Source organism: Sorex araneus, chromosome 3 (assembly GCF_027595985.1).
Source record: "Sorex araneus isolate mSorAra2 chromosome 3, mSorAra2.pri, whole genome shotgun sequence".
NCBI lineage: Eukaryota > Metazoa > Chordata > Mammalia > Eulipotyphla > Soricidae > Sorex > Sorex araneus.
In genome coordinates this window covers 201,277,040-201,395,677 of record NC_073304.1, presented here as the reverse complement: position 1 = coordinate 201,395,677, position 118,638 = coordinate 201,277,040, and the positions used below count along the sequence as shown (strand labels likewise).

The 118,638-nt window shown below is 45.3% G+C and overlaps 5 protein-coding genes and 1 long non-coding RNA gene across 7 annotated transcripts; 3 read left to right on the top strand and 3 right to left on the bottom strand.

Moving 5' to 3' along the window:
- Positions 1–15,484: 15,484 nt before the first annotated feature.
- On the bottom strand, positions 15,485–49,646 carry HEATR6 (HEAT repeat containing 6). The gene is made up of 20 exons (XM_004608857.2): positions 49,425–49,646; positions 46,276–46,383; positions 44,341–44,481; positions 43,388–43,503; positions 42,079–42,193; positions 40,063–40,164; positions 38,736–38,873; positions 37,721–37,980; positions 36,522–36,699; positions 30,711–30,917; positions 30,305–30,404; positions 28,712–29,049; positions 27,450–27,572; positions 27,023–27,109; positions 25,299–25,433; positions 24,520–24,642; positions 23,486–23,610; positions 21,847–21,943; positions 20,272–20,476; positions 15,485–18,270 (listed from the first exon to the last, which is right to left on the bottom strand). Exons 1-20 carry the CDS (start codon positions 49,644–49,646, stop codon positions 17,699–17,701), a joined length of 3,492 nt encoding a protein of 1,163 aa, XP_004608914.2. The 3' UTR covers positions 15,485–17,698.
- Positions 49,647–52,697: 3,051 nt separating this feature from the next.
- Positions 52,698–61,991, bottom strand: LOC129403690 (uncharacterized). Its single transcript, XR_008629382.1, has 3 exons — positions 61,831–61,991; positions 57,524–57,624; positions 52,698–52,864 (listed from the first exon to the last, which is right to left on the bottom strand). It is a non-coding gene; the product is annotated as an uncharacterized LOC129403690 (long non-coding RNA).
- An 18,060-nt stretch (positions 61,992–80,051) lies between these two features.
- On the bottom strand, positions 80,052–81,637 carry CCL4 (C-C motif chemokine ligand 4). 2 transcript variants are annotated; one of them, XM_004608590.2, is made up of 3 exons: positions 81,562–81,637; positions 80,978–81,092; positions 80,052–80,418 (listed from the first exon to the last, which is right to left on the bottom strand). In XM_004608590.2, exons 1-3 carry the CDS (start codon positions 81,635–81,637, stop codon positions 80,331–80,333), a joined length of 279 nt encoding a protein of 92 aa, XP_004608647.1. In that variant the 3' UTR covers positions 80,052–80,330. The 2 variants fall into 2 exon arrangements, with proteins under 2 accessions (XP_004608647.1, XP_012788279.1); XM_012932825.2 differs by having other exon boundaries at positions 80,052–80,403.
- Positions 81,638–93,225: 11,588 nt separating this feature from the next.
- LOC101548395 (C-C motif chemokine 3-like) lies at positions 93,226–94,747 on the top strand. The gene is made up of 3 exons (XM_004608856.2): positions 93,226–93,301; positions 93,991–94,105; positions 94,627–94,747. Exons 1-3 carry the CDS (start codon positions 93,226–93,228, stop codon positions 94,745–94,747), a joined length of 312 nt encoding a protein of 103 aa, XP_004608913.2.
- A 4,918-nt stretch (positions 94,748–99,665) lies between these two features.
- LOC101548127 (C-C motif chemokine 3-like) lies at positions 99,666–109,365 on the top strand. The gene is made up of 4 exons (XM_055132226.1): positions 99,666–99,741; positions 100,595–100,709; positions 101,170–101,285; positions 109,355–109,365. The coding sequence occupies exons 1-4, from the start codon at positions 99,666–99,668 to the stop codon at positions 109,363–109,365; spliced, it is 318 nt and encodes a 105-aa protein (XP_054988201.1).
- A 580-nt stretch (positions 109,366–109,945) lies between these two features.
- On the top strand, positions 109,946–111,540 carry LOC101547856 (C-C motif chemokine 3-like). Its single transcript, XM_004608854.2, has 3 exons — positions 109,946–110,075; positions 110,770–110,884; positions 111,420–111,540. Exons 1-3 carry the CDS (start codon positions 109,994–109,996, stop codon positions 111,538–111,540), a joined length of 318 nt encoding a protein of 105 aa, XP_004608911.1. The 5' UTR covers positions 109,946–109,993.
- The last annotated feature ends 7,098 nt before the right edge of the window (positions 111,541–118,638 follow it).

The following is a 118,638-nucleotide window of genomic DNA, read 5'->3' as shown; positions in this document are numbered from 1 at the left end:
CCAGTTCAACCAAATCCATTTAAGAGGGTGCTCTGGCTTCTGTCCAGGCTCAGTAGCTGAACAGTGGAGGGGCTGGGGGCGAGGGGACTCCGGAGTGCTTGAGTACCCAGCATGTGGATTGCTCCTCCAGCACAGAGCTGCTCCTCAGGCTCTGCCTTCACCCACATGGGGGCGTCACCCCCTCTGTCATCCACAACCTCATTGCCCCCTCCTGTCACTCTGAGCACCCAGGGGACACAACCCGTGAATGCACATTTCTGCCCTGGACACTGCTTCCACAACCGGTAAGACCCTTCCTGCCCCCTGGGACCCACCGGCTGGAGGCTGTGTTTTGCTGGTTTTCTCGGTGTCTGATTGCCAGCCGGGGCAGAAGGCATGCTCAAGCCGGACCTTTCTGTGTGGGAATCCTGACGGTGCTTCCTTCAGAGCTTTGACTGGAGTCAGACCCCGAGGTGAGGCCTGGCTTTAAAATCGGGCTCCGGGGCCAGAGACATAGTACAGGGCTGACGGCATTTGTCTCGCATGTGGTCAACCCTAGTTCCAACCCCTGGCACCATGTATCATCCCCTGAGCCCCACCAGAGCCGGAAGAAAGCCTGAGCACTGCGGAGTGTGGGCCCACCCCCCAACATGAGGGTGCCAAGAAACTCCGCTGTGGGTTGGTTGATCAACATGAACTGCCTACCCGGAGGGGTCCTAGTTGGATGGGGATGGGGGCGGGGGGGGGAGGCAGTCTTGATTTTTTTTACCAGAAACCAAATTCTTGTTATTTGACTTCCACCAGCAGCCCCCATCCCATCGCTCTGGGGGCTCCTAGGAAGTCTGTGCTCTCTCTGTTTAGTTCGCACACTCCTTCACCCAGCATGCTCTTTTGCCAAGACCAAGCTGAGATCATTTTTGCCCAGACCAAGCTGAGGCCTCATTTCCCCAAGAGACTTCCCTGAGGCACCAGGCTGGACCTTATTTCTTTATGTCTATTTTTTTTTCTTTTTGGGTCAAACTCAGCGACGCTCAGGGGTTTCTCCTGGCTTTGCACTAAAAAATTACTCCTGGCAGTGCTCAGGGGACCATATGGGATGCTGGGGATTGAACCCGGGTCGGCTGCATGCAAGGCAACCACCCTACCTGCTGTGCTAGCGCTCCAGCCCTTCTTTATGTCTATTGCAACACTTTCTGAGGCTTTCACCCCGGACCCTGGTAGAAGGCAACCCTAGAAATGCGGATAACAATCTCTTGGGTCAGGCTTAAGAAACTGTTCTCATACCATGCTTTGGATACCAGGCCCGGGCTGGACATGTCTTTCCTACTCGATGCCTGGACACGGGGTTTATTTTATTTAAGTCACCATCACTGCCCACCATACAGCCCTCTCCGCCTGGCAGGAGGGAGGCAGAAGAAGGAAGTGGCAGAGCGTCTGCTTTGAGGGCACGAGGCCCAGAGCTGCATCCCCAGTGCTGACCCACCTGCTGAGTGCAGGCCCCACCACAGTGCTGTCTGCACCACCACAAGTGTGCATCTCTTCCTGTGTGAGCCCTGCCACTGAGCGTGAGAGCCCCAGCGAGCACTGCAGCCGAGTGTGCACAAAACCTGGTCTGCGTTCAGTCATGACAAATGGACTTTAATTTATTTCCTGATAATTCTATGTGCTGTTTCTTTAAGTCTTGTTGGTGCAAATCACAAGAAATAAATTTGCTATATGCCTACCAAGAGTTGGGGGGTGGGTGGTGTTGGGGGATGGGAGAGAGCACGGGAAGATTGGTGGATGGAGGGTCCATGGGTGGTAGGATTAGTACTAGGCCATTGCATGCCTCCAACACTCTATTCTGAAGAGCTCTGTAAATCATGGCACCTTCATAAAAATTAAAAGAAAGAAACAACCAGGTCTTCATAACAGCAATGAAAAAGCAAGAAGGGACGTTGGAGGAGGCACCTTTTTTCCCATCCGCTGTTGGTATGAGAGCCGCTGGGAGTGGATGTATTTGCAGCAGAAGAGAGACCCGTTTCTCTGTAGCAGGGGTGGCTGGAGCATGCCCAGCGCCTTCATTGGCTTATGAAAAGGGGCAGCTCTCTTTGAAGGCATGCCCACCATCTCCCACTCAGTGATGGCTCAGCCAGTGAGGTGCAGGCTGGCTCCTGGCCCCCCTCCTGCTGTCCGGAGCACCCTTGAGTCTTGAGGGACTTGGAACTTGAACCACCACCTGGAGCAGCTCTACGGCCGTGTTCCTCTCAAGCAGAAAGTTCTGGTGTCTTGGCTGGCCTCACAGCTGGAGGATTTCTTTATCCAAGAAGATAATTACATCTTCTATGGGGCAGAAAACCGCTTGGACACTTAGAGAGGAATGTAGAGGTAGTTTCTGAGGAACTGGGTGTTTCTCTTATCTAAATTGAAAAGAGAATTTTTTTTTCCCAAATAGGATCCAAGAGATTTCTTTCATATGGTAATTCAGACATACTCTGGCTGATAAGCTCTGGACTTGGCTAGGGTTCATAGCAGGGCTGTGTTCTGCCGAGGCTCAGGGATGCTTCTTTTGATCTTATTTCCTTTCAAGCACTGACATTATGGGTAATTGTGGCCTCCAAGGAGCAAAGGGCCTCAAACACCCAGTGAAGCCCCACTTTCACAAAGAAAGGCCAAAAAGTGCATTAAATGGGAAGGTTGGGGGAGATCCTCGTTTCATTGGGAAACTAGAAATGGCAGCGCTTTCCTGGGGAAGAGAAGGTCCATTACAGGTCCTCCAAGTCAGAGGGCTTAAGCATCCCGATCCTTCCTTTGACCACTGGGAAGGGCACCCCAGGAGTGGCAGGCCCACTTCTTGATGGGCAAACCGAGTAAACCGTGTTGCTAGCCAGCAATGCAGGGCATGAGGATGGTTTGGGCTAAGTGTGTGACCATCCACTTAGCAGGAGGGGAGGAGAGTGAGAGAGTAGGAGGGGTGAGAAGGGGCTGGGCCCGTCCTGAAGATGGGGCGGGGGTTGTCAAGTCCCATACGGTGCCTCTACTTTCAGATGGGGAAGCTACATTTTCTACTCCACACGGGCAGGGCTGGCTTCTCATGAGGAGATGAGGCTGGAACCACAGCAGGGACTGGAGGCAAGGGTGCAGTGACAAGGCCCTTCCTGGCCTCCTGGCCCTGTGCTCCCTAGTGGCTACATCATGGCTGGAACTTCCAAACCTGAGTGCGTTTCAGTTGAGGGCTCGTGTCTTGTGCTCTGACTCCTAGAGGCAAGGGCCAGGTGGTCCTTTTGTGAAATTGCCCCACAGATTGGGCAACGGCAAGATTTTCATTAATATTCACTTCATTCGTGAATGTCCACAAGACCCAATACAAACATCTTAAAGTTCCTGAAAACTTTTTCAGTTGTTGGTGAGTATGGCAAGACATACTGAAAGAGTGAAAGGTCAAACTCCCAAGGACACATTCAGGAGTCCAGACCAGGCAGGTGGACAGGGAGGGCCTAAGTCTCTCCTGTGTGATCTAGGGCAAGTTGCCTAACCTCTCTGGGCCGTCTAGCTGGCTCAGAGCTCCTTAGGGGCATATGTTTCATGATTATAAATACTGATAGATTCTACTGGACAATGTAATTCCATTTGAGAATTAAGCACTAGGTACATTCGCTATGTGAGTTAGAATTTTCCTGTTCCAAACTATTTTCTTTGTTCTGGGTATCTAGAACAAAGACTGGAGGTTTTTCCAAGCACGACTCTGAGCCTGTGGGTTGGGCAGGTCAATCAGGCTTTATCATCATAAAAATTTACATTTACACAGAAAAAATATCTCCCTGTCAACTGGAGATGTGGCTCAGAGCTAGTTTTGCATATGAGCCCTTGGGTTCCACCCCCAGCACTGGAAAGAAAGATTCTACACACTGACAGAAATCTTGCTGATGTAGTTTCCAAATCCACCAAGTTGTAGCCTCAGAAGTTGAGAAAGGCATGAAGGCAAATTGGTTCCATTGCCTCCTCTCTGGAAAAGAAAGGAAGGAAGAAAGAGAAAGAAAGAAAGAAAGAAAGAAAGAAAGAAAGAAAGAAAGAAAGAAAGAAAGAAAGAAAGAAAGAAAGAAAGAAAGAAAGAAAGAAAGAAAGAAAGAAAGAGAGAAAGAGAGAAAGAGAGAAAGAAAGAAAGAAAGAAAGAGAGAGAGAAAGAGAGAGAGAAAGAGAGAAAGAAGGGAGAGAAGGGAGGAAGGGAGGAAGGAAGGAAGGAAGGAAGGAAGGAAGGAAGGAAGGAAGGAAGGAAGGAAGGAAGGAAGGGAAGAAAGAAAGAGAGAGAGAAAGAAAGAAAGAAAGAAAGAAAGAAAGAAAGAAAGAAAGAAAGAAAGAAAGAAAGAAAGAAAGAAAGAAAGAAAGAGAGAAAGAATGAGAGAAAGAAAGAGAGAAAGAAGGGAGAGAAGGGAGGAAGGAAGGAAGGAAGGAAGGGAAGAAAGAAAGAAAGAAAGAAAAGAAAGAAAGAAAAAAGAAAGAAAGAAAGAAAGAAAGAAAGAAAGAAAGAAAGAAAGAAAGAAAGAAAGAAAGAAAGAAAGAAAGAGAAAGAAATCATATGATTAGAGAATACCATTTGTTTCAGAACATGAAAATGCTCACTTAAAAAACAATTGACACCCTTCTATGAACTGCAGAATCACATTCAAACGTATTATTGGGATTACGGGTCAACCTATTAGCATGTTGACCCGACAATTCAGGTGATTGGATAAAGAAGCTACAGATGGAAGGGAATATGATTCTGCCACTGAAAAAAGATGAAATCATGGTCTTTGGGGTAAAATGGATAGAAACCAAGCTCCTGCTACTGAGTGAAATAAAAAAGGAAATAAAAGAATTATTAGATGGTGTCACTCACTCACAGCATATAAATAACTAAGGCTGGCAAACTGGCACCAGACAACAAAACGGACTCAGAAAACCATGGTGATGGCCCTGAGGAGAGAGGGAGTGGGGGCAGGAGGACTAGGTAGAGGGCCTTGAAGGTGTGTGTGAAGGGTTCTGGAACTTGGTGTGGCAGTGGCGACAGCTACTCGTATTGAGGAGGGAGACGTGAAGCCTGGGAAATGCCATCATATTGTAAACTGATTACAAATCCATAAAAGATGAACTGATGTGTGGACTCATCTGGTCCAACTTGCTCCACTGATGGGAGTGGAGACCCAGAGTTGAGGAAAGAAGCACCCCAGGGCTCCCAGAGCTGAAGCTGGCTGCCATCTGGCCCACTCTGATGCCGGTGTGCTCTGACAGCAGGTGGGAAAGGGAAAGGATTAGGAAAACACATGCCACTATCTTCAGAGCAACTTTAATCCATCTAAGAGTCTCAGAGATGTTTGTCTACGTTTAGCTCAATGTCCATCAAAACCTTGCATATTTTCAAGTACAGCTGTGGACATTCAATTTGCATTTCCTGAAGCCACCTCGTGAGCAACTCTGAAATAGCTTATAAAGGACGGTCAAGGCTGAGTGCACGCCGAGGTTTCCATGTGCTCAACTCAGCAGATTCAGGTAGGACCCCTACAGAGCCTGGACTCTGAACTGGCACTGACATTCTCTCCGCTCACTGACCATCTCACACAATGAATTCATCTGTGTAATTGTGCTTAGCTGTCCCAAGATTAACTCCATGTTTGCATGAAGATCAAAATGCTTACTTTAAAAAGTTGGGTGTTCTTCAACCTCTGTGTTATCTGGGGAGGTATTCATGCTTGGAATTTCCTGGGATTTGCTTTTTCATTCTCTTGTAGAGACTGAGAATGTGAGGGCAAGAGAAGGGGTGGGGTATCTTACCTTTTATTGTTCTTTTTTGGGGTTCCTTCCCCCAACAACAATTGGCAATCATTCCTTACGGATTTGATCTCCTTTTGTCTAAGGCAACCCCAAACATTGGGACTTAAGGTGGGTAATAACCATCTTCCTTGTCCCACCTCTAAATCCTACATGCATTAGATCAGGACCTGGAATTCGGCCTTATTAACAATTTCACAATTTGGTTATCAGCAAAGAGAACTCATAGGTGTCCATTCAGATAGATTTTATTTACACATAACTTTCTGCTGGTTATTGTTTCTACCCACTGGGTTGAAAAGTATTCGTTTGGGGGTTGTTGGAAGCTGCTGCAAAGCTGAATAAGGAGGATTATTGTGTGTGTGTGGGGGGGTGTGGGTGTGGTATGTGGATGTGTGTGGGGGGTGAGTGTGGTATGTGGGTGTGTGTGGGGGGTGAGTGTGGTATATGGGTGTGTGTGTGTTGGTGTGGGATGTGTGTGTGGAGGGGTGTGTTTGTGGGGGTGTGGTGTGTCTGGCGCAGGGTGGGGGGTGGGAAGAAGGGGTGGTTCCAAATTCAATTTTATAGGATTTATTTCCTGCTACCCCACCTCCTGGGCACCGAGGCCTCAGGTTCTGGGAGGAGTATTTATTGGAAGGCACACTGCAGCTGTGTTCCCAGTCAGATCAGAGGGAGAAAGCGAGGCATGAGAGCGGGGTGGGAGTTTCCACTTAATCATTCCCACTTCAGGCACCCATGAAAACCCAAGTAATGTTGTAGCGTCTGCCCAGGCAACCACGGTGAGGGTCCTGGAGCCCAGGCCTCAGCGTTTTTCTCACCCGATGTGGGGGCTGAACACAGAGCAGAGAGGTGCAACCCAGGGCTTGGGTGCATCTTCTGTGTCTCACTCACAGGGGTCGAAACTGCTCTGGCTTTTTTTCAAAACAAAGTCAGGAAAGGAGGCCCCTGGAGGGTGCCCTGGAACGTGGTGGCCTTGAGAACAAAGAGGTCCTTGCCCCGAAATAGGAAGTCCGCTATTTACTTATGCAATCATGCTATAAAAGGGCTTTGTAAGTTGCACTGCAGCCTCCTGAGCTTTGAACTGACCCCTGGGTTTGACTCAAAAGGTTCCTTCCAGAGGATGGAGTGACCTGAGCTCTCAGGAGGAGCCTGGGCTCACACAGCAACCCCCGGCAAGAAGAGCCTCTTCTGTCTGCAGTATGACTCAGTCTGGGCCAACCTCTCAAGGCGGCTTCTGAACAACCGTGGGACCATGGTATCAATCCAGCCTCCACAGACGTTACCCCAGGATTAAGACATCATGTGACGTTTCAATAAAAGTTTTGCCTTCAGAAGAAAGGGCACTTTTAAGTTTTTTGGTTTGGGGGCCACACCCTGCAATGCTCAGGGCTTACTCCTGGCTCTAAGCCCAGGGATCTCTCCTGGTGGGGCTCCAGGGACCATATGGGATGCTAGGGATTGAACTCAGGTCATCCACGTGCAAGGCAAGTGCCCTCTTTGTTGTGCTAATACTCTGGCCCCAAAAGTGCACTTACAAATCCATCTCGAGCCCTTCCTTGCAGACCTTCCACTCTCTCCCCATCTTCACTGGATCTCCTGACTCTGACAAAACCACCACCCAGATAAATTCCCTCTGCTCACTTACTGCCTGACCCCTGACCCCCAAAAGCTAAAGGCAGTTTCAGGGCCAACACACAGTCATGCCCACAACCCACCAGGGCAGTGACAGCCTCCAGCATCCCTGGATGCTGCTAGTAGTCCTCCAGACCTGTCCTTAGACACTTGGGCATCCCCTGAACCAGTGTAGATCAAATATCTGACTTTTATTAGGGTCCATTGATGCTATTGTTATGTTAGCTCATGTTTAAAGATAAATTTCTTTTTTCTAGTCACATCCTCGTCGGTGCTCTGGGGTCACCCATGGGATGTTTAGGGACCATGAGGTCCTGGGGCTCCAACCCAGGTCTCCTGCATGGAAAGCATGTGTTCAAGCCCATTGAACTATCTCCATTGCTCCAGTTTAAATATGAATTTTATTTTCTTTTGATTTTGGGGCCACACCCGACAATGCTCAGGGCTTACTCTTGCCTCTGTGCTCAGGGATCACTCCTGGTGGGTGCCAGAGATAGAACCTGGGTCAACCACTATCTCTCTCACTCAATGGATTTTATTTACAAACAAGATTTTAAAGAAATGAGTCCTAGGATTGGATCCAGATGACTCCAGTTTCAGTCCTAGAAGCCCAGAGCTTATTAACTGAGTCATTTGAAGGGAGTCAGACTTCTTGGAGGCGGCTGGAGCAGGAACATGAGGAAGGTGAAGAGCTAGGAGGCCCCTTCTTTCTGCGGAAGTTCATAGGCCAAGCTTTCTTCTCCCTGACCCCAGCCAGGCCACAGCCGACAGCAGTGAAGGGAGAGACACAGGAGGTCCCTAACGTTTTAAAGGTCTTAAGAGGGGCCAGAGAAATAGTGCAGGAGGTCGGGTGCTTGCTGGCCTTGCATGCTGCTGACCCCTGGTTCAACTCCCGGCACCACATGGTCCTTCAAGGACCATCAAGAGCTCCCCAAGCATAGACCTTCTGAATACCATTAGGTGTGTCCCCTTCAAAAAAATGGGAGGAGGGTGCAAAGAGAACGCTCTGCAGACAGATCCCTTCTCTTCTTTACTGGTCTCATTTTAGTTTCTCATTCAGCAGTGAGGAAGCGTCCAAAGTAGGCCAACCTGGGATGCGAGGGTGATCTGGTGGCGACGTCTGTCACCGCATTGATGGCCAGGGTTAACTGGGCGGATCTCACTGGCTAGGCTGCTGTCCCCTTCCTCCCTCACTGCTCCATGTCCATCTATCCCTCCTGAAGCTTCGTGCTCAGTGGAAGAGGATGGCCTGCACCCAGTAGAGATGGATTTGTTCTTCAGCATAGCTGTGTTCCCGGATCGAACCCCCAAACAAACTCTCAAAGCAGGCCAACCTGTCATGCCAGAAACAGATGGTTACTTGGGTTTTGAGCAAATGTCAGATGGAGAGACATTAGACAGATATTTGGGGACCCGATCCTTAGACTTGCCCTCCTTTGGGGCCTCAGTTTCCTAATCTGTGCAGTGGGTGAATCCAGTATATTGACCGCTCCTTCAGTTGGTCCTCCTATGCGCCTGTCGTCAGCATGGGTAGCATATCTTTTGCCCTAGGGAATGTGCCTGTTCCCAGTCACAGCTGGCACCAAAGTTCATGGTCTCACAGTCCCCTCACAGCTAAATGATGACGACATCAGGGACGTTGCCTGGAAACACCAGCATCTTGCTCCAGGATAGGATTTTTGGAGTCTTAAGAGGAATGGAAAAGGGCTGAGGCTAGAAACATCAGTCCTTGAGTTTATAAGCAGCCAGGCACGTGCCTGCAGAGACAGAGGGAGACCGACCCAGGGCCAGGAAACCCCAATGGCCCAGCCTCCCGGTGAGGGGGACAGTCAGCAGTTTGGGGGCCACAGGCACAAATAATGCAAAACAAATAATGAGAAAATTGCTTTCAATAGCCTTTGAGTGTTTTTTATTTTTGTTTTGGGACAACACCTGGCAGTGTTCAGGGATTACTCCTGGCAGGCTTAGGGAACCATATGAAGTGCCAGGGGTCAAACCCTGGCCAACCACATGCAAGGCAAATGCCCTACCTGCTGTACTATCTCTTCAGCCCCATGATCTTGGGATTTTTCTGAGTCCCTTAAGGGGTCTGTTGCTAGGGGAGGACATGTCACTACTCCTCAGACTTTGGCTCATCTACCTGCCTACTCCATTTTCTAGAAAGCTCAAGGCAAATAGGGCTGAAACCCAGTTTCACCAGTCTAGGATTCACTTATATTTCTTATTTTTATTGCATTTTTTTATTCATCCATTAATAGAAAGTGTTAGTAAATTCTAACATTTAGAGTTAGTAAAATTCAGAGTGAGATCATTCCTGGGCTACTTCGCCAACCATGCAGGGCCCAGTGATGTGGTGCCAGGGACCAACAGGGCCACCCCAGCCCTGCAGGGCTAAACCAGCAAGGCCTGGGTGGGGATCAGGGGAATATGTGCCATGCAGGGCTGGAGATTCAACCAGGGTCCTGAGCAGCAAAGAATGAGGCCTGACCCTGTGCTTGCTCCCTGGTTCCATAGGGGAGCTGAAGTTTATCTTTCAACACATGTTTTTAAGCTTTTAAACTGAGTTTATTTCTATGAGACTGTCAAGTAATAATGTGTATGCTGCATAGATCAGATAAGCTAAGGCAGATGACTTTTGGAGTTTAGGAGGTACTGGTGGATGCCATGCCCCAGTATGAACTGGCACTACTCAGATGGGGTTACTAGACATGATAATCATGCTTGGAGGTCTTTTAGAAATTCTGGGGTCCTGATACCTAGATTGATTCAGCTTGAGGTCTCAATATTTTTGTTTGCTTCTTTATTTTGTTTTGGAGCTATACCTGGTGGTACTTAGGGTTACTCCTGGTTCTGTACTCAGGGATAACTTCTGGCAGGTATGGGATGCCAAAGATCAAATACAGGTGGCTATGTGCAAGACAAGTGCCTTATCCACCTTACTATTTCTCTGACCCCTCTCTATTCTTTTCTTTTTTTTAAATAAATAACTACTTTATAATCACTCTTTGTTATAATAACTATTGAATAAAGCTTAAGAATACAGGAAGATGTGTGGAGGAGGAGAAAACACAGAAAAGTAAATAGCACGAAAGGGAAACCACCTATTGTCATAGTGCTCAGAAAAAAATACTTCCGTATTTTTCCTTCCATGCATCACCGTGATTGTCATCAGAATGCAAATATTTTGGGTCAGAGAAAGAGTTCAAATTCTTGGAGTGCATGCCTTGCATGTGCTAGGCACCAAGTTTGATCCCTGGACGCACCCTGAGAATCTTTGGGTGGAACCCTGATGGCTCCCAGCCTTCGAAGGACGAAGCAGCACTGCATGGCCAGGCTCAAACCCTGGACAACTTTAGGCCCACAGATAGGTTGAAGGGGACCCTGGGCTCCCAAGGAGTGAAGTGAAGTTAACAACATGTGTGTTTGGAGCTGCAGCTTGAGCCCTCTGCAACCTGCAGGTGATAAGCACTCGGTCTCTACTTAGGAGCCTCCCATGTCCCCACCAAATGCTTGCTTTTATTTGTGTGGTATGTTTTATCTCTTTAACATCATTACATAAGCATCGTGGCCTCACATCACTTCCCATCTTTTTGCACATGACAGTAAATGGCACTTGGATAGTTAGTGTAGATTTCACCATTCCCCAACCTTTGGACATCTGGGTTGTTTTCAAGTTTGTCCATTAAAATGTGATGTATCTCTTTGTGCTTGTTGCTTTGTCTGCATTTTTATGGCTTCCTTATGGTAACTCCAGAAGTGGTCTTCTTAGATATAAAGAGGTGTGTATGTGTGTGTGTGTGTGTGTGTGTGTGTGTGTGTGTGTATGTGAGTATGTGTGTATGTGCAGGTACCTTCCAAGCATGCTCAGGAGACTACACCCGTGGTTCTCAGCCATCAGGGTGAGCTACTCAAGGAAAGGCTCAAGGATGTGATGCCATTGGTGCCTACAGTGCTAGGGGTCCACTGGTATCAGGGACCTCCAGAGCTGCATCCCGTGACGCTGGGGAATCCTGTGGTCCCAGAAATCAACTCAGGTTAGTACTGTCCTGACCCTTTTACTACCTCCTGGCCTCTTGAAATATTTTTTTCTTTTTTTGCCTTTTGGGTCACACCTGGCGGTGCACACAGGTTACTCCTGGCTCTGCACTCAGGAACTACTCCTGGCAATGTTCAGGGGGACCATATGGGATGCTGGGAATCGAACTTGGTTCCATTGCGGCGTGTAACGCTCTACCTGCTGTGCTCCAGCCCCTTGAAAGATTTTTTAAGGCTTTGGGGGATCCATCCATATTTTCAGACATTTTTTTTCCGGAAGCCAACCTGGAGGTACTCAGATAGGAAACCAGGTAAAGGGACCCCATCTGTTTCTGTAATGCCAGGTGGGGTGGTTATTAGAAAGAGTTTAGGGGGCTGGAGTGATAGCACAGCGGGTAGGGCGTTTGCCTTGCATGCGGCTGACCCAGGTTCGATTCCCAGCATCCCATATGGTCCCCTAGCACTGCCAGGAGTAATCCCTGAGTGTAGAGCCAGGAGTAACCCCTGTGTATCACTGGGTGTGACCCAAAAAGAAAAAAAAAGAAAGAAAGAGTTTAGCCACTGTCATTTGGGCAGCTTGTCCAGCGTCACCCTCGCTTGCTTGCTGCAGGCATGACAGTGCCCTGGCCTCTGAGACCAAGTGCTTGTCATCTGCAAGGTTGCAGAGGGCTCAAGCTGCAGCTCCAGACACACATGTTGTTAACTTCACTTTGTTTCGTGGAAAGGAACCTACAAATGTTCTCTGGAAACAGATGGGAGGGAGGAATGTGACCGGTGCTCTCACTTCCAGGGTGTCCCTCTGTGCCCATAGGAAGCCGAGCCCTTTGCTCTGAGCCTGGTGTCTCCCAAATCGCTTTTCCCTAAGAGCACAGAACACAGCCCAGCAGAACCCAGCATACTCTCCTCACAGTACTGTACAGTCCTGTACTTTGGAAATGGCTGTGGTAAAGATTCTTCTGTTTGTGTTGGAGCCACATCCGGCAGTGCTCAGGGCTTACTCCTGGTTCTGTGCTCAAAATTACTCCTGGCAGCGCTTGGGGGCTATATGTGGTGGGAGGGATTCAACTGCCCTGCCACGGAGGGACAATGAGTGGGTAACGTACTTCTTCATGGAGGTTCCTGGCTTTGCTGTCTGGGATAGCAGGCACATGACATTCTCTCCCCTACCGTGCTCAGGCTGGAAGAAATTAGCCTCAGGACGTCAACGGGAATATACACAGGTGCAGGATCTTGGCTCATGAACCCAGACTACTACTGGGATCAGGACCGACCTTTTTACAGGGTCCCAGGGTCCTTGTGCATGGGGTGGGGGTGAGATGCAGAGCAGACATTCTGCAATGAAGCTGCCTCACGCTCACACACACACACTCTTACTCTCACACATACTCACACATAGTCATACATACACAACACAATACACACACTGATATACACGCTCACACACATGGTCATACATATATAGACACATACACACTCTCACACTCACTCATACCCATACTCTCACTCATACTCACATACTCAGATACATTTACACACCTTCACTTACATGTGGTCAACAATCTCTCATACATCCATACACACATTCATACTCACTTTCACAGAGTCATACTTTCTCACATACACTTTCAATATTCATATTCACTATACTCTCACACACATGCACACACATACAGACTCATGCACACACTCATACACTCTTACTCCATCACATTTGCATTTACATACTCATTCATATGTATTGACACATATACACATTCTTACACTCACTTACACATACAATATGAGCATACACATGCTCATATACACTCATGCATGTGCACTTATACTCTTAAACACATTCACACAATCACCCTCTCTCTGTCTCTGTCTCTATGCCTCTCTGTCTCTCTTTCTGTGTCTCTCTATCTCTCTCTCTGTCTCTCTGTCTCTCACACACACACACTGCCCTGCTTGTCTGGGAAGCAAAACAACAATCCCTTCTGTACTCTGTGACACACACCTGGGGATGATTCTGGGAAGGCAGGCACTCCTGTAATTAAGTCTTTTCTCTCTGTGCTCAAAGCATAAACAGCTTCTTGATCAGTTTCTCCAGCCAAAGGCTTGCTGGAGACAGTGGCATGGTCCATAACGAGGCGTGGAGGGGTCTGCAAGGCCCTTGCAGTGCTTTGAACCAGGGCCAGGACAGGGCAAGCAAGGCAAGTGCTTACCTCCTATACAATAGCCCTGGCTCCATCGTTATATTTTTACTAGTATATAACTATTGTCTCCCCCCTAAATGCTCCACAATGAGGGAAGATAGTGCAGTGGTTGAGGAGCTTGTCTTGCAGGCAAGCAACCCTGACTTAGTCCCTAACACCACCATACTTCATACTGATCCCTGAGCACCACCAGGAATGACCCCTGAGCATAGAGGCAGGAGTATACCCTGAGCACCCCAGATGTGGTCCTCAAACAAACAACAACAATAAAAACAAATGTTCCACAATGAAGATTCATTACTTTTATAATAATGTTCTTTGGAAAATTAAGCTATGGTGATGCTAATATTAAAATCATTTAAACACTTTGGTTCAAGGGTGTGAAAACAAACTTGGCATGCATACCTGTGTCTGGGGACTGGAAATCTGGTTTTCTTTGTTTCCCTGTTTCATTTTCCCCTCTGGCCCCAGCAGAGGGGCCTGTGAGTGCCCTGGTACCCGGGCTGCGAGAGGACAGGCTTTCTCTGGAAAGGAAACCTGCCCCCCAAATTGGGATCCTGCGCTGTATGGGGTCACCAGGGATCAAATTTGGGACCTTGCATATGTAAGGGACTTGATCCTGAGCTACCTTACCGGCAAGATTAACCTATGCAGGATTAACTCTCCCAACGGCAAGACTGCATGCACCCCGTGCCACTAAACTCAGGATCAGAGTTTGAAGTTCCCTAAGTGATTTCAATTGGGTAGCCAGGTTTGACAACCTTAAACTCAGATGTGGCCTGAAAAATAGCTTCTATTTTTTGGTGAAAGCCTCAGTGTAAAGGATGTAGTGTTCTCTGTCTCCATCTGCTGGTCACAAATTGTCATACTGGCGCCGCTTTTGCATTTTTTTCTTTCTTTCTTTCTTTCTTTCTTTCTTTCTTTCTTTCTTTCTTTCTTTCTTTCTTTCTTTCTTTCTTTCTTTCTTTCTTTCTTTCTTTCTTTCTTTCTTTCCTTCTTTCCTTCTTTCCTTCTTTCTTTCTTTCTTTCTTTCTTTCTTTCTTTCTTTCTTTCTTTCTTTCTTTCTTTCTTTCTTTCTTTCTTCTTTCTCTCTTTTTCTTTCTCTTTATTTCCTTCCTTCCTTCCTTCCTTCCTTCCTTCCTTCCTTTTTTTGCTTTTATTTTGGGTCACACCGGGCGATGCACAGGGGTCACTCCTGACTCTGCACTCAGGAATTACCCCTGGTGGTGCTCAGGGGACCATATGGGATGCTGGGAATTGAACCCCGGTCGGCCGTGTGCAAGACAAACGCCCTACCCACTGTGCTATTGCTCCAGCCCCAGCTTTCGTATTTCTAAGAAACGTTTGCCACAAGAGTTAAAATTCATCAGCAATGTAAGTAGCTGCATGATGCATTCTTGTGAATAACTGTATGGGCTTGAAATTATAAATATATTGTGATCTAGGATCTTGGCTTGACAAATAAAAAGCAGTCAATGAATATTAATATTACTATCAAAATTTGTCTAATAAGAGAGACTCCATCTTTTGAGTAGCAGTGATCCGTTTGGGAGAGAGAGAGAGAGAGAGAGAGAGAGAGAGAGAGAGAGAGAGAGAGAGGTCCCTGCCTTGAGTGGGTGATGGGAGGGAAACTGGGGACAGAGGTCCCTGCCTCTGCAGACAGGCAGGCAGATGGTGGGGAGTGGGTGATGGGAGGAAAACTGGGGACACTGGTGCTAGAAAATGTATACTGGTGGACAATGGGTGTTGGAATACTATATGACTGAAATTCAATCATGAACAGCTTCGTAATGGTATATCTCATAATGATTCAATAAAAATGTTTTAAAAAAAACACGAAAAGAAAAATAATATAAAGTGAAATAATATTTTATTCAAGAGTAAGAATCATCAAACAAAAACATCAAGTCATTTAACATATTTTATTAAGAAACCAACCAATGAAAGCTCAACAACCCAGAGGTATTAGCTATAGATGCCATATTTTAATTTTTATGACAAAGTAAACAAGTGACCACTAAGAACATGCTCAAGGGAAGGAAGTTCCAGGGTTTCTCATTGGGTCCCTGCAAGTTCATTGGGACTCACTGGGTTCCTGCAAATTCATCTCAGTCCTCAGGCCCCCTGAAAACATTTTTGGTTCAACTATTGCTGAAGAAAAGCAAACTTCAGGAATATTCTGTACTGGAAGTTTTTTTTGTGTGTGTGCTTGTTGTCTCATTTTTTGGAAACTGATCCTTGACCAATGAGAAACCATGCCTGTTTCACTGTTTCCCAGCCTCGGCTAGATAGCACGTGCTGAGCAACCAACATCAAAGCAGGAAAAAATACAACCTAAAGGCAAAAAGAAGGGAAACCAAGCATGAGCCCTTAAACATGATTCCAAAGTAAATAATAACAGTGGAACATCTCACCCAAACCCATTCTAGTTAGAGGAGGTCCTCCAGGCCAACAGGCTTTTGGAAACAGTGATACAATACACAACCCATGTGGGTGTGGGCTGATTGACAGAAGCAAGAATTAAGTTGATCTGGCAGACTTCTGCTACCAAAACATCATCAAAGTTTTAAATGAAGACCCAGAGCACTTCACAGTAAGCCTTCATTTGTGTTCACCTCTTCGTTCATTCTCCATCCGGCTTTATTTCAAGGAGCGCCCCCCTGGCTTCTTTGGGCACACACAGGCCCCAAGCCCAGAGAGGACACCTGTCATCCTGGGGCCAGCTCACACATACACACTCACACTGGAACTGAGCCAGGCTGTGAGCTGACGGCACACATTGCATCTTCACTTGTGTGAAGGAGAACTGGGGGTGGGCGGAGGAGGCAGCCCTCACACATAGGCTAGCCCTAGCCAGAACTACCGTCAACATCACAGTAAAATAGAATGACATGATTTCAGCACCTCTGCAAACTTTTGATTTATCCCACATCAAATAAGAAGCGTGGGCTATCTGAATTGAGTCTTACAGATCTCAAACTTCCGGACTCAAATCAGTACCAATATAAAGTTAGTGTTCAAGAGATGAATGCATAGTTTAAATCCCAAGAGTTCTTTGGTGATATTTTGCTTTAAAAACTGCCTTGAGTGATGTAAAACCAAAAAGCCCAGACCAAGATAATTTGGAGATATTGTATGTAACCTTCTCCTAAAAGCCATTATCTCCCCTTTCTTCTACTCTGAAGAAGCCTGTGGTCTCTCTCTCTCTCTCTCTCTCTCTCTCTCTCTCTCTCTCTCTCTCTCTCTCTCTCTCTCTCTCTCTCTCCTCATAATCTCTCTAAATAAATTTCTTTCAATAAAACTATTTTGTTTCACTAAAAAAAAATGTTCCCCTCCTAACTGCTGGGGTGAGCCCAGGGTCCACAGCACTGGCAGTGTCACTAGGTGTGGTCCTATAAAAACTCTTAAAGGCACAAACTCTAAGAGGGCAGTGTTCGCATCCATGGAGCACAGGGGACCACCCTCTCCAGGACTCTGGGAAGTGGAGTCAGTGGTCATGTGCTGGCTCAGGGAATGGCCCTGCATGCCAGGAGTTAACTCTTGGTCCAGCAGATCATGGGAGGCGCACAGTGGGTGTCCTGTTCAGGCTGTATTTTAGCAACGAAAGCAGCTATAAAAGCATAAACTGGCCAAATGTTAGCTCTTTGCAGCTTGCCATAAACGCGACTTGACAAAAACCAGATCTGGTTTTCACTTGTTTATTATAAAAGAGAATACTTCCCAGAAACATAGAAACATAACACAACTAGAAACGTTCTAATTTTTAAGTTATTTTTTACACGCCAATTCTTTGACCATACATACTTCACAACCCACTCACATCCTAACTTGCTGGTTCCCGGTGAATAGGTCGGAGATCCCGACAGCCCGGAACACACCCACAACACAGGCCCGCTCTCCACAGCAGCCAGGCTCCTGGAGAAACTGAAATCGCTGTCAGCTCATTCTCCATAAACAGTGGATGGCCTCCTTCTTCCCCTGAAAGGAAACCCTTTGTACGTTTTAACTGAGCCTCACACGTGGTCTTCCGACTCCCTCCAGACACCTGGGAGGTAGATACTGCACATTCACCGAGCTGTCTGTTCCAGGGGTGCTTCTGGCGACGCTGACGAGTGGGAATGCTGTGTCAGGACCGTTTCTAAAAAGCCCACCAGGGCGCCTTTGGACGTGTCTCCGGGCAGGGCCTGGACACAGCGTATGTGCTCCAGGGCCGTTCTGACCATCTGGCCTCTTTCCTGGGAGCTGTGGGGTGCCCCAGTGTCATCTCTCTCTGCTCCAGACTTTAAAAACTGCAGGACATAGGACTGGACCATGTCCCTGTTCAGCTCCAGGGAGTCTCTGACGCAGGGCAGGTCTGAGGCGCTGGCCACGCTCAGCAGGTGAATCAGCGCCTGGCAGATCTCAGTCCGCAGACTGGCACAGTATTTGAATTCCAAAAAGTCTGTGGTGTCTTCACTCTTCTGCAAGGCAGTGACCAGTGCATTCCAGATCCGGCCGTACTGGCCCACGGACCCGTAGTGCTCCCTCTTGCCTGGGACAGAAAGGGCTGCGGCCGATCGGATGCGCACTTTGAAGTTCTTGCATGATGTCACCACAGAGGTCAGGGCGTTGTAGGCCTGCGAGGTCCATGGGGCTGTTCCTAGTAAGAAGCAGTCAGTCACACCAATGAAGGCTTAGAAAAGCAGAGTGCGGGGACACCATGCTCAAGTAACTAGTTTTACGTCTCATTCCACTCATGATACCTCAGTAGAAAGTGAGTGGGATCCTAGGGGAGAGGCCGGGTCCTGCCTCATTTCTCACTCCTTCCTAATCCAGCTGGCACAGCTCAGGGCTGCTGCGACCCTCTGCAGGGACTTTGTGGCCTAGGCAGGGGCTTTTTCTGGAGGCGTCTGCTCAGAGAGGACAACCGGAAGGAGGAACAGGAACTAAAGCGCAGCAGCACCTCAGAAGCAAAGGTTCCTGAGGCGCACGCAGCTGTGTGCATGTACACCCGGCCCTGTTCATGCTGGCCAGGACTATTTCTCTCCCTGCTTATTAGCTAGCACCAGGCACTGCTCTGGCAACAGCATGCCACACCTAGACTGCAAAGCAAAGGAAGCTCTGGCCAATCCCGAAGTGACTGGGACGTGGGAAGCTCAGACATGCTAGTCGCCAGGAGATGCCCAGGTTTCTGTCTTCCTTCCCTATCTAGGGGCCCAGGCAGCCCGGCTGCGTTCTGCCTCCTCAGAGCAATTATTACCCATTCCCCACTTCTTTCTTTCATCTGCAGACAAGCAGTCTCCCACTCAAGGAGCACCACCCCCAATGGCACCTGCAGGCTCGTTCCTTAGAGGAAAAGGCACATGGCAAACAGCAGGAAAGAAACAAACTCCCTAATTTGATGAGGGCTTCGCTAGTCCAGAGTGGTTCATTTCCTCCCAGGAACAAACCCATCCTGTTTCACATCTTCTCCCAATGACAAATGTACAAGGCCAACAACGCTAGTGATGAAAGGGAAGAGGATTTTGGGCGCTTGTTGTGTACACAGCTGACCTGACTTGATCCCTGTCACTACACATGGTCCCCTGAGCAGCAGCATGAGCAGAGAGCCAGGAATAAGCCCTGAGCACCACTGGGTTTTAATTAATCAAAGTGAACTGTGGCCCATAGGTTTAAGCAGCTATTAATCACGGGGGCCAGGGCAGGGAGCATGACCTGCCGCTGACTAGACTGCTGCTCTCGTGTCCCGTGGACCATCCCACTGCAGTGCCATGGGTCCATGCAGCATTCTAGTTTACTCCCGTTTGCTCCCAGCAACTCTTTTAGTTTACTTTGCCAATTGTCAAAAGTGTATGTGGTCATTACAAAACCTTTAGAAAACAAAAGCAAAAAATAAAGTCCTGCTCATCGGGCCACAAAATAGTCCAGCAGTTAGGACTCAGGCCTAGCATCAGTCTGATCCTGGCTCCATGTGGAACTCCGAGCACTGCCAGGTGCAGGCCTGGAGGCCCCCAACACTGAACTGGGCATCCCGGCACCCCAGGGCCCATGCAACAGCATGTCCTTGGTCCCTGCACTGAACTGCAGGCCGGGCCAGTGGGCTCCCCGGTTATCTGAGCACCAGTTAGGTGTCCCCCCATGATAACCTCACACAATCTAATCCTTCATCCTACCCAGAGGAAACTACTGTTAAGACTCAAACTAATTCTTTTTCAATCTCTTAGTCTAGTAATTTATTAAAATCATACGGTAAAAACAATTTCATATTCAGCCAACTTTTTTTTTAGCCTTTTGTGTCATACCCAGTGATGCACAGGGGTTACTCTTGGCTCTGCGCTCAGGAAATTACTCTGGGCATTGCTCGGGGGACCATATGGAATGCTGGGAATTGAACCCGGGTCTGCCGAGTGCAAGGCTGATGCCCTACCCACCTTGCTACTGCTCCAGCCCCTAGGCCAACTTTTTATAAACATAACTTCAAATGGCAACAAGCTATTCTGTTGAATATATATACATGCCAGTTTAGTTACCACTCCCTTAAGCTTGGGTGTTGTTGGCTTTATTTCTGTTCTTGCTGAATTCTGGGATGGAGAGCACAAAGGGATGGGTGTGAACTGCCTATAGAAAGGTGGTCTGCAGAGAGGGGGGGACACTAGCTTACCTAAAGGGAGAGCCGGGTTTTTAAACACATTCCCCATCGCGTAGCATGCATTCCAGCGAACTTTCATGGCAGCCTCTGCCAAGACAGCCGAAATCAGGGCCTGGATAGACTCCTCGATGATCTCAGAGAACCTGGGTTTTTCTATGTGACATGGTTGCAAAAAATGAAGTAAGTTTCCAAGGGCGCGAACTGCATTGCTTTTCACCTAGAACAAAATATAAAAAGCATGAGAAATCTGTCTGCTGAGAGTGGTTTCAAAAGTGTCATGTCAGTGGGGCCAGGGAGGCGGTCCAGAAATTGCAGCTCAGGTCCAACTGCCACACAGCACTGCCTGGCCTTTCCGGTCACTGCTGAGCCCTCGGTGAGGTGAACTGCAGCTAGGGTGGCCGTCGAGCACTGCTGGGGAGGCCCTGGTGTTTCCGCATTACCTCAGGGCCTGGCCCAAGTGATCCAGGGCCCCCAAGCACTGCAGCTTCAGAAACCCAGAGATCCTACATGTTTTACCACACATGGGCTAATGAAAAGTGCAGCTCCCAAGAAACAAGGTCTCAGGGCTCTGGCAGCTGTCGTGGCTCACCCCTCTTCACCAGGAGATGTGCCTTCTGACAGAGGCTTTGCTCATTTCCTGGTCAGACTGGACTTCAGAGGGGCCAGGCTCCCTCGTTTTACAGAGATGGCCTGAAAGGCCTGGGAGCAAAATGTTTACAAGGCGAGGAGAGAAGAGGCAAGAACAATTCCTAAGCTCTAACCCCAGAGACATCAACCGACTTAATCCAGCTTCCTGGATTTTCAGAACCATGGCATTTAAGTGTGTGCTTGCTCCGTGTTATGTGACAGACGAGGAAATGGCCTTTTAAGTTAAATAATGTGCATGTAAGGATCTGATCCATGTCTGCCTCACCCCACACCCAGGTTATGCTTCTCATACTGTGAGAGGACATTCAAAGTCAAGGGTTGCTCATCTTTCTTACTTTCTAATTCTATTTAAAGATTTTATGGGAGCAAACCAGATTATATTAAAGCAAACATGGTCTATCATGAAATGGTATTATAAATAGCACGGAAGTTTTCATGAGACAAGAAAGAAACTCACGTAGTGTGGGATGGACCACTCAGTAGCCTGAGTATATACTCAATTTCCTTAGAACAGGGAGAGATCTGGCGAGAAGTTTGAGGACTATCACACCACACCAAGCCCCCAGACACATGGGACTAAACTGCAGTGTAGGAGCAGGAGGGGTAGCTCACAGGCTTTTCTTTCTTTTGCTGTTTTTCTGGTTTTGGGGCCATACCTGGCAGTGCTCAGGGATCACTCCTGGTGATGTTCGGGACCATATAAGGTGCTGGGGATAGAACCCAGGTTGACTGCGTGTAAGACAAGTGTCCTGCCTGGTAGACTATGGCTTGGCCCATGGAAGGCATGCTTTTCATGCGGGCGCTCCATGTTTGGTCCCTGGCACCACATGGTCTGCCTAGCACTACTGGATGTCGTATCCCCACCAAAAAGCAGAAACAACCAAAACTACAATATACAAGTACCTAACTCAGAAAAAGGAGGTTTTGTTGTGAGTCTACCTTGTCTTTGTCCTTGGATGCTTCTATGGCTGACTGCAACATCTTCAAGAGCAGAAGACCAGAAAACTCTTCCTGGAAACTTGGGTCTGGTGAATCCCTGTTCCACAAAAGCAAAGCATGTTAAAAGATAAAAAGCCATACATGGGTATGTATGGTATATTTATGCACATTTGTATAACTGTGAAATTTTCAGGTAAACAGCTCAACAAATCTGCTCATATTATACCAAAGTTATAATTTTTTAAAAAAATAACTTCAGGGGCTCGAATGATAGCACAGTGGGTAGGGCATTTGCCTTGCACCTGGCTGACCTGAGTACAGAGCCAGGAGTAACCCCTGTACATTGCCAGGTGTGACCCAAAAATAAAATAAAATAAAATAAAATAAAATAAAATAAAATAATAAATAAAAAATAACTTCAGTTTTTTTTTTTTGGGGGGGGGTCACAACTGGCGATGCTTAGGGATTACTCCTGGCTCTCCTGGCTCTGCAATCTTGAATCACTCCTGGTGGTGCCCAGGGGACCATATGGGATACTGGGGAATCGAACCTGGGTCGGCTGTGTGCAAGGCAAATGCCCTACCTGATGTACTATTGCTCTGGCCCAGGAGTTATAATTTATACCTTTTAACCTGGTAGGTCCACATCTAGGAATATAACCAAAAAAACTATCTCAATGAAGATTTCATAAACGAAACTGTCCACTATATTTACTACAAAGCCTAAAATAACAAATGCTCAAATTTAGGGCATGTAAAAATAAGCGTCCCATAATGATGAGTATATAATAATATATAATGATTTATAAAAAGTAATGCAAGGAAATTCTTATACATAGTACATGTTAGAAGAGATATGATGGCCCCAAAGCAGGGCGCTTGTATAAGAATAATGAGTGGTCTCTGGGAATGGGTCTTGGGTTAGAGTAAAAGGAAGGGGTTTTGGAGGGGTTTTGCTTTTGAGTTACATCTGGTGGTGTTCAGGGGCTTCTGGTTCTGTGCTCTGTGGATGCTCCTGGCAGGGCCAGAGGGACCACGTGTTGCTGGTAATCTAGCTGAAGTCTGCTGCATGTAAGGTCAAAACCTTCATTCTTCTACTATCTTTCTGGTTCCCCCAAAAGTAAGGTCATACTTGAGTATTCTTTTGAGCTATTTGAATTTTTTCCTTTTATCTACAAATGTATTACTTAACATTACTTAAGCAAATAGTAAGTAACTTCTGAATTTCAACTTTTATATTTATCACTTTCTACAATGTGGATATATTACTTTGACCTATCAACACATAGAACTTTCAGACAGACATAAATCTTAATATATTACTATATTAGGAATAGCTTATTTACTTATTGAAGGAATATGAAATTGGAATGACTGAGTAGGTAATCATACAACTGATAATATAACATATACAATTTTAATGTATATACAACAGCATAATAGAGTAAATATATAAGTAGTTATTAAGTATAGCTATAATAATTCTATATTATATAAAATATTTCATATTATACTGCATAACATATAACTTAAATACTATGGCAAAATTACTGCTAATCCTTTGATGCTGGGGAGTGACAGACAGCCTTTTGGGCCCTCTGCCTCACAAGTCATCTGGGAAAGGGAACTTGGCCACCTACATGTTGGTGATAAGAGTGTCCGTCAGGTTGCCCAGGGACCAGGCTGCTTTGGCTCGGACATTCAGAGACTTGTCTTGAAGTGACATCAATACTGCATTTGCTGTGTCGGCTACAAAGATGACATCCTACAAGATAAACAAAGCAAAACAATATAGTTCCGAGTTCATAATGCTACCCTGGAAAGTCTCTGATTTGTTTCCAGATAAAGCTATATACCACTGTCACAAGTTCCTGTTTGGAACTCAAAATTCATTTATTCAATTTGTTGCTCTCCTACATTACCACTGAACACTCGCTAAAGCCTGGGGCAGCTCTCCTGGGATCCTGTAAGTGCCACGGGCACACACGAAGCCCCAGACACTGTTCTTGTACACATCTCCCTCTCTGGCCTGTGGCAGCTGCTTAGATCAACTTCCACCTCAGCAAACAACGTGCTGACAATGAAAAGTGTCCAAACCACACCTGACTCAAGACTCTACTGTCTTCTTGGGAAAAGTGCCCCATGTATGAGTGAAGGGGAAAGACCGCTCAGTGGCAGAATGCACACCCTGCATGGGTGTGACCATAAGGTCTGACTCTTGCCACTGAAATTAAAAACAAAACCGGAAGTGTGAAAGAACACTTCGTTCTTTTTTTTCTAAATTAGTTGTCACAGGGTGATGCCCTGTGTAAGTTTTTTTCAAGCACTTATTAATTTAAGCATTTACTGGGCACTTATAGACCTGGGTGGTATGCTAAGTAACTAGAAATAAATGAATTGTAAGCATTACCATATTTCAGTAGCAATTCAAGAAACCAGATGACAAAACAATTTAATTTTCTTTATTGCCCAACTTAAGAATTCTCTCTGTATCCACACACTCACGCCGCCTACCCCCACACCTCCCCATACACACCCACCCATCCCTACCCCCCCAAACATCCCCCACTCATATACCCACCCACACCCTTCCCCCACACCTACAACCCCCCACCCCCAAGCACGCTACAGACAAGTAAAGGAGATAAGAAGAGTTCGGCAGGCTCCCTCTGACCTGTCGCAGGCAGGGGAAAAGCACGTAGACACCAAGGGCCCGAGAGGTCGCTGCTTTTACTAGCCGGTTCTTGCTGTCATTCAGTCCCAGCAGCATGGTGAGGCACAGGATCTGCCTGTCATTCTGCATGAGGAAAGGGGGCAGAGGAGAGGCAAGGAGAACAAAGTCAAGGCCGGTGACTGGCCTGTGCTCTGCTCCATATTCAAGAACTGAACCCCACCTGGGGAAGGGCGACCTTGGTTCCAAGCAGTGAGTTACAGCTGAGTACGCACTTGGCACACACATCTGTGATTGCATTTAACTTCCCTCTGGGAGGATCAGCCATCCCTTCCTCGCAGGCTACTCCCCAGTACAGCGCCCTTCGCTATAAAAGCTAAGCTCAGATGTAAACTAAAGGGAAGGAGCGGTCCGGGTACCATGCGCTTAGCATCAGGCCTAGGACTTTCATACTTCATACTCCTCTCACTTCCCTAAAGTAACTGATGTAACTAACTTTTACAGAAACTCAGGTAATCAAAGTGCCAGAGAGCTGGGCCTGACTCAAAGGTGCCTGCTACCCCAATTTCTCCTGTCTCTACGGCACAGGGAGGAGCCACTATCCTGAGACCTGAACACTGTCAGTTTTCCCATTGTGCTGGTTCCTGTGCCCTACACTTAAGTAGAAAGAGCATCTTTTTCTCAGAGATGAAGCTGAATACTGGCTCCAAAAGAACCCAAGTCAAACTCAAGCTCTGATGCTTCGTTTAAGGACGAGAAAACACCCTTGGCAGATTGGTTACCGGCAGGCTGCTGAAGGCTTCCGGCAAGATGGAAGACAGGGCGTCACAGGCGCTCGCCTGCAGAGTGGGGTGCTCGGAATTCTGCAGGGCTCTGGGCAAAGGGCCGTTCAGCATCAATGTCCAGAAGGCCACCACCTGGAACAGAAACACATCTCAATCCGCAGCCCACTGCACACCAGCAGAGCCAACCCGAGGCTCGCCTACTGCAAGAAGCCAGGACCCAAATACCCCCACATCAAGCAAGAAGAAGCTTTTTGCAAATTCTCTCACTGTTTCTTAAAAGATTAAAAAAAAAATTAGAAAATAGCTCATTCAATCCTTCCTGTTTACTGGTTGAGAAATTAGTCTGCTAAAGAAGCAATAGTGAGGGGCTGGAGTGATAGCACAGCGGGTGGGGCGTTTGCCTTGCACGCGGCCGACCCGAGTTCAAATCCCAGCATCCCATATGGTCCCCTGAGTACCGCCAGAGGTGATTCCTGAGTGCATGAGCCAGGAGTGACCCCTGTGCGTTGCTGGGTGTGACCCAAAAAGCAAAAAAAAAAAAAAAAAAAAAAAAAAAAAAAAAAAGAAGCAATAGTGATCCAAATAATAAGGAGGTGCATAAAAGGGGTAGTTTAATGGTAGTGAAACTGGAGTAGTGGCACAACTGTTTTCTGGACACGCAAGGACATGTTCTGAATGTTTTTCACCTATCACTCGTTGAAACTCCCAGAACAACAGAATGAAATATGCAATGTTCCCCTCACTGTCCACACAGGGCAACCGAGGCATAAAGAGATAATATTATTTGCTAACAGCTGTGGAGCTGGACTAGAACCTCAATTAATTGGCATCCCATTAGGGCATTTCCTACTTGACCCTTGTAGGAAAGGTAAGGGTCTCAGAGCAATCCAGAGACCTTATACTTCAGTCCAAAGAGCACAGGAGCTGGAGGCAGAGCTGGGGTTGTGTCCTTCAGTTGCTATTTTCTGACTGTGCAGCCTCAGGGAACTCAGAGGTCTTGACTAAGCCTTGATCCCCCTTTAATGGAACAGGCAAAAACATTTTCCTGGCAGATGGTACGAGGTAACACCACATGTATAAGACCTAGCACAGTGCCTAGTGGAGACTTCAATGGAGGAGCCGGCTCTATTTGAAGCACTTAAAGAATGATCTCACTTCAATGTTCCTTTACACAGGCATCACAGAGTATTTCTGAATCCAGTTCCTTTCCATGCCTATAAAAACCCCAGGATTTCACATCCATGTGCAAGTATATCTGCATTTTTGGTGTCCCTACTAGATGGTGGAGACACCAACCCTCCCAGCCCACCCCCCAAAAGTTATTCCTCTTCACAAAGAGGAAACCATGTTCATCATCAACTACCCATTGAGAGGTGTTTCCAGAATCGCTCCTGTGCCTGCTGATTCTACCTCCATGGCTCCTCCCACCATTCTAGTCTGCTCTGCTGGTAGGTTGAGTAACCAACCTGAGTTTTAGGCAAAAGAAATTCTGCCTAAAATTTCCAGTTGGCTGTGTGTTACACATAATCCTCCACAGACTAAATACATTCAAATGCAAAGAATACCTAAGCCTGCTAGTATGACATCTTCCTGGATTATGAGCCCCAAGTTTTGATACTGGAAGAAACCGAACTATTTACTCTACTAGATCACTCACCAAGCCTCTAGAAAAACTGAGGGGTGCTGTGGAAAGAGAAAGCCCTGAGGTGACATTTGCTTACCAAGGGGACTGGCACACGCTGAGCAGGTGCTGTGGGAGAATCTGATTTATACTGTTGTATTAAACCTGTACCCAACTCTTCCAGAAGCTGCCAGGAGAAAAGAAATAGGCTGTCAAAGCAGAGTATTAGGTCTACCGGAGGCAATAACCACTTCAGTCTGTTAACACTCAAATCCACTCAAATCAAGTGGAAAGATCACTTCCAACCAATTTTCTTCCTTTTCTCATTATATCCTATGTCAGAAGCATTCTTTTCATGAGCAAAGTGACCAGTTATATGTTGCAATTCTTTGGGTTTATATGCAGAGCTGAAAATAATAAAATATATGACTTCCCTAACCAAAATCTCTTATACTGACAGGCATGCAGCAGAGGAAAGACTATGAAGGGAAGAAAAGAAATAGTATGTGGCTTTCAGTGGAAATTACCTTTGTTCCATGAAGCTGAATGGAGGGATCTGCCTCCCCCATGCACTTGCAAATCAACTCTCCAAGTTCCATCAAATAGACCTGAGTTATGGAAAAGTAGCCCCTTGCCAGGTGAGCCAAAACCTGCAGACAGAACAAAGTCTGAGCACCCGCACCTGAATGTTGGTCTGCAATATTCAAAAGTGCTAAAACCCCCCAAAAAACTCAGAAATCAGACTCAATAAGGTGCTGAAATCTGCTGTAGGAAATGAAAAACGAGCTTAATTTTTATTTTATGAACAGTTCTTTCATATAATTTTATGCCTCTTCATAATTTATAAAATAAGTATCTTTAATGATATCTCATTTAAGATAACTTTTGAGGTAGGAATTAATCGAATACTTAATTTATTAGTGGTCTTGGAGCCACATCCTGTTAAGAGTGCTCAGGGGTTACTTCCAGTGATACTTACTGGAACATGTGGTAATAGGATTGGACCTGGGTTCCTGCATTAATTTATTATTATTATTATTATTTTTTTTTGCTTTTTGGGTCACACCCAGCAATGTACAGGGGTCATTCCTGGCTCATGCACTCAGGAATTATCCCTGGCGGTGCTCAGGGGACCATATGAGATGCTGGGATTCGAACCCGGGTCGGCCGTGTGCAAGGCAAACGCCCTACCCGCTGTGCTATTACTCCAGCCCCTAATTTAATATTTTAACAGGAGAAACTCAGTGAAAAAGCTAAAGGACACATTTCATGTTAACCAGCTAATTTAATGAGCAGAAGACCTCGGAACTAAACCCTTGTCTTAGGTCCTAGCCGAGTATAGAAAATGCAAAATATCTTTTACCTAAAATTGTTTTTTTTTCCTGTAAAGAACTAATTAATTTGTTGTGTCTCAGCAGACCAAAAACTAAAGAGCATTCTACAGAGAACTAAACATTTCAGACATAGAAATCAAAGATCAACTGTGCAATTTCTTTCAGGAGTACTATGTAATTAATTATAACCCTCATCTAATAGCTGGGGTAACTAAAATGGCTTGCAGCAAATAAGGGAATGAATCAGACACTTTATACCAAGACCCCCTCCCCACATTGGGGGGGGGGAGTATCAACTACAAGCAAACCATTAACACCAAAAATATAACTACCAGCAACAACGCTGACACGTGGCTTTGTTTTCTGTTCTTCTTTACAGACTGACTCCTCACGACAGGCCAGTGAAAGGAGGACAACTGCTTCCGTTTGAGAACCGAGGACATGACCCCTCCTACCTGTAAGGCCTCCAGTCGCACGGGGGACGGCTTATAGGTGCTTCCCGGGGCAGAAGCAGCATCGCTCCCGGAGCACGAGTCCTCCTTGGGCAGCACCACAGTGGAAACGCAGAGTCGGATCAGCCAGCAGGGCTCGGCACAGCCCGGGGGGGAGCCCACTGATGGCTCATCCCGCACGGATCCTGACGGGGTCTTCTTCCACCACTCGGGAGTCGCTGAACTGCTATTGAGCCCCGAAGAACAGGGCTGCTGTAACAGCAGCTGGACTTCAGGTAAAGGTGCGTTGGTGGACACGATGGCTCCCAAGAGTGTGAGGCTGGACACACGAACGTTAACATCTGTGAAAGGCAACAGTCAAGTCATCACCACGGGCACAGCTCTCCGGCAGACCAGGATTATCCCTGCACCAGTTAAGCAGCCTTCCTCAGGCCAAGTTAAACCTCCAGGCTGGTGTTTGCTAGACTGATGTGGTGAGTAGGGAGGGAGGTTAGGAAAGTAGCCCCAGGTACAATTTTTGGGCACTTTTTGTTTGTTTACTTAAAGTGGGTCTATTTCTAGGAGGAACTTTTTCATTTTTTCATTTCTGAGCCCCTGCTTGCAGAGTAAGAGCCCTCTGAGCTATCTCCCTGGCCGCCCCCAAACCAGACAGTTTGAGAGAAGGTTCACTTCCTTCTGCTCACAGATGAAAAGCTGATGCAGCGAGTGGGCAGGCGGGCAGGAGACTGCCCATGGAGCTGGGAGGCTCTAATCTGACCTCTGGCACTGACTCGTGATGAGAAGACTGACCTTCTGGGTCCCATCTTACACAGTGGAAAGTGAATTTGGCTTAGCTTACATACCATTATCGAAGCCTCATAAAACATAGCATGAGAGATGTAATTCTTTTCACTGGTAATAAATGAGGGTTCAGAGAGGAGCATGCATTGTGACAGCAGACCCTGGAGTTCACTCAGGGTTCAACACTGTACCCACAATGTAAAAAACAGGTCATGCTCCTCCCAGTTCTATGATTCTAATGTGACAACAACTTAGTAGAATGTGGCCTGGGCCTAATGCTTGCAAATAGAAAAACAACAACATCCCAAATGTCCTAAAGGCAAAAGTTTGAAGCACATGCTTACTATGTGAGGAAATAAACCAGGAAAAAACTAGAAATAAAGACCTTATAGCTAGTGGAGATCTGAGGTTTGAAATGTTCACCCAAACTTCTGAGGATAGAATGTTAAATGAGGTAGATTTTAGAGCCCAGATTTTCTTTCCAAAAAGAGAATGCTGTCTGTCTGCCTCTCCATTCTCTACATAAGTCAAAGGGATGGGAACTGCTGTCTGCCACATGGCTTAATTCTAAATCCAAAGGGATGTTCTGGTTGCTGCAATGAAGCAGTAAATACACAATAAGCTTTGCAAATGAATTCTCCAGCTCACTTCCTCCAGGAGTCTACTAGAGTTCAGGAATCAAAAAATGGGGCTTGCAGTAATTGGCCCTCCCAAAAGCTTGAGAATAAACAGAGCTATCAGAGCTATTAAGATACTCGAACCCTACCCATCGAGGCTCTAGGGAAAAGAAGCAGTCAGTTTTAAGCTTCCACCAACCTTTATGGTGAATATAAGGCTTTATCTGGTTCCAGACTTTGGTCAGCAGACTGAGTTTCAGACGGTTATAAGGTGAATTTGATACTAAATTTGCAAGGCACTGTAAAGGACAAGGAATAGCTTATCGAACAGGCTAGATTAAGTCACACACAGAGATAAGATTTATAGCATTTAATTGCAGAAGAAAAATCTATGCACTTAAGGGAATATCTTTAGTGAACCATTTATTACCATATACAGAGATTGTAGCTAAGTTCAGACAAGCAAGTACAGACTTCCAAATATGATACCTTTACATAAAATTTACTGCTAAATTATATGCATAAGTCAAGTTACTTCAGGGTAATATTATAAAATTCAAACCAAGTAACTTCCTGTAGGACCTATGACAACTCAGCATCTTTACCTTAATTATCTGAGTAAGGGTCTGTGAGGACGACTCAGCCACTAAAGCCAGCAAAAGACACCGATGCAACTCTCGAATGCTGGAAGCGATGGTTACAGAGAACGGAGTAAAAGCCCTTCTGTGCTCACTGGTGTCCTCAGCCACAGAAAGAAACTGCTTTGAGCCTTCCAAGATGGCAGATAAAACTTGCAGGGCACAGGCACGGGTCTAGAATATCAGGAGGTTTCACATCAGTTAGTTAAGAATCAGGAGTTGGAGTCCCTTCTTCCTAATCATATTTAAAATTTAAGGATTTAGGATCACTTTAGTTAGAAAAATAAAGGCAGTGGAATTATCTGAGTCTCTAAGTGGAGCCATGAACTTGCACTGCACACTTAAGAAAAAATACACACTTAAATCACATGCTTTGGTTTTTCTTTCAGTAAAGAGAATAAGACTAAGCTATATGTTAGTATCAAATACTGGAGTCATAATCACGAGAATAACTTGACGATTAGGGACACCATTCTTTCTAGTACGCATAACTGAAAGAAAGAAATAGAAAACCCATGAACTAGAAAGAAAAAAACAAAATCACACTTCTAGAATCTGTTTTGTATCAAATTTCGAAAAGACATTGTTTCCAGTCCACTGGGATGTGCCTAGAAGCACCCATGTGAACTACATAGGACAGGACTTGGGGAATCTATACAGTTCAAGGTGACAGGTGCTATCAGCGACCCGGCTTCTCACACACATTCCCAGGTGTGGGAAATACCACTGTCTGCAGTGAGAGTCTGAGAACCAGAGATTACTACTGAACAAACTTTCCCCTTCCCTGTGAATGGAAGGGATAAAGCATGCCTTTGAACACAGATGCTTGGAAAACAAGATTAGTATTTGTTAGGGATGCAAATTTACATTGTCTCTCATCAAAAGTTAAAAGCATACATTCAATTGGTAATCTGTCGATTTAGGGAACTAAACATCAGAAAAGAAGTACTGGATTCCTGCCCCCCCCCGTGGCCCCCCAACATCACTGGGGTAACTAGTAGCTCCAAGCACCACCAAAGCCCTGATGGTTCCCAGCACTGCAGGGCCCGAGTAGCACTCCATTCTCAGGCCCTAACACTTACCTGTCTGGCCCAGTTGGCCGAGTATCACTAGGAGCGGTCTCCAGAGACCCCCCCCCCCCCCAATTGCCTCTAGGCCCCAGCACTGCAGAGCTGGGCCCAAGCACTCGATTGTCAGGCCTACCCCATGGGGCTGAGCATTGCCAAGGGTAGCCCCAAGTCCCAGAGCATGGCTTAGTGTGGCTCCATTAAAATAAAAAGCAACAACAAAAATGAAGATGTAGAAATAAATGAACTGACATCTTAAAGAAAAAACTTTCAGCTCAATTAACTTTGGTACCATAGAAGAGAAAAAGCATCTGTGACTATCATAAATGAAAACAGAGGGAACAGTATTAGAAGGAATGTTATTAAAATGTTATTGGTTGGTTTTCCCTACTGAGGTAAAAACATCTCTATAGAAATTTGATGTCAAATTCTACTTTGCATAGTTTTGAGTTAACTTGTTTAAAGTCCTGTTCAATGTATCTTTGTTATTCAAAAAATGTTACTCCTGGTATTAAATCTAGTTCAAGTTCTGCTTTTTTATTATTATGCCAAAATGAAATGTTCTATTTACCAGTTCTAATCAGCACCTTCAGCAGAAATTACCCATCATCAGGAGCAGCCCTCCAGAGAGCTCATTCTGTTGATTAAGTTTTTATTGTCTGGTGTTCATAGTGATGAATGAAGATTTTTAGTCTTATAGACATCTATATGCAGAATCTCAACAGTAGTTATTTTCAGCTCCTTAGTCAAGAAGACTTACTTAAGGGTATTGAAAGAAGAAAGTACTCTTCCCTACTTACAAGTGTGGCAGTTCCAGTCAATCTACCTCTCCCACCCCTTTCAAGTTCTTAATCTGTATGTGATCTCAGAACATGTTTGGAGGGGGATGGAGAAGTCACTGCTAGGAATGGGTACTCATTGTTGCATTCAGGGCATCTGCTATTCTCTCTGACTTTGGTCGGGGACTGATTACTCTGGATGCATGCTAAGGTTAATTTCATTTGACAGCACTTATCAAGTTGCCCTGCAGGTGAAGGCATAAGAACATGTGTCAGGGTTCCTTGGTTGGAGATATCGAAGTCAAGGGTCATTTGACCTTGGTTTGCCATTTAGAAGAAAAACTATTCCAATGAAATCAAAATGTCTCAGTGTTTATTACCTACATTTTGATATGCTTCTTCATTTCATAGCATTCCAAAGGCAAAATAATCTGAGAATTGGGATAATTCTCAAGGTACCAAGAGAAAGTTTTTCCTAAGAGTTTGTTCTTAAGATCACTCTCTCTGGAAATAGATGGGATAGATGGGATATGCTTATTCAGATAACACCACATTGCAAATCCTACAGAAAAATCTCAATTTTTTCTCCTTTACATATGAAGCATTCTAGCAGTCCACATTACTTTCCTAAATGTAATCCACGTATTTTTGCTTTGATTTTTCTGTGTGTGTGAAGCAAGGGAGGTTTTACTGAAACTTATTTAGAAAGATGTGAGGGGAGAGAGGGAGAAGTATGTTCGAGAGTGGACACAGACTTCTTCAGAGTGAGCAAGCAAAGAAAGACTGAGACATGCAAGTGAGATACATGTCCAAGGGAGAACAGGCTTGAAGAGCGAGACTATTTTGGTATTCTGAGTGGAAAAGTGTGATCACTTTTTCCTTTAGTCCATTTCTCTTCGGAAAATGTCTCAGTATGTCTTTTAGGAGCCCCTCTCAGAGAGCCCCAGCAAGCTACTGAGAGTATTTCGCCCACATGGCAGAGCCTGGCAAGCTACCTGTGGTGTATCCAATATGCCAAACACAGTAACAACAAATCTCACAATGGAGACGTTACTGGTGCACGCTCGAACAAATCGATGAGCAATGGGATGACAGTGACAGTGATGTCTTTTAAAAACACACTTCCAGGGGCTGGAGTGATAGCACAGTGGGTAGGGCGTTTGCCTTGCACGAGGCCGACCCGGGTTCGAATCCCAGCATCCCATATGGTCCCCTGAGCACCGCCAGGAGTAATTCCTGAGTGTAGAACCAGGAGTAACCCCTGTGCATTGCCGGGTGTGACCCAAAAAGCAAAATAAATAAATAAATAAATAAATAAATAAATAAAATAAGAATAATAACACACTTCCAGTTGACTCTACCATAAGCTATAAATCAGAACTGCCACAAATGTGAAACTGTCATTATTATGTACTTCAACAGCAAGATGCACTAATGCTGGCTTGTTGTGTTTCATCCTGGCTAAGAGAAACTTCAGTCATTCACTCTACACTCCCAATGAGCACCAGAGATATTTACTGAGCCATCACACACTGCACCTTTAACCTAGTGCTATCAATCCAGAATGCTTCTCTATACTTTAATAAATGAAATGAATAAGCACTTTAATTTTTGCACATAACTTTCCAGAAGCCCCTACAAAAATACTCTCTCACTGACATCATTAAACACAAAACTTTCTTTTACCATGTGTCTTGGCATACAATTTCACTATAGATCATTGTATAAGTATGCTCTAAGCCTTGCTATGAATCATGACCACATGTATTTACATTCTTCTAAATAATATAGTAGAAATCTACTAAATACAAATATTTCATTGCCATTACATTGAACTATGGATTTTATTCATTACTTTGACTTTTTAAAAATCCTTTTAAAAAACGTCAAGTGATTTTTTACTTCTTCAAGACCTTTTTCATGTGATGTTTGTACGGGACTTAGGATATTTTCAGAGAAGCTTTTTTTGGGGAGGGATGGGGAGAACAGTTCACCTGGCAGTGCTCAGGGCTTATTCCTGGTAGAGTGCTCAGGAATTATTTCCGGCAGAGCTCAGGGGACCGTATGTGATGCCAGGGATCATACCCAAGTTGGGTGCGTGCAAGGCAAGTGCCTTACCCACTGTACTATGTTCAAGACCTGTCAGAGAAACTTGGTTATCTTTGCTTTTTCATCATATTTCTAGAATTTACGTAAAGTTAAAGAACAAAAACATATTTCAAAAGTACCCAAATCAAACAGGTCTACTTTGCAGTGTGCAAATTTTCTACATCAAATAGATGTAAACATTGTGAAAATTATTTTAACTTTCCTCAGATCTGCCCCTCAAGAGTCTGCTGTATTCACATCCTAAGTTCCACGTCTTATATTCCCGTAGTTGGACAGAGGCCAAATGGGTGGTTTACTTGACCTGAAACTTGCTTCTGACATCTCCCTGGCTACTGCCAAGAGCTCCCCTTTACTTGAGGGTCTTCAAACACATAAATATTTTTAATCTTTATATTAGCTCTCCTTTCAGTTAATAGAATACTTGCTTCTTTTCTGATTTATTTACCACCGCCATTCATTTCCCATTTTTCTCTCAAGGTTCTCTTGTTCTATCCATTCAGTTAATTTGAAATTTTTTGCTGGCTTATCTACTTGGGGTGTTGGGTATCTGAAATATCCTACAGCATTTTTTAGTTCAACAAAGCTTCTAAAGGATGATATAGAAGTTTTCATACCTAGTAATTAGTCATTTAATGAGATGATCATAGGAAGTTCCAAAGTTCTGTGGAGTGTTTGTTCCTTCCTTTGTCAAAGAGAAAAATCTTAAAAATCAAAAAAGGAATAATACTATCAGCTTAATTAAGACTTTTCAATTTGAGGGGTAGTTGGTTACCTAAGAACACTCAGAAGTTACTCAGCCTGATTTTTAACGATCATTACTGAAAGGAAGTCTAAAATCAGCATACTATTTTCCTTACTGGGTTAAGGTGCTACTCCTGGAGAAGAGCAATATATCTAAGAGAAGTGAAATATCTGATCAACCGTATCTCTCTCCCTATAGCTATTTAGGACTATTACATTCTTGTTTTCTTATTAATTACCTAATAAGCAGTACTTAGGAGGGAAACAGGGCCCCTCCCAAAGATTCTTAGCCAACTGAGCTGGCATGGCAGTTCAATGCAAGAGCCTGAAGATGTGGTACTATTTGGACCCCTTGGGGGCTCTTAGGGCCACACTCAGTGGTGCTGGGCTCTTTCAGGGTTGTACCTGGTGATGCTGGGGATGTGATACCAGGGACCAAACTGAGGTCAGATGGATGCAAGGGGTGCATCTTAACCCAATACCATCTTTCTAGCCCCTTTCCTCCTATTTTAAAAATAAACTTTTTTCATTAAATTACGTAAACATTTACTAAATGCCGGTTAAAAACCATGGAAAGTTGAAAGAATAAAAGACTACTGGGGTCATATAATTCTATACCCTGTACTTTCATCAAACATCAGAAGCATTTTTCTAAGCCTTACAGATCCTTTGTAAATTTTTTCTAAGCCATCTTTTAGATTTTTCCTAATAAAAATACCAAAACAATTTCTTTCAAGGGAGTGAAGCATGATGCTTATATGCAGATCAGAGACACAAGTTCATTTCTGTCTATCCCAGTGGGTCTATGTAAGAGAAGATTGAGGACAGAGAAAACAACAAAGTCTTGTCAAGTGTTTCTTCCAACTATCACTTAAAAATAACATGCTCTTAGGGCTGGAGGGATAGCACAGTGGGTAGGGCACTTGCCTTGCACACAGCCAACCTGGATTTAATCCCTGGCATCCTATGGTCCCAGAACCTGACAGGAATGATTCCTGAGTGCAGAGAATCCCTAAGCATTGCTGGGTTTGGCCCACCTCCCCACTCAGAAAGATAAATAAGAAGAAGTAACATGCTCTTACCTTGGGAGAAGGGTCTTTTAATGTCAGGGTCATCAAGGACACAGACTGAGGGCTTCCCAGCTCTGGCGTATCAGGAACAAAGGCTGACCAATAGCCATAGAGGACTTTTTTTTCTATTGATTTTATCGTAGAAAGAAAACAAGTTAATGCTCCTTGGCGAACTCTGGCCTGGTAAGACCTTTAATATTCAAGAGGAAAAGAAAAGTCTTTTAATATTTAAGAAAAAGAAAAGTCTTTTAAAAATATAAACATGAAATACTATTTATTCCAGCCAACTCAAATAATACATTCTAAATAAGGCCTAAGGATGCCAAAGAAATATATAAAAAATTGTTTTTTAAAATACAATTAAAGTGAAATTCATGCCCAATTCAATCAGCTTAATTAATAGCTGAATAAGTAGCAGTATTCCTACATTAAAAAAAGTACAATTAAATCAGATTAAAGCCATTTATTTATAAGTCAATACAATCAGCAGTTTAAAAGAAGTATGAGGGCCAGGGGGATATTACAGGGGTTAAGGTGCTTGCCTTGCATGCAGCTGACCCCAATTTAATCCCCAGTACCACGTACGGTTCCCTGAGCACTTGAGCACTGCAGGGGTGGGGGTCAGGGGAACTCCTAAGCACAAAGCTGGGAAAAAACCTTGAGTACAGCTAGGTATAATGCAAGCTCCCCCTGAAAATAAATGAGAGAATAAGAGTGCAACTTATGGGAACTATGTTAGATATAGAGTACCACAGAGTATACCCATTCATCAAACAAATATATTGTGAGTATCTTAGGTATGTGCCAGACTTTATGCTGGTGGGGGCTGACATAAACTAAGCCCCTTCCTTGACAAGCCTCTGATTAATGCCTGTAACATATCACAATCAACACAAAAGCAGGGCCAAGTCAAAGGGCCCCATTGGAGGGGTATGTAAGGCAGAACTGAGGGGTCAGAAAAGGCTTCCTGGAGGATCTGACTGCTGGGCCCATAACTGAAGATGAGGGGTTAACAGGGCAGGAGAACAGAGAGGGGGAGAAAGAGAGACTGTAAGAAAATTCTAGACAGAGGACAATACATGCAAAGACAGATCAAAAGAACAAGTGAAGTTACAGAGGATGCAAAGTAATATAGATTTTTGAAGCAAAGTTCTAATTCTGCACGTGACATAGATGTTAAGGCATAAAAATGTAAGATAAAGTCCTACTACCTAATTTTACTTTGCATGCCTCCCTCCGCATCAGAGTAGTCGGACTCACTGCTGCTGACCCACTTCCAGCTGGAGGAACTGGAGAACAAGGGAACTGGGGCTTTTCCCGGAGTGCCACTTGCAGCGACCGCCATACTCTGAACACCCAGACGGGGGGCAGCTTCTCTTCCACCACTGGACTCTTCATCCTCCTCCTCCTCTTCCTCCTCTTCTCCTTGCTGGCTTTTTTTGGGCTTTACTTTTGGCTTTTTCTTTTTACTCTGATATTAAAAACAAAACATACATATGACAGCTCTTTCAAAATAGCTCTTAGCTGAATTATTGTCTCATTTGATAATTACAATGTCCCCAACATATAAGTTGCAGAGAGAAGAGAGGAAAAGAGAAAAAACAAGTGGCAGTGGCCCTTATGGACTAAATTTTCTTTGGTCTCCCAGATAAGATACTCGCAAACTCCACTAAAGATGCTTAAGGGAAAATGTTAATCCATCACATGCAATGCCACTGGGGCTTACAGATGTAAATATTAAAAGCCAGTTTCTTCCTTTCATCCTCCTTCCTTCTTTCTGACAGTCAAATGACTGGAGCATGTGCCCACCTCCATATGCAAAAAGTCCCTGACCTGAGTAAGAAAAGTTCCTATTACTACTACCTTAGATTATTCTGTCTCCAGACTCAAACCCTTTTACTTGCTGTCACAATCCTGTTTCTAAAATGCAAATCTGAGGACCCCACTCCTTAATATAAGATTTTTCAATGACTATATACCACCTATGTGATAAAACCATAAACTCTGCAGGACACCTTAGTATTGTGACTCTTGTGATCTGATGCCAGGAGAACCACCAGGCATGATCCATCCCCACCCCCTGAAAGTATAAAAAGCTCTGATACTTTCCACGGTTGACTCTTGCAATTTACTAAGCTAACAACCTTAAACAGAATCAAACCACAGTTTGACAAATAGCAGTGATAAAGAACAATCCACAACTTAAATCTAAAAAGATGAAAGTACCAGAGCTGGTCGAGAAGCACCGGATTCTGGCTGTTGGGGTTTGGCAGGGGGTCGCCCGTCATACTGAGGAAGTGGAGTCGGGTATAACACTGTGGGCATCTCTATGTTCAGTCCAGGGAGTCCATGAAACATAGATTTCTAATAATGACATTGAGGAAACACACATACACACAACATAAATGAAGCAGAACTGACATTCATCATGTTCCAGGTCACTCTCACAAAAATGTCTAGGAGCTTACTAGGGAAATAAAGGTGGGTCACAAAACAGTCTGAAGATACAGGGTTTCAAGATCTTCATCTCATACAGCCTCCAACTCCAGCTAGATCTATTTACTATTTTTCTTAATTTCTGGAATGTATCCAAACGTTTTTGGTGGGGGGCACATCCAGCAATGCTCAGTGTGTACTCTGGCTCTGCACTAGCTCAGGGATCATTCCTGGTGGGGGGGTGAAGGAACATATGGGGTGTTGGGTATCAAACCCAGGTAAGTCTCATGCAAGAAAAGTGCTCTATCTACTACACTATTTCTCTGGCCCTTGTATCCAAACACTTTATTCAGTTATCTTACAAAAATTGTAAAGGACTCTTTTATTACTGCTTAGTTTATCTGTGTCCATATTTAGATATTTTTATCTATTTGGGTGGCACTGGGCAAGAATGAAAATTTCAGGGGCCAAAGTGATTGTACAGGGGGTAGGTGTCAGCCTTACAAGTAGCTGACCAGGGTTCAATCCCTGGCACCCATATAGGCCCCCTGTGTACCACCAGGAGTAATTCCTGAGTGCAGAGTCAGGAGCAACCCTTGAGCATTGTCACATGTGACCCCAAAAAACAAACAAATGAACAAAAGAATGAATGAATGAAAATTTCAGTCATGATGAGTTGGCATGAAGGTTCCCAGCTCAGGACAGCCCCACTGATTGGCAGGCTCAGAAACCCTGGGGTGGCAGCCTGGGACACACATCCAGACAGGACTATCCCCTCCATGGGGCAGAGAGACCACATGAATTTCTGGCAGTTCTTTCAAGGGAAGACAGGGTCAAGATCATTTAAAATTATTACCTGCAGATCAGACCTCAAACCCTCTTCTGTTTCTGAGTTAAGATACAGAGATCAAATTTTAGAATTCTGATCAAGATTTGTTTTCTAAATTTCTAGATCAAGACTTGTTTTCAGTTTCCACCTGTACATAATTTTCCTCTTCTCTTACAATATACTTTAAGCTAGTCTTGGAGTGAGACACTAAGCAGTCCCTATGCTTGGGGTCTCAAGAGGAAACTAGGCATGGTGAAGAACTGACCGTACGGATGGGCAACATCTCACCTTTAGCACAGCGAGCAGAGCGCCAAGCTCATCGGTCTGTGTCAACTTCATCTTCCCACCATTCAAAAGTGACTGCACACCTTTTAACGCATTTTGTAACAACTAGGGTGGGGGGAGGAGACAAGTGAAAAGGTAGATGAAATTTGGTTGTCCACGGATCAACTTTCTAGCACCAATTCAGATGGAGGAGAAAGCAGATGATGAAAAAGATCCTTTAGATGGGGATGAGAGAAGCAAGCAGAAATGAAGATCTAGAGAGAACTAATTAACTGCTACTAATTATCTTTCAGAAGTATAGAGTGCTCTTGTAGAGTAAGAGTGCGATTACAGGGGGTGCTGGGGATCAAACCCAGGTCAGCAGCATGTGCAAATGGTAAGCAAGAAAAATAAAAGAGATGAATAGTGGAAAGAATGTATAGAATCAAAGGAAGAGCCACAGAGGTCAGACTCTGGCGGGATCTGCAATGCAGCAATCTCAGTAGCTCAGAGGCAAATGGATGGACCTGGGACCCAACAGGTGCTAGAGGCTAATGCTGATCAATATGGATTTTTTTTTGACTCAGTAATTTTATTTCCAGGATTCTGTCCTTATGGAATGGTTTCCACAGGAAAGGATTTATAGCCTTGTTTAAAGTCGTGGAAACTGAGGGGGGACTCCAATTTCCATCAACTATGTCAATAATTCTTTAAGAAGCCAAACCTCTATTACATGTGAACTCAATAAAAACAACACTTTGTGAAGCAATGAAAAATTATATTTTGGGGGGGAGGGAGTGGGGTTTGGGGCAGTGCTCAGGGGCTACTCTACTCCCAGTTCTGTGTCTGGGAGTCACTTCAAGTGTTCGGGGGACCGTGCGATACTGGAGATCAAAACTAAGTCTCTGGTATACAAAGCATGTCTCCTGTCCTTGAGGTATCTCCCCAACATGCACTTTAGACACTTTACTTCATACACTCTTCTTAAAACTCCTACAATGCAGTTACATCATTTGTCCCTTTCTGAGCCGAGGAACAGAGGCTCAATTAAAGTGAGGGGCTGGAGCAAAAGTACACAGGGTAGGACATCTGCTTTGCACATGGCTGATCCAGAATCGATCCTCAGTACCTCATACATTGCCCCAAGGAGTAATCCCTGGGCACAGAGCCAGGAGTAAGCCCTGAGCACAGCCAGGTGTGGCCCCAAAATAAACAAAAGAAGTGCCTACAGCAATGAGAAAGCATGAGGTATACCAACAGGTACTGAACAGGTATTCAAAAAGCACCAAGTTGTTTGTCCTTTTTTAACTTCTTATTTTGTGGTGCTGGAGACAATCATTTCCAGACCTCATGCATGAAAGGCACACACTTTACCAGTGAGCCACATTCCCGATCTAAGAGATAGTAAGTTTTAAAAAGAGAAGTAGTAATATTTTTATTAAACGTAGTAATAAAAATATTCAATATAGTCTGACTTGAAATTTATAAATACGATCATTTATACAGAGGAAAAAAAACTGGGAACATGAAGAACACTGCATTCCCTCTGGTTATGGCTGAGCAGGGAAGTATAGAGAACCTGCACCATCCCAGCTATGCAATTTTTAAAATATGTCACTCTGGACTCACAGCATGTTAACAAATAATCATATCTGCATTAGATTAAAAACAAATACTGGAGCTATTATTGAAATCTACTACTTTCCCTTGTATCTGAAAAACATTCACTAATCTAAAATCATGTTCTTTTTAGTAGTTTTGAGAGAATATAAAGTTAATTCTCTTTAAAAACAAAGTTTACAAAATGAAAATAACAGCAATACAAACAACTTATTGTAAGTTGTTTTAAACTTTAAAACCAAGATATGAGTTTAATTTTCTTCAGTTATAAACATTCCACTAATGTCTTTATCTCTAGACAAAAATGAACACAGCAACCAAATGAAACTCTTCAGTTATAACTTATGTTCTGCTGTTGCTTCTAGACACAACTGTGACACATCTGTAACAGTCACCAAATTAATGGTAAGTCCCGCTTACCATGCAAAAGGTGATATCATCCGTATCAGGTGACTGAGGAGCCTGCAAAGTGGTCAAGAAAGCTCGGAAGCAGACACTCTGGTAGGGCTCCTCCAAGTACGGCTGTCCCGGCACACTAAACACACACAGAAAACCACTCAGATGCAGCTTCCTTTGAATAGGACTTATGGCAGAAGTTGAAAATAGCAACAATACAGGGGATGGAGTACAGTGGGTAGGGTGTTTGCCCTAAGTTCGGTCAAGCACTGCCAGGAGTAATCCCTGACACAGAGCCAGAAGAAGGACTGAGGTCTGCCAGGAGTGTCCTCAAAAACAAAACAAAACAAAAAAATTTAAATAATAATAAAAATAGCAATAATACAGACTAACAACAGTGGACTATAGCCTTGAGCTCAGTAAGCATCACTGAGTACTGATGTGAGACAGACACAAACACTGGCGTGAAGAGGAAGAAGGAAACCTGTGGCAGAGAAAGAGAAACCTTTCCTTAGTTTCCTTAAAGCTGCTTTTCAGCTCTAAGAGGGAGATAAAGGGGACCCTTAGAATCACACAGCCAAAGTTGTGTCCTGGGACAGTGGGCAACACCATACAGGGCAGACAAGGTACCACACAAGCTCCGCTCTGTGCCACTGACTGCGTGAATGCAGAACCAGACATCTGGGAGTGGGTCCATTTAAATTAGCCTTGATAGCTAAATCTCACCAAAGTTTCCAGTCTTATCAATACATCCTTCTAAAAGACATGTTAGAATTTATATGAAGAGTAAACAAAACCTTGACATCCTGCACGTAGTATCACTTTTACTAAACATGAAGAACAGGATCCTGATCTATTGTCCTCTTTCACTTATTTACAAACTTCCTTTACAATCGACATTACAGTAAATAAAAATGAATTATACAAGATGATACTACTAGTACTACGTTACAGTAAATAAAAATGAATTATACAAGATGATACTACTAGTACTATGACTATGATTATTTGGTTTTGGGGTCACAACTGGTGTTGCTCTGGGCTTACTTTAGGCTCTGTGCTCAGGGACCGCTACTGGCAATGCTTGGGGGAATCTTATATGGTGCTTTGACCTAGGATCAAACCTGGGTCAGTCATATACAAGGTAAAGTAAGTGCCCTTCTGGCTATATTATTACTCTGGACCAAAGAGGACCTTAACAGCAAAAACTAAGAACATTGCAAAGGTGGTTCATTTGCAAATGAACATTGCAAAGGTGGCTCAATCTAAGCCACCTTCTTAGGACTCCAGAGTCCTACCTCAGCACCACAGGGAAGCCGCAGGCCCCACATACCTGAGACATAAGTTCGCCATACAGTGCACTGCTGCTCTCCTGACTTCAGGGTCAGACTGAGCCAAGTCACTCATTTTCACCAGCAGCCCTGTTTTGCCTAGCAAGTCTGGGAGATACTAAAAAGAATAGTCAATGTTAATCAAAGAGCAGCTACCAGGAAATTATTATTCTTTAGACAAATTTCTTTCTCCCTCCCTCCCTCCTTCCCTCCCTCCCTCCCTCCTTCCCTCCCCCCCCTTCCTAACCAAAGGGCAGATAAGCTTGAAAAGACAAGCTGCCAGGTAAATATTTCAGATAGACACACCAAGGCACACCAGAAACATGGACAATCACCATTCCCAGCCTCAGTGGACACTACAGTCCTTTAGTCTTGATTGCATAGATAAAGGGCAACAATGATAATAGTGAAGAGCCATACACTTTATAAATATGATCTCCTCTTTAAATTTTATTTTTATAAAGTAGTTCACAATATTTGATTACATTTAATATTCAAATACCAATCCCACCACCATTACACCTTCCCACCACCATATTTTGGATGTTTCCATCTTGAACTCCAACGAACCCCTGCCCCAAAAGCAGAACCGTAGTAATTTATTTTGTATTGTTTGTTATGAATAAACTGCTGAAAATGCTCCAAAAACCTTTCCTTAGAGGAGAGTTTTTGAAGATTGTTGTATTTCACCCCGGGGCCATTAAGCCCTCTATAAGAGATTAGTAGTATGTTGTTAAGGGTTGAGCCTTATGATCTCACTTCCATCTCAAAAGAACCCTTTGATTTGACCTGAACTTTTTTTTAAGGAATCATTTAATACCTAAGTAAAGTAAGCTTAAGGGTTGTTTAAGGTTAAACATCTAACTAGTGGCAGAACACAGCTCACCACAGGCCTGTTGGCTCCAGAGCCTGGGCTCCTCCCGTGAAAAGAAAGAAAGAATATGGTTCAAACTACCTTTTGACATTTCGAGCCATTGCAGTACACCAGGGCTGCCAGGGCTTGCAGGATTTTCATGTGTGTCCATGAACTACACTGGTGAAGAGCTGAAATAGTGTATGTCAGCAGGAAATCCAAGTTCTGCTCATCAACAATCACCTAGTGATGGAGGGGAAAAAAGTATATATATGTTCTTATTTCTAAAACACTGTTTTTGTTCTTTTCAAATACGTATGCTCACCTGAATCAGCTGTGTAAGAGAACACATGTGCGTGCGTGCGTCTGTGCGTGCGTGTGCGCGCGCGCACGTGTGTGTGTTTGAAAAAGGTTAGTTCTAAGCCTTGAAAGTCTGTCAACGACAGGGCAGTCTCCTAGCCCTTGGACCCTGCTCACTTCCCCTTCAGTCCCTCCAGAGTACACCTGGCAACATTTTCTTAAACATACCAATCATTATTACATTGTGACATATACAGGCAGGCATATATTACATGCTAAGGTACATATTAATACATATTATAGATAATATGGTCCCAAATTACACAGACATTAAGACTGGATTCCCTTAATTTCTTTGGACCACACCTAGAGGAGCTCAGGGCTTACTACTGACCCTGTGCTCAGGGATCACTCCTGGCAGCCTCAGGGAACCATACTGGGATGCCAGGGTTGAGTCCGGGCCAGCCGCATGCTAGGCAAGCGCCCTACCTGCTATACTATCTCTCCAGAAACCCCTGAATTCCTGATTCAACCAAGTTCCTTACATACATCAAATGCTCCACAAACACATGAGAGAAGCTAGCCTAGCATAATCTGCATATTGACAAGGCAGCATGGAAAGAAGCTAGTAAACCTCTTATTTGGAATGCCTCCCTTGAAGCTTGAGATGTGAGAATTGTTTTGTTTTTAAATTATTGAGCTATCCTGGGTTTGCTTTTCTGTTTCTTATTGTATAGCACAGCGGACAGGGCATTTGCCTTGCACATGACCAACCCGGGTTCAATTCCTCCATCCCTCTTGGAGGCAAATTACAGAGAGTATCCCGCCTGCACAGCAGAGCCTGGCAAGCTACCCATGGCGTATTCGATATGCCAATAACAGTAACAACAAGTCTCACAATGGAGACATTACTGGTGCCTGCTTGAGCAAATCGATGAACAACGGGATGACAGTGCTACAGTACTACATTGTCAAGAGCATCTAAATGCACATAATGATAACAGTTAAGTTTTGTGCTTATAATTGCATTTACATATTCACATGGTATCTTATAGTAACAGCCTCAATTTCTAAACTGTTCCTAAAAAGACATTAGATATTAATAAGTGGGAAAAGATTCTGGAGAGAGAAAAACCACAGCACAAATTGATATGAATTTATAGGGGTCTATTTACTACCTTGTCCCCATGTTATTTCTTATGCTTTATGAAGACCAAACTGCAAGCACAAAAACAGTTGTTTCAGGGAAGGGGCCAAACAATTGTAGGTAGGGACTGAGGGATTTCAGTTTATTTTACATAAATTTTAGATAATACTAGAGAGTCCGAATGTTTCTCCCCACCTCTTTTTTTTAGATTTGGGGCCACATCTGACAGTGCTCAGGACTTACTGGCTCTGCACTCAGGGATCACTTCTGACAGTGTTCAGGGGACCATATGGAGTGCCAGGATTGAATCCAGGTCAGCTGCATGCAAGGCAAGTGCCCTACTTGCTATACTAATTCTCCAGTTACTAAATGATGCTTTTTTAAGCCAAACAGTAACAGCTCCAATGAACAAACGGCTAGAGTAGCACAAAAAAATTTTTTTTGGTTCATTTTATTTGTTTTGGTATCATTGATGTTAAGGCATTTCTCAGAAGGCTGGCATACCATATCTAGCACAAATACAGTATTTCAAGGGTATTTCCTAATCCCCCAAAACTCATGGTCTGAATCTCAGTTACATACATGATTACCTGTAATCTGTTAAGTAAGTGGTGGATAAGTAGAGACACTTTGCTGACAAGATGATTCTGGTTAAGAGGCACCAGTCGGCATGCTTGAACGAGGAGAGTACTGACATCCTAACAAAAATAAAAGTGGGGGAAAGTAATACAACTGTGAGCCAAGTAAAAACAACCACATACAGCCAAATGTGAAAAGTGTTCACACTCAAAATGTGGAAAGATGATATTTGAGGCAGAAAGAAGAAAAATGAAATGAGAATCCAAAGTGTTAAAACAAGGAAAACATCAAATATTCTGTTGGGCTAGAGACACTGATGTCTCCACGTGAGCAGACACATGTTGAGAAAAGCTCTGAATATAAAAGCACACACCACAGCGATCTTTATAGAGAACCAGATTTTCCATGCCACTGAGAAAATGAGAAATGACACTTTTATGAATGCAATGTAACACTGTGGAATTCCTTTTCATTTTTTGTTTTTTAAAAAAAGGGATCTATCTGCATATTGTAATATTCATTATTCATTTAAAAATTTTTTTCATTGATTTTTAAAAAATTAAGTAGTTTTATTTAAAGAAATTCATTTAGAGACAAGGCCAGAGTAATATAATACAGCAGATAAGGTGCTTCCCTTGCACACAGCTGACCTGAGTTGATTCTTAGCATCCCATATGGTCCCCCAAGCACCACCAGGAGTAATTCCTGAGTGCAGAGCCAGGAGTAAGTCCTGAACATTGCCAAGTGTGGTCCAAAAAAAAAAAAAAAAAGAAGGAAGGGAGGAATAAAGGAAGGAAACTTACTTATAGAAATGTGAGGACAAAGAGAAAGAGACTTGATCAAGAGAGAACACAGGCCATCATAGCAGAGGGGACGAGGCCAAGAGGACACATCTCAAGATCAGATGTGGGCAAATCTCCAGATGGATTATTCAACTAAGAGACTCTGAGTTATTCTATCCCTATACATGCTAGGCCCTACTCTCCCAGAGGGGAACAAAAGTCCTCAAACCTCAAAGAGCTCACAGTTCAGTAAAGGAGGTGGAAATATTCATAAGTGATTTAAAATGAAATTAATGATAAAATATTGTGGTTAGAAAGGCCTTGTGGAAGTACTGTTTTGTTTTGCCAGGGGCCACACCTGGCAATGTTCAGAGGACCACTCCTGGCTCCATGCTTGGGGACTGTCTGATACTTGAGATCAAACCTAGGGATCCTGCATGAAAAGCATGCACTCTGCCCACTGAGCCATCTTTCTGACTTTTAAATTTGTAATGATTTGAAGGATGAGTAAAAATCTGCCAGACAGATAAGGCATTAAGAGATACTGTAAGCAAAGGGAACAGAGTATGCATTATTTGTTGGTGCTTAAGGAAGAAATTTTAAATGGGGGAAAACAACAACAACAACAAAAAAGATGCAGTAACAGCCCAAGAGATTAGAAAGGCACATACTTTGGATGCAAATATATCAAATTATATTAAAAATGGGAAAATCCATAACTACTTCCATAATTCCATTCTGTTCATTAGTAAACACTATTATATTGTGAATTCACCTATATGTTGTTGTTTCCTTGTTGCAAATGTGAATCTTTTATCTAGCTGAGCCTGCACCCTCCCATAATGGTCTCCTTCTGCAAGATTGTTGCCATCTGCTTTGGCCATTAACCAGCATGTACTGAAGATCTTACCAAATCAGACTTTTACTTCTAATCAGGTATCTTTTTCACTTTGGCAACAAAAAATAGTTTAGAGAAGGGGCAGATAGGAGGCACAATAGAAAGAATGGAAGACAGTAATGAGCTGCATATTAACATTTTGATCAAGTGGGTCCTTATATTTCTATTTACTGTATTTTTCTATGTCTAGATATGCGTAGACAAACATACTGCATTACAGTTCCCTTCAACATCCGGTCCAGTAACATGCCCCATGGGTTGGGGGTCCTTGAAACAAGGGTTCCATACACAGCCTATGTATGTTGTAGGTTCTATCATCTAGATTTGTTGCTTCAAGACATTTGATGACATTCACAGAATGACAAAGTTGCCTAATCATAACTTTCTCAGAACAAAGCCCTGTCCTGCCATTAAACAGCACGGACTGTAGTTCAGAAAAGTCATATTGCCACAGGCCTGAGGCATGGCAAGTGGATGGAGGGAGAAACTATTTCAAGAGACAGATTCTGAGGAATCTAGATTGGAGCTAGTATCTGGGAGGGAGGGTGGGAGGTGCAGGAACCAGTCTCTGTATCTGTGTGACTCAGGTGGGGTGCAGACACTTGTTTGTCGGGGGATGGGGAGGGATGAGATGAATCGGGGATGCAAGTGTGGAGACAAATACTCATGATTAGAAATTGTTGTGTGTGAGATATCTCTGAGCCTCAGAAAACAGTGGCATTTTGGGGTCAAAAGTTGAGAGAATTGGTTAAGAGTGGTACTCAACGGCTGATGTGTGTAAAAGTAGTATCTATCACTCCAAAGAGTGAAAGAAATTTGGGCCCATCAGCACAGGGTTAAGGAACTTCTAGCTGCATGTTCCACTGCTGTGTGCTCACTGGCACCACATGGTCCCTAGAGCACGAACGGGACTGACTCTGGAAGTGGAGCCAGGAGTAGCCCCTGGGCACCGCCAAGTGTGATCCCCAACAAGTAAAAGAAATTCAAAAGAAGGCACAGGGGTGAGGCTGGCATGGAAAGAGAAGGAGAGGGGGGGGAAGAGGTAGGAAATGCAGGGACTCTGCTGACAGACTTGGGTTCTAATACTAGAAATTAGAATTCTGCCATCAGTAAGAGTCCACGCCAGGATGCGTGGAACCGCGCACGGCGGAGTAACAAACAGCACGTGGTCTGAGTACTATAGACTAAGCAGCAGGGGCGAATTCATTTGGGTGCACGGGCAGCGCGAGGGCCCGCGTGGGGCGGCACCAAGGATGACGCGGGGGGCGTTATCTGAGCGGAAGTCATTAAGTTGGTTTGTTTCCCAAAGAGGCGGGTGCGCCCATCACTGCAGGATCTTCCAGGAGAGGACGGGCCCGGAGCTAAGCGATGCGGCCGGGACTGCGAGAAGCCGGGCGAGGCAGGCGGGGGCAGCCAGCCAGGGTCCCTCCGCGCGGGGCCGGGGTCTGCAGGCCGCTGCTCCCCGCGGCGCGCCGCCTACCTCCGGGGCCACGCCGCCGCCGCCCTCGCTGTAGTTCTCGGAGATGAGCTGGTCGAAGAGCAGGTGGATCTCGGTGCGGGCGGAGCTGCTGTCATCCGGGCGCAGGGCGCAAAGTCGGGCCGACAGGCAGCGGAATCCATCGCCGGGTTTAGCGAGCGGCTCCTGCGACGTGTCTCGGAGCGGCCCGCCTGGAAGCGCGCCTGCCACTTGCACGGCCGCCATCTTTCCGGGACACCTGGGAGTGCTTCCGGGGCACACGCAGGCCCGCCTCTTCCGGGGCCCGGCGCTCCAATCCCTGAAATGCCGCTTTAGGACCCAAAATACACGCCCCGACGGGAGGACTACCCGAACCGTTTCTCAGATCCCAGCCCCGTCACTGTCAGAAATGAGCCCGGAGTCGAAACTGAAAACTTGCTTTGTGTCCCAGGAAGTCCTTTCCTGGTTGGGCAACAGTGTTTCAGTTGTGCGCAAGGACCCATTTGAACAAAATCCTATAGATTTTACTTTTTTTTTTCGGCTTTGTTTATAGCTCCTGGTTTTGTCCCAGACACAGAACTGCCAGTGACTGATGATGACACTACCCTGCTAGGTTGTTCCAGCTACTGGCTGGCCACGTGATTAAAACCTGGTTGGTGCATGCAGAACCTCGTTTGGGTACCCAAGTGACAGCTTGAACACTCCTGTTACCATCTCTTCCCTCTTCCCAAAGCAAACTCTTATATGAATCTTTGTGGATGTAGTGAGGCCACACCCCAAGGTGCTTAGGGTTTATTGCTGGCTCCTGGTGAGGCTCAGAAGTAGGATAATGTGCTGGGGATGGAACCTGGGTTGGCCCTATGGGAAGCAAGCACGCTACCCACTATGCAATTTCTGCAGCCCCTTTTCAGTGAATCTTGAGGCTCTTTGCCCAACATGAAAAAGAATTTGGGAGTTCAAAGTGAATCATGTCAAATACAACCTATTGATGACTTTGCTGAGATTGCTCACTCCACCATTTCCTTAAAACCGTGCAATGAAATGGAAAATGAGATGTCTGTCTTAAAAGCTATGAGCTATCTTAACTATAGCTAACATACTGCCATGCATTGACTTGTATTTTGATAGTCACCCCCAAATTATGGAAGCTCTCAGTTTGACAAAAGCTCTCCCAAGAACAATCTTCCCACTCATCTTTTCTCTTCTTTACTTTCAACGTATTTATAGCCTGACAGTGACTGAGGAATTTGAAGGATGCTAAGCAAGTTCATAGCCATTTCCTTTTATAAATTCTGCATGAGGTGATTGAAGTCTTACTCTGGAATTCCACTTTCTCTTGTTTTGAAACCCTGTTAATACTTCAACCCTCCCTGTCTCAAGGGACCCAGCCCTGGCAGCAGACCTCCACTATCTATCTGCCGCCATGCTCCTGGCCGCTTTCCCGGTGCTCTGGCAGAGTCTCACACATGAATGAAGTCTCACGGAACCCAGATAATGCGGAACTTTGTGACCTTGGACTCTGAACTCAAGGGACCCAGAAGCAGAGATCCTCTGCCTGCTATCCACCAATCTCTGATGAACCAGGGATCATATCCATAAGCTACACCCTGCCACACCCTGCCAGCACCAGATAATCTCCTCACCGGCCACCCTCCAGATCTCAATGGCTGCTTCTCCCAGACGGGAGTATAAAGTGAGGCCCCCATATCCATGCCTCCAGACTCCATGCCAGTCTGTTTTCACTTGGGGCACTCCAGAGGGTGTCGGGCAAGAAGCCTCCCTGCCCCAAGGGACTCAGCCCCAGCAACCGACCTCCACTACCTAACCGCCGCCATGTTCCAAGCTGCTTTCTGGACCAGGATGACAGTGACAGTGACAGTTAATGCTTCATTTGTTTTTAATCTTTTAAGAATCTGAATCATCCTAACTAAAGTGAACTTTACTTGGCAACCCACCTCCACCTTTAATTCACAACTTGTTTCTTTCCTTCAGAACATTTATCATAATCTGTAGTTTATTTTAATCTATGAGTTGTGAGCTTAGTGACGGTACGGGTTTTGTCTGTATGGTTCACTGTTGTGTTCCCAATGTTAGCAAAGAATCTGGGTTTTGTCAAGGCATTCTATAATACAGACTCACTACTTATGAATGAACTCACTACTTAATTATTCAGAGTTGCCTATTTGCTGATGATGTGAAAATCAAAAGAGATATTTGTAAAAATACTTTGTGAATTCATAAATTTTAGCAGCCAAGTGAGGGAACTATACTATCTTTCCAGTTTTACAATTAAGAAATGTTTAAATGTCTAAACAAAAGAAATTTTTAAAAATTTGGGGCTGGAGCAATAGCACAACGGGTAGGGTGTTTGCCTTGCACGCGGCCGACCTGGGTACGATTCCCAGCATCCCATATGGTTCGCCAAGCACCACCAGGAGTGATTCCTGAGTGCATGAGCCAGGAGTAACCCCTGAGAATCGCTGGGTATGACCCAAAAAGAAAAAAAATGATTTATAAGGGTTTACACAGACAGCTAAGCAGGCTTATTGAATTTTAAATCTGCATTTGTGAAGAAAAGAGACAAGAAATTATAAATCTGTTTTTGCCTCCCACATTTTGCACTGGGAAAAAAACAGAAAGGAGCTGGTTTTCAGTATTGAAATAAATTAGGAAAGCCTAGGAAAGAGGATTTATATCCTTTTTTTTCTTTTTTCTTTCTTGGTTTGCTTTTTAGGGTTTTGATCCATATTCTGGGAACCATGCAAATGCCTGAGACTGAACAAATGTGTTTGTTCCAGCCATCTCCCCAGCCCAGAAGATTAGCTTTCAGTCTTATTTTAGAATCTTAGGAAATTAGGACTAAGGGCCATCAGCCCTTCTGTTTGTTAATAATAATAAGCATTGTCTACATTTGGTGAAAGTTTCCTATGTGCCAAGTGCCATTCTGAATGCTTGACATGCATCTCTTTTATCCCATAGCTCTCTGAAGCATAAACTGTGACAAATGAGGAAATGGGAGCACAGAATGGTTAGGACACTACTGGAAGCCACACAGTTGACTTGCATGGTGGGCCTAGGTTTGAAAGTCAGTCCAAGCTCCAAACCACTACCACACTATTTAGCACAGAGGCTATAGAATTTGACATGGGATTATACTTTACACCCTGACACTTACCTTATAAATACAATGAGAAAATTACTTAATTTCTCTAAATCTTGGTGTCCTTGAGTCTAAAATGATCATGAAAATGAGAAAGTCACAAAGGTATTTTTAGTGAGAATGATTTATTTTAAGAAACAACGTTCCCCCTTCCCATTATTTGCAATTTCCAGCCAGAGGCCTCTGCCATTTTCATCTGTCTTTCTGGGAAAGTTCCTCAAATATTCACATCTCTGTATATTGAAACTCCAAGAAGGCAGCCTTATTTTTGAGGGAGGGATTGGTCCTGAAGGTAAGTCTTCATCTGAAAAATGAAGAACAACAATATAAGTCTTTTCGAAGCCTGCTATACAAGGGACCTGGAACTGTAGAAAATGACTGAGAGGCAGTTCTCGTGGGTTTTTTTTTTGGGGGGGGCGGTGTGGCAGATCTGGGGGGGCAGTGTTAATAAGTACTAGCAAGAAGCCAGCACAACCATCAGCACCCCAAGGAATGTGGATTGATTGGATGAATGATATGGCCATAACAAGTAGGTTCTTTTAAAGAGCATTTGTTAATTTTGTTCTGTTTATTACAACTTCATTTTCTAAAAATTGAATGATGGTAGCTTTCAATCATGCTTTTGTGTTTTTTTAAGCTCATGGCAACTAAAAATAAACTATCCTGTGAAGACCCTGAAATATGTTTTCACAGAGAAGGTTGTGTTCTCATAAGTCAAATATACAAATGCACATCAAAGGCTTAAATGGAGCATGTGTTTTGATCACTGATTCTACTAATGATTTAACCCAAGGAAATTCATAAGAGCAATATACAGAATTAACCTTGAAAAGAACACGATGCTTCTGAATCACCATCCCAGGTGGGCCTATATGGGCACAGAACTCGGAGGCCTTCTCAGACTGTGGGTGGGAAGATTCCTCTTTCTGTCTTGGATGCCCAGCAGCCCTCATCCACATCTGATACTCTCCAGTATAGTAATTGCCTAGCGTCACAACTAAACCTTATCCAATCACCAAATTGTTTCAGCTTGATAACTCCTGGAGCTTAGGACAACTCCAAATAACATAGTACTAAACGCCCAGCAAATTTGTTGAGAAAGGTGCATAGAAGCCCACCAAGCTCAATGAGTGAAAACAATAACAGAGACGGCTCAAACAGCACCAACCAGTTCAGTAAATTCTCAGACAATCACTTTAGTAATACTTTAGTAATACCATTGTGAGATATAACAATTATTACAAGTTGATATTTTATCTTTTTTTATAATTCCATTTGCCTTTTTATTGTAACAAGCAATATGAAGTAAATTTGTTTGTGCCTGCTAAGGAGGTAGGCTTGTGGGATGGATGGGAAAATGGAGACATTGTTGGAGGGAAAATTACACTGGCGGTGGGATTGGTGTTACAACATTGAATGCTTGAAACAACTGCATCATGAACAACACTATATGTAAATCACAGTGTTATAATAAAAGTTAAAATGTGTAAGTATACCAATTTAATAACTGTCCATCCATAGTAACATAAAAATAAGAAATATATTAAATGTGTAATTAATGAATGTTGCTATGATTACGTGCATTAAAATGAACTTCCATGAAGCTACTAAAGATAATTGTACAAGATCAAAATGGCAATACTCCCTAAAGCATTATACAGATTCAATGCGATCCCTATAAGTATACCCATGACATTCTTCAAAGAAATGGATCAAGCAATCCTAAAATTCATATGGAATAACAAACGTCCAAGGATAGCTAAAACAATTCTTGGGAAAAAGATGATGGGAGGCATCACCCTCCCCAATCTCAAACTTTACTACAAAGCAGTAACAATTAAAACAGCATGGTACTGGAACAAAGGCAGAGCCGTAGACCAATGGAACAGGGTGGAATATCCCTACACACAACCCCAAATGTATGGTCATCTAATCTTTGATAAGGGAGCAAGAGATATGAAGTGGAGCAAGGAAAGCCTCTTTAACAAATGGTGCTGGCACAACTGGACAACCACATGCAAAAAAATGGATTTAGACCTTGACCTGACACCATGCACAAAAGTCAGATCAAAATGGATTAAAGACCTCAACATTAGACCACAAACCATAAGGTACATTGAAGACAAGGTCGGCAAAACCCTCCACGATATTGAAGATAAAGGTATCTTCAAAGGTGACACGGAACTAAGCAATCTAGTAAAAACAGAGATCAACAAATGGGACTACATTAAACTAAAAAGCTTCTGCACCGCAAAAGATACAGTGACCAGAATACAAAGACTATCCACAGAATGGGAAAGGATATTTACACAATACCCATCAGATAAGGGGTTGATATCAATGGTATATAAAGCACTGGTTGAACTCTACAAGAAGAAAACATCCAACCCCATCAAAAAATGGGGCGAAGAAATGAACAGAAACTTTACCAAGGAAGAAATACGAATGGCCAAAAGGCACATGAAAAAGTGCTCTGCATCACTAATCATCAGAGATATGCAGATCAAGACAACCATGAGATACCACCTCACACCACAGAGACTAGCACACATCCAAAAGAACAAAAGCAACCGCTGTTGGAGAGGATGTGGGGAGAAAGGGACCCTTCTTCACTGCTGGTGGGAATGCCGACTGGCTCAGCCCTTCTGGAAAACAATTTGGACGATTCTCAAAAAATTATATATTGAATTCCCATTTGACCCAGCAATACCACTGCTGGGAATATATCCCAGAGAGGCAAAAAAGTACAATCGAAACAACATCTGCACATGTATGTTCATCGCAGCACTGTTTACAATAGCCAGAATCTGGAAAAAACCCGAATGCCCCAGAACGGATGACTGGTTGAGGAAACTTTGGTACATCTATACAATGGAATACTATGCAGCTGTTAGAAAAAAGGAGGTCAAGAATTTTGTAGTTAAGTGGATGGGCATGAAAAGTTTCATGCTGAGTGAAATGAGTCAGAAAGAGAGAGACAGACATAGAAAGATTGCACTCATCTATGGTATATAGAATAACAGAGTGGGAGACTAACACCCAAGAACTGTAGAAATAAGTACCAGGAGGTTGACTCCATGGCTTCGAGGCTGGCCTCACGTTCCGGGAAAAGGGCAACTCAGAGAAGCGATCACCAACTACATTGTAGTCGAAGGCCATGTGGGGGAAGGGAGTTGCGGGCTGAATGAGGGCTAGAGACTGAGCACAGCGGCCACTCAACACCTTTATTGCAAACCACAATAGCTAATTAGAGATAGAGAACAGAAGGGAATGCCCTGCCACAGTGGCAGGGTGGGGTGGGGGGGAGATGGGATTGGGGAGGGTGGGAGGGACGCTGGGTTTACGGGTGGTGGAGAATGGGCACTGGTGAAGGGATGGGTTCCCGAACTTTGTATGAGGGAAGTATAAGCACAAAAGTGTATAAACCTGTAACTGTACCCTCACGGTGATTCTCTAATTACAAATAAATAATTTTTTTTTAAAAAAAGATAATTGTACAAGATGCATCAAAAATAATTATTTTTTTAACATTTTATTTAAACTTTCATGATATGCAAGTTGTTCATAATTCAGTTGTTTCAGGCATCCAATGTAACAACACCAATCCCACCACCCGGGTGACCTTCCTTCTACCAATGTCCCCAGTTTCCCACCTCCCCCCAAAACCTGCCCTCTTAGCAGGCACAAATAAATTTACTTCATATTGTTTGGGTTTTTCTTTTGGGGGGGGGTCACACCCAGCGTTGCTCAGGGGTTATTCCTGGCTCTGCACTCAGGAATTACTCCTGGTGGTGCTTGGGGGACCATATGGGATGCCGGGGATCAAACCCGGGTCGGCCGCATGCAAGGCAAGCACCCTACTCACTGTTCTACTGCTCCAGCCCCAGATTTACTTCATATTGTTTGTACAATGAAATGGCAAATGGAATTATCAGAAAATAGATCAATAAAATTCATATAACACTATGGTATTACTAAAGTCATAGTCTGAGGATTTACTGGGCTGGTTGGTGCTAGTAAAGCCTTCTGTGTGATTACTTTTATCCATTGAGCTTGGGGGTCTTCTATGCAACTTTCCCATCAAATCTGCTCCTACTGGGCTGTCAGAACTGTGAGATTTGGAGCTAGGTGGTTTGTACATTGGAGGATGTCTGTTGTGGGTTGGGGGTGCTGGTCCTTCTGTCAGGAAGGGGAATCTTCCCACCCCCATCCACAGAGTTATCAGCTAGAGATCAACTACCTAGGATAATTGAGTGCCTTGGCATCTTTTCAAGATTAGCTATATGCCAGAGGATGTTAGAGCTGCTGGGCCTTCCAGCAGGGTGGGGAATCTCTTCACATCAGAACTAACACCAAAGATTATTCACTGGCTATTTTTAAGTGAACTAATAAATCAAATTAGGCACAAAATCAAGCAATTTCTCTATACATATTATATATTTATGTATGGTTTAAAATTAGCCAAAAGGTGTCAATGAAACAGATATTATCATGGGATAGGGATAAATAGGCGATTTTTATCTGTTTTTTTTTTTTTTTTTTTTTGCCCAAGAGGGAGTCTTACTTCGCTCCAGATTATACTGGGTAATTAAGTTATTTTGAGGGTTTGGAAACCACTATCCTGAGAGAGCTGTTTCTTCTAGTAAGGGTGGGCAAAGAGGGAGGGGCCGCAAAGATACAGGCTTCTGCCCCTTCTCTTTCTGAAATATCCCACCAAGGACAAGGACCTGAGGGGGGGGGGGTTGTCTCATGTCTTATTTTTTTAAAATTTTTTATTGAGTCACCATGTGGAAAGTTACAAAGTTTTCAGGTTTAAATCTCAGTTATACAATGCTCGAACACCCATCCCTTCACCAGTGCTCATATTCCACCACCAAGAATCCCAGTATAGCTCCACCCTGCCCCCCCACACCCCTAACCCCCCCACGCCCCTAGCCCCCCCACCCTTAGCCCCCCCCTTTACCTGGCCTCAGGCCGTAGAACAAAAGTGGCCACACCCATTGCTGACGCAGCGCTCGCCGGAATCACAGTCCCAGTCACCTCTGCAGAGCTCCACACAGGCACCTGTCAGAACAGCCCAGCTGAAAACCACTTGCTGCAGCCGCACCAGCAGCCACTAGGAAGGAGAGCCCTTGATTAAGGGACCAGTTCTATGTTTTCATTGTGGGAGATAGAGCTTGAACCACACCTGGAAGTACTTAGGACTTACTCCTGGCTCTGTTCTCTGGGATCACTCCTGGCCAGGCTTGGGGACCAAACTCAGGTCAGTTATATTCAAGGCAAGCGCCTTAATGCCAGTACTATCTCTCTAGATCTTTCAGTGTAGCACATACTCGGATTTATATTTGATTAGTCACAAAATAATATTCATTCTTAAGATAGCAAGCCCTGTTTTATTATTATTTTTTTAATTTTACACATTTCATATGTTTAAGAAGTTGGAGGAAAAATTTGGACTTAAAATATTTTTTTTTTGTTTTGGGGTCACACCCAGTGATGTTCAGGGTTTATCCCTGGTTCTGTACTCCTGGCAATGTTCAGGGGACTATGTGGGATGCTGGAGATCAAACCTGGGTTAGTCGCATGCAAGGCAAGTGCCCTACGTGCTGTACTATCACTCCAGCTCCCTTCCCTTTTCTTAAGTTTTTTTTGGGGGCCAGAGAGATATTACAGCAGATAAGGTACTTAACTTGCACATGACTGGCCTGGGTTTAATTCCCTATATTTCATATGGTTCTCCAAGTCCACCAGAAATAATCAATCCCTGAGCACAGAGCCCTGAGCACCACCACGTGTGGCCCCCAAACTAAAAATAAATTTTTTTTTTTGTAGATTAGGTCAACGTGCATCAATGGGTGCTAGTTGGCTCCCATCCCGCCCCCCCCCAACCCACCCAGAATATTTCAAAGGAGCCACTGATGAAAATTGCATAAACAGAGGGCCATGGCAGGGGTGGGGTGGGGGTGGGGCGCGGCAGCGGGACATAGGAAGGAAACAAGGTCAGAAGGGGGCCAGAGTCCGAAAAAGGTTGAGAAACTGGTTCTGGTAACACTATTACAGCAGTGTTAACAACTATGGGTTTGATGTACAAAGCTATTACACCTTCATCACTACCCAAGTGCCTAAGACCCTCCACCTCTGTCTTTATGTCCCCTCTAGTCCACCTCCTCCCCTCCCATCCTGTGCCCTTCACAGCTTGATGATCTCAGTCCTATAATCAAAAGACTCAAAGACAAGGCCTGCTTTAAAGACAAGGGTTATGTGTGTGTGGAGCAAAACTGCTGGCAGTCTCTTAAATGTCCTTACTTGTCCCCTCTGCTGGAGACAGAGTGGAAAGGGGAGAGTGACATCTCCTAAATGCCATTAAGGTGCCTTAAGATCCCCCGGGCAGTGACCCCAGCCTGTTCGCTCCATGTTGGCGGTGTGCCAGTGGGGCTTACAAAGATGATTCGTCCACTAGCAGGTTCAGGAGTGTGGAAGAATCCCCCATGGTGGCCCGCATTGACCAAAAGATGACGAAGAGATTGCAGAGCTTGAGAAGAAAGCAGTGTGACCGCATTCTGTGGCACAAGTCCTGAGAGAGAGCCAAAGACTTCAAAGGGCTCAGAGGAAAGAAGACATGGATACCGTTAGGTTCAACAGAAAACCAGAAAGCGGGACTGGAGAGGTAGTACAGCAGGTAGGGCCTTGCACATGTCTGACCCGGGCTTGATCCCTGAATCCCAGTTAGTCCTCCAAGTACTGCGAGGAGTGATTCCTGAGTGCAAAGCATGGAGTATCCCTGAGCATAACCAGATAGAAACATCCCCCAATTTTTTCTTTTCAAAAATAAAAAAAAATCTGAAAAGGGGTGGGTGTCTGTAGAAGGCAGACTTCCTACAGTGGGTGGGGAATGTCATAAGAAGAGGAAAGAACTTTTAGCAAAATTCACAGGGAGATAGGCATCAGGGTGGGTCTGAAGGTCATTGTACAAGTCTGAGATTCTCCTTAAAGTCCATGTCCCTGACACCTTATTTGCCTCACTCCTCCCCTGAAATGCAAGGAATGAGGAGAGTGGCATAGGTATGGCTGGATAAAAGTGAGGAGTGGACAGCAATGGAAAACAAATTATCTAATGCTTCCTTTTCAGCAGATCTGACTTCAGGGGAGAGACTCTCCAAACAATAATAGTGAGTTTTGTTGAAATATTGTATGCAATCAAAGTGAAAGTAAAGTGAAATTTATGAGTTACACAGGCGGGGGGGGGGCTAAGGGTGGGGGGGCTAGGGGCGTGAGGGGTTAGGGGTGTGGGGGGGCGGGGTGGAGCTATACTGGGATTCTTGGTGGTGGAATATGAGCACTGGTGAAGGGATGGGTATTCGAGCATTGTATAACTGAGATTTAAACCTGAAAACTTTGTAACTTTCCACATGGTGACTCAATAAAAAATTTAAAAAAAAAAATAAAAAAGAAAAAAAAAGTGAGGAGTGGAAAAAAAAAAGAGAAATGGTAGAACAGGAAGAGAAGGCAGGATGCATGCCCCAGAGAGTGTCTCCTGAGGACCACAGGAATTTGGATGTTGTTTGCTATATCAGGAGAGGGGCATGATCACTGTTTACTTTTTTTTTTTTTTTGCTTTTTGGGTCACACCTGGTGATGCACAGGGGTTACTCCTGGCTCTGCACTCAGGAGTTACCCCTGGGGGTGCTCAGGGGACCATATAGGATGCTGGGAATCGAACCCGGGTCGGCCTCGTGCAAGGTAAACACCCTCCCCGCTGTGCTATCGCTCCAGCCCCCATCACTGTTTACTTTTAATGTTTATTCTGGTGAGAGAACATCCAAATGAGCAGGATCCAACAAGCAAGTTTCAGGAAGGGGCAAGGAGAGTTGCTGACCTGAACCCAGGGTAATCTGTGTAGCAATACAGGGGAGATGCGAGGAAGGGACATCTGCAAGAGACAGTTTCTGGAAAACAGATGGTACTTGGCAATCAACTTGACAGCAGGGAAGGAAAGCAAAGGAGAGAGAGGAGTAAGGGTTAAACTCTTTTCTTCAGGGAGAAGACTAAGAAAGAACAATGCTAATCCAGGAGATGCTAATCCAGGAGAGAAGAAAGCATGAAGAATGAAGGAGAGGCAGCATTGCTAAAAGACTTAGGGTACTGAGAAGGGTCAAGAGTTTTGTCCAGGAGCTGGAGCGATAGCATAGAGCGTAGAGTGTTTGCCTTGCACGTGACCGACATGGGTTTGATTCCCAGCGTCACATATGGTCTCCCAAGCACCATCAGGAGTAATCCCTGAGTGCAGAGCTAGGAGTAACTCCTGTTCATTGCTGGGTGTGACCCGAAAAGGAAAAGAAAAAAAAAGAAAGCATTTTTTGTTTTGTTTTGTTTTTGCTTTTCCGTTCACACCCGGTGATGCACAGGGGTTACTCCTGGCTCTGCACTCAGGAATTACTCCTGGCGGTGCTGGGGGACCATATGGGATGCTGGGAATTGAACCCAGATTGGCCACGTGCAAGACAAACTCCCTACCCACTGTACTATCACTCTAGTCCCCCAAAGAAAGTGTTTTGTCCAGAGCTGGAGTGATAGTACAGCAGATAGAGTGGTTTGCCTTGCACACTGCCAACCTTGGTTCAATCCCTGGCATACCTCATGTTCCCCCGAGCACCATCAGGAATAATTTCTGAGTGCAGAGCCAGGAGTAACCCCTGAGCATTGCTGGGTATGACCCAATATCCCCTACCCCCCACCCCGCAAAAAAGAGTTTTGTCCATAGGACCCAGGAGGAAGTTTTGGGGGAGTGAGGTATTAGCCATGGACAAAGTTGTCAGTCTTCTAAGGGCCCAAGGAACGTGGTACAGGGACGCAGGGACAAAGCATTTTGATTGCTCCTTTGAGAACATTGGTAGTAGAAAGGAAAGAAGAGATGGGAATGATCTGTGCTAAACAAGATTAAGAAAATATCTTCTCTCAGTGATCTGAGTTGCCTGTTGGGGTGAAGGGAGCACTGCCAGGTGGCCACTGAGATATCAAGAGGGAAAAATGTAGAGAACAGAGGGAGGGTGGTCAGCGGAGAAAGATTCATTGTGGGAGAGAGGAGGGGGACATAGTGGAGATGGAGGATTCTGCCATGTGGGATCTGCAGGGTTTCTGTCTAGATCTTCCCCTCTGTCCTTTTGCCTCCCCCACCCCCATTCTGCTCCCCACACATGGTTCCCCGACTCCTGCTTTCTGGTCCTCTCCTGCAATAAAGAGCAAGGCTGCCTTCTGCCTCTACTCACTCACCCATCAGTTGCAAGGGTCTCACGGAAGCCTGCAGTTCCTGCACCTCAAAGCTGAGGGCGATGAGTACCACGAGGAGAAGGAAACCCCCCAACTTCATGTTGTTATTGGAAGTCTCTGGTCAAATTGCAGCCGGGTAAAGGACCACTGAAATTTGTGCCCTTCTGCCCACTGAGCTCTTATGCAAGCAAGGGACGGACAGAGGGAACCCACATCCTGCCCAGAAACTGGCATTTCCGGAAAAACCACCGCCCCTGTGCCATGGTGGCCCCAGTAATGCCACGTTGTTACTTAAACAGGTCTTTCTGCCAAGGTGACACCCTCTTTTGACCAATATCCATGTCGCAGACCAGCAAAGCTGGGAGTGAGGGCGAGTGGGGATGGGGGCAAGGTGGGCGCTTACTTTCATTTATTAATTTGTTTTCTGTGGGAAATTGTCCCCCTAATAAATACCTGAAGGCTGGGAGTCCCCTGGGTAAGCAATTTAATCTTTTTAAATAAAATAGGGGCAGTAAACTTGCACCCAGGAAAGAATAGACGATAGGCAGTAAATGAAAACCCAAGTGAGGATGTAATAAAACAGTTCAGGGTCTTTCAGATGGAGAGGGCATATGGGAAAAAGTAGAATAGGAATTGTCTTGACTTTGTACTTAAGGGTGCCTGCTAACTGGCAGTGTGAAACACCCCAGCCTCTGCTCTCAATGTACACACTGAATTTTAATGTGCTTACTGTCCTTAAAGCCTTCCAACCTAAACAATGGCTCACAAGTTAGGAACCAGGGCAGAAGAGCAATATTGTACTGAATAAGTGGCCTGTGAGCCCACTCCTGGCTGCCACATAACCCCAAAGTTTGGATAGTGTTTTTCTGTCTCCTTAGGAATCTGTTTGTCTCTGCGACTGATCTCCAGTGGACAGAGGTCAAAAATGTACCAATCCAATTGGCTTCATTGTAGTAAATTGCCACCATTTTCTTTCTTTTTTTCTCTTTAATTTTCATAAGGTTGTTCAGAGCCTGGCAAACTACCCATGGCATATTAAATATGCCAAAAACAGTAACAACAAGAAGTCTCACAATGGAGACGTTACTGGTGCCTGCTCAAGCAAATCGATGAACAACGGGACAACAGTGCAGTGCTAAAGTTGTTCAGATTAATTGATTATATTCAATATTTCAACACAAATCCCACCACCATTACACCTTCCCACCACCATTATTTTGATTTTTCCCAATCGATTATTTCGATTCAATCCTGCCTGCCAGGGGCAGATGGTAGATAATCTATTTTCTATTGTTTATTATACACCACTGGAGCATGCTTTTAAAAAATTTTTTTTAAAGGAAAGTAAAGTCATAAAGTTTCTTCTGCTAGGGATTGAACTCAGAACCTCACAAATGCAAGACAAGGGCTATGGCTGGAGCTATAGCAAAGTAGATAGGGTATTTGTCTTACACGCAGCCAACCCGGGTTCGATTCCTCCGTCCCTCTCGGAGAGCCCTGCAAGCTACTGAGAGTATCTCGCCCACACAGCAGGGCCTGGCAAGCTCCCTGTGGCATATTCAATATGCCAAAAACAGTAACAACAAATCTCACAATGGAGACGATACTGGTGCCCACTCGAGTAAATTGATGAGCAATGGGATGACAGTGATACAGTGATTGTTTATTAAGAATATCATGAGAGGTTCTGGAATTCTCAAATTGCAAATGCTTGGGGTCCAGAGACATCTCTGTAGGGAGCTAGTCTATCTTAAGATTCACTTGGGATCTTAAATCTGTATCTGGATCAAGGCCATTGCCGTGCTGAAATGGCGCCTGGAGGCAGTTCGTGGCCGTGACAGCCAGAACCCCAAGTGGGTGGAGAGACAGGAAGGGACAGCCAGTCTCCGCTGCTGCCATGTGGCCTGGAGCCTTAGTCCTGGAACCCAAGTTTTTTTTTTTTTTGTTGTTGTTGTTGTTTTCTGAAAGTTGGTGGCCCCTGGGGGTTCATCTGGAGTGGGCAAGGCTGGGACACCGACTCCATCTGAGGTGCCTTGGTGGAACTGGCTCGGTTCGAGGTCCAGAGAGATCTCGGTTGAGTTGCTGTCTTCCGGGATTCACTGCTGTGTCTCTGGATCAAGCATGGCGGTTGATGTGCTAAGATGGTGCCAGGAGGCAGATCGTGGGCATGATAGCCAGGACCTCACTGCCTCAGCAGGTCTCTGCTGCCACCATGTTTGCCACCATTTTCACCAAAAGCCTCGCGTGTCTTCTCTGTGCAAAGTTGGTGCTGGGCATGAGAAATCTATCCCTATGAAAATGATCACCTGGGATCTGGATGCAGGCCAATAGGATACAGTCTGGCCTTGTGTATCTCTCCTTCCTGCTGGGTCCAGCACCTGTGGCAACTGAGAGCTGGGACAGGCAGTGGAGTGCCCCTAGGTCACTGATCTGCTAATGCTCCAGAGTCTACCTCAATTGCCCAGTGTGGTCTCATTAGTTCTCCTGCTGGGCACCTAGGCGGGCACAGTGGCCTTGGCCTGTGTGAGCTCTGTGCTTCTTTTAGAATGGAGTTCCCCTTGGCCTTGTCCTCCTTCATCTCAAAGCACCCGGCCTCCAGTAAGCTGAGCTTTCCCAGAGGTTCTCACTCCCTATCCTGCAGCAGGGAGTGTCCCTGCTCCGGTTTATCTCTGTCCTGTGGTCTATCTCTGTCTCTATCTCTGTCCTGTGGCATGGAGGTTGGAAGGGGACTGGATGGCAGTAACCAAGCTGAGAGGGAGCAGAAGTTCATTCCTCCCCTTCATGTGGACATGCTATTATGGGGAGGAGATTTTCCAAGACATCCCAAGAAATGATGAACAAGCTTGTTTGCTGAATTAAAGAGCCTTTATTGATCTGCAGGGGCTGCCGAGCCTGAGAACAAGGGTCTCAGCACAGTGAATAACCCTGACCCTGAGTCCAGGCAAGGTTTTAAACATTTCATATCACATTCTGCTTGGCTACATCAATCAACTTTCTCATTAGCTAAAGCAAGCAAGCCTCATTTCAGTACAGAAGTCAGATACTTGCAATTAGCCTTGAACTAAAAACTTTCTACGTGGCAGCTGAAAAGAGCAATGTGTGATAGCTACTCAGTCTAAACTGAACTTTTCTCTGTGCATCCTGTCCCTGCATCCTTAGAGTGTATTGTCCTGCAACCACCCTCTCTTCTTAGCAGCCTTCTTTGCAGATTCCTTCTGGTGAAAGTACCTAGACTATTTTCAGATGTCTCACATTACATGGTCAAAAAACAAATGGTATGTAAATTTGAAAATTAAAAACAGTCTTTACAGCAATTTGCACAATAGCAACAAGAATCAAACAAATAAAACGGTCATCAAGGGGCCAGAGAGATAGTATAGCAGGTAAGGTGTTTGCTTTGCACCTGGCTGATGTGGCTCAATCCCCAGCACACTATATGGTACCTCCAGACTGCCAGGAGTAAGCTCTGAGCACTACCAAGTGTGACCCCAAAACAAAAAAAAGAACAAAGCCAAAACCAAATATATATATGGCCACCAAAAGGGCAAATTCTTTCACTGCTAATCATAAAATCCAAAAGGAATGAGAAACATTTGTGTTGACAAAGAAAGAGGTCCACAACATGTGTTAAATTGTAAAAGATATAAAATTCCATGCACAGCAGGGAACTTTACATGATTATATTTTATGTTAATGTATGTAAATACAGGGCCTTGTTAATTTCATAATGGTTCACAGTCAGCTGGCCTGGACACTCCCTCTCATGATCTTCTCACAGAGAGATCCTGTATTCATCAGAAGGCCATTCAACTGATGTATGCCTTGTTGATTCATTTCTAAAACAGGATAACCCTGAGATTTATTTGGTTTTTTTTGGCCTTTTGGGTCACACCCGGCGATGCACAGGGGTTACTCCTGGCTCTGCACTCAGGAATTACCCCTGGTAGTGCCCAGGGGACCATATGGGATGCTGGGAATAGAACCCGGGTCGGCTGCATGCAAGGCAAACACCCTCCCCGCTGTGCTATCGCTCCAGTCTCCATAACCCTGAGATTTAAAATCGACAATCTCAAATCCTGTCTGACTGATTGAAGTCATTCAGAAGGTGGTGATTTTTTCCCACAGTGTATTGGTAGGTCTTTCTAATGAACAAGGTTGTATGTCTTCAGGACATCTGGCACTGTGAAACAAGCCCTCACTGTTACTTTTCAAGCACATGTGGAACCTGCGACACATAAATATATGCAAAGCAGCTGAACAGCATTGTGCAGTCAGCCAGATACTACAACTAAGAGGGCAATTCAAAAATAGGAATCACAGCATTTAAAAGTGCATGAGCCATTTGCATGTAGGTTTTGCCAGTGACTTCCAGTTGGAGACCAATGTAACCACTGGGCCATATTCTGGCCAGGATTTGATTGAAGATTTGTGGAACTCCAGGAAACCTCATTTTTCTCTGGCCCTCGAGAGTGAAAGCTCCCTCTTGGTGGAGGGGTACCTGGTCTGACTCCCCAACTCCCAGGGTCTTTTTCTGCCAATTTTCCTTCTTACTGAGATAGTTGCAGATAAATTACTCATATTGATCACATATATTTGGCCCATGATGCCTACGAGGGAGGTGTAACTTGTTTCAGTTTATAGAAATGGAGTGTGAGTTTCATTTCTATAAACTCTGGGAGTGAAAACAACTTACAAAAGACCTTAGAGATAGGAAAAGACATCAAGGGAATTTGAACAAAGTCTGATTGCTGAAGAAAGATTGGGAAGGACATCTCTGGGGATTTGCTGCCAAGTCTTTGTATTCATGACAGTGACATCTCCAAGAATAGACACTCTGAGTCAGAGCCCCTCAGGACTGCCTCCAGATGGGGCTGCATAGGGGAAGAATAGGGGATCTGTGGAGGAAGTCTGGCCAGCTAGCCAGGGGAAAACCCCATGGGACAAAGTCTTTTTTGTTTCAGTTGAACTTTGCAGAGACAGAAAAGATGAGGCTGGGCAGGAAGGAGCTGTCTGGAAAGGGAGAACTTGATTGAAGAGAGAGTTGGAGAGTGCCAGGAACCTGCCACACCATATGCAAAGATGTAGGATGGCTTTTCTTAAAGTTTGTCTGTCTTGAGAAAGCGAATAAAGGAAAAAGAGGAAGTGGACAGAAAGTGTCTCTTTCAAAGTTCTTAATTACAGGAGGCACTGGGGGTTGGTATACACATTCTAGTTTTTGAGCTAATGAGAGCAGTGTGGCTACTTGTTAATAGATCACATCACCTCTCTGAGCTCCAATTTTCATGTTCATGAAATGAACTTGAATATATGTGGAATGAAAGCACAAGACTCAGAAGTACTTCTACCCCCTTATCCTTGCCTCTGAGCAAAGCTTCCATGCACATTTTCCTAGGCTGTGCATTGCCCACGTAGGTCTAGTGGCAAGATGGAACCCAACACCTTGCACTACCTCTACCCAGATGGGCACATTTTCCAAACTGGATGAATGTGTTCCCTGTTTACTGCACTAGGCACCTTTTTATTTTTTAATTTGTAGCATTGTGGCACTGTCTTTCGTTGTTCATCGACTTGTTTGAGTGGGCACCAGCAATGTCTCCATTGTGAGACTTGTTGTTACTATTTTTGGCTTATTGAATATGCCAAGGGTATCTTGCCAGACTCTGACGTATGGGTGGGATACTCTCGGTAGCTTGCCAGGCTCCCCAAGAGGGACGGAGGAATCGAACCCGGGTTGTCCGCGTGCAAGGCAAAGCCCTACCTGCTGTGCCTTGTATTGTATCACTTGTCATCCTGTTTATCTTTGATTTGCTTGAGCAGGTGCCAGTAACATTTTTATTTGTCTTTGTCACGTGCTAGTGTAGCCCAATGGTATCTGCTTGCTCCAGGAACAGGAAGAGCCTCAAATCGTTCATTCATGGTTTTGACAAAGAAGTCTGACCATCTCGTAGGTGGGCAACCACTCGGTCTTTTGATGTCCCGTGGAATTCTATGGGACGCCTTGTACTGTACATGCAAAAATTTGGAAATGTAAACAGATCCTTAAATAAAAGTGATAAAGACTGGATTATGTTACTATGAATTGGGGATTAGGAGTGAGTTTGGCAGAAATCATTCTGAATTTTATTCATTTAATTAATTTACTTTTACACGTTTGGACTTTTCATCCCTCCTCCCTCACTTTGAAAGTTTATTTAAATACCATAATTTCATAATATAGTCATTTCAGGTATTCAGTATTTCAATGCCAATCACACCACTAATGTGACCTTCCACCAAGTTACCACTTATTCTCCCAGCCTGACCCCTTAGCAGGCACAAATACTTTATGTTCCTTGTTACAACATATATCTCATAATGGTGTTACTAAAGTCTTGGTCCAAGGATTTGCTGAGCAGTTAGGTGCTAGTTGGACTTTCTGGGCTATTGTTCTTCACTCATTGAATTTAGTGAGTGTCTATGCAACTTTCCCATCTGATTTTTATTTTATTTTATTTTATTTTATTTTATTAAATCACCGTGTGGAAGATTACAATGCTTTCGGGCTTAGGTCTCAGTTATACAATGCTGAAATAACCATCCCTTCACCAGTGCCCATATACCACCACCAAAAAAAAAAAAAATACCCACACAGTACACCTCCCATCCCGCCCCCCCACCCCCTACCTTGTAACTGATAAGTTTCATTTTACATTCTGTTTACTTTGGTTACATTCAATATTTCAACACAAACCTCACTATTGTTGTTAGGAGTACCCCACTAGATTCAGACCTACTGTGAAGACAAATAAGGTCGCGCGGCCACAGTAGCGGCCGCGCAGTTTTGAATTTTTGTACTTTAACAAGAAGTCCAGGGAGATTTCTTCCAGATATTAGATAATTGCAGGCTTGAAAACCCAATCTGTGGTCGTCCTAATATGGCGGCCACCGCGCCCTTCATCCCCGGAGAGAAAGAGGCAAGAGAGAGAAATACCTTTCCCCTCCTGGGCGGGCACGGGGCCGAGGCTTAGTTCTCAGGCTGGAGCCATTCTGCGAGGAGTTGCCCACGCCGAAAGAGGTTTTGCTGGGTCTGGATTCAAGCTTGTGCAGCTGCGGAGAGGCCGCACATGCGCGCGGCCCCCGGGATCACATCTCGGCGGTGGGCTCCCATCTGATTTTTTGTGTTCCTACTGGGTTGTCAGTATTGTGAGCTTTGGAAATGTTGCACCGCTGCATACATAGCCACACACTCCAGCAACTGAGTCACTAGGATGATTCAGCACCATGGTGTCTCAGGTCTACCAGATGGCGAGGCTGTTACTTCTCTCTGAGATAGTGCAGCCAGGTGGTTAAAATGCAAGCAGAAGCCAGTGTCAGTGGGGGGAGCACTGTGCCCTCCAACAGGCCAGGCACTTGGCCTGTCCCATCCCTAGAAGGCTGCAATATTCTGGGCCCAGAGATTCAGCCTAACCGGTTTGGCACAGAAGTGGCTTCTCTCTGTGAGGGTCTTTTTCTAATAGTCATAGAAGTATTGTTTGAGCTAGTAGTGGTCTCCATCCAGTCTGCCATGACTTTCTGCATTCTAACTCAGGCTGGTGCCACATACATGTCTCACCCTCTGTAGATCTGAGGTTATGGTTTCCTGTCTAGAACCAAGGTACTTGGTACAAATTTGGCATGAGACTTTAACTTTCCTTCTTTCTTTCTTCCTTCCTTCTCTTTATTTCCTTCTTTCCTTCTTTCTTTTTTCTTTATCTCTCCTTTTTCTCTATCTTTCTTTTCTTCTTTCTCTCCCTCCCTCCCTCCCTCCTTCCCTCCCTCCCTCCTTCCCTCCTTCCCTCCCTCCTTTCTTTCTTTCTTTCTTTCTTTCTTTCTTTCTTTCTTTCTTTCTTTCTTTCTTTCTTTCTTTCTTTCTTTCTTTCTTTCTTTCTTTCTTTCTTTCTTTCTTCCTTTCTTCCTTCTTTCCTCCTTTCTTTCTTTCTTTCTTTCTTTCTTTCTTTCTTTCTTTCTTTCTTTCTTTCTTTCTTTCTTTCTTTCTTTCTTTCTTTCTTTCTTTCCTTCTTTCCTTCTTTCTTTTTTTTTTTTGCTTTTTGGGTCACACCCGGTGATGCACAGGATCACTCCTGGCTCCACATTCAGGAATTACCCCTGGCGGTGCTCAGGGGACCATATGGGATGCTGGGAATCAAATCAGGGTCGGCCGCGTGCAAGGCAAATGTCCTACCCACTGTGCTATCACTCCAGCCCCTGATGTTTTTCTTCTGATTGAACTGGGATCATGAACTTGGAGAAGGAATTCTACAATTAGGAGACAGCACTAGGATCAGGAGTGGCTGGTAGATGCTCATATCCAAGCAGTCTTACAAGGCTCACACCAGAACCAAGAAGTCAGAATGGAAGGAGATGAGAATTTATTCATCTTCAAAGTATTTACAGGAAAGACATTCCAGGAAAGATGGGGAAAGGAGGGAAGGGAAAAATCTGCATTAAGCAAGGGAAGGACTGCAGGACTGCAGAGTCCACACAGTGCTCAGCACCAGGGGGAGCTAATCTAAGGTAGTACAATGGAAACAGCAGACCTTGGGGCGAGTGCAATAATCCTTAAAATGTGCATGTAAATACTGATGTAAATAATTCTCCCATTGTGTGTGTGCGTGTGTGTGTGTGTGTGTGTGTGTGTGTGTGTGTGTTGGGCTGGGACACTGAGATCATGTGGGAAGACGGGCATGAGTATCCCAAGGTCTGAGACCTCAGGCTCCAGGTTTAGATGGCCAAACTCCAGGGAGGAAAGGAGAAGAAAACAAATATACTTGAATTTGTGCAGTTTAGCAAACCACAAATTAGTCCCAGGTTCACCTGCTCCAGTCATTAGCTGATAATCTCTTAATGAAATGGCTTAACATTCTATCTACCTCACAAGTTTTCAGAAAGGCAAAAACAGTGACCTGATGCAAGATATTTACTAGCTGGTCTCGGTCACTTTCTGGATATAATCCATGAAAGGTACACCTGAGAACAACGTGAAGAGTCATTACCTAGAGTTTAGAACCTCTGGCCTCTGGGCCTCCTGGGTAGAAAGAAGAGTATTAATGGAACTACCTTCCAAGCATTGATTCTGTATCAAATTTGTTTCCTGCAATGGAACTCTGTAGTCAAAGGGGAGAAATAGAGAGACCCATTTTAGATTTTAGCTAATGCATTTAATTATTGTGTAACCGTGCAGAGCTACACCTTATAAGTGCCGGCTAGGTAAATATGACGTTCTTTCCACTTTGAGTGAAGTTATATTCTCAGTTCAAGTGTTCTTAACTACTCTTTAATGGCCTCTTGACTTCCTTCCCTTCCAGAGCAATGGCTCTACAGAACTCCAAGCAATGAATATACCCTCCTGAACTGCAGCCCCTAGGCTTATCCATGCAGGAGCATGATTTTATCTTTCTGGGCTCAAGGGGAATGATTTTGACATAAGCAAGGGTTGATGTTGCTGCTTAAGTTCAAAGATAGTGTAGAGATAGAATTTCTTGTTACTTCAGGTACCTCACTTTTGTTCAAGACCTTTAACTGATTAAACGAGAGCCATCTAGACAGTATATCTATTTTTACTCTGGTTTATTCTGACCACAGAAGTTCTATGAGAACACAGTCTAAAAACCAGAAAGAAAGTACAAGGGTTCAAGCAATTGTATTAAATGCAGCCAGCCTGGCTGGAGTGATAGTAAAATGAACAGGGCATTTGCCTTGCAAGTGGTCAACCTAGGTTCAATCTCCAGCATCCCATTTGGTTCCTCAATCACAGCTAGGAGTAACTCCTAAATGCAGAGCCAGGAGTAAGCCCTGAGCACCGCTGGGTATGGCCAAAAAACCAAACAAAAATTAATGCAACCAACCTGGTTCAATCCCTGGCAGTACACGGCCCCTTACCTCAAGCAAAGTTAGGTTATGACCCCAAAAAGAAAAGCAAATCAATAAAATAAAAATGGCTATATGAGAAGTGGGAGCATTGTTAGGGAGAGGGACACGCACACAGGGAAGACCCAAGTCAGATGTAGGTGGAAAGAAATGAGTTCCAGGAAATGAAGCCCCAATGTTCAGCCTAGAGTCACAAGACACTTGAGGAAGTACTTGGTGTTCTTTGTCCTATTGGAGACAGACATTTGGTTGGGTTTTTTTGTGGGGGAGGGAGGGGAGTCACACCCAGCAATGCTCAGGGGTTACTCCTGACTCTACACTCAGAAATTACTCCTGGTGGTGAATGGGGGACCATATGGGATGCCGGGCATTGAACCTGGGTCGGCTGTGTGCAAAGCAAATGCCCCACCTCTTGTACTATTGCTTCAGCCCAGGAGACAGACATTTGGAAGGAAGAAAGGAACTAGGAGGGAGAACTTTGCTTCACATGTGTGGGTACTGTAAGTGATCTTTGAGTTTCTGAAGATGGGGACTTGGAAGGAAAAAAGGTGGGGAAACTTTGTCTTTGACTTGCACTGTGTGCACAAGTTCACCATGGTATGAACCACACCCTATGAGTCCCTGTGGGGCCCGCTATAACCGGCCCTCCCCCACCACCCCCCCACCCCCCCATGTGGGAAGAACGACACAGCCTGAATGATGCTCTAAGTAGTTTATTCTGGGCACAAGTGCTTTAGAAAGGAGTCGCTCCACCCTCTAAGATCTTCATCTTCTAGGGAAAGCCAGGATGTTTGATAGGAGAGTCAGATGCTGATGCCAGGCATGGCACTTGGAAATCCTTGAGGAATCTAGGGCTAAGCTCCAGCTCACCTATACCTGACACTTCGCCTGTTTGGGGTTAGGCTGCTGAAATACAAATATAGTCATTAACACCTCCTCTGCTCAGAAGCTTCTACCATTTCCCGAACTCTTAGCACAGTAGCTCAGTCTTCTTTGGACTGTGGCCTGGACAATGCTCTTTAGTTCCCTGGAGAGAACTAAAGGGGGACTTTGACCTAGTACAGTCACACCCCATCTCCCCAAGAGCACCCCCGCTGCTCCTTTCTTTCATCAGAATGGCCCTCCCTTCCTCCAGGGAGCTGTGTGCCTCCCTCAGGCTCTTCCTACGGTGTTCTCTATGGTTAACTGGTCCAGCCCACCTAGGTGCTCCAGCAGCTCCTCCCTCCACTTGCACAGCACCCAGCAGAGCTCTGCAGGAAGCCTTAGTCATTTGGCTGGTAATGCTGATGTGGACTTGGCTCCTTGACCAGGTACTATGTGCACATTTGGTTGCTTTGCTTCGTTTTGGGGGAAGAGAGGTCACATGATTGATGCTTAGGGCTTACTCCTGGCTCTGGGCTCAGGGATCACCACTCTTGGAGATATTCAAGGGGCCAGATGTGGTGCTGGAGTCAGCTGTGTGCTAGATAAGAACCTTAGCCCTATATCTCTCAGGCACTGTGTGAGAACCTTTTCATCTCAACTCCAGTAGAAGCCTGCCCACCACAGGAGATAGTCAGTAAATTCACTGTCACTGTCATCCCATTGCTCATCGATTTTTTCGAGCGGGCACCAGTAACGTCTCTCATTGAGAGACTTATTGTTACTGTTTTTGGCATATCCAATATGCATAGGTAGCTTGCCAGGCTCTGGCGTGTGGGCTCAATACTCTCGGTGGTTTGCCAGGCTCTCCGAGAGGGGCAGAGGATCGAACTCAGGTCGGCCGCATGAAAGGCAAGAGCCCAACGGCTACTCTATTGCTCCGAGTCAGTAAATTTCCCTCCTCCTTCCACTTTCCAGAGTCACCCACTTTCCTGAAAAGCCTTTGAAGGGGAAGGAAGATGAGAAAGATTTGGTTTAAAAAGAGGATGAGGAAGCCTCAGTCATTCATGACCTGTGGCTCTTGGGGTCCTTCTTTCCTGTTCCCTTAGGGCCCCTCTAACCCCTTTTAGGGGTGAGGGTTATCTAGACCTTGGTGAGCAGTGGGAAGATGGATGTGAGCATGTCTGATCCATCCTGGTTGATACTCACAGCAGGCTTGGGGAGAGGCTCCATGCAGACTCGGGAACACCCATTTCTGCAGCATATCTCTGTGGGTGGGCAAAAGTAATCTCCCATGCACTCTTGAAAACAAATTGTAGCATATTCTTCAGAATCCTCTGGGCAGATCCCACGTCTTCGTGGTCCTGGAAAACAGACAATGGTTTGATTGGGAGTTGGAACTAAGAAAGGCGAGAGAACTGTGGCTGGAGGTCCACGGCCTGCCTGGCTGGCAGGAATCCTGCCTTTTCTGATTTTTCCTTTGGTCTCCTGGACTCCTCCCTCAGCCTCTGTGGCTCCTCTCTCCCTCCCAAACCCCATTCTGACATTGCAGCCCTGGCAAGAATGGCCTCCATGTCCCTCAGGCTACTGAGTTCGCCAGATTAGAACCCTGCACTGTGGCTTTCTTCTCTTTGCACTGGTAAGGTGTTCTCAGGTGCTTTGATCACCACCTTGCACATGCCCCGGACTTCTCCCAGAGGCAATCCCCTCCCCAGAGCCCTGTCCTAAGTAGTCCTCTTCTCTTAATTCTCACCCCACCTTCTAATAGCCCCAACCCTAATCTGGTCTGCAGAATGAGAAAGGCAGGTGACAGCTCCAGAGGTGAATGGAAATGGGTCTGGTTGATGCCATACTTTACTCAGCAGTGGGCACTAAGTGCCAATGATTCCAGGTCTGAAGTTGGGCCCTCAGCTGTCTCTGATCCCAGGTGGGACCCCCTGGGTACCCTCACCTTTGAAGACAGGTGACCGAGCGCAGACCATTTCCATCACCAGGAGGCCAGAAGTAATCAGAACAAAGACTGTGCTGTGCTTCATGCTGTGCACTTCCCACACAGCCTCACCCCGATTGTGGCGGCAGAAAGGAAGGTGAGGCGGATGGTCATAGGAAAAGAACTGTGTAAGGAGATCAGCTGGGAGGGGTGGTGCCACAGACCAGTCCATTCCCAAGTTCTGTTTCCCAAGAGATTTTCTCTTTGATGAGGGCTTGGCTCCTTGGAGGTGCAAAAGCCAAACGGGGGCACTCAAGCATACTTTTCTTAGCTCTTTGTTCCTTGATACCCGGAAACTGGCCTTTGGTTTGTTTCCCTGATTTTCTTAAAAACCATGCCCGCCCCCCCCAAAAAAATTCTCTTAATTCAGTATTTTAGAGGGAGAGCTTCAACCAGGAAACCAGTAGTTGTTTGCTGGGGGCCCTGAGACCTCCTAGATAGATATCAGGGTCTGAGGATTTGAAGTGACTGATTGGTGCAGAGCTGCCTCTAGGGCTAAGAGCCTTGAGCAGGTCGAGATCAGAGGCTGTCCCTGAGCCATCTGATCCTCACTGGGGTGGCTATAGGGTTGGTAGGTTGGCTTGCATCTCAAGAGGTGGGTGGTTGCATCACCAGTGGCCCAGCTCTTCTGGATTGAGAGATAGGGCCCATCCATCTACTGACAAGTGGGCTCTGCTCTCCTGCTCCTACCTGTAGGGTCATGCCAGGGAGCTAGAGAGACCTGAGCCACAGGAGAATATCCAGTGCTCACTGGGGCCCAAAGCCCTACCTCATCACTGGCTCTTTGAGACCATGGAGTGCACGGAAAAGGGAAGCCTACTCTGGACCACAGTACTCATCGCCAGAACAAGCTCCTCTGAATACCCCTGTAGAGACAAGGGTCAAACTAAGAAGAAATAGCCTGGGAGCAGCCCCAAGAGAGACTCAGGCTAGAGCTCACAGGATGTCAGGGACACAAAATGCACAAATACCCAGAAATAACTCCTCAGGCTGAAGGTAAAATTAGGGCTGTGAGGGGTGCATATGCTGTCTGAGCCCATGTGCTTCTTGCGCCCATGTGGCCAAGCACATGTGTCACCCAAGCACATGTGTCGCCCGAGCACATGTGTCGCCCACATCTCCCCTCTTGAGATGTGTACTTTCATGCTTTCATACTTTTGTGTCTAAAGCTCAGTTATGTGTAGGGGCTTCCTCCACCCTTGGAGAAGCCTGCGTTCTCTCTTGAGCACATTATTCTTTCTATTCTCTCTCCCACTTATCCCTTCCTCCTTCCCTCAGAAACCTCCAAATAAAATCTATTTACTTAAAAAAGAAAATTAGGGCTGTGAGAGGGGACCAAGCAGCTCGATTCAACAATGGAAAGCTATGACCCTGGGCAATGCGGGCACTGTGACAGGGAAGCCCAGACCCAAACCCAAAGGATTGGGCTGCACTGCCAGCTGCTGAGCCGGAGGGTAGGAGCAGATGATGCCAGAGAACAGAATAGGGGACCCCGCCTGAGAGCTGATAAGGAGGAGGTTCCTCATACCTCTGTGAAAGCGACTAGATGTGACCATTACTACAACTTAGTTAAAAATATTTCAAGTTCTTTTTTGGGGAGCTGGGATTTCACTACACAGTAGAGAACATGTCTTTTATGTATGACTCCCTGGGTGTGATCCCTGGTACATGCACACACAAACACACACACGCATGTATGCACGCGTGCATTTTTATACAATTAAACACAGAGATGAGCTTTGTGGTATATAATTCCATCTTACTCACAGTTACTGTCTAGTGGGTACTAGCATATGTGTGCACGTAAATACACACTTCTAAAAGGAAAAGGAATGTGTTATTCTGCTTTGCTCACTTAATGCTATATCTTAGAGAGTTATCCATGTAACCTTTTCCAGCTTTTTTGAAATATTTACTATCAGGGATGGAACAATACATCATGCTGAACAATTACAGTACAGCAGGTAAGGTGTTTGCCTTGCAAATCGCCAACCTGGGTTCGAAACTCAGCACCCTAGATGGTCCCCCAAACCCACAAGGAGTGATCCCTGAGCTCAGAGTCAGAAGTAAGCACTGAATACACCCAGGTGTGGCCCAAAGCAACAACAACAACAACTATAAAAAAATTCTATGACACTGATGGTTCATAACTTATCTAGCCCACCTCATTGGTTGGATATCTAGGTACATCCCAGATTTTTCATTGTTGTTGTTATCATAAGTAATTCACTGTGTCTATGACTGTTCATTATTCTCCATAATATAGGCCATTATTTACTCAGCATAAACATCTATACATAGAAATAGAAAGTGATGTGTCCAGGTAGAAGTTACCCTAAGATTACCTTCATTCATCTTTCCCCCACTATGAAGTAGAAACACATTTCTCACACACCAAGTCAATATATGTGGAACTTTGCCACTCCTGGTTAAAGCTAGAAAGTGTCAGGGCCTGGGGATGGCTCAGAGCTAAAAGTGCTTGCCTTGCAAGCTTGAGGCCATGAGTCTAATTCCCAGAGCTGCCTATGTGTTCCCAGTGCCATGCCGACGACCCTGCTGTGTGAAACTCTGGCATCACAGCAGAACATGTGGTTTCCACTGCACAAGCAGACACGTTTATGTGAGCCTCGCAACAAAATGTGTAAGCCCCACCAGGCGCTGACACTAGAAAAGTTCGAGCACTGCAGGAGTGTGACACCTGTGAGTCCATGTGTGAGCATCACAGCCATCCCTGGCGAGCCCGAGAGCCAGAATGTGCAAGAGCATCACCGAGAAAAGGAGCATCAAGCGAAATCACCACAACCAAGTGCCTGCAATACTGGGTCCACAGCAGGGCGCGGTGGGGGAGGGAAATTGTGTAATCCTATATCTCCTTGGGAATGCGTCCTGCCTGGGCCTATGGAGCAAAGAGTGCTCACACAGTTACATGAAGATATTCCATTCCAGAGTCTCTGTAAGACACTGTTCTGGGTACTTGCCTCTCCAGCACATACTGCTCTGCCAAGTTCCCAGCACGATGTGCATCATTGCCCACGGGCATTTTGCTGAAGTATGCATTTCAGCATGAGAGCTGTGGCTAAGGAGGGACTCTTGGGGGTTCTCCCCAGCAGTATTCAGAAGGCCTGAGGGTCCCTCATGGCAATTCAATGTGAGGGCCCAAGGATGTGGTGCCGCTGGGCCCTGAGGGGCTAGGGATACCCTGGTTACCCTCCTGGTGCTCAGGAGCCTCAAGAGCCACACCCAGTAGTGCTTGTGGACCTCCAGGCCTGCACTGCACGGTGCCAGGAATGGAACTGAGTTTGGCCACCTGCAAGGCAAGTACGTCAGCCCCTGCACTCTCTCCCCAGCCCTGCCCTTTACTAAGTGCACAGTTGGACATCAGGTCCTGTGCTTGTCCTACACAGCTGGGTCTCAGGACAGGGGCGTCATGAGCTAAAGGGTCACTTCCAGAGGTGCCAGTGTCACAAATGAACAAACTGAGACTTAGAGAATGGCCATCTCCACCCACTAATGTGGCCTTTCCCAGGACAGGGAGTAGAAACCCCCAGGGGACTTCAGAGGCACATGGAAATAAGGAACTTCACCCACTTGGGGGAACCTTTGTTCCTTCGTGAAAACGCACTCCCCCACCCTCACCCCCACATGCTGATGTCCAGTGCTCTGCTGAGAGTCACAAATCAGGCCAGCAAGTCCACCAGGTTTGTTTTCACTTGAAGGGGTAGGTGTCTGCAGCAGCCATCGGGCATATATTAGAGAATAAATAAAACAGGAACCAGGACAGGGTCTTTCAAGGGACCCCAAGGATAGGGAGAGACGGACAGGAAGTCTGCATGAGCCCATACTCAAGGAACAGAGTCCCTTTCTCTGGAGAGAGAAACAAGGAAGCAGGTTCTGTCGGGAAGCAGGAGCAGCACTGGTCTGGCTTGTAGAAGATTCCCAGAAATCAATGCTCTGTCTCCGGTCCTGCCTCTGTTCTGGCTCTGGTTTCAACCAGCAGCCAGGAGAAACTTCAGCAGAAAGTCAGCTAAGTAAATGTAAACTCAGCTGAAAAGTCAAGTAAGCAAATGCTAGCTCTCCAGCTTCAGAAGGAGAAAAGGAAGTTTTGTCAAGAGAAAAAAGAAGATTGAGTATCATTTTGTGCAATAGCTAAAGTTCCTCACCCGCTGTGAGGACCCCAAGCTATCACTTGTAGTTTCTTAGTGAAACATTTCTTCATCCCCATGTGTGTGGGGGGGAGGGGGGAGGGTCCTGAGCCTTCCTTAGAGAGACTGTTCTGTTAAACTGAGATCTTTTCTGCCCATGTGCACTGAGGAAGGGAGTACTGAGGACAAGGATTCCAGGGTAAGAGAGAAGGTAACTTAGGGGGTCATTTTTCAATCTGCCGTTGTGATCTACAGCTTGTCTTATGCCCAGGGATGATCCATTTACTCTCCCAACCACTTCCCTCCAGAAGATTATTGTGAACCTTTCTCCAAAGATTATACTTTAACTGTCCAGACTATCCCTAATTCCCTGATTTTATGCCCTTCAGCCTAGAGAATATTCTGAAAACAGTGCTGTCCAATAGAGATGCCCATGATAATGGCAGTATCCTATATTTAACTACATGAGCTTGCAAGCACTTGAAATGTGGTTAATGTGAGTGAGGAATAGAATTTTAATTTTATTTTAAACTGAATTGATAATTTAAAGTCACCTGTGGCTAATGGTAAATGTATTTGACAGCTTAGATCTAGCAGATAAAATTATAAGTTAAGATCGGGCAGTTTCTTTGATGCTAGTCCCTTCTTCTGCCTGTATAGATCAGCTCCTCCCTCCTTCCACCCCTCCACTCCACCCCAGAGTCCTTCCCTCAGTCCCTGCAGAACATGAAGGAGGCCTTTCCCAGCTTCAGAACAGTGGTAAAATCCTTATTTAAAATGTGGATGGGGGCCGGAGCGATAGCACAGCGGGTAGGGCGTTCGCCTTGCACGCGGCCGACCCGGGTTCGATCCCCGGCATCCCATATGGTCCCCCAAGCACCGCCAGGAGTAGTTCCTGAGTGCAAAGCCAGGAGTAACCCCTGAGCATCGCTGGGTGTGACCCAAAAAGCAAAAAAAAAAATAAAAATAAAATAAAATAAAATGTGGATGAAGAGCAAGTCTGTTTGTTTTGGAGTCACACCTGACAGTGCTCAAGACTTACTCCTATGCTCAGGTACCATCCCTGGTGGGGCTTGGGAGACCTTTTGTGGTACCAGGAATCTAACATAGGTTGACCATGAATAAGGCACGCATCCTATCAATTGTACTATCTCTCCAGCCCAGAAGAACAAGCCTTTAGTGTGCTTAGGCCAGAGAAGATATGAAGATCTCAGCAATTACTCAGTCCTTCTATCTTCAGAAACTGTGTTTGATCTCTGTGCACAGCACCAAGCAATTCTCTTCACCCAAAACCGAGGTAAAGCACAAAGCATAAAGGAACTGTCTACATTTCCAAAGGCTTTATTATGAAAACAGTAAACCGGGATCAACCACATTGTCTGTGTATCCACAATAGCAGAGAACATGAGAGTGAACCATCCCCATGGGGGACAGACAAGCTTTGACAAAGTAATAAATAATGGAAATGATACCCAATACAATAATATTGTACACAGTACAGATAAAATTACAGAGAGGAACAGGGGGTACTGGGAGGAGTTCTGAGCAGGAGGGGATGCATCTTGCAGAGACGCCTCAGGCTCAGGTGACCTTCACAGCAGACCCCAGCACTAGTCCAGAGCAGCTCAGTTCAGTTCCAGGTCATCCATGTATTCCTGGACCCAGGCGTCACTGGGGTTAGCACAGATTTGCCTGCCCCTTCTGGTTTGGAATCTGTGAAAGGAGAAATGGACAGATTAGAAATCATTGCCATGTTGAAGGCCATCTGGTATACCCTGGTGCGCGGTGGGGAGCTCCCTCTACTTGACATGGCTCATGTTGGACAGATCTAGGTGGTGAGGAGACCCTTCCAGGAGGTGATGCTATAAACAGGCCCCCTGTAACTTCCACCCTGGATATAGCAACGATCTCTGAGGTTGATCAATACGGGGACAAGTTGGTCCCTTTCCTGCTGCCCTGTGGATAATTTTCTCATGGGCTTTTCTAAGCAGGGTTTAAACAATCAGCCCATGGATTCCATAATCTTTTTTAATTTTCCATGATTTCTTCACCTCCGGCACACTTCCTCCCTCCAAATCAATTTTCGCCCCCTTCATTCCATTTACCCTCCTGGACTCAACCAGACACTTTGTGGCTTGTTTCTCACTGCTTTTCAGGAGGGTTTCAGTCTTAAAACCTGCCTTCCTACTGCTTAATAGCTTAATACCCGCCCTCCCTGCTCCTCTCCTTCCCTTGCCTTTGCCTCCCAGAGTACCCAAGGGTCGAAACTTACACTACAGCAGGCTGGGAGCAGAGGCTGCTGGTCTCATAGTAATCCGTCACGAAATTCCGAGGAATCTTCCGCAGGGTGTAAGAGAAGCAGCAGGAAGTGGGAGGGTCAGAACCCACTAGAAGGAAAGGCAGGGTGAGCTGGAAGCTCTACCAAGAGCTGACCTTCCTAGTTATCAATATTCGCTGGTCATCTCTCTGTGGGACTCTCCAGATCCCCAGATATGATTCCCTGCATCCAATCCCACCCAACCTGAGTAGGAGCCTTATTCTGAAGAGAAGACTGTGGAAGAATCTCAGCCCATGGAAGCAGGACTGGGTAGGGGAACATGGCCAACTTCTGCATTCTAGTCAGGGGGACAAAACCCCAAGAGAGGCAGGGACTGGCTTTAAAAAGTCTGCTGGTTTCTATTTCTTTAGAAAAGAGGAATTTGAATATTACTGAGACTCAACTAGAACACATTGGATGGCAGACTGCTTGAAAATCTTCCCAGAGCCCTTTTGCCCCTTCCATAGAGGCCACTGTTGGGCCACCCTAACTGAAAAAAGTGGCTGTCACAGGTGGAGCAGTCACCAGAGAGGACTTACGTGGCGCAGAGTGTGCCGGAGAACAGCAGACAGCCATGAGCACGAGCAGAGCGAGCCCAGCCACACAGAGCTTCATGGTCTTGGTGGTGAAGAGGCTTTTCAGGAGCAGAAGCTGCAGATCCTAGAAGCTTAGGAGTCAAAGGTGTTCTGTGCCCATACTGAGTTTGGAACCCCTTTTTATAGGCCTGAAACAGGAGGTAGGAGACCCTGAAGAGCGAGTGGAATTTCCAGGGCTGAGATGATGTCATGGTGCCCGTAGGGAAACTGAAGCCCAGTGAGAGTGAGGAGCCAGAGGAGATAGTGACATAGAGGAAGAAGGCGAGGGGTGGGGGAGTGCAGGCGACAAGAAGTGGGCTGTACCCCAGGGGGGAAGTGGTACACCAAGGTCCCACACAGAAGCTGGAGGGACACTTGCAAACCGAGAGGAAAGAGAAACATTGACACCTTCTTAAAGAGACTTGTCAATGAGATCAGGCTTCTTTCTGTGGTTGGCATTTCCAGTACCAGGAAGCCTCGAGTCAATCTTTCCTTGTCACCAGCTGGGCCCTGAGAAAGAAGGGAGAACCATATTCTATTCCTGAAGCTTCCTTCCACTGTGATGAGTGACTTTATTGATTGAAAGGAAGTCTAGTGTCTTCTCAAGCATAAAAAGAGAAACCAGGCTTACCAATGCACAAGGATCAAGCACAGGCACATGTACGACTTCTAATTGTGGAACATTTATTATGTGCGAGGTAGTATGCACACTGTTCTCTCCATGTGACATTGAATTTGACCATGATCCCGAGTGAGGATTTGATGATGCCCCAGAGGCAGCAAGGAGAGAACTATGAACATCTCCAAGTTCATCTCAGCTGCTCAGTGGCAGTGCCACGTTTTGAAGAGAGACACATCTGATTCTCAAATCCACTTTCTTTGTACCTTGTCATCTCCCAAACAAAAATAGGAGGTGGCCCCAAAAAAGAAATGGTTGATCACAAACCACTTGGGCTAGTCTGTTCTAAACCCGGGAAACTGGAAAAAGAAGTAAAGCTTTTGCTCTGTTTTCATAGACCAGTAGCAAAAAGGAGAAAGAAATCCACAAGAAACTCATTTGGAAAATCTGGAGATAATGTGGTATTGCACACACAGACATAAGCTTTTCTAGGTTGCAGGTGGAATGTGCCATCTAAGCATGTCAGTGTCACCATATCAGTCCCTGAGGATCCTCATGGTTGTAGGACCCACATTGTTGGCAGATACTGGTAATCTGTGGTTGATGTGAGAGGATTAGATGAAGCGTCAAAGGTCAGAAATAGAACTGTGTAGGAGAGTGGAGTAGGCGAGAGGATTGGAATAACTTGGTCAGATCTCTCTCCACTTCACCTTCAGCTGACCCATGTGCTCTTCCATGGCCTCTCACTGACGCCTGCTTCTGCATTGAGAAAGGAGAATGAAGAGTCTGAAAATAGAGAGCCACTGTAGAGATGTGGAAGAGGAGTCAGAGTCACTTAAAAAGTGGGGCCGGAGAGATAGTCGGCGGGTAGAGTGTTCGCCTTGCATGTGACTGACCCAGGTCAATCCTGGCATCCCATATGGTCCCCCAAGCATCACCTGGAATGATTCCCTGAGTGCAGAGCCAGGAATAAGCCCTGAGCACTGCCAGGTGTGAACTAAAATAAGAGTAACTTAAAAAGTGCAGTATCATCCTACCTCATTATATCATCACCCCCTACACTATTACTATCTTTTCTGCCCTCACTCTTTTCTTGTTCTCAAATATTCTTTTCACCAAGAACCCCATCACAAGCTCTAATATTTTATAAATCCCTGAGATCACATATGTTTACATCTTTTGCGGTGTCCTAATTGGTGTTTTATCTTCAAGTATGAAACACTTTGTTTTAAGGGAAGAAGGTGTCTGGTGTTTCTCCAGGATCTAAGCCAACTCTGTTATCCATGGCATGTCTACTTAACCCCAATTAGTAGTCATTTTTCCCTGTCAGAGAAGACAAAGCTATACAAAGCCCTATTCCTGTCCTCAAAGAGATGTAAATAAAATGATGGTATTAATAGTGATGAAAATAGCCATCCCAAGAGTGGGCATTAAATAACTGCATCACATAAGACAGAGAGAGAGAGAAAACATCAGTGAAGAAGGCCACCTCTCAAGCATATATAAAGAGCTCCAACTCAAGTCTAATCTTCCCCAATACGAACTAGGAGCCTTAGGCACTGAGACTCCTGATCACAGGGAATATCCAGCAAGAAGAGGAAATAATCCAGGAAAACCTTGGTGAACACTTGCTCTGTGGCAAGCACTGTGGTCAGCCTGGGAGATGGGTGCTAATGAAGTGAGTTGGGGCTGCAGATCTTTATGCTGTGAAAGGATTATGAAGATACCTGCTTAGGGGAAGAATGAGAATATGAAAGATACAATGGGTAATTGGTACACACTGAGTCCTACAATGAATTAATTGACTTCAGCTTTCTAGCTTGGCTTTGATCTTTGGCTCACGGAACAAAATGCTTTATTCACAGAGGTTACCACAACAATGTTGTGTTCACACTGGTGAAATTCCACATTAGGAGGGTTTGTGTCAATATGTTTAGCTAAATCAATGACCTCCAAGCTCTATACATTGAAAGCACTTTTAACTAATAGTAGAGAATAACAAATGCCTCTTAAAATACTTGAACCAAAGCTTCTTTTAAACTCAAATACTTGATTTTAAAAGTTGTTATCTTCTCTAGAGAACTTTCCCTGACCTCTCTTCTAGTTGAATTCTTCCCCCACCGCCCCCCCCCGCCCCAAGCTAAGTCTTTTAATATGAACCCTTCACTATTTGCTCTATTTGCTAATGAACTTTGCTTGTTTTACTTTGTTATTGTACTTCAGACTTTTTTTTAAGCCACATGATTTACAGTACGTTTATGGTTTGGTTTTATGGGAATAACATGGTAGGATTTAGAGTTTTATGGGTACAACGTTCCAACAATCTGACCCAGGTACTCATTTCCCTTCCCCAACATGGTCCCAGTTCTTTCTCCCCATCCTACTCCATAGGCTCTGTTCTGTAGGTCAGCCAAAAGAATTCTTGGTCTGTTGGATCAAGGCTCAGAGTACTGCACCCATAGCCCCTGACTTTCTTCCATCATATCAGCTGTAACATACTTATTTGACCATCTTTCCCAATAAAGAAGGAATATTTTGATGCAGAAACTATATTATGGGGTGGGGGGTATGCAGGTAGGAGGGAACTTGGGAATCCTGGTGGAGAGAAGATGACACTGGTGGTAGGATTGGTACTGGAACATAATATGGCTAAAACGCAACTATGAATAATTTGTAAATCATGGTATTTTAATAAAAAAAATTTTAAAGAAAGAAATCTTATTATGCGATCTCTTGTATACACAGTAGGCATTCATAAGCACTTATTTATATTGTTCAGAGCTCCAACTACCCATTTTAGTGAAAGGGAACACAATAGAAAACATCTTAAGGTAACAACTTCCTGAACTCCCTTTGACTAAATGGAATAAGAATAAACTGGACATTCTTGCCCCCAATGCCAGATTCCTTCTCCCAAACCCTCATGGGTGATCACTCCCTCTCACCCCACCCGACATTTACATACTCAGAAATTTGATCATAGAAATACTGTTCTAGAATGCAACGTTTTAGTTTTAGTTGTCTAAGAGGTGGCAGTAAGTGCCAACATTAGTTTCAGAACATTTCATAAGTTGAAACTCTGAATTCTCTGGGTTTCCTCTCGAACAGGAAAATTCTTCACTTCCCCTCTGGTGTAATAGAGATTTTTCCCTCCAAAATCCTTACTGGGTACCATGCACATTTCTCCATTCTGGGCATTTTCATATCTTCTATGTTATTTTGTTCTCTTAACCACCCTAGGATCTGTAACCACAGGAGAAATATTAGCTTGCAGAGATCCTGGTATTTTCTTTTCTCCCCACATACCCTATCATTGAGTTTTATCTGATCCCACTCTGTTTAGTCCTTTTACAGATCAGCAGCACAACCTGAAGAAGTTAAAGATTTGATTAAGTTATACAGAACATATATCAAACCCAAATCTCGCCTCTTCAATCCCATGTTCTCCCTTGAACACATCTTGTTACTTGTCTCTATACATCCTTGTTTTCTTTTTCTACTACAAAGAAGCTCATGTTCTGTCTTGAATACATATGTCCTCTCTTTCTCTATCCTAACATCTTTCTTAAGTTTCAGAGACAGAGCAATAGCACAGCAGGAAAGGGCATTTGTCTTGAATATGGTGGACCTGGGTTCAATTCCTGGCATCCCATATGGTTCAGAGCCAGGAGTAAGGCCTGAACACTGCCAGCGGTGACACCAAAACAAAAATAAAAATGAATCCATTTCACTCCATAAAAGCTATCTTGCTTCACTAAAAGCTAAACAAACAAAAAACTCAAGTCTTCCATTAAATTGCTCAGCAATGATCAAAATTTCTTCATAGCTGGGACCTGCTGATATTGCCCATATAGGGAGTCTCTGAAGATCCCTGACTCTCAGAAGACAGGGCAGAGTTGCTGAGGAGTGTGAGGAAAGAGGTGATATGCCCAACCTTCTGTGCTCTCCTAGGAGAATTTTGAGACTCATGGGAGTTGGGAAGCCCAGGGGGGCAGGGAAGGTGGCAGGGAGGGTGAGAGGTTGAGACTCAGAGCACTAGTGTGTAGGAGACCTAGAACTAGAAAACTAGAGAAACCCTTTAGAACCAACATTGAAAAAAAAGGAAGCCAACATGAGCTGAAAATATGGTAATTTGCCAATGTTATAAGCAAAGAAGTTGGGGGCTGGAGCAATAGTATAACAGTCGGTAGGGTGTTTGCCTTTCACAAGCTGACCAGGGTTCAATCCCCGGCATCCCATGTGGTCCCCCCAAGAACTTCCAGGAGTAATTCCTGAGTTCAGAGCCAGGGATAACCCCTGAGCATTGCTGGGTATGACCCAAAAAGAAAAAAAAGTAATCCAAGAAGAGGTCACACTCCTTTGGTTTGATATTTATGGTAACCAAGTCACTCAGAGGAAACAAGGAGGGGACACTGGATTGTAGAGTGAAGAAACAAACACACAATTATTCACGCTAGATAGAGGATTGGGGTTCTGGGGTGGTAAGCGGGTTGAAGTATCAACAGTGATGGGCACCCTCAGGCCCTCAGTCAGGGCTCCTCTCTTCTTAAAGAGTGACTTTAAGGAACATTAAATTTCTGAGGGAAAGATGAAGCCTCAGCAGAGTTGAGTAGGTTCAAAAACATTTTTGTTTGTTCATCTGAAGTATTTTTTTCTTCCTTCAAACACTATCTTTATACCTGTTTCTGGTTGTTTCTAGGCTGGTCACAGGGAATATCCAGCAAGAAGAGGAAATAATCCAGAAAAACTTGGGTGAACACTTGCTCTGTGGCAAGCACTGTGGTCAGCCTGAGAGATGGGTGCTAATGAAGTCAGCAGTGAAGTGTAAAGGAAGGTTGCCCAAATGAGATGCCTATTTTTTTTAAATGTGTGTTTCCTTTTTAAAACAAATAAAAAATTCATATGGTGTACTGTAAAAAAAATGGAAAATATAGAAGACAAAAATGTCCCATCATTTTATTCTCAGTATTTTACCTATTGTTACTAAATCATTTTCCTTGTACAGTGTCGTGTTGTTACTTAACATTCCTCTATGTCACTTAAAGTTCAAAATTATCCAATAATGATATCTTAGTGCATGGTTAGACCAAAATCCTTTTGGGTCACACCTGGCAATGCTCAGGGATTTCTCCTGGCTCTGCATTCAGAAATTAACTCCTGGCGGTGCATAGGTGGGCCATATGGGATGTTGGGGATCTAACTCTGGTTGGCTGTGTGTAAGGCAAATGCCCTGCCCACTGTACTATCACTCCAGCCCCTTAGACCAAAATCTATATGTGATTTAATGAACTATTACTTGGGTAAAGTTCATTCCAGCTGTCATCATAAATTAATTTGTGACTTGAAGGATGATTATTTATGCTGAGAGTATAGGGGTGGGTGAGTAAGCAGGGAAAAAACAAGAGAATGAAACTATATAAATATATGTATTATATTTTATATATTATGTATAGTTTTTAATATATTTATTTAAATGTTTCAGTAATCATTAAAATAACAACTAAAACATAGCACTGTGTGTAAAAGCCAATTATACTTGGGGCCTTCTATAGATATTAGTGTATCTCATTTCTACCTCTTCTGATGAGGAAACCAAGGCACAAAGCACTAAGTAATTTATGAAAAAAACATATAGCTGGGGCTGGAGCGATAGCATAGAGGGTAGGGCGTTTGCCTTGTACATTGCCAACCTAGGTTTGATTCCCAGCATCCCATATAGTCCTCTGAGCACCTCCAGGAGTAATTCCTGAGCACAGAGCCAGGAGTAACCCCTGGGCACTTCTGGGTGTGACCCAAAAACCAAAAATAAATTAAAAAACATATACAATAGGTGACAGGTTTGGAAATGGTACCAAGGAGGCTGGGCTTTATGAAAAGAAAATCAGAAGAAAAAGTATGCTTATTATAATTTAAAAAACTGAATTGTCAAAGATCTGTTTATGGTTTAAAATGCCATTCCATTTAGCATATTTGTGAATAGTGATATTCATGGACTTCCCTCTTTCCTGATAAAATTAGGGAAGCAAGAGTGTTTTTTCTTAGTTGTCCTAAATATTAATTTTGCAACTGCCCCAGAATGTTCCCACACTGATAGCACTTCACGCTTCCCTGTAAGTTACAAGAAGGAAAAATTGTTCTTTGCCAAAATGACACTCATTCATAGAAAGCAGAGGGAAAACCTTCAATTTTAAGGAGTGACGAGCACTATCCAGAAGGCTGCATCATGGTTTCCAGGAAGTTGGAAAAGGGCAAGAAAGAAACAAAAGAGGGAGGCAGGGTCATAGAGCAAAAGCTTCTATTTCCTTCGGGGAACAATGAAATATTGGAGGAGTTTCTTTTTCCATCCCCCCCCCACCTCTCAAGACACCCCAGACAAAGGTGGTGAGGATGGTCTCAGCACATCAATGGCACCAAGCATGAAGTTCAGCACTTCCCACTTGCCCTGGGAGCTTTCTTAATCGCTGGGGCACCTTTTCACTCATTTCTTGCTGGGGATCCTGAATAGCAGGACTGTCAAGATCACTTCTATGTTGAAGGGTAGCATGGGATTTGAACTCATGACCTTACCCTTGCCAGAGAAGGGCCATAAGCCACTGAGTCATCTTCCAGGGGCCCTTGTTCACAGGATTGAGAGTGGGAGGAGGCAGTGGACTGCAAGGCCGGTTGCTAAGACACGAGACTGGTCATGGTACAAGATGAGGAAGGTGTGATCTAAGACAGCAGCAGCAGGAAAGTGGGATGCAGATGATTAATTCTGAAAAGGGAGGGAGAGAGCAAGAGTGATGCCTAGGCTTCTGGGCTGAAAGCTGGGTAGGAAGGGAGCCTTTTAATGAATAGAAATATAGGAGGAAGGGAAGAGGGGCAGGAGATCTAATCCAATACCAAGAAGTACCCTGACACTGCACACAGTACACACACACACACACACACACACACACACACACACACACACACACACACACAGCCAGAAGAGAAGAATGACAAGAATTCAAGAGAGGAAAGGGTGTGGCCACAGAAAAAAAAGGCGATGCACCAATGAAACATAGCCTCTACAGGATGCTAGAAAAGGCCCCCGGATATTGCTTTCCCACCTCTGTGAAAAGTGGGATCAAATCTGCTACAACCCTTACTTTCAGGTTGACCACACCTGAATACAAAAGAGCACACAGCTAAGCCAAACACAGGCATCATTGTCAGGGAACCCCTCCACAGAGCCAAGATCGAGATGGACACTCCTAGGAGAGAGTGTACAGGACAATTCATTGTGGGAACTATAGAGTGGTGGAGGGATTTTCTTGTTTTTTCCCTCTCAAGAGATCCCAGGGGGCTGGGCAATAGCACAACGGGTAGGGCATTTGCCTTGCATGCAACTGACCCGGGTTTGATTCCCAGCATCCCATATGGTCCCTGAGCACTGCCAGGAGTGATTCCTGAGTAAAAAGCCAGGAGTATTGCCGGGTATGACCCAAAAAGAAAAAAAGATTTCCCAGAAAGAGGTGGTGAGGATGGCCTCAGCACATCAATAGCACGAGGGATGAAGTCCAGCACCTCCCACTTGCCCTTGGTGCCTTCTAAGTCACCTAGGGAAGGAGATCCATCCCGCAGGACTAGGGCCTGGTAAGCAGAGAGCATCATGAGCAGAGACACGTTCAGCTCCAGTCTTCTCTACTCATGGCTGCTGTGCTCTGTTGGACTGAGGCTGAATGAGTCGAAAAGCTCTCCAGCTGAAGGAGCCACCATGTTACCACTTGGTCACCACAGTCTCTGAATAGTTCTCCTGTTTTGGAATTCTGACCAAGAAACAGGTGGCACCCAAGAAGTTTGAGGGAGGCCCCACTGATTTGCACATGTGGACTTGACCTGAATACTGCCTAAAGGATTGAGTGTGCAAATAGGAATCACACTAAGTGTTCCTCAGAGGAATATGCCATGCCAGGGATCAAACCTGGGTCAGCCATAAGCAAAGCAAGCATCTTAATGCCTGTACTGTCTCTCTAACCCCTTATATATATACATATATATATATGCCAACTCTCTCCCTTTTTTAAAAAAATTATTTATTTTTAAATTAGTGAGTCACAGTGAGGGTACAGTTACAGATTCACACATTTTCATGCTTGTTTTTCCCTCATGCAATGTTTAAGAGCCCATCCCTCCACCAGTGTCCATTCTCCACCATCCATGAACCCAGTATCCCTCCCACCCCCCCAGTCCCATTCCCCCACCCCACCCTGCCTCTGTAGCGGGGCATTCCAATTTGATATCTATCTTTCCTTTTGGGTGTTGTGGTTTCAAATAAGGGTATTGAGTAGTCATCCTGTTCAGTCTCTAGTCTACTTTCAGCACGCATCTCCCTTCCCGCGCAGGATCTCCTATCACATATGACTTGGTGTTCCCCTCTCCATCTGGGATGACTTTCCCCCAGCATGTGAGGCCAGCTTCCAAGCTATGGAGCCAACCTCCTGGTATTATATACTACTATTCTTGTGTATTAGTCTCCTACTCTGTTGTTCTATATTCCACAGATGAGTGCAATCTTTCTATGTCTGGCCCTCTCTTTCTGGCTCATTTCACTTAGCATGATACTTTCCATGTTGATCCACTTATATGCAAAGTTCATGACTTCATCCTTTCTAACTGCTGCATAGTATTCCATTGTATAGATGTACCAAAGTTTCTTTAATCAGTCATCTGTTCTCAGGCACTCGGGTTTTTTCCAGATTCTGGCTATTGTAAACAGTGCTGCGATGAACATATAGGTGCAGATGTCATTTCGACTATACTTTTTTGTTTCTCCAGGATATATTCCCAGAAGTGGTATTGCTGGATCAAATGGAAGCTCAATTTCTAATTTTTTGAGAATTGTCCATATTGTTTCCCAAAGGGGCTGGCCCAGTCGGCATTCCCACCAGCAGTGGAGAAGGGTCCCTTTCTCTCCACATCTTCTCCAGCAGCGATTGCTTTTGTTCTTTTGGATGTGTGCCATTCTCTGTGGTGTGAGGTGGTATCTCATGGTTGTTTTGATTTGCATCTCCCTAATGATTAGTGATGCAGAGCATTTTTTCATGTGCCTTTTCGCCATTCGTATCTCTTCCTTGGAAAAGTTTCTGTTCATTTCTTCGGCCCATTTTCTGATGGGGTTGGATGTTTTCTTCTTGTAGAGTTTAACCAGTGCTTTATATACCCTTGATATCAACCCTTTATCGGATGGGTATTGGGTGAATATCCTTTCCCATTCTGTATATTGCCTTTGAATTCTGGTCACTGTGTCTTTTGCTGTGCAGAAGCTTTTTAGTTTAATATAGTCCCATTTGTTTATCTCTGTTTCTACTTGATTGCTTAGTTCCGTGTCATCTTTGAAGATACCTTTAGCTTCACTATCGTGAAGGGTTTTGCTGACCTTGTCTTCGATGTACCTTATGGATTGTGGTCTGATGTTGAGGTTTTTAATCTATTTTGATCTGATTTTTGTGCATGGTGTCAGGTCAAGGTCTAAGTCCATTCTTTTGCATGTGATTGTCCAGTTATGCCAGCACCATTTGTTGAAGAGACTTTCCTTGCTCCACTTCACATTTCTTGCCCCCTTATCAAAGATTAGATGATCATACATTTGGGGTTGTGTGTAGGGATATTCCGCTCTGTTCCATTGGTCTGCGGCTCTGCCTTTGTTCCAGTACCATGCTGTTTTAATTGTTACCGCTTTGTAGTAAAGTTTAAGGTTGGGGAGGGTGATGCCTCCCATTATCTTTTTCCCAAGAATTGTTTTAGCTATCCGTGGGCGTTTGTTGTTCCATATGAATTTTAGGATTGCTTGATCCGTAACCCCACATATATTTTTGGTACACCTTCACCTTGTACAGTTTGCAGTGTTTCCATATGGCCTTTCCTTTCCTCATATTTTAATTATATTCATGGAATTTCACTCGATTTAAGGGTATAATAATCCAGTGGGTAAGTTGCCAATTATTTTCCCTGATAGAGGAAGTGAGTTATCAATGGGGCTGGTTCTGATATTAGTGTGTGGAAATATGACTCTGGGTTACTTCTTTAGAACTCATTCCTAGTCCTTCATTAAAAGGCCTAACTTTAGGGGAATACCTGCCTTATGGACACCCACACCTACTGTTTTTTGTTGACCCACAAGGTTCACCCTGGAGTCACTGAGGGACTGCAGGGGAACTAGCCAGTAACTGGATAGTGTGTGTCTATGTGTGTGTTCATTTAATGAGGAAAAGGAGATTTTCCTTTCTTCTCTCCTTCCTTTCTTCACTCCTTCCTTCACTCCATCCTTCCTTCCTTCCTTCCTTCCTTCCTTCCTTCCTTCCTTCCTTCTTTCCTTCCTTCTTTCCTTCCTTCTTTCCTTCCTTCCTTCCTTCCTTCCTTCCTTCCTTCTTTCCTTCCTTCTTTCCTTCCTTCCTTCCTTCCTTCCTTCCTTCCTTCCTTCCTTCCTTCCTTCCTTCCTTCCTTCCTTCCTTCCTTCTTTCCTTCCTTCTTTCCTTCCTTCCTTTCTTCCTTCCTTCCATTGCTGTCACTCTCTATGGACATCTGCCACCCTCCATTCATCATCCCTCTGAATGTTTTGAAGTGCTGAGAACAACCATATATTTCAGCTTGCTGGGGAAAAAAAAAACTGAAACAACCATGCCCAGATCTATCCATATGGGAAGGGACCAGAACAGGATAACAGAGTCGCACACACATGTACCTTTTTCTCTCATGGGGAATCAACTTCCTCTCAAGAAGTCAGGACAGTCGTGAGTCGTGGGCTGAGACAGAGTGAAGAGAAGCTATCCTTGCATAACCTGAGTCCCTGTGGTAACCGGCACCTCGAGTTGTTGCAATATTCAGCGTGACAGAACCTTTATGCTTAAAAACTTCTCTCCACACCCCCAGATTCCATTTCCCCCCTGCCAGGGCTTCCTATAAAGAGCCAAGGAGATGCCAGAGAGACACAGCCACATCAAACACCCCGGCTGCTCCAGTGCACTGTCCCTTGTCTGCTCAACAGCATGCAGGCCCTCCGAGCTACCCTGGCCATCCTCCTCTGCACCCTGGTCCTCTGCAGCCAGAAACCCTGGGCACCACGTGAGTCCTCTCAGGTTGTGGGGTCCCCATGCTCTGGCCTCACGCTGCCAAATGAATCTTGTCTTGTGGCGCGAGAAGCCCAGGAGGAAGGGCAATTTCTTAAAGGGTTGCAAAAACAAAACAAAACAAAAAACTCATCTTAATCTTAGTCTTTACTCTTTTTTTTTCACCTTTATAAAAGGGTCTAACTCTCTGATTCCCCGCGGGGCAGAGCAGGGTAGGGGGTTTACAGTGCCAGTGTCGCCCAAGGCAAATAATAATCTGAACAGCCTGTGTGGGTGGCAGAATCCAAGTCCTCTAGCTCCAAGGAGGACCCTGTTTCCGACCCACCAGGTCCTCACAGGAACTTTCATGGGTGCTGGGGTGGGGGGCTGGCACAGCTCGGGAGCGCTGCCCATGATTGGCTCTCTGAATACTGGGGTAATCTGCCAGACAGCCTTTGCTAAAGAGATGAGGTCAGGGAACAGCGCACATGGATCTGGATCACCCTGAATAGGAGAAGGGCTGCATGAAGGAAGGGCGCAGATGGGAGCAAGGCCAGGGAGGACTTGGGGCCCGGCATCGCCCAGAGCAGCCCTGCCCAGCTGGAGCTCTCAGCTCTGTCTTCTCAGCTTCCTCTCATCTTTTTGCATCAGACCTCAGCTCTCCCCCACTGCAGAGCTGGGGTTCAGGTGCCCTTCCCTCTGCAGATGTCGCCGACACCCCAAGAGCCTGCTGCTTCTCCTACACCTCCAGGCCAATAAGACGCAAACTTGTAGTCAGCTATTTCGAGACCAGCAGCCGGTGCTCCAAGCCGGGCATCATGTAAGTGTCTGACTTCCTGCCCATCTCTGAGGGACAGGGCAGGGCTGGAGCGGGAAGAGTGCCCAGGGGCACAGGTAGGCTTGGGGTCACTGTGCTGGGAAGGCCCTAGTAAGTGGGCAGGTCTAGGATTCAGAGCTGAGACCTGAGCTGCTGGGGTTCTCTTAGATGGTTGGCGGGGAGGGATTCCCTGAGCTGATGGTAGGTTCCCTGATTTGGTGGAGGTGCAGTTGGAGGGTTACCTGAGCTGTCTGGGGACTTACCTGAGCTATTTGTGATGGGGGGGGGCTCCCTGATCTGGTGGGGAGTATCTGAGCTTGTGCAGAGGGGAGGTCCAGAGAGGAAGAAAAGGTAATAGCGGGGCAGCAGGATCCTCTGACTGACTCACTTGAGTCAGTGACATAGACAGAGAAAGGAGGAGGCAGGCCCTGTTTCACCTGGGCCATAAAGGGGTGCAGGGTGCCCTCCACATGCCCCCCTCATGCTCTCCTCTTCTGGGCTAAATCCTCTCCTTCTCTTCACAGCTTCCAGACCAAAAGGGGCTCGGAGATCTGTGCCAACCCCAGTAAGGCCTGGGTCCAGAACCTCATCTGCGACCTGAAGAAGTGTACCAGCCGGCCCAGGGTCATTGGGGAGCCCAAGTGACCTGGAGTGCTAGTGAGGCAGGGGGCTGAGCATCAGAAGCGCCCCTTCCCTTCTATGGATGCCTCTCCCCTGAGTTGCCTGCGGTGTGTAATCACATGGTAGTTCTCAACTTAACTTAAAATGCAGCTTATTTATGCAATTTATTTTTTCTAAATTTTGGCCAAGAAGGGTTTGGAAGGTTTGCCCTCAGGAATTCCCAGATGCCTTCCCTGCCTCCATTTCCCCCAGCACTGAGTAGGAACCATAGAGCCACTGTCGTCAAACGGTTCTGAGAACTGCTCTATGCCAAACCCACCACGTAGAACAATGGTTGGTGGATGCTTCTGCTCACGCTGGGACTCCACCTGGAGAGATAATACAGAAGCTCGTTTGGAAACCAGACTGGAATTAAGCTTGGTTTTGTTTTGTGGCAGAACAGAATCGTGGGTTGAAATAAATATAGGGTAGGGCTGGGATGCAGCTGAGCTGTAGGGCACCTACCTTAAATGTGTGAGGCTGGACTCCAGCATCAAAGCAAGCAAATAAAAAGACTCTACGGTGAAAGAAAAATGTGTAATGTGTAATTTGGGTAAGTTGCTTTTTTTTGAGTTTAAAATGGGGCATGTACTTTAAACCAACTCATTATGCACTTGCTCTTGGAAAATTCACTTCTCAAATTGAGACCATTAAGAATGTCCATACCGCTGTACCTTAACAATAATTGGAGCTATGACACAAACCTGAGGCACATTTAATTCCAAAAGCCTTGATCTTTGGCCTGTATTTGCAACAAACACTAGAATTTAATTAATTTTAATAAATATTTATTTGCTATTAAAAATAAAGAATATCCATACCACATTTAACAAGTTAAGATTTCTTTTTCTTTTTTTTTTTTTGCTTTTTGGGTCACACCCGGCGATGCACAGGGGTTGCTCCTGGCTCTGCACTCAGGAATTACCCCTGGCGGTGCTCAGGGGACCATGTGGGATGCTGGGAATCGAACCAGGGTCGGCCGCGTGCAAGGCAAACGCCCTACCCGCTGTGCTATTGCTCCAGCCCCACAAGTTAAGATTTCTTAAGAAGAGTTCCTCACATATTCAGGCTTACTCTTGGCTGCAAGTTTTTTTGTTTGATTGTTTTGTCTATTTCTTTTTTATTGTTATTATTATTAGTATTTGGCCACACCAGATATGCTCAGGGCTTACTCCTGGCCTAGTCCTTGGGGATCACTCCTGGTGGGGCTCCAGGGACCATATGTAAGTAAGCAGGATTGATAGATTGAACCCAGGTCAGCTTCATGCAAGACAAGTACCCTATCCACTGTTCTATGACTCTGCCCCCAGGATTGATTTGAACCAACTAATCAGTTGTGTGTGTGGGATAAGGTCTCTAGGCCATTGATCACGAAATGAATTCTTACCTGGTGTGGTCACTTTGTGATCCTAGAGGTCCCATAACAGGGAAGTGATGACTTCACAGTTTCCATTTCCTTTTTCTCACTCTCCCCAACTCATAGATGCCTACTCTCAGGGACTGACTCACCAGGAAGAAGGAGGTTCCCCCAGTGGACAAGACAATGCAATACATGGTCTCAGCTGAGGCCTGAGGCTAAGGAAGTGGGTGAGAGAGGAGGACTTGTCTTTCATCTAGTTTCCAGTGCAGCACGGGATAGTTCTTTGGAAATGGCCATGCCAAGGGGTGTTAACCCCTCAGCCCATGCCCCGTGCAGCCTGCCATGGCTCCTCACCTTGCCTTTGATTTGCCTCCCTCATGCCCAGCACTAACCCTCCTAGAGATGGGATGGGGAAAAAGGCTCATGGGTTTTAAGAGTCATAACTCTGCACACACAAGATGGCCTGACTCCCTAAGACGTGCTCATGTTTTTTTTCGATTGTATTCCCTGCATTATTTTCACCACTGGGGCTGGGCCAGAGGTTCAGAGCCCTCCAGGGTTGGCCCCAAGTGAGCTTCATCTCCGTATTTGCTCCACTGCTCTGCAGCGACACTGGGCCTCTGCTCTTGTGCCTCGGCAACACTGGGCCCAGGACCATCCCCTTGGATGGTGCAGACACTACACAGATGGCAAAGCTTCCTAGACACAGTTTTGATCCCCTCTGAGGTGTCCCTCCTCCTGAAGGAGCTCATTGTGCCTCCATGGCATCCAGAGCCTCCTTCATCTTTGCTTATGGGAATCTGTGGTTCCCTCTGCTGTATATAGTTGTGCTTACCTGTATGTATATTCTGCCTGTCCCCACGAAGTTAGGGATCAAGAGACAAAGAGCATAGAAGAACTTAATCGATGCCTCATCATAAAATGCTGTTTTTCCTATTTTACAGTAATCAGGAATGAGAAAAAAAATAGGTTGGGCTGAGATAGAAGACCCTTCCAGATCTTCATCATATTTTGAAATAAGTTTAATAAGTAAACTGCTTTGGATGGTTCATTTTTATATAAATAACATACAGGTTCCTTATAGTAGCTCCGAGAAAAGGAATTCAAGATTTCATTTTAGTCAAGGCTATTGGACTGAAACAGTGCATTTATCTAAAATGTCTTTCAAATTAAAGTTAAGCAATTGAAAACAGTCTACTTCTACATGATTGGTAAATGTTTTCAAACTGTGTTCATAAATTTGTAGGCTGGCCAGAAAGGTAATAGATGCTCATTTCTCTTTTAAAAAGGAGAAAAAAATATAGAAAAAAAAACAGAAAAATCACTCCTAGATCTATTACCAATGATACTATTGATGCTCTGGAGTACCAGTAACATCAACATACTATTGATGTTACTGGTGCCCGGCTCGAGCAATCAATAAACAACAGGATGACAGTTACAGTGACAGTCTTCTTCATGTCTATCCACTTATACATATATATTTACACATATTGTACATAAAATAGCATATGTACAGATGATTTAATATTTGTTATATAGGAATATCTCCACACACTTTTTTTTCTGATATTGGGCCACACCTGGCAATGATTAGACATTATTCCAGTTCTTTGTCAGGGGTCATGCCTAGAGGACTATGTCATGGCAGGGATCAAACTTGTGTTAGCCACATGAAAGGCAAGTGCCTTAATCCCTGTACTATCTCTTCAACCACACATATAATTTTGGTATGCATTATCTTGTACAGTTTGCACTGTTTTGCACCTTACTTTTGATTAATTTGTGGTACTTCGCTCAATGTAGGGAGGTAATAATAATCCAGGGGGTAAGACATTAATTATTCTCCCTGATGAGAGTTATCAATGGGGCTGACTCTGATATTAGAATGTGGGAAGATGACTCCAGGTTACCTCTTTAGACCTTATTCCTAGAAATCTGGGATTTCACTGTCATCCCGTTGTTCATTGATTTACTGGAACAGGCACCAGTAATGTCTCCATTCGTCCCAGCCCTGAGATTTTAGCAGTCTCTCCTTACTCATCTTTCCCAACAATTGGAGGCTCTTTTCAGGGTCAGGGGAATGAGATTGTTACTGTATTTGGCATATTGAACACACCACAGGTAGCTTGCCAGGCTCTGCTGTGTGGGCGGGATACTCTGGGTAGCTTGCCGGGCTCTCCTAGAAGTATATATATACATATATATACATATGTATATTTATATTTGTATGTGCAAAATGAAAAAATAAATTAATTAAATTAAATGCTTTCAGTGGGACTGGAGCCATAGTCCAGTAAGAAGGGCATTTGTCTTGCATGTGGCCAACCCAGGTTTGATCCCTAGCATCCCGTAGTTCTCCTGAGCACCGCCAGGAATAATTCCTGAGTGCAAAGTCAGAAATAACCCCTGAGAATCGCCAGGAGTGACCCCAAAAGACCAAAATAAAGAAATTTTAGAGAAAAAATAAAATGCTTTTGATGTCGATTGCTTAAGCCCGCCTCTGCATCTGGCTGGCCAGCATCGAGAACCTCCCGTACCAGGGCCGTTCCCCCCACCTCCCCCTTCAATTTAAGGGCACAATATGGGGGGATGTCTGCCTTATGAACAGTCACACTTATTGCTTCACATTGAAGCACAAGATTTGCCCCTGTGGCCTAGTTACTGAAGGACTGCAGGGGGTCTGAGTCAGCAACTGAATCATGTGTGAGTAGAATGAGGAATCATTCTCCAGAGAAAAGTCTTCCTTCCTTCCTTCCTTCCTTCCTTCTTTCCTTCCTTCCTTCCTTCCTTCCTTCCTTCCTTCCTTCCTTCCTTCCTTCCTTCCTTCCTTCCTTCCATCTTGCCTCCCCCTCCCTCCCTCCCTCCCTCCCTCCCTCCCTCCCTCCCTCCCTCCCTCCCTCCCTCCCTCCCTCCCTCCCTCCCTTCCCTCCTTCTCATCTTCCCGCCTTCCTACCTTTCTTCTTCCTGTCTTCTGCTTTCTTACCATCCTTCCTTCCTTCTTTCATTGCTGGCACTATCTATGGGCATCTGCTACCCTCCATGGACAATCCATCTGAATCGTCAGAGGTATTGAGGAAGGCCAGAGATTTTAGCTCCCCAGAAAAAAGGGTCTGGAGAGGCCATGCCCAGATCAGTCCTCATGGGAAGGGACTAGTATAGAGTAACCGGTGGTCTCTCTCTCTCTCTCTCTCTCTCTCTCTCTCACACACACACACACACACACACACACACACACACACCCTTTCTCACAAGGGATTCACTTCCTACCACAAAGTCAGGACTAGTCATGAGTTGGGGGCTGAGACAGAGTGAAGAGAAGCTATTCTTGCATAGCCTGAGTCCCTGTGGTAATGGGCACCTCACATTGTTGCAATACTCACCTTTATACATAAAAACTTCTCCACACTCCCAGCTTCTATTTCCCCCTCTGCCAGAGCTGCTTATATAAAGGCAGGGAGATGGTCTCCCCTCCAGAGGAACGCAGGCTGCGGTGAGCACTCTGAAAAGCTCCAGTCCACTGTCCCTTTTCCGCTCAGCAGCATGCAGGCCCCCCGCGCTGCCCTGGCCGTCCTCCTCTGCATCCTGGCCCTCTGCCGCCAGGACCACTCGGTGACACGTGAGTCCCCCTCAGGTTGCAATGGTCCCCATGCTCTGGCCTCCCTCTTGTCTTGTGGTCCATGAGACCCTGTGATGAAGGAAGATTTCTTAGAGGTTTAAAGAAGCTTGATACTTCTCTCTACCCTTTTATTTTTACCTTATTCTAAGGGTTCTTTACTTTCCCAGTCCCCAGAGAGGTAGAGCGGGGCAGGGGTGTGCAGCCTCAATGTCGCCCAAGGAAAACAGAAATCTGAACAGCCTGTGGCGGAGGCAGAATCCAAGTCCTCTGACTCCAAGGGGGGCCCCTGTTTCCTGACCCTCCAGGTCCTCACAGGAACTTTCATAAGTGTTGGGGTGGGGGGCTTGCACAGCTCAGGAGCACAGGCCCTGCTTGGCTCTCTGGTTGCTGGGATAATCTGCCAGACAGCCTTTGCTAAAGAGATGAGGTCAGAGAACAGCGCACATGGATCTGGATCACCCTGAATAGGAGAGGGGCTGCATGAAGGAAGGGTGCAGATGGGAGCAAGGCCAGGGAGGACTCGGGGCCCAGCATCGCCCAGAGCCGCCCTCCCCAGCCACAGTTCTCAGTGTCTTCTCAGCTTCCTCTCATCTTTTTTTTTTTCCTTTTTGGGTCACACCCGGAGATGCACAGGGGTTATTCCTGGCTCAGGCACTCAGGAATCACTCCTGGCCGTGCTTGGGGGGAACATATGGGATGCTGGGAATCAAACCCGGGTCGGCCGCATGCAAGGCAAATGCCCTATGTGCTGTGTTATTGCTCCAGCCCCCTCCTCTCATCTTCTTGCATCGGGCCTCAGCTCTCCCCCACTGCACAGCTGGGGTTCAGGCTCACGGTGCCCTTCCCTCTGCAGATGGCGCCGACACCCCAACAGCCTGCTGCTTCTCCTACGTCTCCAGGCCAATAAAACGCAAATCCGTGGTCAGCTATTTCGAGACCAGCAGCCAGTGCTCCAAGCCAGGCATCATGTAAGTGCCTTATTTCCTGCCTGTCTCTTGGGGGAGAGAGGAAGGGCCTGGAGCGGGAAGAGTGGAGCGGGAAGAGTGCCCAGGGACACAGGTAGGCCTGGGGTCACTGCGCTAGGAAGGCCCAGCCCTGGGCCTCAGAGCTGAGACCTGGGGATTCCATGAGCTGGTGGGGCATTCCCTGAGCTGGCGGGGGTAACCTGACCTATTTTAGGGTTGCCTGATCTGCCGGTTAGTTCCATGAGCTGATGAGTGTTAGCAGAGACTTGAGGAGGGGCAAATACAGAGGGAAGGCAGGGAAAAGGAGGCAGCAGGACCCCTGAGGGAAGTCCTGAGTCAGTGACACTGGAAGAGAGTCCCTGAGAAGGGGGGCGGGCCCTGTCCCACCTGGGACAGAATGGGGTGCAGGGCTTTCTCTGCATGCTCCACTCTTCTGGGCTTAATCCTCCCCTTCTCTTCACAGCTTCCAGATCAAAAAGGGCTGGTGGATCTGTGCCAACCCCAGTGAGGCCTGGGTCCAGCACCTCATCTGCGACCTGGAGAGGTGTACTAGCCAGTCTGGAGATGGTGGAAGCATAGGTGACCTTGGAGTACCAATGAGGCAGGGAGCTAAGCATCAGAAGCGCCCCTTCCCCTCCATGGATGCCTCTCCCCTGAGCTGCCTGCGGTGTGAAATCACATGCTAGCACTCACCTCAACTTAAATGGCAACTTGTTTGTACTATTTATTTCTTCTAAATTTTGCTCAAACAAGCTTTGGAAGGTTTGTACTCAGGGATTCCCAGTTGCCTTCATCACCTCCCGTTTCCCCAAAACTGTGTCTGGGGACCACGAGCCACTGTCACCAGGCTGTTCTAGGCAGAAGGCCACCAAAACCACAATGTGGATCAATGTATGGTGGATGCTTCTGTTCAGAGTGAGTTCCGTCTGGAGAGATAATAAATATTCTCATTTCAACCTAGACTGGTATTGAGTTTGGTTTGGTTACATGGCAAATCAGAATTGCTGGTTGAAATAAATGTAGGTAGGGTGTAGGATGACATTACTTTGTCCTTTCCCTCCTTGCCACAAGTAGCTTGTCCAGGTTTTACCCAGAGTTTAGGCTTACCTCAGTCACACCCATCAAGGTGTTCCCAAATCTCTCCCATCTCTTTGTTTAGCTATAATCACTTCTCCATGCTCTCTTCCCCAAAAGAGTTAATCCTCGGCTTTCCCTTAATCTGACTCTGCTAATTTGCAAGGTCAGACCTTCCTAGGATACGGAATTTATATTATATAAGTTAATATTGCCTTTCTCCTCTTCTTGTGCCTTTTGAATAATTTACTTTAAAGCTATGACTGTTTTGTATAGACACAAGAAGACAATATTATGTTTTTATAACTTGGGAATTAATTGGCCTTGAATATTATTCCCTCCCAGGCATCTGCTTTCTCCACTTAAGCCTCAGTTGCCCTCAGTTCCTAGCACCCCAAAGCAGGGTCCCCGACGTGGGACGGGAAGGATCCAGGGCAAGCAGTGAGTTATGTGCTACCCTGGCATTGAGATGGGCCTGGCCAAAGTGCCTAATTCTTAACTATAAGTTAAGAGCTTGATCATAGACAAATGCTGTCATGAGCCAATAGTAATTATGAGACTAGGACCCTGCCAGGGATAGGAAAGACTGATCTGGCCTGAGCACTGTAGTCTGAGATTGAGATGGCCCCAGGAGAGCAATTCCATAAGCTTTAATGCATCTCTTATTGTGTCCATACAAAATAATTAATATTATGAATTCTTATATGTTTGCTGGCCGAGGAGAAGAGAAACACATTCATGGGACTCTGCCCTTGCTGAAAGAGAATTAAGTCCTAGGAGAAGCATCCCCTAAGGGAAAGGACCTTACCCTATTGATGGTGACCACACCTATGTGTATGCCCCAACCCCCTCATGCGGTGGAGATTTAACTAGGCTGTAAGAGTGGGTTGGGGGGTCAGATCCACGGGGCCAGATCCATGGGGCAGATCTACGGGGAGAGATCCAGGAGAGCGGGAGAGAAGCGGAGAGAGAGAATGAAATAAACGGATCGAGCAACCAGTTTGGCCTTCTTCCTTCTTCCTTCCGTCGCCTGCCTTTGACCGACAGCACACACAGCGGTTCCCGGGCACCGAACGCGGGCGCTGAGACAGAGCCGCCCGAAGAGCCCGCGAGTGCACGTGCCCCTTCGGCGTTCTTTAGTTTTTTACAGTAGAGCTGGGATGCAGCTGAGCTGTAGGGCACCTACCTTAAATGTGTGAGTCTGGATTCCAGCATCAGAGAAAACAAAACACTTGATGATGAAAGAAGAACTATAAAATGGGGTGAGCTGCTTTTGTGCCAGATTGAAATTGTGCATGTGCTTAAAACCAACTCATTATGCTCTTGCTTTTGGAAAATTCACTTCTCAAATACAGACAGACCATTAAAAAAATATCTGTACCACATTTTACAAGTCAAGATTTCTTAAAAAGGGTTGCTTCCACCTTTGGGGTTCACTCTTGGCGGGAGGCATTTTTGTTTTGTTTGCTGCTTTTGTCTCTTGGGGCAAACCAGATATGCTCAGGGCTTACTCCTGCCTTAGCCCTAGGGATCACATCTTGTGGGGCTCCAAAGACCATATGTGGGAGGACAGGATTGCTTGAACCCAGGTCAGCTTCATGCAAGACAAGTGCCCTATCCACTGCTCTATGACTCTGGACCCCAGGATTTGGTTTGAACCAACTAATCAGCTGTGGGGGTAAGGTCTCTAGGCCATTGATCATGAAATTTAAGTGAATTCTCACCCAGTGTGGTCACATTGTGATCCTAGAGGTCCCATAGCAGGGAAGTGATGGCTTCGCAGTTTCCATTTCCTTTTTCTCACTCTCCCCAACTCATAGATGCCTACTCTCAGGGACTGACTCACCAGGAAGAAGGGGGTTCCCCCAGTGGACAAGACAATGCAATACATGGTCTCAGCTGAGGCCTGAGGCTAAGGAAGTGGGTGAGAGAGGAGGACTTGTCTTTCATCTAGTTTCCAGTGCACCAAGGGATAGTTCTTTGGAAATGGCCATGCCAAGGGGTGTTAACCCCTCACCCCATGCCCCGTGCAGCCTGCCATGGCTCCTCACCTTGCCTTTGATTTGCCTCCCTCATGCCCAGCACTAACCCTCCTAGAGATGGGATGGGGAAAAGGGCTCATGGGTTTTAAGAGTCATAACTCTGCACACATAAGATGGCCTGACTCCCTAAGACATGGTCATGTTTTGTTTCTATTGTATTCCCTGCATTGTTTTCACCACTGGGGCTGGGCCAGGGGTTGCCCCCAAGTGAGCTTCATCTCCATATTTGCTCCACTGCTCTGCAGCGACACTGGGCCTCTGCTCTTGTGCCTCTGCAACACTGGGCCCAGGACCATCCCCTTGGATGGTGCAGACACTATACAGATGGCAAAGCTTCCTAGACACAGTTTTGATCCCCTCTGAGGTGTCCCTCCTCCTGAGGGAGCTCTTGGTACCTCCATGGCATCCTTTGTCTTTGCTCATGGGAATTTGTGGCTCCCTCTGCTGTATATAGTTGTGCTTACCTGTATGTATATTTTGCTTGTCCCCATGAAGTAGGGATCTAGAAGACAAAGAGCATGAAAGAACTTAATCTATGTCCCATCATAAAATGCTGTTTGTTCCTATTTTATATTAATCAGGGATGAAAAAAATAGATTGGACTGAGAAATAGGACACTTCCAGAACCTTATTATTTTTAAATATATAGTTAATAAATAGAATATATATTTAATAAATAAGGTCACTAGAACTTTGTGACCTTAGACTCGGGTCCAACAGGATCTGGGAGCAGAGATCCTCTGCCTGCTTCCCTCAGTCTCCAGTGACTCAGGGGTCATGCCCACAAACCACTTCTTGCCAGCACCAGATAATCTCATCATTGGCCACCATCCAGAATTTATGGCTGCTTCCCCCAGTAGGGAGCCTAAAATGAGGCCCCCATAACCATGCCACCAGACTCCACACTAGGCTGTTTTCACTTGGGGCACCCCATGGGGGGGCAGGTGAGAGCCCTCACTGCCCCAAGGGACCCATCCCCACCAGCCAACCTCCAAAACCCAACCACCACCATGCTCCAGGCTGCTCTCCACACACTCCAACCAAGCCTCATGTATGAATGAACATATTCCTAGACCCTCGGCTGTGTAACACATCATAAGACACACCCTACTCATTTTCCATAGTTGCCACACCATATTTGATGAGGTTCAGACAGTAGGAAGCAAGTCATAGAGGCAAAGATATATATATATATATATATGTATACACACACACATATATATATATATATCATCATCATCATCATCATCCCATTGATCATCAAATTTCTCGAGCAGTCTCAGTAACATCTCCATTAGTCCAAGCCCTGAGATTTTAGAAGCCTCTCTCTACTCATCCTTTCAACTATGGAGCAGGCCCAGTCCCGATTCTTCATGTCTTCCCCGGGGCCTCCTCAGAGGGGATGGGGTCCAGCTTCCCTCCCCACCCCAAGCAGAGCTCCCGGTGGCTGAAGACCTCCGGAGCCTAGCCACAGCCATGCTCAAGGCTTCTCTCCACACGTTCAGACAAGCCTCATGCATGAAGGAACTAGTAGAGGAACCCAGGTGTGTGGGACCCGGGGCTGAGACCTCCAAGGCTGCTCGGATCGGGACTGGGCCTGCTCCGCCCAGATTCCCCATTTCCCAGTAGCTAGGCGGTCACACCCAGGGACTGCCCCTGGTGCCATGTATTCCTGTCAGTGGCCAGCATCCAGAGACTTAAAAGCAAGCTCCTGGAAGAGAACAACTCAGATAGTCTCTTGCCCACGTGCCTGGCTGTCTTCCCCGGGGTCTCCTCGGAGGGGATGGGCTCCAGCTTCCCTCCCCACCCCCGAGCAGAGCTCTCAGCAGCTGAAGACCTCCAGAGCCTAGCCACAGCCATGCTCAAGGCCCCTCTCCACACATTCGGACGAGCCTCACGCATATATATATATATATATATATATATATATAATATACACACATATATACATATATATGCCTGTGCCTGACTGGGAACACCTGTAAAGGCATTTAGAGGCCACCCCCAAAACTTCCATCCCTCTCAGAGAGCCTGGCAAGCTACCGAGAGTATCCTGCCCACACAGCAAAGCCTGCAAGCTACCCGTGGCATACTCAATATGCCAAAAATAGTAACAATGATGGTCCTCATTCCCCTGATCGTGAAAGAGCCCCCAATACGCCATTGGGCTGCACTAGCATGCAACAGGGATGAATGAAGATGTTACTAGTGCCCACTAGAGCAAATCAATGAACAACAGGATGACAGTGATACAGTAATTTAATAAATAAACTGCTATGGATGGTCTATTTTTATATAAATAGCATATCGGTTCCTTATAATAGCTCAAAGAAAAGGAAGTTAAGACTTCATTTCAGTCAAGACTTTTGGACTGAAACAGTGCATTTATCTAAAACTTCCTTCAGAAAGTTTAGCAACCTACTTTTCAATGATGTGGCAATGATGTTCTCAAAGTGTGCTCATAAATTTGTGGGCTGACCAGGAAGGTAATGCATATCATTTCTCTTTTAAAAAGGAGTAAAAAATTCTTGAGAAAGAATTAATCACTCACAGATCTATTACGAATGATACTATTGACACTTTTGGGCATTTCTTTTCTTTCCCCCCCCTACTTATTTTTTATTCAAGCAGCATTCTTTAGAATATCATTAATGGTAATTTTATGCACACATAGTTCTAACACTGTGTCCATCATCAGTGTCCCTTCTCTGGTGTCCCATAGGGCTCTCCCATTCACCTTTTTACCCTAAGTAAGCACAGTTCTGTAGACCAATTCTCCAGTTTTATTGCCTTTGGCCAGTTGTTGATCTCATTATATATATTTATTTCCCCCCCGACATTCTGTTTTAATGGCCAAGCCCCTTCTTTTTAACTCAGAAAATCCTTTTGATTTATTTTGTGTTTAATTTTCAAGTGTTTGACTTTTCCCATCAGTTCTGTTTCTGAATTAATTTCCAGTTTTAAAGCACTATGGTCTGAGAGGATAGTTACTACAATTTCTATCTTCTTGACTTTACGGTGGTATGTTTTGTGATCCAGCATATGGTCTATCTTGGAGAATATCACATGTTCCCTACATAATAATGTGCATTCAACATTTTGAGGAACAGATAGCCTTTATGTGGCTTTTAGACGCATCTATTTCATTTTTCTTCAAGGCTTTTGTTTCCTGGTTGAGTTTTTGCCTATAGTTGATCTATCCAGGAGTAATACAGGGGTATTAAAGTTTTATACTACTATTGTGTTGTTATCAATAGCTTTTTATTGGGTCTATTAACAATTGTTTTAAATATTTTGATAGTCCATGAAATACTACTCTATACTATTCTTACTGGTTACAGGTGTCCTGGAGGGCAGTGATTTGGGGCCTGGGTCTTCAGTTTGCCTTTGGAATTTTAGTCATTAGAACTGATGCTGGATTTAATGCATTTCAATGGCTTGGAGAGCAGGTTCAGGTATGAGAAAAATATGAGGATTCTGTTCTTTTACATCTTCAGAGAAATGAGGCTTGGGGGAAGGATGAAAAGAATGACTACATCTTGTTAATTCAGACTGTGATGGGAGATCCGGTAGGAAAGCAGAGTATACTGGGGTACACGGAAGCATATGAATAAGAGGACTATTACTGAGTACTCTGTTATTTAATGAACATCTCAGGTGGATAGCCTGTTCTCAAGCTGTCCTTGGGAGGCCGACCTAGTTGCTGTTGGAGGCCCTTATCACTTATGTGGATGGTTCCATTTTTCCTTGTGTCCTTTCTGGCTTGATTCCTATTTTCTCCCTTTTTCTTTCTTTCTCTCTTTCCTTCTTCCTCCCTCCCTTCCTTCCTTCCTCCCTTCCTTCCTTCCTCCCTCCCTCTCTTCCTTCCTTCCTTCCTTCCTTCCTTCCTTCCTTCCTTCCTTCCTTCCTTCCTTCCTTCCTTCCTCCTTCCTTCTTTCTTTCTTTCTTTCTTTCTTTCTTTCTTTCTTTCTTTCTTTCTTTCTTTCTTTCTTTCTTTCTTTCTTTCTTTCCTTCCTTCCTTCCTTCCTTCCTTCCTTCTTTCTTTCTTTCTTTCTTTCTTTCTTTCTTTCTTTCTTTCTTTCTTTCTTTCTTTCTTTCTTTCTTTCTTTCTTTCTTTCTTTCTTTCTTTCTTTCTTTCTTTCTTTCTTCTTTTTGTTTTTTTGTCTCCAGATTTTCCTGAACTACACTGTGGAAGGCTCCAGTTTTGTCTTTGGTGACGTGCTGGTCAAGGATGTCTTTGCTTTTCAGGTCATATTTATTTTATGGACAGAAATGAAGTCAATCTTAGGGGAGTTGTAAAACAGAGAGTAATTCCCTCAGGACCAATTATTATTTTCTTTGGCTGTGTGATGTCCACTCTCTACTACGTGGGCCTTGTGCAGTAGGTAGTTCAGAAGGTGAGTCATTCTTCTCTACCGGTTGGGAGATGGGCCTTCATCCTGTGATCCTGCTTCTATGGCAGACAATTGTTCAGATACTCTCTATAGTTTTGGGCATTATATTTTGCTTGGATATTCCCACCATCATTCAAGCCAGCCTTCTAGGGGCAGATTCTAAATCATCTATTTTCCATTGCTCACTATGCATATCAGGAAAGGTCGCGCAGCCATGCAGCTGTGCGGCTCAGACAAAAAGTCCCGGTTCCCATGTACTGGAACCTTGCTTGTAGAAGCTCATGGTTGCTGGGATTCCATCTGAAGAAGGTGGGGAGACCATGCCTGCTCCTTCTGGGACACCCCGGTGATATCGACTCGGTTTGGGACCTGGAGCATTCTCCGATGTTGCTCGCCCACTGGCCAGGATTCTTCACTGCTCAATGCAGCAAGATGGCACTGGGGGCGGGTTGAGGGTGTGACTTCCTTGGGCATTATTTTCAATGTCTTCCCCATGCCCATCCACTATCCACTATACATACACATACACACATACATACGTTTACATATGTGTGCACATAAAATAACATATATCTGATTATCATATTTGTCATATAGAAATATATATCCACACATTTGTTTTTTCTCATTTTGGGTCACACCTGATAATGATTAGAGATTATTGCAGCTCTGTGTCATTGGTCAATCTGAGTGTTGCTCAGAGGACTATGCCATTTCAGGGATCAAACTTGTGTTAACCACATGAAAGGCAGGTGCTATTAACTTCTGTAATATATCTCCTACTCACAAATATTTTGGTATACTTCATCTTGTACAGTTCACACTGTTTTTCATCTGATAATTGTCCTACTCGTATTTTTATTGTATTTATGGCACTTCACTTGATGTAATAATAATCCAGGGGATAAGTCACCAATTATTCTCCCTGATTGAGAAAGTGAGAGTTATCAAAGGGCTGGCTGGCTCTGACATTAGTATTTGGGAAGATGACTGTGTATTCAATTTTGATTTCTTTAGAACTCATTCCTAGAAATCTTTTCCTTTGTTAAAGGAACAAATATCAGGGCTGCCTGCCTTATGGACACCCACAGCTACTGCTTCATGTTGAGCCATGACTCGGTTTTCCCCTGTGGCCTAGTCACCAAGTGACTGCAGGGTGACTGAGCCAGCAACGGAATTGTGTGTGAGTGGTATGAGGATTCCTCTTTCTCCAGCAACAATTCCTTCGTTCCTTCCTCTTTTCCTTGGCTGTCACTCTCTATGGGAATCTGATACCTCCGAGGCTCATCCATCCAAGTGGTGAGAAGCGCTAAGAAAGGGCAGAGGTTTCAGCTTGGGGAGGAAAGAAGGGACTGGAGAGATCATTTCTGGACCCATCTTTATGGGACGGGACATGCTCAGAATAAACCAGGGCTACACACACACACACACACACACACACACACACACCCCTTCTATCTTTCTCGTGGGGGAATCACTTCCTCTCAAAGAGTCAGGTCCAGTCATGGGTTGTGGGCTGAGACTGAGAGTGCAAGAAGCTATTCTTGGATATCCTGAGTCCCTGTGGTAACGGACATCTCGAGTTGTTGCAATACTCAGCGTGACAGCACTCCTATGCTTAAAAATTTCCCTCTACACCCCCAGATTCCATTCCCCCCCCCTCCACCGCCAGGGCTGCCTATAAAGAGTCAGGGATATGGTCTCACCTCCAGAGGGACACAGGCCACAACTAGCATCCTGAGACATCCCAGCCCACCTCTCTCATCCGCTCAGCAGCATGCAGGCCCCTGGCGCTGCCCAGATCATCCTCCTCTGCACCATGGTGGCCCTCCTCTGCAGCCAGGTCCTCGCAGCACCCTGTAAGTCCCCTTGAGCTGTGGAGTCCCCATGCTCAGGCCTCCCCCAGCCACACAAATCTTATTGTGTGGTCCGGAGAAGCCCAGTGAGGAAAGAGGGTTTCTTAAAAGAGTTGCAAAAGAGCTTTCTCTTTCTCTTTATTGTCTTTGATTTTCAGCTTTTAAAGGATTCTTTACTCTCCCAGTTCCCAGAGAGGCAGAGCAGGGTAGGGGGTTTGGAGCCCCAATATCACCAAAGGAAAATAGGAATCTGAACTAGCTAATGGGGTTAGCAGAATCCAAGTTCTCTTGCTTCAAGGAGGAGCCTGTTTCCTTGACCTGCCAGGTCCTCACAGGAACTTTCATGGGTGTTGGGGTCGGGGGTGGAGTGGGGGGCTTGCACAGCTCAGGAGCACAGGCCCTGCTTGGCTCTCTGGCTGCTGGGATAATCTGCCAGACAGCCTTTGCTAAAGAGATGAGGTCAGGGAACAGCGCACATGGATCTGGATCACCCTGAATAGGAGAGGGGCTGCATGAAGGAAGGGTGCAGATGGGAGTAAGGCCAGGGAGGACTCCGGGCCCAGCATCACCCAGAGACGCCCTCCCCAGCTGCAGTTCTCAGCTCTGTCTTCTCAGCTTCCTCTCATCTTGCATCAGGCCTCAGCTCTCCCCCACCACAGAGCTGGGGTTCAGGCTCACGGTGCCCTTCCCTCTGCAGATGGCGCTGACACCCCAACAGCCTGCTGCTTCTCCTACGCCTCCAGGCCAGTACAACGCAAATTTATAGTCAGCTATTTCGAGACCAGCAGCCAGTGCTCCAAGCCGGGCATCATGTAAGTGCCTGACTTCATGCCCAACTCTTGGGGAGACAGGGAGGGTCTGGAGTGGGGAGAGTGCCCAGGGACACAGGCAGGCCTGGGGTCACTGTGCTGGGAAGGCCTAGGCCTGGGGGTTCTATTATATGGACAGGCCTAGGCCCCTGAGCTGAAAGCTGGAGGTTTCCTAAGGTGTTGGGATTTCCCTAAGCTGGTGAGGGTTCCCTGGGCTGGTGGGGGTTCCCTGGGCTGGTGGGGGTTCCCTGGGCTGGTGAGGGTTCCCTGAGCTGGTGGGGGTTCCCTGGGCTGGTGGGGGTACCCTGGGCTGGTGGGGGTTAGCAGAGGCATGGGAAGGCCTGGTCCAGAGAGGAAGGAAGGGAAAAGGGAACAGCACGACCCTTTGGGGGAAACCCTGAGTCAATGACATAGGCAGAGGGTCCTGAGAAAGGGGACAGGCCTTGTTCTACCTGGGGCATAATGGAGTACAGGCCCTTTCCCCATGGCCCCCTCAAACTCTCCTCTTCTGGGCTTAATCCTACCCTTCTCTCCACAGCTTCCAGACCAAAAAGGGCCGGCAGATCTGTGCCAACCCCAGTGAGGCCTGGGTCCAGGACCTCATCAACGCCCTGGAACAGAGTAGCAGCCAGCCTGGAGTCACTGCCATGTCCAAGTGACCTTGTGGGGGCTGAGGCAGCAGGGGCCTGAACCTCGGAAACACCCAGAATCTCCATGGATACCTCTCCCCTGGGCTGCTGGCAGGAAACAGCATGCTCAGGACTTTTTTTTTTTTTTACCTTAAATGGCAACTTATTTATATTATTTATTTTTTCTAAATTATGCTCAAACGGGGTTTGGAAGGTTTGCACTCAGGGATTCCCAGATTCCTTCCTCGCCTCCTGTTTCCCCAGCACTGTGACTGATGACCACAGAGCCACTGCCTTCAGACTGTTCTAGGCAGAGGGCCACCAAAGCCAGCACACCGACCAATGTATATTGGGTGCTTCTGTTTAGGGCAGGGCTCCACCTGGAGAGATAATAAAGATACCCATTTTGGAACGAGACTAGAGTTTGGTTTTGTTTTTGTGGCAAATCAGAATCATTGGTTGAAATAAATGTATGGTAGGGCTGGGATGCACATGCCTTAAATGTCTGAAACTCAATCTGGTACCAAAGCAAACAAATAGGAAGTACTGATGGTCAAAGAATAGATGTGAAATGGGGGTGAGCTGCATTTGTGGAAAAATTGAAATTGGGACTGTACTTTAAATCAGCTCATTATGCACTTGCTCTAGGAAAATTTACTACTCAAATAAAACAATTAAGAGTATGAGTACCACATTATGTGATAAATCAATATTTTTTCTTAATTATTTCTGTCTCTGTCTGTCTGTCTGTCTGTCTGTCTGTCTCTCTCTCTCTCTCTCTCTCTCTCTTCTTTTGGGCCTTATGGTTTGCAATACAGATAATGAAAAATTATCAGGTATATCCCCTTTTACTTACTTTCAACACTCAGTTCCTGTTCAAAGTTATAATTTCCAACTATTATTGGCATGCTGATCCCTTCTGTATCCTAACTGCCCTTCACTCCACTCACACTCTTGTGGCAAGCTTCCAATCATTGACCAGTCCTCCTTGACTCCTGATTACCCTTGCCTTGGATATTAGTCTCATATATTCATATATACATATACACAAATATAAATATGTATATTTACATCCCACAAACAGATGCAGTCATTCTATGCCTGTCCCTCTCCTTCTGACTCATTTCACTCAGCATGATACTCTCCATGTCCATCCATTTATAAGCAAATTTCATGACCTCATTCTTCCTAACAGCTATGTAGTAGCATTCTATCGTGTAGATATACCAGTTTCTTTATCCTGCTATCTGTTCTTGGGAATTTGGGTTGTTTTCAGATTCTGGCTATTTTAAATAGTGCTACAATGAACATAGAAGTGCAGATGACATTTCTGCTGTGTGTTTTTCGGCCCCCAGGGCATATTAGTAGAGTGGTATTGCTGGGTCAAATGGGAGGTCAATTTCTAGTTTTGAGGAATTTCAATTTTGAGGAATGTTCATATTGTTTTCCAAAAAGGCTGGACCAGTCGGCATTCATTCCCACCCACAATGAACAAGAATCTCTTTCTCCCTGTATCTGCATCAGCATTAGTTCTTGTTCTTTCAGATATGTTCCAGACTCTGTGGTGTATGTAAGATGATATCTCATTGTTGTTTTGATTTGAATATCCCTCATGATTAGTGATGTACAGCATTTTTTTTTCATGTGCTTTTTGGCCACTTGAATTTCTTCTTTGAGGAAGTTTTTGTTCATTTCCTTTCTCAATTTTTTGATGGGGTTGGATTTTTTTTCCTTGTAAAATTCTATCAGTGTCCTATATAACTTTAATATTAACCTTTTCTCAGACAGGTATTGGATAAATTATTTTTTCCATTCTGTGAGCTATCTTTGTATCTTAACGTTAATTTTTTTTTGAAGTAAAAGATTTTATTTTAGAGGGTTTTAGGGAAGGAGGAAGGGATAAGTGGAAAAGAAAAACAGTAGGAGTAACAAGCTCAAGAGAGAACTCAGGCTTCTCCAAGGGTGGAGGAAGCTCTACACACATCCTAGCACTGGACACGAAAGCATGAAAGTACACATCTCAAGGGGGGAGATTTGGGCGACACATGTGCTCAGGCACCACATGTGCTCGGCCACATGGGCACAAGCAGCACATGGGCTCAGGCAGCATATGCGCCTCTTAATGTTAATTTTGAGGTGCAGAAGCTTCTTAGTTTCATGAAGTTCCATTTTCTTCTCTTTGCTTCCACTTGCTTGGTCAGTGGTGTTTCGTCTTTGAAGATGCCTTTAGCTTCAATGTAGTCAAGGATTTTGCTACTTTTTTTCCCCCCAATTTTTTAAATTTTATTGAATCACTGTGAGATAGTTGCAAGCTTTCATGTTTGGGTTACAATCTCACAATGATCAAATACCCATCCCTCGCTACTGATATTGAGATCTTTAACCCATTTTAATCTGACTTTTGTGCCTGGCATTAGAAAGAGGTCTGAGTCCATTTTTTTTTTACATATAGCTTCTCAGTTTTCCCAGTATCACTTGTTGAAGAGGTTTTCCTTGCTCCACTACATACTTCTTGCTCTCTTCTCAAAGAATAAATGATTATATATTTGAGGATCTGTGCCAGGATACTTGATTCTATTCCACTGGTCTGCAGGTCTGTTTTTATTCCAATATGATGCTGTTTTAATTACCACCACTTTGTAGTACAGTTTGAGGTTGTTGGTTTGTTTGTTTTATTTTTTTATTTTTTTTAAAGTCATGGGTATCCTTATAGAACCTCATTGAATCTATATAATGCTTTGCAGAGTGTTGCCATTTTCACAATGTTAATTCTCCCAATACATGGGCAGGGGATGCGTCTTCTTTTCTTTGTGTTCTCTTTTATTAGTTATTAGTTAAATGAAAAATCTAATTATCCCAGTTAAGTTCAAAGTCTAGTTCCCCTTCCCCTTTAGAAGGTGAGGCCCAGAAATCAGTGTTTTTCCCAGACCACTCCCTCCTGGAGTCCAGCAAATTTCCATTCTTTCCAGTTTAGCCAATCCTAAGCTTCAGTGAAGGGCTGTTACTTTCACAGCTCCCCGTTTCTCCATAAGAGAGAGGATTCAAGGACGAAATGCAAATAAACATACCAAATTCAGAGAGTCTGAGTCAGCAACTCTCATGGCCCCAAAGCTGAAGGATAGCGTGGCAGCTCCATGTCAGCTGAGGCTAAGTGCGGCAGCCCTGTTGGACCCCACAGACCCTGGGTTTCCTCTTTCTGGCCTCCCTTTGATGGAGAGTCACAGGAAGGCTGCTAGGACCATCCAGCATTTCATGAATCCACATTCATTTTCTGTGGGGAGGGGAGCACTTGTATCCCTCTTGAGAACACACCCTTGTCACATCTCTGTGGCAGAACCGCTAGAAGGATTTTGCTGAGAAACTATGACTACAGAGCTCCAGGAGGAACCAGCCGAGTGTGGCCCTGAGGTAGCACCAACTTCTCACCTCCTCTCATGGGGAAACCACTTCCCTATGAGCATCTCTCGTTGAAAGAACACTTGAGCTACTCTTGTGGATACACAGAGCCCTGTGGTTACCCAAGACCCCCTTTTGTATGTTCAAATAAACAAGGTCCTGTGGTGCTTTAAACTTCCTCTCTCTGGTCACCCTGATGTCTATCTCTCTGGGGCCAAGCTGTTAAAGAAGGTCTGAGAAGACCCCAGCAGGAAGCCGGCAACAGTAAGTGCCCAAGCACCATCTTGTCTTGTTCCTCAGGGACTTGTACTCTCCTCCTTACCATGACCCCCTCCACTCTGTCTTGGGGTCAGACACACCAAAGTCCTATGGCTGAAGGGCCATAGAGAGAGAATCACTCAAGCAGGTTTCAAACTCTCTGGCCAGTCTGTTCAGAGAACTTTTCTCCCCAAAGAAGCTTAAGTTTTCTATTCTATAACCCAGGAGGGCAAGGAAAGGGCTTGATCAATTTTGAGGATGGGAAGTGAAGTAGGATTGTTTGTTGTTTGTTGTTTATTGGAGGGGTAGAGATGGGGAGTGGGCCACACCCAGCGGTGCTCGGCACTTACTCTTGGCTCTGTACCTGGAGATCTTTCCTGGAAGTGCTTTGGGGGAACAGATGTGTTGAGGGGGCTTGAACCTGGCCCGGCAGTGTGCAAGCCGAGTGCCTCACCCCTCTAGAGAGGTAGCTATATCTCCAGACTGGAGTGGGTTTTTGACAAGAGTCAGAATCCAGTTTCGGTGGCTTCTCAGGGATCCACTGAGGTGTAAATTCATCTTGGGACTTTGTTAGAGGTCATTTACGGAGACAGTCTCTTACGGGGAAAACCTCTTCTTGGACCAGATTGAGTTCTCCAAATCGAGCTGGAACAAGAGGCAAATATCACTCCAAACCCAAAACAGAAGGAGACCCAACCTAAGATGAGGGGAAAAAAAGAGATAGAGATGATGAAACAGGAAATCCCTAATTTTTGTCCAGTTTTCCTACCCCTAAATCTTTACTACCAAACTACACTATTGCCATGTTCCTTTGGCTGATCTCATCTTGGGAAGAAGTTGTTGACTCACAGACACCCATGAACGAAGACTCGGGCTCAGGTGCCCCTTCCTAGATAGGCACAGCTTCTGCACATCTTCTGCCTTTCCTGTGGCCCCCACAGACCCCTTGTAACATGGGAGATGGGGGTTATGAAATGGGTAGCCCAGGCTGTTTAGGACCAAGGCCACAGGGTGGGGAGCAGGTAGACAAAAAGCATTCTAGGAAACTCCCAGCCTTTAGGGTGCTGCTGCTTTGGGGCAGGATGCAGGGGAAAGAAGAGAAGATGACCACAGTGGGAGGTGACCTAAGGAAAACCCCCGAGATCATGGAAGACATGACTCAGGATCTGGAAGGGAAGAAATGGGCATTCCCAGGCCACGAGGCTGGAAGATGCAGTGTTGGGTCCAGATGACCAGTTGACTCTTCAGTTCTGCCAGTGCGCCACCCCCAGGGCTTCCAAATAAGAGGCTTACACCCACCCTACCCGGCCCCAGCTCTGCTGCCAAGTACCGCCCTGCCCTTGGAATGACCCTTGAAATGACCTGAAAGCAGCAGGAACCAGTTACATCTGTAGGTATTTTAGGAAGGGGAAGCAGTGCTGAGACCAGGGTTGTTCCCCCTCTCCTCCCCTCCCCTCCCCTGTACTCCCTTCTCCTCACCTCTTTCCTCCCTCTTCTCTTTCCTTTGTTTTCAGGCCACACCCAGCTGTGTTCAGGACTTACTCTTGGCTCTGTTTAGGGATCAATGAGGTTCAGGGAACTGTATGCAGTGCTGGGGAGCAAATTGGATTCCATGAGTCAAGCAAATGCTTTAACCCCAGTGCTCTCTGCAGCCCAAAGACATTCCTTTAACCCTGGAGTGGTCTCTGACCAGAGCAGCTTCCCCAGCAGACATCCTCTGTAGCATCTGTAGCATCGCAGAAGTGGGCTGTCATTTGTATAAACCCTTTGATTTTTACAAGGTGTTCTGTAGTGCTTGCATAGAGACACCTCACGCCCACCCTCCCATCCAGGCACAGGGTGGTCGGTTAATACTGACTCAGCTTGTGTTTAGCTTCTGTGAGAGTACATTCATAAAACCCTTTAGCCAAAAAATATTTACAGAACGTTACTGAAGCGATAGCACAGCCGGTAGGGTCTTGCACGCGGCTGACCTGGGTACAATTCCTCCATCCCTCTCGGAGAGCCCGGCAGGCTGCCAAGAGTATCCTGCCCGCACGGCAGAGACTGGCAAGCTACCCATTGGCATATGGAATATGCCAAAGACAGTAACAAGTCTCACAATGGAGACGTTACTGGTGCCCGCTCAAGCAACAACAGGACAACAGTGCTACAGCGCTATTTACCATTTCCAGGGTTAAGCTGTGTGAGGCAAGGGAAGGTTTTTGGTTTTATTGTTGTTGGGCTGTTCTTTTTCTTATTTGTAATTTGTAATTTGTAATTTTTTCTTATTTGTAATTGGTAATTTGATCTTTAAAATGTTGATCATTTTATTGGTTTTTATTTGGGGAAAAAGTCAGGGTCTCTGGTTAGAAAAATAGTAGTGAATGGGGCCAGAGAGGTAGTATAGTGGGTAAGACACTTGGCTTGCACACAGCCAATCTGAGCTCAACTCCCAGTACCACTCATGAACCCCTCCCCCGCCAAGCTTGTCAGAAGTGATCCTCGAGTACAGCACCAGGAGTAAACCCTGAGTACTGCTAGGTGTGACAAGAAAGACAGAGAGAGAAAACAGACAGAGAGAGAAAGAAAGAAAGAAAGAAAGAAAGAAAGAAAGAAAGAAAGAAAGAAAGAAAGAAAGAAAGAAAGAAAGAGAGAGAGAGAGAGAGAGAGAAAGAAAGAAAGAAAGAAAGAAAGAAAGAAAGAAAGAAAGAAAGAAAGAAAGAAAGAAAGAAAGAAAGAAAGAGAGAGAGAGAGAGACAGAAAGAAAGAAAGAAAGAAAGAAAGAAAGAAAGAAAGAAAGAAAGAAAGAAAGAAAGAAAGAAAGAAAGAAAGAAAGAAAGAGAGAAAGAAAGAGAAAGAAAGAAAGAAAGAAAGAAAGAATCTGTAAAAAGGGAAGTCAGCAAAGAAAAATGACATGAATACCTTTATCTGCATACTCCTGAAAGGCGAACATGAAAGATTATTTTATAAAACAATGATACAAAATATTAGGTTCTTGGGGCTGGAGTGATAGCACAGCAGGTAGGGCGTTTGCCTTGCATGCGGCCAACTCAGGTTCGAATCCCAGCATCCCATATGGTCCCCTGAGCAGTGCCAGGGGTGATTCCTGAGTGCATGAGCCAGGAGTGACCCCTGTGCATCGCCGGGTGTGATCCAAAAAGAAAAAAATATATATTAGGTACTTGTGATGTAGGCAGGCCGGCAGATAGGGAAGGCCCCCTCCCGAGATTTCATTTTTTTTTTTTGGTTTTTGGGTCACACCTGGCGATGCACAGGGGTTACTCCTGGCTCTGCACTCAGGAATTACTCCTGGCGGTGCTCAGGGGACCATATGGGATGCTGGGATTCGAACCCGGGTCGGCCGCATGCAAGGCAAATGCCCTACCCACTATGCTATCACTCCAGCCCCAGCCCCTCCCGAGATGATGCAGTGAATTTCCTGGAAAGTAATAGCTCTGAGGTTGCAAAGGCCAATCTTGTAGAAAACAGGAA

Coding starts and splice junctions, on each gene's coding strand:
- HEATR6 (XM_004608857.2), bottom strand. CDS start 49,646: ATGGCGGCCGTGCAAGTGGCAGGCGCGCTTCCAGGCGGGCCGCTCCGA. Junction 43,504..44,340: donor ATGGCTCGAAATGTCAAAAG/GTAGTTTGAACC, acceptor TATTCTTTTTAG/TATCTCCCAGACTTGCTAGG. Junction 20,477..21,846: donor CATCCAAGGACAAAGACAAG/GTAGACTCACAA, acceptor ATTTTGTTCTAG/GTGAAAAGCAATGCAGTTCG.
- CCL4 (XM_004608590.2), bottom strand. CDS start 81,637: ATGAAGCTCTGTGTGGCTGGGCTCGCTCTGCTCGTGCTCATGGCTGTC. Junction 81,093..81,561: donor TCCGGCACACTCTGCGCCAC/GTAAGTCCTCTC, acceptor CTTTCCTTCTAG/TGGGTTCTGACCCTCCCACT. Junction 80,419..80,977: donor TGCTCCCAGCCTGCTGTAGT/GTAAGTTTCGAC, acceptor CTCCTTTCACAG/ATTCCAAACCAGAAGGGGCA.
- LOC101548395 (XM_004608856.2), top strand. CDS start 93,226: ATGCAGGCCCTCCGAGCTACCCTGGCCATCCTCCTCTGCACCCTGGTC. Junction 93,302..93,990: donor CCAGAAACCCTGGGCACCAC/GTGAGTCCTCTC, acceptor TTCCCTCTGCAG/ATGTCGCCGACACCCCAAGA. Junction 94,106..94,626: donor TGCTCCAAGCCGGGCATCAT/GTAAGTGTCTGA, acceptor TTCTCTTCACAG/CTTCCAGACCAAAAGGGGCT.
- LOC101548127 (XM_055132226.1), top strand. CDS start 99,666: ATGCAGGCCCCCCGCGCTGCCCTGGCCGTCCTCCTCTGCATCCTGGCC. Junction 99,742..100,594: donor CCAGGACCACTCGGTGACAC/GTGAGTCCCCCT, acceptor TTCCCTCTGCAG/ATGGCGCCGACACCCCAACA. Junction 100,710..101,169: donor TGCTCCAAGCCAGGCATCAT/GTAAGTGCCTTA, acceptor TTCTCTTCACAG/CTTCCAGATCAAAAAGGGCT.
- LOC101547856 (XM_004608854.2), top strand. CDS start 109,994: ATGCAGGCCCCTGGCGCTGCCCAGATCATCCTCCTCTGCACCATGGTG. Junction 110,076..110,769: donor CCAGGTCCTCGCAGCACCCT/GTAAGTCCCCTT, acceptor TTCCCTCTGCAG/ATGGCGCTGACACCCCAACA. Junction 110,885..111,419: donor TGCTCCAAGCCGGGCATCAT/GTAAGTGCCTGA, acceptor TTCTCTCCACAG/CTTCCAGACCAAAAAGGGCC.